The sequence below is a fragment of the Caloenas nicobarica genome, chromosome 5 (genome assembly GCF_036013445.1).
Source record: "Caloenas nicobarica isolate bCalNic1 chromosome 5, bCalNic1.hap1, whole genome shotgun sequence".
Taxonomy (NCBI): domain Eukaryota; kingdom Metazoa; phylum Chordata; class Aves; order Columbiformes; family Columbidae; genus Caloenas; species Caloenas nicobarica.
Genome location: NC_088249.1, coordinates 29073222 through 29217400, shown reverse-complemented (window position 1 = coordinate 29217400; position 144179 = coordinate 29073222). Strand labels below are relative to the sequence as shown.

General features: G+C 36.8%; 2 protein-coding genes across 8 annotated transcripts; both read left to right on the top strand.

Annotated features, from left to right (window-relative positions):
• The first annotated feature begins 67954 nt into the window (after positions 1-67954).
• G2E3 (G2/M-phase specific E3 ubiquitin protein ligase) lies at positions 67955-89374 on the top strand. Of its 7 annotated transcripts, XM_065635174.1 has the most exons (18): positions 67970-68013; positions 70028-70142; positions 70941-70996; positions 72005-72102; positions 74090-74191; positions 74587-74711; positions 75846-76011; positions 76701-76807; positions 77846-77962; positions 78327-78359; positions 79341-79465; positions 79569-79701; positions 80392-80517; positions 81670-81980; positions 82646-82827; positions 82998-83170; positions 84111-84310; positions 84903-89374. In XM_065635174.1, exons 3-18 carry the CDS (start codon positions 70960-70962, stop codon positions 85142-85144), a joined length of 2277 nt encoding a protein of 758 aa, XP_065491246.1. In that variant the 5' UTR covers positions 67970-68013; positions 70028-70142; positions 70941-70959; the 3' UTR covers positions 85145-89374. The 7 variants fall into 7 exon arrangements, 6 of the variants coding, with proteins under 6 accessions (XP_065491247.1, XP_065491246.1, XP_065491249.1 ...); XM_065635175.1 differs by lacking the exon at positions 70028-70142 and having other exon boundaries at positions 67955-68013; XM_065635177.1 differs by lacking the exons at positions 67970-68013; positions 70028-70142 and adding an exon at positions 68022-68476.
• An 882-nt stretch (positions 89375-90256) lies between these two features.
• SCFD1 (sec1 family domain containing 1) lies at positions 90257-143442 on the top strand. The gene is made up of 25 exons (XM_065635178.1): positions 90257-90323; positions 94143-94213; positions 95006-95094; positions 96124-96214; positions 97040-97162; positions 97667-97754; positions 101535-101624; positions 102792-102847; positions 104546-104631; positions 106444-106543; positions 109940-110079; positions 110500-110590; positions 110943-111016; positions 113356-113437; positions 119338-119434; positions 123252-123322; positions 124212-124291; positions 124854-124916; positions 125944-126019; positions 128249-128302; positions 133005-133057; positions 135604-135637; positions 136903-136968; positions 141089-141157; positions 142096-143442. The coding sequence occupies exons 1-25, from the start codon at positions 90293-90295 to the stop codon at positions 142117-142119; spliced, it is 1899 nt and encodes a 632-aa protein (XP_065491250.1). The 5' UTR covers positions 90257-90292; the 3' UTR covers positions 142120-143442.
• The last annotated feature ends 737 nt before the right edge of the window (positions 143443-144179 follow it).

Genomic DNA, 144179 nt, shown 5'->3' with positions numbered 1-144179 from the left:
AAGAGTCTTCCTGGACTCCCATCCCCCATCTCACTCCTCCTATTCCTCCTTATACCATCAACACCAACACTGGACTCACCTCCTTTAGGGAGCAAATAGAGGCATCTTTCCAAAGGAGGAATCATAGAAGAAGAATATTCTTGCCTTGATCTTGTTACCTTAACCTGTTATTGCTCCTTTGAAATTGCAGATGCTGCTGACGGGATGTATTAATCCACAGATTAATCTGCAAAGCCTTTTCATAACTCAGTATTGATCCTTCACTCAGTCCAAAGAAAGGTGAAAAGTTTGTCTCGATCTCTCTTTTTTTTCACTCTTTTTTCCTCCTTCTTTTACTTTATAATTTTGGGAAATTAAAAAAAAATGCATTTGCCGTATTTTGTGTCTAAAACAGTGACGTAAGGTTTCTCCAAAGACTGAAGCTTGGAATTACACTCTCAGGGGGGCAGTCACCAGTTTTCTTGTGTGTTGAGCAAATCGTGCCAACTGATTACACACTGTTAATGAAAGATTAACTATTTAATGCATTAGCTTTTTGTGGGCACATAGAACAGCTGTGCACTTGGACTATGTCTGCCCCATTCGTAGCATGTTTGATTTCTCATAGCTCCCCAGTTGCTCTGAGCTTGTCTTCCTCCTCAGCTGGGACTTGAGCTAGCTTAGGTCTTCTGAGCACGTTGAAAATATTTCTTGTTTGGTTCATTAATTATTCCATAAGCTTTTACTTTGAAGCCTATGTACACTTACGGCCATGCATTAATAATAAAGAAGTAATAATTATTTATATACAGCATATATTTCTGGTTATAAAACATAATTCATGTAGCTGCATTATCATTCTTTTTAATGTATCATGTTGCTCTGCCTAGGTATATATGACAATCTGAGTTTTGTTTTAAGCCATTTTCATAAAATATAAGACATTCCAGTGTAAAACCTGCAGGAGTTCATAAAAATTTTGCTGAGCTTCAGTAATTGAAGAAGGAATGGCAAAATTTATCTTATTTCCCTGTTTCATATAGCATGACAAAAAAAGAAACTACAGAGCAACATTTATGATTTCAGTTGTTGCAGGGAACAAATTTGAAGCATTAAACCGAAGACGACTTTCACACGCATACAGATAGGTACACATATATGCTTAGTGCTTCCTATTTATGCTGGAAATGAGACAGCATTTTTGGTGAAATCTGGCAAACATGACTTCAGGTGATAAAGACAAGGCCACAAAAATTTTTGCATAAATCTGCATAAACTGATAGCAGACTCAAAATCTGCAAAACAAACTCCAAAAATAGTAATTCAGAACTTAACCTCAGTAAGATTTTCCTCCCCTGTCCACTCTCCCACTTCTGACACGAGACAAACACTGAGTGGAAATAGCCCCAGACAATCTTTTACGTATTTCTCTCCAGGATAAAAGACAAGAGTATTCCTAATGTTATGTTAAAGTGAAAATTTCCACTCTGGATATCAGTACATAGAATTTTGGACATATGTCAACTAAATAATCAAAGGAAGTCTCTAAAGCATTTTGAGTGCAGGCTGTCACTACTGTTAATGTTACAATAAGCCCATAAATATTTGATATGACTGAGAACACTGCCTCTTCTGTTTCCTTTGCATTAGGTACACAATGTATCAACTCTGTTTTTTGTGGAACTCAAATGTTATTTTCTGTCTGTCTACATAATATGATGTGCTAATTTTTCAGACAATATATTTAGTAAGAAAATCACCTTCAGAGATTTCTGGCTATATTTAATAGATTATGTCCTGAAGAAACAAGGATAACATGTCAATGTCTTGGGAAAAAAAAAAAAACAGTTGGCTAAATTTTTATTCCATTTTTTTCATGCATACAAGCTATGTTGAAATATCAGTGAGGATTTGCTTTAAAACTCAGTAAAAGCAATGACATCCCAAACTTTGCTATTAGTTTTTGTATTACTAAAACTAAAGCAAATGTTTAGTATACGGTAATACAAATTCGATATGCTTTAACTGACAGTTCTGTAACCAAATAAACATCCAAATGAAAAAACTGTCCAAACTATACACTTACAGTTTTCAGACTTTGCACACACCTCATAATATTAAAGTTCTGTGGCAACCAAGTTTTCCCTGAGCAGTGTGTTAACTGCTACAGATCAGAAAAGCTGGGCTTTGGAGAATGCCTCACCCAATGCATTTGTGCAAATTATCCATGCAGATGTGCAAAGACTGACAAAACTGTTAGTGGACTTCTGAGACTTTATGCGCAAACTTTCGTAAAAAACCTTAAATTCATTTCATAGCACATTTATGAAGTATAGAAATGTTACTGCTGCTTCTTCATACAGCGTCAGGAGGCACAGAAAGTTTAATACTTCCTAATATCACCCAAAGACTCTGCGGTGCAGTCAAGAATTGAACGAAGGTCTCAAAAATCCCTGTTCACAGCAAACTAGTTTGCTTTCATCCAATGATCCCTGACTACCAGAGGCTATGGCAGGGCAGCCTAAATTAAAGGAACCCTGAGGTAGTGTTAATTTGTGCCATAAGGTCAAAGCAGTCTCTATTAACCCAAGAGCTTTGTTAGTACAATGGTAGTGGAGTCAGTTTTGCTGTTTTTTTCCTGTTGCTCAGCTGAGCACAGCCTAGCCAGTGTATTATACATTTGTTCTCAGTGGGAATTTGCCTTTCTTGCTAGAAAGACAATACAATATTTCAATGTATTTTAACTGCACATCCACTTAAGGTTTTGCACAAAACATCTTGCTAGAACTGATGCTTTAGTCAGGATGGAACATGCACTCACCTCAGGCCACAGTGGAGTAAACAGCTGTGTTGTTCACATAATGATTGTTGGTGGAAGGGAATCTGGTACAGATACCTTAAAAGCGAGGCCACTTATTTTAATAAAGCAAGGAATGTTTGGGGAAACTGGGTTACATTTGAAGTTCAAACATATAAACTGTGCATCGTTTGTTGGTGGAGAGACAGCTGTACTAAACTGCAACCACAGTCAACAGAATTCAACTGGCCAACAAGTTTAGGGAATCCCCTTTCAGCATGAAGCCAGATATCAAAATACTGTTTATATGTGCCCCTTACTGCCTAAGATTCTGCATTAGTTTATAACACAATTTTGTTAATACTGTTTTTGCAAAAGCAGAGGACAGAGGATGCTTTTTGCTCTTTTCAGTGTTCATTCCCCCATTTCTTGATCCTTCCATCCCTTGCTACTACCACATCTTATTTTGCCCCATAGACATTCCTTCTTCCTGAATGCAGTAGCAGTGAGATGCTTTAAATTTGCATGTCCCCACCGGGGTCCACTTCAGAGAGATTCTCAGGATGTCCTGCCTTCCCAAGGACAGGAAAGAAACACATTTTCATAGAAGACAAAAATTCAGGCTAAAATCTGAATCAGTAGGAAGATAGGAATGATATCAAAACACCCCTGAAAATGTAGACAGGGCATTATTTTCGGATCCCATTGATTCCTCAAGTGTTTTCTAGCCAAGTCTTGTTTGGCGACTCCAGTCTTCTTGGCTTTGTATATCATGCTAAAATTAGCTACATCCTTGAAAGCCGTAGTAAATGTCATTGGATATGTTCAAGCATTTACATGTTTTGGTGTTTTGCTTTGTTTTGAGTAGTATAACTTAATCAGCAGTCATGTAGCAACATTCAAGACAAGTACAATAACAGCCTTGTGTTCTATTTTTCATTAATCGAGATGGAGCTTGCGCTGCCTTCCATTGCACTTGTATTCATTTATCTTTTTTTTTTCTATAAACAAGCACAGAAGTGTATTTTTTAATTAGCAATGAAATAATGTGTATAATAATACCAAGCTGCTTTCAGCAAACCCCACATGATGATGACAACCGTTGATATTATACTCAGTCTCTCCTATTTATGTCATGTTAAATTTTTCAGTACTTGGAAGGCTAACCGAATGATGTATCTTAAACAGATGCAAATTTGGATTATAGCCAAAATATATTCTGAATCAGGAAATGTATTACTGAGATTTGTGATAATGGCTTCTTTAATATCTTGAAAAATAAATAAAATATGCTACTTTCTTATTCAGAAATGAGTTGCAAAGTGTTGTAAACCAAACCAGAATTTTTAGCATTGAGACCTTTCATTTTGTCCAAGAAAACTCATCATTTGTTGTTCTGAAATCCAATTGGTTATTTAACAACGTCTGTTCAGGCTACAACTCAAAGAATATTTCAATAATAAACCTTGGTATTCCCAAGAAAAAAATAGTATACAGCTTTTTCATATGTATCCCTAACTTCTCAAAGTCCATCCATTTCTACCAGTCTCTTTTGCTGTAAAATAAGGCTGAATTGTAAAAGCTCATTTTGAATATACTGACTGGGTAGACATGTGGCATGTTTTAGTTGCAGCTGCAGTTTTTGGAGATTTTTGAGTGTCACTCTGCACTTTTTTACTGCTTATTCCAATTTCTACTGTAAAGGTATTTCTTGGTAAGTATGTTTCTCAAGAGCAGAAAACTGCACTCCTTGTTTATAATCATTGTATATCACAGGCTCTTGGGAGCAAATCATCGGACAATTGTGACTGGGATTGTTGCCAGTGAGACCCCAGTAAGTCTTTATGGCAAACAGGATTGGCAAGAATACTGTAAAAATAGCCTTTACAATGGCTCTCTGCCATTTAACAATACAGGATGTAGCGCTGTGGCGAGCTATGTCAGTCTTTGGAGGCTATCCCCAGAAGTTGTGTTTTATTGCCTTTTTTTCATGGAGAGGTAAACACTATAGTTTGGGAAAACTGTACTTGGGGAAAAGGTCGCTGTTAAAGACAACAGCAACATCCTCAGGGACTTCATTAGCAGCCAGGCCTAACAACAAAGTGCTGACAGATAAATCTATGGCACAGTTTCTTCAAGTACTTACAGTTCAGTGCTTATACACACTTATATGAAACTTTTTGCACTACTTTTTAAATACCAGATAACTATGTTATTTATAAACCACTTTACCTAAGTGTTCATGCTCTAAAGAAAGACTAACTTTGTCTTTCCAAAATATTTGGTTTTGTTTTTCAGGCTGGAATTTCTTATAATCCTCAATAAAAAGGGTTCTCAATTTCAGCCACTGAGGTATTTTAAGCCATTTTAATGAAAAAAAATGTAATCCTACATAATAAGACTGTAAATGTTCTCTCTCTCTTCAGAGGTAAAACAGCATAAAATTTTAATGCAAGCTTCTGCCTGGTTATGTTAAAAGTGTTTGGCCAGGTTACAGATAACAGTGAAATCACTTATGATTGTAGATAGTCATAGCAACACGGTATTAATAGTCATAGTCCACACTGTAGTAACTGTGATTCTTAAATGGACAGACACAACAATTCATTGTAATAAAGAAATTAATCTTCTTATTAGAATAATAATAGGCTTATCAATTCTCTGCTGTTAATTATACTTCATGTTAACAAGATCATACACAAGTATATTTTCAAGCAATGCATTGTAAATATACCAGGCTACAGTTCCATTTAGAGATGCACAACATGCCAAAAGTATCTGTCATCAGTATTTCCAGAAATGGACACAGAAGTAAAAAAAAAAGAAAAAAAATTCTATGAAGAACACAGCTGTCATCGAAGAGGGAAAATCTCTCTATATGGCAGTGTTTAGCCATAATTGGAAGAGACTTGTTTTGTTGGGGTATTTTTTGTTGTGGTTTTTTGGGGTTTTGGTTTTTGGGTTTTTTAAAATAATAGTAGTTCTCAGAGTGCTGAAGTATTTTATCTAATGATTAGAAGAAGGATAGTAATACTGATGTACCAAGAAGTAGCTGGGCTGACAGAAGTTGTGCAGGCTTTTCTCAAAGTATCAATTCATTATTCCTCTTCTTCCTGATACAAGTCCCTTTTGATATGCAGCAGAGCAAACAAAAATTCTCTGTTGTGCCAGTTCACTCCTTCAACTCTCTGCTGTTAATCACACTTTACCAAAAAATGGCTAGATATTTTTATGTATTAAAATAATTTAGAGAGGTAGTAAATATGTTGGGGTTTGGTTTTTTTTCCAAAAGCATAAGCAGATACTTACAGATGAAATGCAAAGAGCTGACTTGAAGCTCATTCCTGTGTCCGCATTTCAGGAAAGTTGACTAGTCTGTTTATTTGGCTGAAGGACTAAACTTAATATGAGCAGGAAACATGCAGGAAGGAAGAGTTGGAACAAATTGACTCATGTAGGGAATTAGAGCAAATGTGTAATGTAATTATCAATACTAGACTCAGAGCAGGATTTATACTAATTTCATGCATGTTTTAACTTTTGAGTAATTTCTTCTCTCAGCATTTATTTATATATTATACATAAAATGTGGACACTAACCAAAGCCTAATGACTGAACTTTATCTTAATTTTTCTGAGGATTAAAGCTTTACATTTGAAAGAAAGGACTAATAATTTATCTTAAAGAAAAAGTGTCATAATATAAGTGAAAATGAAGCAGAAAGACAAATATGAGCTTAAGTAGCCGGTATTTTGTACTGTAACTGCAAGAGATGAAATAGTTTTGCTGTTTTGTAATATTCTTGTAATTATCAGTTTTCAATATTATCCTAAACTCAGGTGTAGCTATGAGAAAGCCTCAAACCTATACACTTAAATACTTTCATTAAAATATAGCTAAGCAGTTCATCTACTGTAAAATACTATGATTATGCAAATAAACAACATAGATGAAATATGAATTTGCAAAATGCTAGTGCATACAAGATCTGCAAGTTGTAGATGTAAATAAAACATTTAGTACAACACTGGTAATTAGTGCAATTCCGTGAGCAGAAATGATAGAACTGGAATAGAAATGGAACAGAATAGAAAATGATATTATGTTTCATACCAGTATGTTTCTTACCCTTCTTAACACCATAACCGTTGGACAAAACTAGAACCACCACTTTCCTCTGTACAAAGCAGAGGCAGAAGCTGGGTTGACATCCAGCCTCCAGAGTGCACAACAGCACAGAGGAGTGAGTGGTGGCAGAAAGACTGGCTAGAACTAAAACTCAGCTCTAAGTTAGATTTGTGAAAAGCTCGGAGTCAGGGTTCCAAATCAGCTGACCTGTGTTTTAACAGTGGATCTGAAATATGGGATTACAGAGTTGGAATTCAATTAAATTTCAATAAAGTACAAATATGAATGATCCACATCTTTTTTACCAGGTAGGTAACGAGTTACTACATAACCCTGAGTTTTCAGAAGAGCATGGGATGTTCACTTTTGGCGGTGATTTCTGAGCCTCACAATGGAGGGATGGCTGAGATACAGTCTTTCATTTATCCTATGATAATTTGTAAATGGCTAGTGTGGATAGGGTTAACCAGTCTCCCATGAGTCAAACAGGTAAAGCAGCTGCCTGCCCTCAGCGTGAGGCCTGCCAGGGACGCCAGCCCTGCAAGAAGAAAGAAATACAGCTTGGCTCAGATGGCGAGTTACTTGCTCTGAAAGGGATCATAAAAGGAGTGATCTCTAAGAAGCCTTTCAGGATGGCATGCAGTCAGACTTGGTTTATGACTACGAGAAATCTGAAGTGCAAGAGGCACTTCTGCTGTTTACCATGTGTTTCTTGATACATGGAACCCCTTTTCACCTGCAACCCTTAAAAAAAACCTGATGAAAACACCATGTCTACAGACAAGCTTTTCTGTTAATTTATCACAGCTACAGACAGGAATTATTTTTCGTGAAGGATCCTGGCATCTTAAATCCCTTCATGTAATCACTATCTATATGTATTTTATTGTAGCAAAAAATCTACTCTTTCAACACCAGTATTTGATCAGGGACCAATCACAAATGCATCTAAAACAACATAGATAGATTATGTTCCATTGACCATGAGCATTATCATACTATATTTTATTATTCCCACTAATTGTATACTACATGTATTGTTGCAAACACTTTGAGAAGACAAGAACAATTTAGTCACATTCAGTGTGTTCTTGGAAAGTTATAGGGTGGCAATGTGCATAGCATTAAACCTAGGCAGTGGAGGCATGGACTTGTTTGGAAGTACAGGGAATGGGATTCTGAAGCCATTCTTTTCAAGTATCACTTTCTGTTCTTTGCAGTGAATTCCTAGAAGGCTCTGTTTTACATTCCTTAATTACCATTTCAGGGAGATATATTGAGGTCAGTACAGTTTCTATGGCATATCAGCTAGCTGGTTTCAAGAATTTACTAAGTTCACCGTCTGAAGTTGGGGGTGAATTCTGCCCTTGGATAAGTGCATGCAATTCTCTTTGAATTCAATAGGAATCCTAGCGGATGATGCAGGGCGGGAAACAGCCTTTAAAAGGGGCTGGTTTACCTTTCAACAATTCACTGACTGCAAACAGAGGCTTTAATCAGTCTCCAGAATAATTTGCTGCTCAAGCAAAATAGCAAACCTCTGACATTAAGTTGGGAGAGAAGATGACTAATCTTCCTATAAACTGGAAGAGACACTGGAAGGGGAAACCGAAGCTCTTTCCTGTGCCATGTCCCCTGCTGGAGACATTCTTTCTGCAGAGGTTCAGGCAATAAGGCCCCGCTCAATGTGCAGCAGCAGGATGGAAGCAGCCTGGGCTGGCAAAGGCCTCAACAGACACTCTGGCTGCTGCGTAACTGCTTTTGGATTATTTTCACCTGCTTTTCTTTTGCAGAGAGGCTGGAAATGGAGACAAACAGATAATGGCCTCCCTACCCCAAAACTTCCACTGTAAATTCACGTCTAAAACAAGACAACAAAAATGTCCTATGGAGAGTCCACCAGTATCACTGGTCCAGTTTTTCAACCATAGCACTTCCTTGTTTCCCTGAAATGCCCACCTGTGATTAGAGCAGCTCCAGACATTATTTTGTCACTTAGAAATCAAGACTGAAAGACAAAACTCTATTTGTATATCTCATAAAATTCTTTCCTCAGCTTATTTTTCTACTTTATCTCTTTATGTTTTCCAATTTCCTGTTTTCATTATGTTAGATGGTCCAAAATTGGTGTAAGGTGAAAATTAAATCATCCTTCTCCCACCTGTTTATTGCCTTGGTGTCAGAGGTTGTACAAAGTATTTGTGAGAAGAAAAAAAAAACCTGCAAAAGACTCATTTCTCCAGGGTCTGGTTCCTTTGCAATATTCTGGTATTACTCTGAATGCCAATTTACAATTATGATAGGTCTAAGACAAAACTAAGGTGAGAAAAATTTCTAAGAGGAAAGGAGGAGGTAGATCTTTATTCTTCATTCTATGAGACTGCTAAGCACAACCTGCTAAAAATAAAAGTTACTTCAGTCCAGAACATTCTGGTGTCTTAAGAGGGGTCATTCATTCTCAAACCAAGAAGTAAAGGGAAACCTAAATTCCAGCTGTGTCCTCAGCAGCCTCAAGTGATATTGCACATATTCAGAGCTAGCATAGTAGAAAGCCAAAGGAGATTATAACTCACATGAGTTTTTGTTTATTAACAACAGAGAAAAATTTAGTCTTTCTTCATAATCTTTTATTGCATCACAAAAAAAATATTTTGAAAAAGCACTGTAGAAAGAAAATGTCTATTATCAGAGATGGATGTAGTTTATTTTTAATATCAGTTTTGGACTTCCAGCTCCAAAAGAAACTCCAATTCTTTTATTTTAAAGGTCTTATCAAAAGTTCACGATTAAAATATTTGATACATAGCTTGGAAGCTTTAAGTTTCATTATGAGATGAAGAAGAGAAGCTGCCTAGTCATCTGGTTTCCATGGTAGTATTATATTGACAAATAAAGTGGGAGTTATTCATAATTTTGTGGATCTTTGTGGTTACATGTCATTCTTTTGCTTCTGAGGGAAGGTGCAGAGCTGCCTCAAAAAGGAGAAACTCCAGGAATTAATTTTTGTATCAGACACACTTCTTTCAGGATTAGTGACAGATTTTCTAAAGGACTATGCTCTAAAAATCTATCATCAAACAATGTGGACTGCAAGCAGGCTGGATTTCTTTGGGATACATAACATGGTCACAGAATCACAGAATCACAGAATGTTAGGGTTTGGAAGGGACCTCGAAAGATCATCTAGTCCAATCCCCCCGCTGGAGCAGGAACACCTAGATGAGGTTACACAGGAAGGCGTCCAGGCAGGTTTTGAATGTCTCCAGAGAAGGAGACTCCACAATCCCCCTGGGCAGCCTGTTCCAGTGTTCCGTCACCCTCACTGTGAAGAAGTTTCTTCTCATATTTAAGTGGAACCTCCTGTGTTCCAGTTTGTACCCATTGCCCCTTGTCCTATCACAGGTTGTCACTGAGAAGAGCCTGGCTCCATCCTCATGACGCTCACCCTTTACATATTTATAAACATGATGTAGTGCTGAAAAAATTTTAAACCCTCAAAAATCAGCAGCTAACATGATACATTATCTTCTACATACTATGTGATGTGGTTGTGATCATTCAGGGCTCCATGTCTTTCTGCCAACTCTCCTAGCTAACATTTGGGGTCATAGGGGCCAGAAACATGGCATTACCTTATCCACACTTTTTGCACTCATTCAGTCCAGAGGGAAGCCAATGAACCTTTGTGCTGCCTTGTTTTCTTAAATATGTAGACAAACCGCAAAACCTTATTCTGGCAAGGCGACTATCAGACAATAACTAACGAATCATGAACACAGCCGCTGGAGACAATTAGGAACAAACTTCATTAAAATTTGTTTTAATGGCAAAGAAAGAAATTCTGTATCCAAAAACTTTGTAACTGAACTTTTACAGACCATTCATTCATTTGCTTCTTACTTACTTACCTGAACTTAACATTTCATGTAAGTTGTCTGTGGTGAGAACTGTAATTTTATATTTTTTTTAAAGTACATGACAGTAAGATACCTGGTGCATTGATTAAATAAATACTTAATGATGTTAGTACTAAAAATTGTAATGGAAGTACAGCTATTAAAAATTTATCTTTGGACTATGTTTTGGGGAAGCATATAATGCTTTCCCCTGTCCTGTATTAGTTCACATAAAGACTTATTCAATCAATTGACTAAAACAAGTTTTAGATGGATGAATTTGCAAAAGCATGCTTTTTCGATTTTTTTTTAAATTCATTTTACTGGTTGTCACAAGAAAATGGTCTTCCATTTCTTCCATCGCTCATGTTACTCTCCATAGCTTAGTAAAATATCCTTCTTATTTTTATCCCTTTCTACCCTGTTACTCCTCTATGTAACACACTAAACAGTTCTCAAACCGTTTTTATAACCAATTTTTGTAAAATGAACTGTGCCCTATTAATCACCTCCTAGCTTTTTAATGTCTTATGTAGGCCAAGTTCTACAACATTCCAATGTTCTAATTTCTCATATCCTTCCAGTTTCTTGTGCCTGTCATGGTGTTGAGTCGGCACAACACAAAGGTGTCAAGGTTTTCTACAGAAAAACCCTGGAAAAATAGAGCAAATTCATATTTTTATTATTATGTAAGGACTCTCAGTTTCATCCATTTCCTGATGTCAGTTTGTACCTTTGCACTCTCACTGCAAGAAAGGTTTGGTTACATTTGGCATAAAAAAGGGTTATCTATATTCTAAAAACAGAAGTGCATTCAGTAGCTTTAAGATAAAATCCTTATGTGCTGATTTACACAGTACAACATTGTGGTAATTGTAATTCACATATAAAACTTCGCTTCTGAATGTTATTTCTGAAGCTGTTTTATGGTCTTGTGCTTTAAGCTCCTGAAAAGTTCTCAGAAAAAAGTGAAAGAGAAGATTTGAGTCAAAAGGAAATATTACACATTATAACTCTAAGTGAGAAGGCAACAAGTAAATTAGCGTTTTGCTTTTGCATCGATTTTATGGAAAATTCCCATGACAAGAATATATCAAAAAGAGGCTTTTACCCCCTTACTGGAGGTTGCTTTTGGAGTGAGATGAGTGTACTGCATGGGTTAAGAAGGAAAAAACTGCCTTATAATACCTGCCATCTATGATTATTATAATCTTGCAGACAAATATAATTACAGTGTGTGATGTCTGTTTATGTCTGTGAAAGCTTTGATTGTGTAGTCTTGTCTGTATTACACTGCAAAACAGCATAAACAATTATATTGTATAGTAACTCTAATCCAGGGCTAATGCCCTGAGCTATGGGTGTCACTTCAAATTGCAAGGATTTATGTGATACTTATATCTGCCTTTTTCAGTTGAATTTGACCACAATGCACTCAGTGTTATACTGATTTGTAGAGTCTGGAAGCTGATTAATAGACTGCAGAGAGGACTGGAATTACTTAAATAAGAACATATATAATAAAATCATAATTACTCCAGAGTTTCATTATCTGATACAGAAATGAAAAGAGAGGCTGTAGTAACTTTGTAATGATTAAAATATTAAGATAGAACCTCTCAAATTTTAGAGGCAGAGTTGTTTTTACAGAGTAGGTTATATTCATCATAACATGCTGCCAATGTGCATGTTTCATTCAAAATAAAAGCTCTTAGGTTGCACAGAACACACCTCTAGTTGATTCTTGAAAAATTCTGAGCCCTGGAAGGCAACAACCAGAAACAAATAAATTGCATTGTATTTTATTATTATTTGTAATATTTTTTATTTATATGAGCATTAGGAAAGAAATAGACTGACATAACAGAACACAGATTTTGTGTGCAACTAATGCCATCTCTCGAGAAGAAATCGAACCTCTGATCTAGAGGTAGCCTGTTGAGTAGCCCGAGGTTTCCAGAGAGATGATAAGACTTTAGAATATGTTCTCACATTATGTGATACACATATACAGCCCATATAAAGTGTCAGATTCTATTTGATACATATGTGCCTGGCCATGTACCTCACTGATCTGGACCTGACCCACTGACTGGGACCTCCTGGCTCAGTCTTGGACCTGCCTTACTGCTTATGGACTTGCCTGCTGATCAATGTGTTGGCCACATGTCCCTGGACCTGCTCTGCTCTCCTTGTTCAGGGACTGTGGGACTGTGCTGCTTGTCAGTCAGGCCATCGCCCCCGCTGCCTTGCTGCCACCCTCCGCCTGACTCGCCACCCCGGCAGAGCAGCCTGCTCTTGCTGCTCCTTCTCTGGTGGAGCCCATTGTCACCCCAGTTTCACCACTGCCAGGAGGAAGCAAGCATCTAAAGAGGATAACTTCTGTGTTTTAGTTCACCTTGTTTAGGCTTACCTTTCAATTTCTGTGGAAAACAGGGATTTTATTTGGTTTTTTAATGTGCATTTCTTTCATGTCATGAAGATTTTGCAGGCCTATGGATGGAGAGGTTGGTAATTGGTACTTTTAATGAGAATAAGATAAAACACTAACCACTTTGACATCACAGTCTTCTCATACGTAATGTTTTTTTACTCTCATTTAAGTGTATTTATTTGGAAGTAAGTACGTAAGATCAAGCCTCTGAGCGCCCATAATACAATAATGTTTCTAGGACACTGTAGTAGCAGTAAAGATGCATTCTCTACATCATCATAAATGTAAATCGGAGCAGGTAATATTGATGTAGCATGCACAGTGTCTCGATTCTTTCTATATAAACTTAGCGTACAGTCACAGAACTACAGTAAGGCAAAATGAACATCCTCATTCATACTGTTTGTGCTCCAGCTTGCTCCAAGTTTATAGAAAAAAATGGAGACATTTAAATTAAAGCAAGTATTGGCACAAATATTCAAGCACACTCTATAAGTGTATGATTTTTTTGCTTCTCATGATTTAGAATCCAATAGCTATGAATGTTTTAAGACAGAGGAAATTGCTTATATAAAAGTGAGAATATCATTTTGCCAAGACTGGTGCTTAATTTATGTATGCAGCATTTATGTGTTTGCAATTTGTTAATTTCCTCTTTGTCTGAAATTAAACTGAACTTTCATGAATGGCCTATCCATTTTTGTATACCTATCATTATAAAAAGCTGAAAACAAAACCCAGACATGGATACTACAACTAGTATCATGAAACACAATTAAAAAAAAAAAAATCCTCTTTAACTCCCTGTTATAGGACTGACTGTCATTCTCCAGGACCCTGCAAATTTCTAACAAATACAGTAAATAATATTTATACTCATATTGTTTTGTTCATTTGTGGGCTTTGTAAATCAGTTGTATTCATCAGTTAGATACCATATAAACTTTCTAAGTGAGATGCTGAAACATGAAAGACTCATTGAGAACTGTCTCATACTGAAAAAGCCCAGTTTGCATTTTACCTGCAGAAGTTCAATCAGTCAGTGAAACTGAAGTGCAAAAAAAAGGGGTTTTTTTTAAGTGAGGACTACCAAATTCAGGAAGATACATTTTTATGATGTGGTTTTTTAAAATGTTGTCATGTTTTAACCCCAGCTGGCAACTAAGCACCACACAGCTGCTCACTCACTCCCCACTCTCCTTGCCCACCGGCGGTAGGATCGAGGGGAGAGGGAGAATCAGAAGAGTGAAAATGAGAAAACTCATGGGTTGAGATAAAGACAGTTCAATAAGTAAAGCAAAAGCCATGCACACAAGCAAAGCAAAACAAGGGATTCATTCACCACTTCCCACTGGCAGGTGTTCAGCCATCTCCAGGACAGCAGCGCTCCATCACGTGTAACAGTTACTTGGCAAGACAAACACAATCACTCTGAATGTCCCACCCTTCCTTCTTCCCCCAGCTTTATATACTGAGCAGGACATCATATGGTATGGAATATCCCTTTGGTCAGTCGGGGTCAGCTCTCTCTCCTGTGATCCCTCCCAGTTTCTTGAGCACCTGGCACACAGTGAGAAGCTGAAAAGTCCTCACTATTTAGCAACAACTAAAACATCAGTGTCTTATCAACATTCTTCTCATCCTGATTCCAAAGCACAGCGCCACACCAGCTATTAGGGAGAAAATTAGCTCTATCCCAGCTGAAACAAGGACAAATGCTTTTCCTAACTGAAACCAGGTAAGCAAGGTAAATAAAGGAAGTATATATGCATGTATTAATGAATTAAACAATTACTTTGAAAATAGTTTAATTTAACACTTGAAGACTGCAGAAAGGAAAACAGATTTTATCTAAGTACAGGGCAGTTATTTTCTTGCTTTCTTTAGCCTCTGAATCTGCTCAAGAAGACATGAAGAGAACAAAGTGCTGCCGTGCTGTTCCAAAACAGTGCAAGTTCCGCACTTTCTGGATGGCACCAGCAGATTGTTTGCGCGTGCTTACTATGCATACACCTGAATTCCTTCACATTGAGCAAGCTGGTGTTGCAGTGTAGGAATAATAATTATAATAAAAGCTACCCAAATGTTCAAAGATTCTACTGTTTGGCTCTGGGCACGTATATATGTGCCCGTATGGATGTGTCCCTGAGATTCACAAGAGAACCTGAGTAGCTCAACACCCAGAGGATTGTAGCTGTTTATTTTTTAATACTGGTTTAGCTTGTAGCCATAAGGGTGTAATTTTGTATAAAACTTAGAATCACATTCTAGTATGTGAGTGCTCACTTTATCCATATTGCTTGTTTTGCTGCAACTCTTCTGCCAAACATAAGTAGGTCAGGTTTGAGAAAGTTCCAGTTAGTAACAAGTCTCAGTATAAGTTCCATTTAAACATTTACCAACAATATTTCATTTTTGAATGATGTGCAGTAGTATGAACCTTTGACCATGAAAGAACATGTAGGGCTGCTACTTGACTGTAAAGATATGTAGCAACATAGGTAATACTTTCTCCACAACTGGAATTATAAATCCTTTTCTACTGTTACCTTATGATACTTATAAAAAGATACATATTGATATTAAAGTTGCCACCATTGGTGCTTGACCATGAAATCATACAAAAGCTCACCTTTCTACAAATCCTAAAGAGAAGCTGTCTCAGCCCGAATGTCTAAGGTGAAAGATTTTAGTTTAATTAAAAGGAAAGCAGGTTGATTTTCCTTTATTATTATGTTAAAGTCACCAGCAGAACAACAAATAAATGAGGATAGATCAATAAGCAGTACACAAAATTAAAACTTCATTCATAATAAAGAAAAAACTCCACATTTCAAATAAATATTCTGGCTTTTTAATATGAAGCTGATCTAGCACTTTTATTCCTGAGTCACACACAGAAATGTTGCTGTGCAGTGGACCATAACAGCATGGAAGCCTGACCATTGTACAGATTTATGAAATCCCAGTGGGATTTTCTTTCTAAAATAAACTATATGCTATACTCACAGGTAGAGTCTTAAAGCAACATTAATGCTCTGATATCAGTGTTGCCAGGAAAACATTGATACTTTGAACCACTGCTGTTACTGGGCAAGTCTGTCATTTCAAAACTTGATTGAAATCCAAGCCACTCAACACAAATGTGTATCAAACACTTTGAAAATAACCCACAAAAAATGTTGTAAATGAATACATAATTTTTAAAGTTATTCAAAGAGGTCTGACTTCTTAACTAGCCTTTTAATCACTCTGATTACGCTCACCCTAAAAATGGCTGAATGTGCAGAGTACATAAAGGGTAAGCTATTTGTTTGCAGACAGCCTTGAATGTAAAGGTGATACCATAACTGGGTACAGGCTTAGCTTTTCCATCATCACCCTCACACATGAAGGTCTTCAATGTCTGTCAAAACAATAGCCACTCTACTGACAGTTCACTGGATCTTCAGGTTACTGTAACTTTGCAGTAACTGTTGTGAAGAAAAAATGCATTATCTGAATTATGAGCAAACTATAAATTATATATAGGATATAGTTGATAACATGTCTGTAAAGTCCTTTTATTTATTATATGTTAAATTTTGGCAGAATTGCATCTGGTTTCCATTTGTGAGGTAAGGGCACTAACCTGAGATTTGAAATTACAGTCATGCAGAACACTTTATTTTGTCAGCTTTTGTAGTGGAGAGACATAAAACGACTTTTTAAGTGAAATCTTAATTGTCTATGACTGGTGTGGTGGAGCCAGAAGAGGGCACAGTGAAACACTTTAGGAGAAGAGTCTCCACCAGTGATGACACTTCACACCAAAAGATTTGTTCATTCTGAGGGGGAAAATGTGGCTGGATCCAAATGCCTGAAAGCAGTGAAGCCCCCAGTAGCCAACCCCCCATGAGATACACAAACACCAGCAGTTCTCACCTCCAGAGACCCCCCAGAGCCCATGATCTTTCAGGTCTTTCTCTAGAGCTGGCTGGGACTCCCTGGGTCCCTCCAACAGTCATCTCCTCCCATGGTCTCACTCTTAGACACACACAGAGAGACAGGAACACACAGCTCCCTGGCCACTTCATCCACTCACTAATGCATCTGATTTGATCTTTGCTAGTGCTTACACACTCACATGTCTGCATACGCTCCAGTCCCTGGCACCACAGACACATGGACCTTCCAACCCACCGTCTGACTCCAGTTGGTGTGCTCAGACTCCCATACACATACATGCACACAGAGTAGAAAAACCCTCACCCAAGAAAGAGTTGGGAAGGAATTTCATAAGAAGATAGAACAGACTGCACTGATCAGGCACAAGGTGTGGCCACACAAGCATACCCATCAACAAACTATTTACATGTGACAGGCCCTTTTTATCCCCTTATTTCTTTATTTTTCCCACACTTGTTCACCTCAAATCACCCAAACTACCCCCTTTTCCATCCTTTAGTTCTTCCCCTAAACCTTCCATAGTAATTCCTGTGCAATCCCGAAATGCTCTTCTCTTAATGTCCCATACCCCTAGGCAGCAACTCTCATCAGTCCAAAAGGGCTCCAGCATTGACTCATCTCAATGGGTTTCACACCTGGACAGTGGGGCTCAGACTCTCCTGGAACAGGTCTGATAGGCTGTCCTGTCTTTTCAGTCCTTAATTTGCATTCCTTGACTGCTTTTGGGTCCCAGTGCCCTCTGGTCACCTGGAGATGGGCCTTTAATGGACTGATGGCTCCTGTGATAGGCCTGAAAGAAACCTTCCCCACTTGTTGTTGTATCTTTGCTCCTTTGTGGGTGTGCAGATGAGCATAACATAACACATTCTGCAAGTATGCTGTATTAGAAAGGATTCAGCAGACAAAACATCCTCAAAACACATCATCCTCAAAACAACACAAGAAGTTGCTGGACCTCCAGTATGGGTTTGTGTAGTAACAGCAACATAGGTTATTACAGATATCATAGAAACATAGAATGTCCTGATTTGGAGCAGACCCACAATGATCATCAAGTCCAACTCCAGTCCCTGCATAGGACAACCCCAAAATTCTGGTAATGCCTATGATTAAAACAGCATCAGCTACAGTAAATGATTCCTAAAAGTGTTACCCACTGTCACAAGTAGAAGCAGAAGTTTTCTCTCATTTACCTGTGTAGAGATAAACTCTTAGTGCATATTGAGTCTAAGGAAGCAAGAGAGAACACTATAGTCCCAGGTAATTTGCCTGCAAAGTGAAAGTTTTGTTGACCATTATGCACTATAACTGAGTTGGAAAGAGCTGGTTCCAGTGGAGTTCCAGCTGGCAGGGTATAGACCTTCCAAGCCTAGTGAAGACTTAGGACAGAGGTGTCCAAACTATGCCTTGCCATCGCTGATAATTCTACAACAATTATATCAAATCTATTGGTCATGTTCATGTGGTTTCCGTGTTTCTGTACTGTTGAAATTTCAATCTGCTCTTGTTCATTTTTGTACCAGTTTGGAACTTTTATATTAATAGGCAGGGTTCTCATTTGTCATCTTTGGTAGCAGAATGATAGCAAATGAACTTTTCAGATTAAATTCCTAGTGATTTTGTGGATGGTGAAAGCATACGTTAAAAAAAGAATGCAAGTGAATATTGTTGGAGAGAACCTTCAACCAAGGGCAATGCTATTTCTGAAGGGGACTTTCATATGTAACTTGTACCAGGTATTAGAAAGGACTCAGAATTCCCCATTTCAATTACTTTTATGAAATGTCTGGTAGGATTTTAGAAAACAATTTTGTATATAGTTTAAGAGAAGACACAGACCCCATCTGAATGAATATAACATTTAATAAGGTAAGCTAAAGGGTATCACAACTCCCTATTAGTCTATCAAATAAGTTTACATCTGCTGCTGCTGAGATAAAATATACAGGCTTCTAGATTTCCACAGATATTACACATTCAATAACTGGCACAGGGAACTATTTTAATATCGTCCCATTAAATCAATAGAAAACACAGCTTTTACATTAAAATGGTGTTAGACATCTGCTAGCATGAGTGAAGCAAGTATTTGGCATAGGGTGTTAAAATGAGATGACCTGGGAAGAAAAAGCATTTAGAAATCTTGGATCAAATTAATTTCTGTAATACCTCCATTAAAATGGAACTACATGTTTGGGGTGGGTTTCATTTTATGTAAGTCAGCTATGAAAATAAAGAGTTTGTTATAAATAAAGAGGAAGAAATAAATGATATTGAATGTATATAAATTAGCAATATGCTCTCCCGTTAAATTGATTTCAGTCCTGACCATCTTATCTCAAAAAAGATTACATCAATAATAGAAAAGCATTTCAAAAAAAGTTACTGGGGAAATGTAAATGGCTTGGCATATTGAGTAATGTGAAAGATCAGCAGTTTCATGAAGTCAAGAAGGAAAGAGTAAAAATACACAGAACAAGCTGAACGACTACATCGTAGATATTCCACCTAGGGAACACATTGCTGTGGGATACTACTAATGCCTAATGAATTTCAGATTTGGAAGTCGTATAAACTTTCATGCTGATGAACATAAATCAGCACAGAGAAAGTTAAGAAAAAGCACTTTTCCTCTAGGTAGATTATTTCAGGTGTGTTTATTGTGGAGCCGTTTGTGACTTCCCTTGAAATATCCACCAATTTATGAAGGGAGGAACTGGACTGAAAGTGCAGGGAATTTCTGGTTCACAATATATGTGTGACTGTATTTTATTAAGTAAAGCTCAGAATATTCTTCTGAAGTATGGCTAGGGACAAGCTTGGGTTTTGCACCAGTATATTTCTTCCTTTCTATTTCTGATCCCTCTGCCTTGAGAATCGTGAGAGCAAGAAATTTGCTGGGTTTTCCTGCTTGTTTTTTGGTTTTTGGTTTTGTTTTGTTTTTTTCCTGTTTAAGTGTTCCTTTTGTGTGTTCATTGTAACACACAGAGTAATAATAATATCTTCTTATTGAAAAACAGGAGAAAATGCATTGCAAAATACTCTAATATTTCTCTTAGGCTTCCACCACTCTCAACCCTTCCATATTTACCATGTTTTAAATAGAGAAGTAATTTATTGTCACCAGAAACAGTATTCTTAGTAAGGCACCATGAACGATTGCTGTCACCATTCAGAGATGTATCTCATATTCTGAGAACTTGTTCTAACAAAAACATCCTTTGTTCTCAAGAAAGCACACATAAGATCAAAGTATTAGCAAGGCTACCATAGCTCATCTCAGCTATAACATATTCTGTATGTCTAAAATGATTATGATATTTTATTTATGTAAACACCCTTTTAAAACTTCCAGATGAGTGTTAATCAGTTATTATAGTGTTTCACAAGATCTTCTTGGCAGAGAAACCTCTCTCTGCTGTTAGATAAAGCAAGATTTTTTAAATATATATTATTCCTCAGTGATAGTGGTGGGTTCCAAAGGAGCAGTTATCCCCAAAATCGTTGACAAATCACAATCTCGGGGTAAGTTGTATGGTACTATTGGGATATTTGAAATTCATCACACTCCCTTTTAGGTTTACTAACTTTGATGTTAATCCATGAGTAGGATGTCCTTCAGTGAATGAAATCTATTTTTACAGCTGTTTTAAAATTGATTGGATTGCAGGCACGCCTCCTGAAATCACTCAACCAACTGAAGAAACAGAATGAGATTTGGATTATAGGGTTTCGGATAATACCAAGTCCCTTCTGAAAGGTATGTTATTTCTTCTCTTTGTTCTGCTTTTGGAAAAGTATAGCTGTGGGTTGGTGGTTTTTCTCAACTGTATAGGTCACAGGAATTACAAAGATTTCCAAAGCAATATCACAGTCTGTGTTCTGAATAAAGCTAATCCAAGGCGGAGTGCTTTGTAAAGGTATTTAGTATGTTATATTATATATGATCATCATTAGTGTTCTTTCTTGGACACAGGAAGGTGTCCTCTAGTTATCTGCTCAAAACAATTCAAATATTTCAATTTTGATTATTATTTAACCATATGATTGGCTAGCAAAGCTCTTACAATGAATCTCACTACACAATATATTACACAACCATTAAGGGTAGAAACCATTTTTGTCAAAGTGACAACCAAATCTGTTTCCTTACAACAGGTATTGAAAGGCTGCTGCCCTGCTAACCAAATTCTTTTAAGTCAGTCAGTCCTAGGAAAAGCCACTAATTCAAAGGATTTCAGCATGCACACCTTCATAAGCTAAAGGTGTAAAAAATAGTGATATCATAGAGAAAACCAGCTATTTACAGCTGGGAAGTCTACTTAAAAACTTGTCATTTTTCTTTTAGAAACCTTGAGATCTACTCCTTTGGTTACCTATGGACTGTTAAGGTACTGATGTCGATTTAATTGCAGATTTTCATACGCTCCTCTTTTCAGGGAAGCCTTTTTTTTTCAGAAAAAGCTGCATGAACAAGCCAAGAAGAGTACATTTCTAGTATCAACAAATATATATGACTTTAACTGCATTTTTCTACTAAAATAATGCTCATTCATCTGGAATAATTGCATTCATTTACATTCTGTAACTTTTGTATGTTAAAATATATTGACTGAATATATCCATAGTAATGCTGAAAAAAATGTAAACTTTTTTGTATTTAAATATAATAAGAGAGGTAATTTATCTTGACCTCATCAGGCTTTTAGCACTGTCCACCATAAGAAGAAAGTTAAGGTACAGTGACAGAGTTACTACCAAGTGAACTCAAACCCCTTCCACATTATCTAACTAGAATGATACTTCAGTACAGGTTTCACAATGATCTCTCCTGTGTTTGGTTCAGTGTTCTTAGTATTGATTTGTATCATGGAATAGAAAACAAACATGACATTTGAAGATGACACAACTTAGGAGAAATTGCAAGTATATTGGAAACTGCATTAAACTGCATTAAAAAGTTCTTAATAAACTGGAAAGGTGGTGCTGAAAAGAGACTGCTGCTCAGTAGGGGCAAGTGTCAAAGTTTTACCTATAGGCAGCAAGGTTCAGCTATACAGACACAGCATGGGCAGTAACAGGTGAGAGGGGAGTTCTGCAGCACATGATCTGAAACAACAAGTCTCACACCTTGTTGTTCAAGGCATGTTGAATTATCCTTTCAATCCACTTGATGTCAGCTGGGAAACTTCATCCAGTCTTGGAAAATGCTACTTACAGAAAGTTGTGCACATCTGGACAGAGTCCAGAAAAAGGAACTAAGACAGAGATCTGGAAAGCATGACATATTATTACAGGTTGGAAGAAAGTCGCTAAAAAAAGCCAAGAAAGGCAGCAAGGAAAGGAATATGCTATTAATCTGCCCTGTGCTGGATATGACGAGAAAGAATAGCCTAAAATTGCAGGAAACAAGTTTTAAACTATACATTACAAATGACCATGTAAATAGAATGTAAAATAATATACAGGTATAGATGATTCCGCAGATTGTAAAATTGGCACTAGATACATGAACCTTAAAGACAGATTGGGTGGCTTCGTTCACCCTAAGCTCAGCGTCTGCCTGAAGTCAGTTTGTATTGCCCGGTCTTCATCGAAAAACAATGAAGTGACAAAATCTTAATCAAAAGCGAGCATTAATCCTATTTGAATATGTTTGATTGTCAATTTACATGAAATGTAACGTACAATTTATCTTGATAAATATTAAGATACCAATGACTAAGCATTGCTTTAGGAGGTAGGAAAGAGCATTTTCCTTTTTGGTTTGTCAATGATTCACCTCTGACCAGCACAGAGTATTTCAACAGGTTATAAAGGCATCTAAACATCCCCAGAAGACCTTGGCATTTTCAAAGCTGGGAAGAGAAGGCAATGAAATGATGAAAGGAAACTTTTCACCACTGAATTAATATTAACAAAAACAGAAAGAGTGGGAGGGAGGGGGATTTTGAATATGAATAACTCTCAAAGATAGCCGTCTATAAAAATAAGTTTGACTCCACGCTGACAGATTCCTTTCCATTAGTACAACTTGAAGATGCAGGATTGTACATCAGCCAGAAACCATGAAGTATGTTTTAGCTTGACAGCTAGATACAAATAGGGTGAGAAAACTTTTCAAACTTATTAAGTACTAGGTAGAGTTATAGTCAGCTTTCCATTTCTGTACTATTTTCTTAATACTTGTATTATAGTAGTTTTTTCTTTTTATTTTGTAAATGAATACTTTCATTTCACCATTGTCTCAAGCCAGGTGAATTTAGTTATTCTATGACGGAAGATTTATTCCATTTTGAAGTATGCGCTGAACCTGCAGACAGGGATATCAAGCACTCTAGCGTTTCCCAGCCCATTATTAGAAGCTGACATTGTCTCTGCTCCAATTTGAGAGCTGATAATGTGAGGATTTACAATTAAAAAGTTTTTAGATGTCAACCAAACAAATTGTTTGGAATGTGTTGGACCATCTTTAAATCCAATTCTAAAGCCTTTTGGGACCAGATTTCATAAGATACATCAGGAATAATTCAGATACTGTTCATTCTGTTTTGCAAGAGAGGGTAGATTACATGATTTCTCATGGTCCGTTCTTATTTTCCATAAGAGGGACATGGACCTGTTGGAGCAAGTCCACAGGAGGCCATGAAGATGATCAGAGGGCTGGGGCACGTCTCCTATGAAGACCAGCTGAGAGAGTCCAGGTTTTTCATCCTGGGGAAGAGAAGGCTCCAGGGAGACTTCATAGTAGCCTTCTAATACCTAAAGGGGCCTACAAGAAAGCTGGAGACTTTTTACAAGGCCATGGAGTCAAATGACAAGGGGTAATGGCTTTAAACTGAAAGAGGGTAGATTTAGATTAAATATAAGGAAGAAATTCTTCACCCGTGAGGATGGTGAGGCATTAGAACACCTCATTCAGAGAAGTTTTGAATGCCTCATCCCTGGAAATGTTCAAGGCCGGGTTGGATGGGGCTTTGAGCAACCTGGTCTAGTGGAAAGTGTCCCTGCCCGTGGCAGGGGGGTTGGAACCAGAGCTTTAAGGTCCCTTCCAACCCAAAGCATTCTATGATTCTATGACAGAGATTACCTTTAATCCAGTTAACATACACAGTAAAAGCAATGAAGACCTCACAGTCTTTTTAGAGCTGTACAGGGTTTCTGGCATCCAGGATGTACAATCTTGGGCTCCATTATTCTAATGTGCCATTTCCTGATATTTTGCCTCTACCATGTTTTCTTTCTCTAAAGTCCACAACATTTAACATATGAACCTCACTGGAGACCTTTCTATTATTTACCGTCACGTATATTTGAAGGTCCTTACTATGTGCCTGAGTTTAAATGGGACAAATCTTATTCAAAGTGGGTGTCACTTTTTATAGAGTAAGGATATAGCCCAAATTCAACTGAATTATTGCATATTAGTAAATTTGCATGATTAGCTGAACTGCGATTGCTGTCTCTGTGGATGTCCCTAGTCTGCAGAAAGTGAAAGAAAATATGACGTAGCTTAAGCTGAAATGAGAAATCACCTGACTAATTGACTGTAATAGCAAGATTTACCTAGCTATCTATAAAAGAGAACAGCTTCTTAGGGATCCCTTCCTATGTCTTCAACTAAAAAGTAACGAAACATTTCCAGGGGAAAAAGAAAAAGAAAAAAAGATTGCTGGGGAAAATCATGGGTGTTGCACTTTATAACCACTCTTTGTATGTTTTGGTTTATGCTTTTATTTTCTGAACTATTTCATAAAGATAATTGAGAAACTAATGGATACCCTCGTAAAAGATTTAGAAATCTGTGTAAGAAAATATGGACATTGAAAGGAATTTAAGCAGAGTCTTTTTATTAATAGCATACTCAGTTACCATAGCTCAGCTGACATACTTTTACTTCTACTGTGGTCTCTTTATTTTTAGTCCAAGGCTTTAGTATCTTAAGCCAGACCTTGCAGCACTGAAGAAAACAATTCAATAAAACCAATTTGGATACAATACCCAGAACTGGTACTTAGTGCAATATCCAGTGTTGGTGACAGGCCGTCTGGAGCCCTGCCAATGCTGATTTAGCAGTATATGCCAGCTCAGTGAGTCAGAAACAGTTTTTACATGTGCTAGCTCAATTGTGCAAGGTTGCTCAGAAATCCCTTTCAATTTCCAGGCAGAATAATTGCTGTATTTCCAATCTACTTTCCTTAGGAGAAAGGAACAAAGGAAAGGAGAAGCATCAATAGAGTGGCTTTTACTATCAAATTTGTGGCCTGCTCTGGAAGGTCACCACTTTGAAAATATTCCACTCTAAGTGAATATTTAGGTCATGTGATAGTGGGTGCAGCTTTCTGTCATTCAAGTATGCAAGAGAAAAATAGTAATGGGAAAGAATAAGTGCTATGAAACAGAAGGAACAAAGGTTAAAAAAAGTCACTTACTTACGAAAAAAATAGTTTAGCAAAGATTCAGGAACGTACATGTGTAGTTCTATATAAAATTAGCCCACATAACATATGTGAAAGCAAAAGAGAAAGACAGAACACAGATATGATCTTTTTAAACATGTCTTTAATGAAATGATCTGGTACCAGTTTAGTTGTTGGGATAATACTTTCCCTCGAGTATAGAATGGGTTTGTAAAAAATGCCAATTTCATACCAGTTCCTGTAGGGTTTCTCTGTTCCAGCTCACTACGAAAAATGAAAACGGCATTTTTAAAAAACAAGCCAAAATGGCTATTTGTCATTTGCCTAGGACAGCATCATTATTGACTGGCTGCATAAACAGCAAATTGTAATTTTGTCTTTATGGAAACCAGAAACCAACTGGAACAGGCTTATCTTACTTATTTCTAAAAAAATTGTAATAAAACTGGATAAGAAGATAAAATGTATGCTATAATCGTTACTGAAATCAGTAACCATCACTTACTGAGTACCTGTGACAAGACTGATACAGTGTAAAAGAAAGAAAAGTTGCCATCTATTCAAATTTCCACTGAGGAAATTACAAGCTCAGTAAGACAAACAACAACACTCAAACACGTTCCCTACCCTAAAATCTAGTTACAATAGCTGCAATAAGTGATTGGAAAAAGAAATTCTCCATTCCTAGGCATTGAATGAATGACCATCCTGCTTAGTAACACTATTTATTGCCAATGGGTGAAGGACCTCCTTGTACTCCCACCTGTCTTTCTCATGTGACAAATGACCCTTCATTCCAATGGCTTTAAGAGTCAGATAACTTTCTGCTAATTTTAACCTCTGAAAAATCCCTCTCTGAATTTTTGGACCAGTCTCTTTCCTGCTTCCTCCACAATGCTGGCTGACCTTCCCATCAGAATTCCTTCTTGATGAGTTTCCTATTGCTGTTTTCTTTTCGTGTGTCACCTTTGGACAATAACAAGCAAGCCTCTGTAGCTAAAGCCTAGCTTATGCCATTCTAATCACCTGAAACACTGAAGAACAGTTTCTTTTATTTGCTTCTAGACACTATTTACCTTCCATGCTACTCCAAAAGGAAATACTCAAGAGTTCTTAAAAGCTGATGAGGTGCTTATGATAAACACTTACATGATAAAATTAAAAGGAAAAAAATAAAGAGGTTTGTTTTCTGGGTTTTTTTCTTTTAATACTGACCTCACTTCCTCCTTAAATATGGTGCACAATAAAAACTGAAGTAAACAGATGCAAGGGGAAATTTTTTTTAGGTTTAAAATTATTTCATTGTTGTTAGTGGAAACAAGCCATTTTAACAAAATCATTGATTTAAATTAAATTTCAATATATTTCAAATCTAAAGCAATGTTAGTGCAAGTAGACACTGTTAAAGGCTTAAGCCTCTCCTTTAAAATACCTGCATTGAAAGACACATGCAAATCTGTAAGTCCAAAAAATGTTAAAAACTATATAAATTAAATATATCTTCAAGTTGAAAAACTTGATACAAAAACTGAATTTGCAAGTGTCCATGTAATCTGTTGTCTACAGGCTTGGTTGTCTGTAAACCACACTCCCATGTTGCAAAATTTAGCTCATGATAGACCCTAAACTCCTCTGAGAGAAATGTAGCCATCTGAGAAATGTGGCAGGTGTCATTGCAAAAAATTGCATCATAGAATGAAATTTCAAGTGTCATAGTGACAGATTTGTCGTCTGGCGGTCTGTACAGATCATCTACTGAGCTGTGCAAATACATAATAGGACAGAGAGTACTATGTCCTCTTTGTAGGATGGAAACCAGTTTCCTCTTGGCAGGGCAAAAACTTCGGAACAAAAGAGATGAACAATTTAGACTTCATTTCAGAATTATATGTGTCTTCACTCAAGGATATATTTGGTCATTTGGTCAGTTTGGTCAGTTGGGGGCAGCTGTCCTGGCTGTGTCCCCTCCCAGCTTCTTGTGTACCCCCAGCCTCCTTGCTGGTGGCGTGGTGTGAGAAGCTGAAAAGTCCTTGACTTAATGTAAGAACTGCTCAGCAATAACAAAAAAATCCTTGTGTTATCAACACTGTGTCCATCACAAATCAAAAATCACGGCATTATACCAGCTACTGGGAAGAAAATTATCTCTATCCTAGTCAAAACCTGGACAATAATTAAAAAAAAAAAAAGTGAGAACATGGGATTTTGATAGTGATGGATCACTGAATTCCCAAGAAATAATATAGCTGATATTCTCAAGAAATCCCTACATAAACATGCAACACTGATATAGCTATTCCCATGCCTTAATCTCTTCCTGCAGTAAAACTAGTGAAGAGTGGAGTAAGTCCAGCAAATTAACTTGGAGGACATAAACCCATCATCCAGCAAATTTAATATTATTCAAAAAACTAAGGGGTGTAAGGCAAAGTGGCCATTGGCCTGTAGAAAGAACAGATACAGATAGTGTGAGTTAATGTGCAATGATTAGAGTGTGGGGGACAGTCTGGTCCAGTCTTTTTTCCCTGCACATCTTAAACTGTTTCTAGATGCAGTGCTGATTTTTGTTCTTTAGAGGAAAATAAGCTGGAGTATATTGGAAATCAGAGAGGGAGAGAAGCTTTTCTTCTCTTGTTGAGAAGAATTGGAGATGGAACCTAGCTGTGATAGGACAAATAACATCAGGTTCCAGAATCTGGTTGGAAAAGAGCACTGTGTTCTAGGGATCTGATAACACTGTATCTGTAAGGATTTTGCTGTTTCTCCTCTGTATATCTTTTTATAAATAAATGTCGTATCACGCTTCAAAGAGAAGAGCACTGAGTTTGTGTGAGACCAACTTCTTGTAGTCATCCTTTGGGGCAACTCTCAGTATACATTTTGGGGTATACGAATTCAGGTATATATTTTTTTTCTCCTCTTTTTCTCATAATTATGCATTATACTTACATGATACTCTAATATCTAATAACCACTCTTTAGACAAAAGTTACTAGAAAAGACAAAAATGTGTAAATTGCCTTATGTAGGATTGTTAGTATTTGGATACAGAAATGGTCTCAGAAAATTTTTACTTCAGTCTTGATTCTGCCTCTGATTTGCTATAAAATGCCAAACACAATGTTCTTCTCAGATTTTCCAGTAAGAGCACTTTGGTTCTATCCTTTCTAATGAGTCTGTTTTAAGATGTTGGAGCATGTTCTCTGCCTTTTGCCCTACTACTCAGAAGACAAGATCCTGTTTCTACTGATTACACTAATATAGTATATTCCCACAGACCAGAACAGAACAAGATCTGCTTGAGAGCTTTTGCTGTCAACAAAAGATGAGGCTTCCAGCTGTTTGTAGGCTTGCCCTGTCAGTTTGAGCAACAGTGAAAATTCAGCACTGAATATCATTATTCAGTAGCGACAGCCAAAAAATGGGCAGATTACTTAGCATTTATAAATATACAACATCCCTCTAGAAGTTTCTTGGATTTTCTGTAGAGTAGTTTCATGCTTTCAGTTCAGCAGTCCATCCTTTCTACTTCATACCAGCCTTATGAAGCTCCATGAAAACTGTTCACTCCTCTCATTCCACAATATTTTACATGTAGTCCACAAGATACCTAATATTAATAATTCGGTCTGCAGTGAATCCAGAGGAATAAACCAGATTCTGATCTACAGATCATTTAATTATAGGATTATATGACAGGAAATAAAACTTGAAGCCTAGTGTTTTCTTATTGCTCAGATGTCGTGAGTCTAGTGCACCAGGGCATCCATGTCATCATCCATCACAGAGTCAGGCGAAGTAAATTTCAGTATGGTAAATTAATTACATCTGGAAGTTCTCGGCTGGAAAAATATGCAATAGATTGAGTGTATGAATGGTAAGATCGTACCTTTGAGCTGGTTTATGACAGTAGCAAATAAGCACTCGTTTATTTACCCATAGTGAAATCTGTTCACGCTGATACACTTAGCTACATATAAGAAATCTAGACAGCAATGTTCCTGACAAATCTAGACTTCAAGGTTTAATTTTATAGTTTTAATTTGAAACGATTGAAATGAATAAGTTTGAAGGAATTATTAGAAAGGAGAAAAACAACATTGAATACAAGGAATCATCAAGCAGGATACCATCTTTATTATTTAAATGAAGAACACATAGGTTTACATCATAATCAAGGTTTTATCTGTTCAACTGAAATGTGTCAACTTACATGGGCAAAAATGTGTAAGTTTTTCATTGAGTTGGTAAAAACTTTCAAAATTTGCCCTCTATATATTTTCTTTTATGGATACATATCTGTCAAGCTCATGATGACTAAATGGAGTTCTGTCACATTAAAAAAACGTATCTGTGACAAGGATGAGATGACTGTGAACAAGGCCAGTGACACTAAGCTACAGCAGGACAGAATAAAGCTGAAGGTTTGATAATGAGAGATTGCACTTTCCAGCTATTCTTGAGAACCAGAGGGAGGGAATTATTTGGTTTATGCTGGCAGCAATTTCCCTAAGCCATGTGAGATGGCATACCTCAAGCTGTTGCAAATGTAGACAGAACAACCACAGGTCATGGCTCTTGGTCAGATCTAGATTCCCCGGGGTATCAAATATATTGAAAAGGCTCCTAAATAGGGGCTGATCACTTAATTTGACTGTTTGAATGGAAGTCCCACATATTCTTCAATCACTAACACTTGTTCACAGCTCCCTTGAAGCTTAATAATCACTTCTGCTTTTTTTTTAAATTAGATTAGCTGCTTGTGGTTACAGTTTTACAACTGTAACATATCAAATGTGTTAAGCAGTACTTAGACACTATCCCCTTTTCTAGGTTCTGTAAAGCTGCAATGAACAAAGGTTATTAAGATCCTGCTGTGTTTAAGTTTCCTAAAGGTCAGTTTTAATAAACTGTTTGTTTCTTCAGAAATGTACAGTGGTCACATTAATCCCCAGTTCTTGAAAACTTAAAACTTAAACCAAGCTTTCCCAAAGAATATTTGAAAAGAGAAATATATCCGTATTCATTTGTGGATATTTAAATAGTTCACGATTTATCCTTTTTCTGTAAGGAAATTGTGGTTAACTGCAATGATTAAAGATTGTGTTGTGCACTTTTCTGAAGTGACAATACTTGTAGCCTTTTGTCCTTTCTAATGTCACTGCAAGAAAAAAAATCATTCAAGGTTTTCAGTTTTAGCAAACAAGAAACACCTTTATCAAAACACACAAAAAAATCTATTCTTATGCAAATTCCATGTCAGACATATGAATGACCCTTTTTGTCATTCCTCTACAGGAGCTGACTGATTCATGCTACAAGTCTAAAATATATATGCAAATCAAAGCACTAAGAAAAATTTATTTTCATAATGTCAGGTAATGTAAACTTTATTATAAAATACTTCACAATTGCATACATTGTATTTTAATTTAAATCCAGTCAGGTGTTCTTTAAGGATGATATGCCTTAGGCTGAAGTAAGACACTTATACTAAAAATGTACTTTATCCACCTAATTATGCTTAGATAGGTGAGAACAAAAATGTGTCTATGTGTGTCTGCTTGTGTGTATATTGTACAGATCATTTGTAAATTGCAATAAAGATTAGTCACCTAATTAGTTGCTACTGTATATTATTTTTAAAAGATCCAGATAGAGGATACATTGGCAAATGTTCAGACCATCTTTATGTTATTACATCTAATTGTAAACATCAACACATTTAATTATCATGCAAGCATGAACAATTATGTCATTACTTCGTAAACATACATGAAAGGTTATGCATCACTGCCATATATTATAAAATATTAGTAATATCATGAAAGACGACCGTACCAAACTTCTTCCCTAGACTTTGGTTTATACATCCTTTGAGAAAGTCACAATAATGAGGTTATTAAAACAGAAGATTGTTTTTCTGAGGGAGAATATGTATCTATTCTATTTGAAACATTGAGAGGTGTCTGCATTATCTTTCCTTTAATATCTTGTTGGAGTTACTAATACAAGTCTATACATCCTTGACAATATTTAGTCACATACATTCCACAAAAAAACAGAAGTAAACATCCATTTACCTTCTGAAGAGGCCTTATGAAAACTGACTAACAGATCTTTAAATATATAGAGCAAATAATCTAAGATCATGGAAGCTGCATTGTGCTTTTTAATTTGTTTGAAAGCAGATAACGAGTAGGCTAAAAAAAAGTAGTAATTTTATATTATCATTTCTACACATGCTCCTATGCACAAAAGACACTCATTTTAGAAAATGTCTAGACTTATTGTTGTCTAACACTTTAGCATTTTAATATTCAATTTTGACTTACACTTAAATTTGCTAAATTTTCAAACTCTGGACTCAAATTCTCATGTCAGGTGTTGGATGCTGAATATTTTTTCAAATATTTGCTATATATTATAAAAGCCTTTCATATGGAATTCTTAGCCCATGCATGCTTTGGAGCAGAAACCTCAATGTTGTCCAGCCATATACAGCAAGTTAGGAACTTTTAGATATTACAGTTCATCTTGTGCTAAGGAATATCACATATTAGATCTTAGTAAGAAACTTTCAGAATTGCATAACATAATTTCCTGAACACTCGGTATCCTTAACGCAACAGTGCATGACAGTATGTGCTCTAGGCATCCTTCAACTCTACCCAGCAGTCAACAGGTCCATACAGTCCAAGGTGCTCCAATGTAAAGAGACTATTCAAGTCCAAAAGTGGATTAGGCATTTCAGCATCAAACTGCATCCATTCTAACAAACCTACAAAGACCCCCAGGCTCATTAGCTACAGGGAAGCAATCTGCCAACATAACGATACTATTTCCCAATTAATTGCTCCACAATTCTTCTGCTGTGAGAAAAATACCTGTGAAGCACGCTGGGAAGATGATGTGACATCAACTAAAAGAAAATAGCCTACTACTTACCAGCTATTTACCAAGATATACTACTAAAGTTCTGTGCTGGTGATTATATACAAGATGCAATACGGTTACTATTCCGCTAATTTTTGCTATTTGTTTTCTGGAAAAAAATCAGAAATTGTATCTGTTGCTGTGCAAGAATGCTAATTTTCTAAGTTAGAAACTCAAAACTTAGGAAACCCAGGAACTGAGGTTGATTCAACAATATTAACTCAGCCTTCACAAGTATGTTTTAGGCTGTAGTCCTTATTTATCTGTTCTTGCAATTTTTTTTTTCACATTTTGCCTAATTGAATAGACTGCACTGTGTTCTGGAAGCAAATCAAGGATAAATTGTGAGGGAGAATAATGATCCAAAAAAACCCTGATTCATCCATCGTGTAACTAGGAAAGTCTGTAGGAACAGAGTATGTCTGGAAATGGTAAGTAAAGGATGAGGGATTTGAATTGTGACAGTAAGAACTGAAACTATCACAAAGTTCTAATGTGATGGTAATCAAGACACTTAAACCAAAATTTTCACATATGGCTGCTAATGGTTGCTAAAGATGGCCACATTTTCTGGGTACCTATTTGAGTCATCCTTGGCAGATACATAGAAGTGCCAAGTGATCACAGCTGTGACTGAAATGAGCTGGATCTGTGCTTGTTATTTAAAGAGCTCTGAAAAAATCAGGCCCAAACTCTTTCAAATTAGCTAAATATTAGTGAAAACTTGATGATTTGAATTTTTTTCAAAACTTTAATTTCTTGTACAGACTTCCTTAATACTGGCAGAGTTATTTTGCAAGTTCTTGAACTTCTAATCATCTTATGGTTTCAATATAGAATTTGTAGTTATTTTGATGTAGCTTACACAGGTAAACTTAAAGGCTCAGACTCAAATGACCTATAGTCCACCAAAGTATCTATGGCTAGTGTCAAATTTAGAAATTACATTAATGCTTGCAACACTGTTTTCACTTGCAATAAGCCAATTTAGCCTCTGAATTAATTTAGCACTGTAATGTTAGACTGACTGTAAACCTTAGCTAGTTGAATGAAGTTTCAGATGGGCATAGAGATGCTGCTTCTATTGTATTATCCGGGAAGTTCACTACCTTGCTTGTTTTCACTGTTCCTACACCCACTGGAAATGCGGAGTGTCTTCATCATTTTCAGAAACTTATAGACAGCATCATGCAAGGACGTGTTGAAAACTGAGATAATCAAGCATACATCAAAGATTTCAGTTTCTGACCTCTGGGCTACTTCCAGACTAGCTTTCATTTGAGAGGTAATTTTATTTTTTTAATTAATTAAATTAACTGACAGTTTATTTCCTGGTAGTAACAAGATCACTGTTATAAACAGTATATATCCTGTACATCCTATTTTACAAAAGAGTTCTAGTATGAAAACTAGGCTTTTGCTAGCTAGTGGAAGAAATTAGCCTAGGAGGATCATGAAATGACAGATTGGTTGAGGTTGGAGAGGACCTCTGGAGATCCAAGTTGCTCAGGTCAGGTGTTGATCATCTCCCCAGACAGAGACTCCACAGCCTCGCCATACTAACACACCTGTATTCAAGTTAGCTTACATTTATTTCTACATTTTATTTCCTTCTTGAATTGCCTAAAAGTCCTCTCTGCTAAATGGTTATACCATTATAACATAGCAGGGATGAATATTCATCAGTTTTCATCAACCTCTAACCTACTTCTAGGACAACTTCTTTCTTAAATTGAACATAAATTAAACAAGGTACTTTCCAAATCTGATAACCCTATCAAATAATAGAAGGAGCAGATCAAAAACTTATAGAATAAAAGTCACAATGATTTTGACCTAATTCAGTCCCTGTTTTTACAGCGTTTCATCTACTCTAGATATTTAAACTGTATAGTGTGCCTTTTCTACTCAGGCACTGAGCCTGTAAATATGTAACGCATACTTAAATTGAATGGATTTTATCTCCATTGAATTCCAAAGCATTAAAGTTTTCCATGTTGTAAGGTTTCCATGTTTCACATGGTTGCTCTGCCATTGTAGCAGAGCTGGTGTTTGTGGTCGGAGAATCAATATTTTCTCCAATTTTGTTGAATATCACCTGTTCTTTCTGAAAATCAAACTTTTGAACCCTTATAATGTATGACCACTTATAAATTGATAGTATTCTTGTTACTGTGATGGGTTTCCCATTACTTTCTTTTTAAAGTCTAACATATTTTCCAAGTTACTATCGGGGAAACTGTTTGGCATTCGCCTTCCATTATTGCTCTAGGCAGGTTTCCTGGAGGATAATTCTTTTGTTAATGCTTACTATCTATTGCTCAAGAACACATTGAAATTTGGTAATAAAGTGTATGTTCTTCTACCTATAAATCTGAGAATTATTGATTCTGATGAAATATTCTGAAAGATATTAAATAGTTCGGCAGAGGGTTAGGAAGCATGAAGAGGTAGCAAAGTCTGTTTGTAAGTAACATGAGTAACCTCTGTGCATACAAAATTCATTATTGCATTTATAGGTATATACTCAGACTTTTCGGTCAGTAAGAGGTAGTGCAGGATAGGCGGTACGCATGTATGAGGTGTAGGGGTGTGGTCAGGCGTGGATTTTATAATAAAGGAAGATGAGTTTTCAATCAAAGGAAAAGCTTTTGAAGGGAGTGTAGAAAAGGAAAAGAGTAGTACCCTGAGCCTCAAAGTGGCAGTTGGTGGAAGTTTCTGAAGTGTTGGTTGTGAATGTAAAATGATCAAACAGGAGGAACAGGAAATCATAACATGAAATGGGTGGGTATTTCTGAAGAGAGACCTTAAGTTCTCTTAGAGATCTTAAGTTAATGACTGGAAAATTGTGGGAGGTACTGAGCGTAGAATGGTTGAGCTGCGTTCTCGAAACTGAGTGCAGAAGAAGCAAAATAAATCATGTATAGAATTGGTGGTGTACGTGTTGACATAAGAGGGCAAGACTTGATCTAGATTTGATTGAATGAAATTGAGACTGGAGGTAGGGAAGAGGTGACATAGTGATAAAAATTTATCCCAAACTGTCCTTACTACAAAGTGTCCCAGTTTTCTATTTTAGTAATGAAAGTGAGAGGAAGTGTGCCCCCTTTTTATTTTTTTTTCTGAATTCCTGGCCAGTTTCCCTTTCCCTGTCCCAGAATGTTTCCCTGAGAACCCTTGAACACAACACCCCAGTTTTTCACTTTAAAAATATGATCGGTCTGCAAGGAGTTAGAAAGAATCTGCAGATTGCTACTGACTTACCAGTTATTTTGGCATCTTTTTCCACATGACCTATCTTGGGAGATATTTTAACTCACATTGTGAGTGATGTTTCTAAATGCAAACTTCAATCTTTAATGGTTGATTTTGCAGCATGAGCCAGCTTCATAATTTTGATCTGAATTGTACAAGTAAGATCTCGGTCCGATGCTTTTCATATTTGTTATCTTTGCTTTCAACTACATCAATGTAAATACACTAGTATTCATTTAAGTGTCTCAGTCTACTGAAGTACAAATTATTCTGCATTTTGGTCTATTTTCATTCTGAAATTTGGTCTACCATATCACGAGGGACAATAGAGGTTCGAAAATACACACCGACTTTCTAGAATGTGGTTATCCTTTTGGTAACCATGTATCTTCATTAGTTGAATTTAGTATACCTACCTGACAAATAATTACTGATTTTCAGGCAAAGTGATTCTGTGATGATATCTGTCATCACAGCTAGAATTTCACCATAAGTCTCTGGATGTAAATATGGATTTGGTGTTTTAAGGTTAGATGAGTTTCATCAGAAATGGAAATAAAACCATCAATCTTTGACAGAAAATACAAAATAGATTCTGACTTCCTCATCCCTACATATCTGGGATGACTTGGGAATTCCCTTTCAGCTTAAGTCCAGTCTGAATTCTCTCAGAATCTCAAACATTTGCCATCCTACTGGAACGGCAGTGCTTCTCTCTGTTTTTGGCAGTAGAGGAAAAGAACTTTCCTCATCCATTTATGTCAGAGAATACTTTCCACTACCATTTAAAAGGCAGTTTTCCCCCATAATGATTAAGCCACAGTATTTAGCTTCTGAAAACAGCCTCTGGATGGAAGTGCAATGTGTTCCAATACAGTTTGCTTTCACATGTGCAATTTGTTTGTGACTCATGAATCCCCATCAATATGCCTTCTGTAGAAGACATTAAAATGCCATCAATCCTTTATTTGTATTTGAATCACGTGTATAAGGCACTGAGATTTCATAAGATACCAAGCAGATTTTAAGAGGTCAGCAGTTTTCAGCTCCAGAACAAAAAAAAACACCATCTATGTGCAAGATTTTAGTGAAAAGTCAATGTGAAAGAGCAACTGAAATTCCTGACAAAGCCTCCCCCCCTTCAATCCCTCCCACTGCCTCTCTGTTGTCAACCTTCTTAAGTATCACCTCTCCTTTCCATCAGGACTGGCACTCAAAGATACCAGATGGCAGCCTCAAGATTGTAGCACCCTTTAATGTCTGCCCTTTACTGTCTGGCAAAAGTGTTGACATTTCTGCCTTGAATGAGAACTGAAAACATTTAAAAATATATTCAACATGAACAGTCAGTGTCTAAGACGTTGTTTACACACTGCTAATGGGCTTTGACTTTAATAGAATGATCCTTAGGTCTGCAGAACCCACAGTCAGGTGTGAACTGGATATTTTCTTCTGTTATTTCCATTACACTAGAGAAATAACCAGCCTTTCTGCCCATGCGCATACTATTTCTGTCAGCAAATATGAAGGCACTGTTGCGGCTTTCCTTGCAAGCACCAGCCAAGCTATGAGAGTACAATCTCCTAGAACAGCCCCCAGGAAGCTCTTCCTCCTCCTCTGGGAGGAGTTCTTAGATGGGTAGCATCAGGAAGAGATCAGGCTCCTAATTTTAAGGGGTAGAAATAAGAAGTTCCTGTGCTATTAAATGCTTGAGTCTTGAGCAGTTACTGGATTTTAACACTCGCCATCACAGGTTTTTATCTTTAGTCATGCACTGATGTCAAGGAGGTAAATTGTACAAATGCCTCTTCGTTGCTGAAAGTAAAACTAATTCATTTGGTCAGATGAACTGAGTGCTGAAATAATGGAGTGAACTGTCCATTTCTGAGAGTAAGCTTCAGGGAAATCTCTTGAATTCTTTTTTTCTGAAGGACTCAAAATAGGTACCTGAATCCATAAGAAGACAGGTGTTTTCTGTAAAATGCTAAACAGTTTCAACGTACAGTAGAGCAGGGTTACGAGAAGTTCTTAGTATGTCACATTATTGGGCGCTGACTGAATGCACCCCTGACGCTTGTGAAAAGAGCACTGGTAGCTGCTCTCTACCCCTGGGACTCATTCATAGCACAGTATTATTTCTGATGGACATTTAAAAACCCTGTTTGTCTCCTCTTCATCATAAGCTGTTAGGCAGCTCTTACTATAAAGGTTTTGAGACCACATTTTATGTTTTACATGTTTGCAGAGTTTTCTTTTTTGTCGTTGCTAATTTGTCTCTAAATATTCCCAGTTGTTAACAGGCAGAAATTTACCATTAACAATATATGTAGCCCTTTAATCCTCAAATATGTGGAACAATTCAAGACATATGGGTGGCAAAATATAGGACATAATTTACCAACAAATCCCGCAGATTAATGTATACCGCTTAAAGATTTAGCGCAGAAGGACTACACGTCTGGGAAACGAATGCTACTTTCTGCTTGCAAACCCTGTATTTTGACAGGCCATATTGTCTTGAGAGAGAACATCAGAAAAAGAATGAATAATTAAATCAGAAATAAATGAGACAAATAGTATAAGGGACAGTACATGGATTTCCTTCTTAAAAGCTGAAGTCTACCCATGCTTCACATGACCAGCCAACCATTCTACACTAAATGGTGACTTGACTGGACACAGGTTTTTTCCTATTAGTTTCTAAACTAAATAGATAAAACATTCAGATTGCTAGCAGATGCAGCGAGTTGTTCTATGGATTTACGGAGGCACATAGCCTTTAGTGCCTTTATTAAAAGTCTGTGAGGTCATCTTAAGATTAAGACTGCTACCTGGCTGATCTAAATTATTTAATCAGTGTTTTATTCAACAAAACAATGAAAACAGTAGGGTTAATTTTCCTAAAAATAGTACATAGATTTACTTTTTGCATCCAAGCTTTTATCTGGAATAATATTCCATATGATTTATCTGAAAAAAATTGGATAGCATTTTACTTTATTAGACATCTCCCTTCTCCTCCTCAGCAGCATGAAGACTGCAGGACAGAGTTATTTTTAGATGGAGTGAGCAGAATGAGAAAATCCATGTCTTATTTGGGAGAAAAAAACAAAAACAAAAAACCAAACCAAACAAACAAACAAAAACCAGCTGTATTAAGAACTAAATATGAATGGTCGCTTTTGATCAAAAGAGGTGGAATAAGCATGTGGGACACCATTGGCTTATGTCAAGGCATGCTGTTCCTGCATTTCCTTATTATTCTTTCTTATTTGAAATGCTATTTTATTTCATCTTCACATTAGAACACGCTGAGTGGTAGGCTTAGAGAGATCTAGTGTTTTTAAATTTGCCCATTTAAACCCTCTTTATTGGTATTTTGATGACATCTAGCGGTGACAAAGCTGCTAGCCAATTTTATGTCCTATGCTGATGTAGCAGGACCATCACACGAAGAATGCTTGTAACTGTGGGTGCGAGGCTGGCATTTCGTAAACTGAAGAAGAAAAGGCTCGACGATAGTTCTCTCCTCTTCTTTCACTGCCTAATAATTTCTGCTGCTTTCAGATACAAAGAAACTGATATTCTTGTAGGTTATTTTGAGATTTCAAAGTCAGGTTCCACTGATATTATCAGGAGTGATAGCAAAATAGACCAGTACCTGGGTTAGATGATGCCATAGTGATACTTCGATAGCAAGCCTGTTCTTCAGCCTCTACCCACTGCTAACAAGATAAAAATATTGTGTACAAATTGTAAGTGCTTACATGTGATAAAGCAATACCTGGTGGTGACACAAAGCCACAAAAAACATGGTGGTTTAGATGTTTCTTAATGAAAGAGAACGAATCTCAGCTGCCCTGGTTGTGAACATCAAACCAGTTTTACATATGTTAGATGGTTGCCTTTGTTAAAATTCACATCCATATCTGCGAAATCAGTCTCAAGCCCAGTGTATGCAATAAAGCAAAAAAAGAAATCAAGCTGTGAGAATTCTCTTTTCTCTCCCTCAGAGAATTAGCGTTGAATAGAGATACTGTGGTTGAACACCACTATTTTCTACAACACAAACATTTTATTTTTAATAAATATTTATGAGGAGCTGGCAGAGGAGGAAGAGGTTATATTTTGTTGATTAGAAAAAACAGTGATTCAATAAATGACATTAAGCTACTGGCTTTTCTGCTTTTGTTTCAATAGTATGAATATGTAGTGAGAGAGTGTGAGAGTCTGTGTGTGTGTGTGTGTGTGTGTGTGTGTGTGTGTTTGAAAGAAAGAGTGTGTGTGAGACAGGTGGCAGTGGGGTTGCTATAGCAATTACTTGTCACTAATGATAGGAGGGTAATTACTGCAGCAAATTCCCACATAGCTATTCAGCACACAAGTTAGACTATTTCCCATCCTAAAATATTCTTTCTGTATTTACAAGATTACCTTTTTCACCAGATGGCTACAGGCTACATTTCTAAAATTTACAATAGTGTAAAACAAGAAGTTCATTAATTATGGTGTCACTGGAATCAGAATTTAGTCACCCTATCAATTTTGAACAAGGCAATGAAGTTCTGTCTTTTGGGGTCTACTTTTCTTGAGACACAATACAAAATTTTATTTTTCAGAATGCTTTGGTAAGTTCAATGTCGAAAAACATATTGAGGTCACCTTCAGTGTTGCATTCAAGTAATCGAGATTAGTATGTGATTGAGTCTGACTCATCACTTAATTGCACGAGATGTAAATCAGGTTTTTCTGCAGTGAACTAATAAAATTAAACTATTAATAACTGTGCAAACAACTACAAATCAGGCTATGTTGGAAGGAAAATAGACTCAGGCATTGAGAGAGTCATTGAGAGAGTTTCATTGCAACATGCTCATTAGTATATTTTTCGCTTCCTCTCTTTCCACTATTTGTAGCTTAACACTGGCTTAGCCTCTCATATCAATCAGAAAAAAAATATATGCTGCACTTCATCTTTAGGTTGGTTCATTCTGCAGTGCTTAAAAATTTCTAAAGGAATAAATATAGATACAACTTCTTTGCTAGTATATATAATGAACATTTGTGTTTTGTGTAGAGCAATCACCACTAATAAAATGGTCTCAAAAGGTGTGTATCTCATTTCCACAAAAACATGGTGTTACCTTGGCTACAGTATTTCTTAATGACTCTCTTTTCCTTAATGATTCTCTTTATCCTTTTACCTGCCTTTTAGTAATGAAAATATGGATTACGGACATTACCTTTTAATTAACTGGTGACAAATATGTGGAATCACAAGCTGCTTTAGAGAGTTCATTTTTTCACCCCAGCTGGCTGGACTGTGATGATTTGAGGAGCTACACAATAATTTCTGCCTTTTCAAGAAGATGAAGTAATGGATTTCATAACTACAGGCTGGAAAGACAGCACCTAGGCTTCCTAGGTGTATGAGATTGTCTATTGTGCCATAATTAAAAAATGTTTGATGCACTCCAACTTCAGTGTATTTCTTTCTGACTTGTTATAAAATTTAAAACTGTGCATCTGTCTGGTTGCTGGTATTAAAAATAGTGCAAATCTGTTTACCTAGGCTTATTTCACTTTCCATTCTTCAGACTGTTTACCGATAAATTCATTTTTCCCGCTTTTGTTTCTCCAACATTGCATTTTATTGATGAAAAAAAAAAGATAACTGTTATTTGGTGTACTAATATTGCTAAAAGAAACTCTTATAAAATGCAACAGTTTAGAGTTATTTTTTTAGTACGATAGAGTTATTTCAATTTACAGATAATAACAGGTTAATATACTGGAAATTAAAATCCACTTGCCAGCTGGTGACCTTGTATAGTAATTAAAATAATACTTGCTATAACAACATGAATAATTGTATGTTTAAATAAGGATTTTCACAATTTCCTTTCCTTTGTTTATGCCTCAGGTAAACATTTCATAAATGGGAAAGTTGATTTATAATCTGCTTCTGATGTGTGAATGGGTAAATCTTATGAATCAGTTTCTCCTCAAAGACAGCACTTGAATTCCCGAGGATTTCATGAAAAGCACTTCCCATTTTTCTCACTAAAAATATATAGCTTGATGCCAATTAAAATTCAGTGCACAGTGTATCCAGTAACCCTGATAATCAGTAAAAACATGTCAGAGAGCAAGATGATTTCTCCAACTGAATGGAAATTTCAACAAGCAGTTAACCTACAATAGGAAGAAACTCATTACTGGGATAGCTTGCTGCCTTACAGCACTTGGAAAGCTGATTAAAGAAATAATGATGTGGAACTATACAAAATCCCAGCAAAAGCAGTAGGAACGGTAATGACAGATGTTTCACTTTGCACCAATACTTATTTTGGCTCGGAACAACAACAACAAAATCTATCGGACATCTATATGTTACATTAACATACAAGAATGACAATTTCTTCCCCCAAATCCCACATTGTTTTTATTGTTTCAGCTCTTTGACTCTTGATGACTTGAGCTCAAGTCCCAAACGGACTTCTGATCAGCAGGGTAGCTGACTGCAGAATAAAGAGAGAGAGAAAATGTGTAAACTTGGTGAAGTGTTCCACAAGCTCCAGCTTGCAAACCTCACAGAGACTGCAGCCCATCCAGCTCGCAAACTCTCACCTAATACAGCATGCTGTAAGTTGTGAAGAAATGTGTTTAAGTATAAATAGACTGCACTGGCTTCAGGAAGTAAAACTGTTCCCTTAGTTTAGTCAACACATTGCTTGCTGGGGAAGCTGAGAGGCCAATGTCCCAGGCTCACCAGTGATTTCTCCCAATGAAATGAAAGTTAGCAATAATTGTGTGTATAATATTGTCTATTAGGTGGTGCATAAAGGCTTGCATTGTATGTACATACTGTAGTTGTATAGAAAACATTACCGAGTGAACCTGCTTTTAGCTTGATGCCTCATACAGTGGTAATTAAGGAGAACAGTCTTTTGATTTGCTACTATTTGCAGTTCTGCAGGAAAAACTGAGTTTAGGCTATCTTGTGCTGTGCATTGTTGCCATGTTTAATCTTCTGATTCGCTAGGAACAATTACATGCGACACCTATGGGGAATTTAATTGCTTAGCTCCTGCCTCTACAGCAATTGTAATTATGGTGCAGTACTATTTGGAAGGAAAAAAAAAAAAAAGAGAGAGAGAAGGAAAAAAAAGTGTGGTGTTTTTTAGAACATAGCACTGAATAATACCAAAGTTAGACTTATACAACAGCATAGCTCCAAGAATTAGCTTCCAGAATTAACCCTGTGTTTCTTTTGATGAGAGGCCAGACAAAATAAAGCATTGGTTTTTGTAAATATCCTCATGTAAAGCTTTTCATTTAAGCCTATCAAATGCATTTATCCTCCCAATATATGTGGGAGTTAGCACAGCTTCTTTTTTTTCCCTCTTTCTCCAGCTGAGGAAACTAAGGCACAGAAATGTGCTGCCTGATTTGTCTTTATGAAAAATCCAAAGGAGAGAAAATTAGTGTGTGAGAAATTTTGAATTTCTAGCATTTCCAAGCTCCTTTTACTTCTCATGGATGCAGCGTTGAAAGAAACATAATGGGCAAAAGATGTGCTTTTTTAAGCTATAAGACCTTAAAAAAATCTGTAAAATGGAACACAATAAATAAATGAATAATTGTTGCTGCGCACTATTCTGCTGATAATGCCTGTTGAGCAGAATTGAAGATGTTATTGTCTGAATCATCCAGCACAATCCCAACCAAAGGAAGCTGTAGACAGGATTATCCTATTGCATTCTGAAGGAAAATTTAAAGAGAATCCAAAGAGCACTACTGTATTAGAATTTATTTTATTCCTTATGGAAAAAGAACAATCACTGCTTCATTTGCAGTAAGGCATTTTTATTTCTGTCATCATCCGGATAACTTTCAGAACTGATCTTGATGGCAGTTCAGTTAGAAATTAAACTCTCGTCAGGAAGTCCTCCAGTGACTTCATGAGTTAACACTTTTTTAGATGTTCTATACAGATCCAAATCAGGACCAATACTCCCCAGAACAGAGCCTGTTCTGGCTGAAGAACTCATGACATTTAATAATAATGCTGAGGTTTATTTGTCTCAAATAAACACTAATCATACAGAAGTGAAATTCACTCACAATTTTCTGTAAGTTACCTGTTCACCTTCAACATCTGCTGTAGTCCCCTTTAAATGATATACAACATGGCCAAACATGTGACCTATAGATAGCAAAAAGGCAACCCACTCCTTTAGTATAATTATACTGTACAAGAAATATACGTTGAAGATAACTACTAGGTTTTTGTCTTCGCAGCCTATCAAACATAAGTTTAGTCATGCCAGAGAAGGTATAATGCTATAATTGCCTGTATGAATCTTGGTAGCATTTAGACAATGTGCTGCAAAAGTGAAGGTGCACAGTACGTGCCCCTGCAGATCTGCTGCTGTGATTAACCTGAGAAATTATGTATGAGAAAGAAAGTAACCAAGAGAAATGTGTTTTCTTCAGATAATTATTAACTTCTTTTGATACTGACATCAACAGAACTGACAAGATCTCTTTGAAAGTCAAGATTACCTTTCTGTAAGTTTTGCATTCTTTGTCATTAAAAGAAAAAATACCTACATTGACATTTTAAGCTTTTCCCAAGTTTCATATTAAAAAAGCAAAGGAAATACTGAAAGATTCTATGAAGGCCAAAGAGAACAAATCTCATACAAGAGCCACTATAATTTTTTCCACACAGTCTATCCTTTTGGTTTTTTTCCTTCCAGTGAGTTATGACAATAGCTAGTCATTTCACCAAATTAGCAGTTCCATGTGTGAACTATCCACATCCATTCTCCCCACCTTTTTTTCTGTTGTAAAAGACTTCTGCTGGACTGGTACAAGGCTGGTCAGGTTTTCCGCTCATAACATAATCTCTGTGTTCAAAGCCAATGTGATAATCTCCCTGAGAAGTCAGCACACAGGAACTGTCATTTGAAGACCTGTATTTAGCCATCATCTGGCCAAACAATGTTGGATAAGTCACTTGAAGACTTTGTTCTTTGAATTTCTCATTTGTAAAGTAAAGATATCAATCAATATTCGCAAATTGCTTTGTGCTTCTGTTGTAGGTTTAAAGTCATTTTTTGTCTTTACTGTACCTTAAAACCATGTTCTGACTTTGTTTCCTCCAAATTTACATATCTAACCCTAACTAACCTCAAACTGTATCCCCTGTTTTATAATATGAACAGTGCAAGCATAGCACAGACGAGAAGAGACTCCAAACAGTGAATCTGAATGCACTTCTAAACATGCTTTTCCATTGCAGATATTTGCAAATGAAACCCTGTGATGTAGCATTTAATTTCCACAAGAAGTGCTATTCTCATTATATCTTCTGTCTGTATACAAGCTTCTGCTGTGTTACTTGTATTGCCATTTTCAGCAGGGACTCAGAAGAGAGAAAAGATAGAAACTCAGACTGAATTACTAAACTGTAACACAAAGATAATGAACTTGAATGCAACAGGACAGCAAATTAAAAGACTGGGAAGTTGTTAGCCCATGTAAAAATAGGAAGAAAAAGAGCTTTATTCCATACTTTTGAAGCATTCTTCAAAGCTCGGAGAGCCTACTAAATGAAGCGGTCCAGTTAATCTGCCTAGAGCTCCTCAGTTCGGCTCTCTTTACAAAAGAAATCAAACCAGACATTTTTAAGAGCAATTATTTTTTTATGAAAAGGAAATAACCAAGACCTAGAAAGGCACATTAGGGGCTAGAAGACACACCAATCAGGAAATGGTTTAAGATCCCCATTCAGCTCAATTTGTTTTAAAGTATTTCAAACCCCTTGAATACAGCAAATTCTACAAATAGCCAAGTGGCTGGGAGACACAGTGCGTATTGCCAAACAGATTTAAATGCAAAACCAAGACTCTTGTTTCCCAAAGCTGTGGAGGGTGATTATAACACTGTCTAGTCTTAAGGCAAAGCTACTCTCTGCTGGTTTTATGTATTTTCTACCAGAGTCCTAATGTTCCCCCTCTGTGAAAATATACCCACAGAAGAATAAACCCATTCAGAAATTTTGTAGTTCCAAAACCAGCAAGGATTTGGCCATATCATGCCCTGGTGCACAACATTATCAGCCACAAGTACTCAAGCATCATAAAATACTCCCTGTCCTTTGCTTTGGGACCAAAATTATAATAATTTACAAATACGTATTTAATAATACATTTTAGAATTTCATTACTTTTCATTTTGAAAACTCTTGTGAAAATGTATATCATATGTTAATTTTTTTGAGAAACATAAATTCTAGGAATTTATAGTTTTTATTAAAGTGAATCCTCAGATTCCACTCTATCCAAATAATTTTAGCAGCTGAAACATACAGAAATGCACCACGTATCACAAGACCATGATAAAATCTGAAAGATTACAATGTTGGATCCAAGGGCTCCAGCTTAGTTTTATTGCTTCAGAAGTTTATGGGCACTGTCACATGAAAGGGTACAAACCTATTGTAATTCTGACCTTTCAAGTAACTGGCATTCTGCAAATGTTCTGACACTACTAATTTATGGGATTGGGTGAATTTTCTTTTTCTTCCTTGAAAAAATAAGCCATCTGAATCTCTTAGTCTCAATAGGAACCTGAGAATTGAAAGAAATGAAAGCAATATTTCCATATTTTTGTGGAAAAAAAGCACTACCACTCAGGAAATCAGATATTCAGCTGTGTCTGCAGGTTATAGAAGGCTATGACATAATCTTTCAGCAGAATGAGAGAGATCTGCAAAGTCCTTTGCAAGGCTTGCAAGACAGAATAATTCAGAATATTTCTAACAAGACTATTGATTGCAAAAGCACATTTTCTCTCCACTTACCCACAGTTCTGATTTTAAAGGCCTGCACAATAATGGCGAGGGATATGGAGCTGAAAACCCGGTAAAAACTGCACACAGAATCCCTGATATCTGATCAAAGACAAGCTATTTGAGACATTTCATAAGCAACTGCAACTATTCGAAGGATAAATTAAAACCATCTACTGAGAAATCGTATGTGAAATAAACTCTATTAAATAAAAATTAATAAATAGGCATCGAAACAGAATATTAATATAGTCCAATACCAAAGACCAGATTTCTTCCCAAGACACATGAAAACAATTCCACAGATTTTCAGCAAAGCAGCACCGGTCAGACATGCAGTGAAAGCAGTTGGTTTCAGCACAAGTTGCACCACAAAATGCAAAGAAAAGCAGAAGTGTATTAATAAGCACGTGACTAGAAGAAAAAGCTGTTGTGATGCCCACGATCATGCAGAAAAAGACTCTTTCTTGGAAATCATGGAAATGTACAAAAGTTTTGTCAGATTATATGTTTGTGATATTACAAACAAATTAACATTTAAAAAGGATTAGGAACAATGATTACCTGGAGGAAAAAGTATGAATTCTGCCTCTTTTATGTGTAGGTTCATGTTGCAAATTCACAGTGGCATGTTTCTAGAATACTAGTCATTCTTCAGATTGTGAGACAAAAGTTTCCAAATGCAAAACCTAAAGGTAGGTTCTCATGTGGCTGGGAGAAAAGGTTGAAAAAGGTTGAAAAACTCCTTAACTAACAATGGCATCCAAAAGTTATGATGTGTCATAGATACAATAGTGAAAACGCTGCGAAACACCTGCATTACATGTAAGATCTCATAACCATGCAGACTAAGTAAAAGCTGACCATGCTTGAATACTCCATCATGTGACTGCAATATCAGTGTTTACCACAGTAAAGCAAAACTATTTAAGAAGTGTTATAGAATAAGAGCTTTAAGTAGGTGAACATAATCCCTCTCACTTAAAGTGCTGCTATTAAAGGTGATAGAATAAATCCTCAGCCCCAATACATAGATCACAGTTGCAAGACACTGGTGTGAAAACGAAACTACGGCAAGAATGACAACTGCATGTAGGAGAAATGTGACTTCAACCTTTCAAAGTAATGGTTAAGTGATTCGCTCCATGGTCATGATAGCTTTCTTGCAAATCAATCTGGTCACACTCATTCCTGAGGATCAGTCCTGCAAAAGCACCGAAGCTAAAGAAAACTAAAGCTAATAGATTTTTGCAGTTCTTTCAGGATACTCAAAATAATACCACCTATATTTCTTCACCAACAAATTCTTACCTAATCACTAATAGTGAAAGTCATTGCATGCACAGCAAAAAACCGCTATGATAGAGGCCTAGCTGGATGAATTGTTCAGATAATAAAGGCCTGAGACTCAGTATTTAAACCCTATGAACAAATGTCCTGTGATTTCTCTGTCTCACAGAGTGCTGCTAAGTGAATTTATTTGGTATTTGTTGCTATTTTTATTTAGCATTATGTTTTGTTTTCATTTGCATTAAATGCATCAAAATGAAGTTTAATCTTCAATGTCGAATTAGTTTTAAGCATTAAAATAATTGACTGTTTTTTGAGCCAGATTTTGTATCCTTTTAGTCATTATCTTTTCCTACCCTTCAAAGAATGTTTCAAGAAAAATGTTTATAAAAACCTCTTTTTTGTTCTGCTAACCCTGCAAACTAAACATGTTCCATTTATTTTTAAATAAAGTGAAAATTAGCCAGGTGTGATAGATAAGCTTTCTATACACAGGTCTAAATATTGACAAAAGGAGACGTGTCACTGGAAAAATCATCAGTCTAGCAATTATCACGTTAGCATGTTAAGTGGAAAAAGATGTGAATCTTCCAAATGTGTCAATACAGATTATTTCATTTCCACCAGGTATCAGCTATACTGTGAACATCAGTGCCTTAATGTATACGCAGCAGCAGGTCGGCTTTTGCAAGCAAATACCTTCATTGTGGCATCCAGAATTGTCGGACCTATGGCAAAATCATGTCTACCCCCATGCTGCCAAGGAAATATTAGGCATTTCGAGAAGGCCAGACAACACAGAGATAGAGCCAGAGGACAGGGGCAGGAACAGTCAGTCAGCAAGTAGTGTCTTTCTCCCAGATGTAGCAGCGACTTTCAGGTCTTCACCCAGGTGGGCAGGGAAGAGAGGAGAAGGAGCTGGTCACCATTTCTCCAGGGAGAAAGTAGCAGCAGACAACAAAATGTGCTAAAACCCTTTTTAATTGTAGATCCAGAAACCAGTTGTGATTTTTAACAGCTGGTTCTGCCAGATTAAATCCAATGTCCTTCAGTACAGTCCTGATCCTTTTACAATTCCCTGCCGAAAGCTTAAAAATGGGATTGGTAGCTGAAAAAGAAAGCCTTTTCCTCCCTTCCTTCCAACCTCTGCTACTATTTTCACATCCCTACATATTAATAATTTCTCAAATAAGGAATGTACTTGCCATTTTCATAATCTAGTCAATGTCACATTACTTGCAAGTCAGCTTAACCTTTTCTACTGTTGCTGCCCATCAAAGAATTTTTGAAGAAGTTAGATTAAGTTGCCTTCATTAATGAGTAGCAGACAGAGGGAGGAGGACAGAATAATGATCCGTGTAGTTGAACAGGGAGCATTTAAAACATATTTTTCTTTATAATGTAAATAATTTGATTTATTCCAAGAGCCCTGAGTGGATCAGTGCCTACACTAGGTTTGAAGTTGAACCTCTTTCTCTGGTGAATAATAGCACTGGCAATTTTGTGGCAGCTTACGAGAGCTGGAATCACAGGATAATAGCTCTCAGGATACATTATTTTGGTGGGGGAACTTAAAGAAAGTTCTCACCTCTGTGTGACCTAACAGCATGAGATAAATACTCTTGAGACCAATTAAACTTTCTCTCAAGAATCTCACATAATCTAAGAATTTTTAATATGATTTTAAAAAATACTTTTAAAAAGTCAGTGTTATACGATGTGTGCTCAAAACATGAGATATTTTTGGTAATGATTATTTTGATGTGTATCAATATAAGGTGAGCAGCACGGACAGTGCCTCAAACAAAGCCTGGGGACCTCTATAGAAAGAATCCCACCAATTTCAGTGACTTTGGATCTGAATTACTCCAGGCCACATTGTGCAATTTGTATGGGTAGTTTTGTTAAGAGCTACAGTACAGTACACGACTATCATATTCTGGCTAAATTATGTTCCACCTTTGCAAACTCCTCTAGGAGGCACTGGCAAAGGCATGTGGGCAAGATAGAATTTATGGTGCAGCTTCATCAGAGAAATCCAGGTACTGAGGTGCCGAACTTCTCTATAACAGCATTCATTGCGCCATAGTCTAATAGACCTTTTTAGCTAAGATTAATAAAATCCTCTTAATTTTGTTTGCACTGATATTTCCTTAGAAGTATCCTTATTTGATATTTTAAGCCTCTTTTGCCTCAGAAGTGCATTATGCAGGCTGCTGGTGGGATGGCATAAACATTATTCAAAGTTTGAAACTACTTTTCCACAGAAACAAATCTGCATATGCCAATTTTTAATAAGTACTGGCAACTGTTAAGATGTATTACCTTCCCATCTATTTCCTTCAAGTATTTTACTATTCTTTGACTTCCAGGCAAGAACTCTCAAGCACATAAAAGAGTGACAAAAAGATGACATTCAGAAAAATATCACAAGACAAAATTTCAAAAGTTAACAAGAAAGATATTTTAAGATTTCCTTTTTGTCTTTTTTTACTCTCCCTTGGTGCTCAGCATCATGCAAGATTTGGCCCCAAGTCATGGAGATTTTAGGCAATAGTTTCCCTATGCTTAAATTTTAAAAGTAGTTGCCATGACAACTGCCAGACACAGCATATGGTGTGTCTGTTACCTCCAAGATAACAGAGCAATTTTTAAAGAATTTTCTTTACAATATGTTATGAACCTTTGTACTTTTTACAATTTTTCAGAGTGCAGTCTAAGGTACTGTTGTTCCCTGACATTCTCTTCAAGTTGAATGCTCATTTTGTATCTCTCTCATATTAGGCAAATATTTCCCTTTCTTTCTTGTCTTTTTATTCTCCCAATATTCAGCAAAACCTGAAAGAATAAAGTAGGGAAAAGGAGACGTCTATTAAGATTTGTATAAAGATTTTACTTAGATTTGCTGCAGTATTACCTTTCCTTCATAGTGACAACTCAAATGCCAAAAATACAGAAAGAGACAGAATACAGAAAAAGACAGAAATCTTATTAAAACATCTTTAATATATTGGTGCCGGGCAGACATGATGCAGAACTATATGCAGCCTTCAACCCTTTGACTCCCATACTTGCCCAGCTTCTCATCTCCAATGAAGAGTTAATGTCTGTGTGAAGTGGCCTCAAAAAAGAGGGGCTCAGAAACATGCCAGTAACCTTGTGTTTGCGAGGCAGTATATTCTCCTTGAACAGCAAAGGCCTGTGTTGCAGACCCTCGTCCAAAATGCCTTGGCTCCTGAAAAGAAATCCCCCGGGACAGCTCGCCGGTGCGATGATGCTGCCGACCTCCCTCCGCACACCCCAGAAGATCCCACTGTCCAGCAGAGCTCCCAACAGTTACAGATTTCAGTGCTTGCCTGGCTTTGTAGAACCATATGCAGATTTGGGAAATGGGCCTTTATTCCCCCTTCTGCCCCTGAGATAGGCTGAGATAGGATTAAAAGAATAGTTACTAGGATACGTAATAATGTTCTGCTCTGTAATTCTTTGTCCCTCGAGTCCTTCATTCTGACAGCTTTCTGCAGTTAAGGCACCTTCTGCATAAATCTTCTAAAAAATTAAAAAATAAAACTCCACCAAAACAGGACGTATGAGTGCACATTTAATTCTCCCCCTGAGGAGAAGCTAAGAAAGAGAATGAACCACTCATTAAACACTTAGCTTAATGCACAACTACAAGGTGCTGACACTACTCTGATGAAGACAGAAGATAGTGTGACAACAGAATAAAATATTTTAAAGGGGACTTTGCATGTTTGGGTTTTTTTCCTTTATTTACTCTTCATTTACCACAGTTACTTCTCAGAGAAGCGGTAGTCATTCTGTAACTGGAATTGCATGTGATTACCTTCAAGAAATACTTGGCCAAATGTTTTGCAAAGAAATGCTTATATCTAATTAACAAGTTGCATGGTTCATGGCACCAATTTATAGTGTAGCTTGTTTTTTTTTTTAAATCCTCTTTTGCTGTCTGGCCAAGGTGAGAAAAAGACCAAAAAGCATAGCAGCAGGTACTATTTCTGGGCAAGTGCAGCTTTCAGCAAAGGCTGAATGACTGTGCTGTGGGAAAAACAGGAGAAATTTTTCCTGCTAAAAAGAGACCAGTGACAGCATTTTTTTTCCTAGTAATAGCAGTTGAAGTTAGCTAATAACCATAGTTACAGGAAAAGCAATGGCAGTAACTTCAGGTTTTAGCTGCTAAGTGACATGTAATAGAAAAAGAAGGAGGGTGATGTGTGAGTTTCACCTTAGTCATGCATTATCGATTTATTAGCCTGGAGCATTTAGGAGAAAAAAATTACTTATGGTATCCTGACTGATTGAAGGATGGTGAGAAAATAGGATAACTATGTTAAATGAATAAAAAATACAATCTATTTATTGTATATAATACATAAGTTGAGAATAAATGAAAATTCTGTAATGTAGGAAGATACAGTTGTCATACACCATGCCTCACTTTTATTTATGCTGCAGATAATATCATAGTACACAGGTAGATGATGAGTTAAGGCCACTTCAGTACCCATGAATGTAATGTTTCTCTGAAATTGTAATTGCATAGGTTCTTACAGCTTAATTTTTCTTCCCAGCTCATGGATGGCATTGTCTGTTGCATTAGACTACTCTTGATGTTAAGGTCTTTGCAAGTCCCTAAAGGAACACTTGATCTCTCTCCTACTTAGTCACTTCCTTTTTCTGAAACAACCTCCTTCCACTTAATCCTGAATTTTTCTAGTTCTGCTCTTAGCAGTCAGCCACAATCTCCATGGACACTGGCTGGCTCTTCCAGGCAGCCACCAGGCCACACAGTGTACAAGAAGGCGCTGAAATAAGTGGGTTCGTTAGTCTTAAGAAGAATTAGTAAAGGCGAGATCTTATTGATCTTATTGCTGCCGTCAACTGCCTACTAGGGGGGTGCGGAAGAACAGAGCAAAACTCCTTCTAGGGTGCACAATGATGAGAGGAGATAGACACAAACTGCAAAATGGAAAATTCCAATCAGATGTTAGGAAAAGTATTTTCACCAAACAATGCAACAGGTTTCCCAGAGAAGTTGTGGCATTGTCACCACTCAAAACTCAATCACGCAAGGTACTGAGCAACCTATTTAAGTTGGTGTTGCTATAAGTGTGGCCGGATGACCTCAAAAGGTCTCTTCAAACCTAAATTATATGGCGATTCTGTCATCTAGTCAACGCCAGTTCAGGAGAGCTCAGCAGGCAGTGTTTGTTGCTGAAGAAATCACTCTAATTGAAAATCTGAGTATGCCTGAGAGAAGAGGTCCCTCTTATAATTGAAAGGGTGTGATTTATCCAAAAGTAGTTTGTGCCACAGAGAGAGAGGTTGGTGTTGTTTTCTTTTGCATGTATTTTTTCTGTGTTGGCATAGAGGTGTTCCTGATGAAAATAGAAATAGCACAGAATCAACTCCTAAACATGAATGCACCAAAAATAAAATAACTGATAAGTTTCCTTTCAGTATGGCTTATTCTATTTCAGGAAATGTAGAATTTAATAAGTTATATTCAAAGCCCCCCCTACAATTAAGTGTAAGTGAAGTATATTGCTACGGTGTATTAGTGACTCCACGTAAACATATTTTCCTCCTGAATGGTTATAAACAGGCACACCATAACCTCATTTTTAGCTTTTTTCCACATTATAAATTCATTTTTCTCTTTGCAAAATGTCACTTTCTTTCCAGCAGGTTAATCCCAGGAGGTCTGGTAACTACAATTACTCCATTTAAATATTCCACATATCTGTCAAGACTCAAAAGAATTCTGTAGTGTCAGTTTAAATATAAATATATATAATTCTAGTTAATAATCATCACTTCATGTCTGTTATGAAAACTGTATTACTCATTCTGAGTGTGTGTGATGCTGTGTACATATGCAGCATTTGTTGCAGCATTTTCATTGATTTATTGGTTAAAAAAACAACCATACTAGCTGCAACGCATCAATGATCTCATGCAGAAAACAATGCTCTTTAAAGGTAAACTTGTATATAAATTTTAATTCTAATTACTTAAGGAAGAAGCATCAGAAATTTCCTAGCTTTTTATACAGAGAAATCTGAAAATGTATATAATACTGTAAAAGCAAATTGTAGCAAAACATATTTGATGCTTTTCATTTGTATGTCATTTCCATGTGAAGTAAAGCTTTTCATTTACCAGTGACCAGAACATTTTTTTTTCTTGGTAGGGAGTAGGAAGGTCTGGGAGAGTTGACAACTTTCTGCCACCTTATAAAGAGCTTGAAACACTATACAGTGAAAAGATAAGCATCTTAATGTCTTTGAAACTAAAATTGTAATTTTGATCAAAAATAGATCAGTTTATTTTCCTTAAGTTGAATGTTCTCATTGGGTCTTTATTTATAACTTAGCCTGCTAGAACAGCCTCTGTGACACAGGTAGAAGTGTAACTGTTTTTACAATGAAAGTTTCGAAGCAGAATGAATATCCTTATGCCCAATAAACACAACTAATACCAATGAATAGCATTTCAGAGCTTTTAATCTCCATGACAACCCACCTCAGATTCTTCAATAAAATGCCATTTGACATGCACACAAACATACTCATTTATGCACACCTACCATGTGCTCAGAAATATCACCAGTCCTGTGCATCTTAAAACCATATATAAGAACACTGATGTCTTTCTCTTGGAAAACTAATCAGTCAGCACTCTGGCTAAAAACTTAATTTGTATCCTTCTGCTTGTATTAACTGTTTAATAAACAAAAGGCAAGGAGATACACACAAAATATGGTTGAAACATACAAGGACATACCTTGCATTTTGGCAAGCATCAGGAGAAATAGCTGATATATAAATAAATCGAAATAATTACTTCAAAGACCTACACAACAAAAATCGCATAGCAGAATTATTCACAGGACTTTTTCTGTCTCAGAAAGAAAACAGTTGACTTAAATATTATAAGCAGAGGGCTCACTAAGCTCTGTGAGTAAGGATCTAATTATTGATATGAGTCATGTACTGATGTAAATGTGGCTCACACCTTATACTGGAAAAATCACGACAAAAGTTTAAAAAACTGTCCCAAGACCAAAGTTCAACTTAAGCCACTCCAGGAAATGGGACATAACAGAGATCTGTACACATAAAGGAAACAGATACCCACTGCCACTTGCCAGCTTGTAATATTGCATCCACAGAATTCACGAGTTACAGTCGCTTTTCTTGCTTGGTTTGTGTTTTTAGGACTGGTTCCCTGGACTACCCATCCTGCCACAGCTGCAACGCACCTTGCCAACATTGCTAAATTACCTGTTTTAACCATCTCTCATATCTAACACTCCTACCCAATCACAACACCCTTTATTAGTCAGGGTTAATTGCACATGTTTCAAGTACGCTTTGTATCTGCAAGGTAAGAGCCGACGAACCGAGCAGATGTCTTTTTCCTGCCTTCTCCCAGGGTATATCAAAGGGTAGCCTGGCCATCAGTATCAATTTTGGGAAAAGCACTTTTCTCCGCACACACACAAAAAGAGAAGAAAAAGTCAGAAGCAGATTTCAGCTGTGGGAACAGCCTTCTCTGTGGCATCCCAGCCCATCCCTCACTTTCTTGTGAGTCTGCTCATCACAAGACCTTTTATGCCAATTAATATGGTCAGTGCACAGCAGATGACATAAAATTCCTGTGAATCTCACTGCCAGCCTGGAAGCACAGGTGAGAACCTTGGCAGAGAGAGCTCTGAAATACCACCAGGTATCTTTTGTGACATACACAAACAGAAATTTGCAGCATTCTCCTTCTTGTCCATTCCTTTCCACTATCCCTACACTGACCTCTACTACAGAACAACACTACACATGAGTTTAGAGAGGAACAAAGGCCACTTCAGCATCCCTGAAGGTATGCAAGGTATGTCACAGGACCTTAAAGGTTTAGGAAGGGCTCCAGGGCATGCTGAAGACCTTCAGGGTGCATATGAAAGGCTTGGCCCTTAATAGAGTCTCAGAAGGTATTATGGATGCAGGCCGGTTGGCTCATATACATTGCTGAAAGATGCATAGCAGAACTGTGTTTCAGAAAATGTGAGGGGGCAGGGAGGGGGCATCCTGCAGTCATGGAGTAACCAGCACTGCACAACCTGGCTACTCTGCAGACATCCTTGAGCAGTAATCTATCAGATACATTAACTCTGCCTATTCATTCAAGATTAGCTGTGAACTCTGTAATAAATGTGTCAGTTTAAATATCAGAACTAACTTTTGCTGTTGCCTTAGGTGTCCAGACAAAAAGAAAAAGCTTCCTGCAGTAAAGTACACCTCCCATGATGTATCAATACTGATAAAGCTGTCTGTCCCAAAAGCCTCCGGTGTGGCCACCCCCCTTCCTATGACTCTATCAATAGTGAAGAGATACCATGCATTCTAAAATGGCATTGCATATCTATAAAATAAAGGTAACTTGCTTAAGTTTCGTGGTTAAATGCAAAATTACATTTATTTTCAAACTTCGGTACATAAGGTCTGCAGTCCACTTCACTGCAAGTCCACAGAATGAGCCTCTCAAGATGCATTCCTCAAAATTTCTTGTTCTGCCCTGTAATGTCTTCATATAATACTTTTCCTGCTTGAGAAACTTCAATATGAATTATTATTGAGACAGAAACTCATCTGCCTTTTCTTAGATGTTTATGTTCCTTCTAAATCGGGCAAATGGGCGGGAAGTCTAAAAGACCAAAATTGAATTATTTCCTTCAAGAAGACTTAATATATTTTCTCATAGTAAAAAAGCAGAATTCCAGGGTGACAGAGGCATATACTGGATTTTACAAGGCAAAATTAAACTTTCCTGAAAAAAAATGCCTTGAGGTGCCTCATCTTGCAGCCTTTCTTCATTGATGGCCAGTTGCATCACTTCTAAGTTTTCATTATCCTCCCTCCATTAAAAAGACCACCTAAATTACCAAAAGGCAATTTAGAATTTGCATAATCTCCTTTCATGTATGTCAAATGCCACATGCATCCTCAAAATACTAATGCTTGATTGTACTGTCTAGACTGAACACCGAAATTTCACACCTAGAGCTTCCCTGAAATGTTTTGTTTCGTATGCTGGTGGTGCCAAAAAGAGCTCAGCTACATTATTTAGCTACTTATTACTCAAACACAACAAAAGGTCAGAGTTTCCTTTTATCTGCATTTCTAAGATGTAGAGAGCCCAAGGTTGGCCTGTGCACCTCTAGAGCACAAATCATTGTGGAACATAGAACTGTAGAGGTTCACCTATTGTTTCTGGTTTAAATAAAATTTAAAAGACAGCGAACCGGACTTTTCATGGAGCCCAGATATAGTTCAGAGTAGATTAAGAAAGTCACAAGTTCAGAGATACTAATTCTTATTAATCATAATGATATTTTTACACTATAGCTACCACAATGGTAACAACTTATTTTTAGATAAAGAACCCTGTGAACAGGTAGCAAAAATCTTTCATTGCCACTTGGGTTTCTAACGGAAATCTGACATAGAGACCACAGGTTTTACATGAATTAGCAGAGCTTTTGAGCTGTCAAGACCCAACGCAAGTTGTTAGAAGATCTAGCAACTCATGGTAAGGATAAGCACCTTCTTCCTACTGAATGAGTTTAAGTGTTAAACCAACACTTCCCTTTAAAAAAAATGTTTTATATGTTCATTTTATAAATACTGCATCATGCAGTTAATTCTCAAGTCAAAATACTGTTTGTCTAGGATCCTAATGACATTTACAGGGCTTACAATTAAATAAACGATACTTTACCATGTCTCAGTGTCTTGTCCCCATAAAAATTACATACTGTACTTCTACCGAAATGTATCTTTTCTTCTGTTTAGCTTATTATCTACAGAGAAAAAGTTTTAGGTATCTTTTTATGTCGTGTAGCTGTAGTTTCTAAACTATATGTAATTACTTTCAATGAAAAAGAAAACTATAATGGGAATAGCTTTATTGTCATAGTTTTACAAGTGGGTGTGAGAAATGATTTAACTTACAGGTACTGATTATTTAATTGTATTGATATAGAGCATACAGCCTACCATGACTAGTGAATCATTCAGACTGACAAGAGGAGGTGTAAGAACTCTTCTTGCTTCTATTCTGCCACATCCTTCCAGTTTTACAAAGGAAAAAGCTTTATTCATAGGTGGGGGTTAGTAAGCCATTAAAGTTCTTGATAACAGCTATGAATGCATAAAGTGAACACGTCAAATCCATACAGTATAATTCTGAAATTAATTGGATAGTGAAACAAACTATTCCAAGAGATGACTATATCATCAGATACACAATATAGCTGACTCTGAGCCTACACATGGTTTAAAAATAGTCTTTGTAAACTTTACAAAATCAGGCTTATACATAAATGGCTTGTTCTAATGTGTTCCATTTCATTTGTTAGTGTGTGACCTTTCTTCAACACAATTGTTGCATAAGCCCATTTACCTGTTTAGATGTGAAAAGACACCACAAACTATTAAAGTCTTAGCTACATCATTATGTATGAAAGTAGATGTACTGTGTATTTTTAAACCTATGGCCTTGCAGCAGTAGACTAAAAGAACATTAATCTAGTCTGCAAAATAATTGTGCTCTGGACAATACTTGACCAAAAATAATTAACAGAATTTAGATAAATTCTCGGTCTGGCTTTCAGCAACCTGTATAGAAAAAACTACCTATAGATAGGCTTGAATATGACTATTTGAGTTCTACAGCAATGTTCTACAGAAATAACAGGGCTCAGATTTTGGATATACAACAAAGCACAGGCTTTTGGCTCAACAAAGTCTGTTTCTCTTTTCTTCCTCATCAGTTTTGTTTGTGTTTTTCACTAAACACAACATGATGAGAAGCAAGCGAGTAAGGGATTCACATAAATCTCTTATTTCTTTCCAGTATCACTTTTTGATGAAGACAATTAAAAATAAGGTGCGAGTCATCTGCTTTCTTTAAATAGTTATAATTTTGTATAGTTACAGTCAACAATAAATTTTAAAGTTATACTTTTCTCACTGTTTTTCCTACAGTGTCTAAATAATATATATCTTTCTGTTTGTGTGATTTTTTCACAGTATACATAACCAAAATGGTTATCTTCTATTTTCAGTGTTATTAATAATTCCTTTGTTAGCATAAATGAATATTCTAAGAATCTGGGTAAAAGTAGTCTCCTCAAAGCATTAACTAATTTGCCTAGTAACAGAAACATTACATGGAAGATGAGATTTTTTGGTTTATTACTTTTTTTCTCATTATTAACAGAAGAAACAAAATAAGAGCTGTGTTAGAAGAGATCCAGCACTGGTAAAAGAGTTCTGAACTAGTGACTATATTCACTAAATTGTGACAGAGTTCCTTTTAAGTACTGCCACGTGCTTGTTTTGCCAGAAATGAAGTGGTTTTCTTCAACAAATTACTAAAAATCTGCCTGGTACTTGTAGTCCAAGAAGAGCAATGTTGTTGAAGGAAAATCTTTTCTCCCTTTTTTGTTTGGTACAAAAGACAACCCCAATGGGTCTACCCGCAGGGCAAAAATCTCAGAAAATGAGTGGCCGAATATTCTGCACAACTTCACAAGTGACACATTAGTAATGGCCCATGGGAAGAAAGCTGGCACTTCTGGACAACTCTTTGGTGAAAACAAGTTACATTTTACGGAATAAAAAAGAATGAAATCTTTGGCTGGCTAGTGATCTTCAGATAAGGAAGCTAGACTATTCTAAGTAATGCATCATGAAAAAAAAAATACAGTTTCACTTGGATGACACCTGAAATGAAAATAATCCTGGTCTAAGGCGAAGTTTGCAGATCCTGACAGAAGAGTCTTCGTGCTGGTAAATTTAGCACAGCTTACTTCTAACACCTGGGATTTAATGATTGGTGATGATTTCCAAGTTGCTTTTCCAAACAGTGCATAATGGTATTTTTATTTAAACATGAACTAAAAATTATAAGTATGGCAATTCACACTATTTATCAATTTATAATTAATAAAATAATGAAACCACAATTGAACTTACCCTTTGAAACAACAGGATTTAAGAGACTCATAATAACAACTTAGAGACCTAAATGTGGAATGTGAGCATTGATACAGAATGTTGTAAGACTGATAAAGAATTCTATTAAAAAATTGTTGTTCAGCATTAAATTGTAAAAAATATTTTTAGATGAGGTGAAAAATCATAGAATTGTAAAATTTAAAGAACAGATAATGTAATTATAACAAGATACAGGTGAGCTACTTAAATTATCATATTCCACTTTACAACTCAGTGATCATAATCATCTGGCAACTCTACTATATCCAACGCAATGAAGAATAATTTAGAAAATCATTGACTCCATCTAGTGGTGATTTTCTGTAATTTTCACTTGCAACTCGGCTTCAGTAGTGAACTCTGTTCCAAGCTTTGATTCTAAAACAAGAGATAACAGCAATCCACTTGATTGATATATGAAATGCTTTTAGACTTTTTATAGTATCGAAGTAAATCTGTTTCAAAAGCTATGCTTAAGTGTTTAAATTTTAATCTTAGGAAAATCAGGTGGTAGTAATGCCCATATCTCTTCCAAGAACAGTGCTCAAAATGTCTTGCAAAGAAAGTCAGCTTAATTTTTCATATATTTGTGATAGGGTATGTATCTCAGCTTGGGGAGCTGAGACAAGGGGAAATGAGACAATTTTGGCCAGTGCCAAAAGGTAGAAAAGAACCTGAGTCTCCCCAGCCACGCGGCTTGGGGTTCCCCAGCAGAGAACCAGGATGAGGGAGACAAAGTCTTTCCCCTTGGAGGTTTTTGGCTCAGATCAAGAACAAACTGGTGCTGACTGGCACTCCATGATGACATACGAAATGAAATGGTTTTTTTCACTTTATAACTTAAAGGAGGGAGCCATTTCGCCGCAGCCATGACCTTAGCCATTACAATGAAGCACGTTTGCAGCCTGCTGAGACGATATAAACTCGTTAGACTTCACAACCTGATCTACTTACACAGTTCCCACTGGTGTACAACTGAATCAAAGTGGCAGCATGGCATGAAGAAATTTACACTGCCACTCCCCACTGATCTACTTTATTCTATAGAAAAAAAAACTACGTCAAGTCCCCAGGGCAGTAACTGTCATTTTTCAAAAGCATTTAATCCAGATGAAGTCATTTTGGATATTCTTGTTTATATAACAAGTAAAATGCAAGTCTGCTTGCAAAGTTTGAGAGGCTTGGAAAGCAGTTTACACCAGGCTGCCACGTTTATTCAGGGTCGATGAAGTCCGTAGTGATCAGAATCAAAGGAAATAGAGACAAAAGTGATTTTAACATTGTGAAGATTTGGGGCTTTGGAGAAGTGTGGACATCAAACAAGGTTAATTTTTATTTCTATTTTTACAATGGTACTGTTCAAGCAATATGGTGGACCTCAGGAGGGAGGCCCAGTATTCACCTCTGGTTTCCAAGATAAGGCAACATAAATGTCCAAAGTACTGTTCTATAAAGTCAAATTCATAACACTTCCCAATTAATAATTTGCAAAGCTGTCAATAAACTGTGAACTGGTCCACAGCTATGAGAAAAATATCAATTACTGATATAAATAAACATCATTCCATAAGCAGGATGATTGGTGTTCAACTCTAGCTTGATCTGACTAGAACCACCTTGTTAAACATGGCTTATCATAACACCTTCGACGCTGAGCGAAAGATTTGCAATACAGTGAACTGTGCTTTCAGAGCTAAAATTTTCATGTTGAAAGCATTCGCTGGTGAAGTTCTCCAACGATTATTTTGAGTAGGTAAACTTGGGAAACAGAGCGCTCTTCCAGAAGCAGTATAAATAGCCCATGTCAATAAAGAAGCGCACTTGCCCTCTGCTGGTTTTAAGCAACCAAAGTTGATTCACAGCATTTGTACAGCCAAGGCCTCTCCCACTCAAACCTCTCTTCCCTTGACAAGAGTACTAATGAAAATTCACCGGTTCTTAGCTACTAGCATGCATTCTCACATGCATTCAGTACGCTGCTTCCAGGACAAATTTGTATTTTACAGCTGTCCTTGTCAACACCTGTGTACGAATAGAGCATCTTTAAATAATTCTCTAGACAACGGAGAGTGGCTTGGTAGCTAAACATGTTTAAAATGCTGGAATTTCATAGGACGCTTATCTCTCAGACATGATTAACAAAATAAAAAATAGAGGAAAAGCCCTTTTCCAGTGTTCAAGTGATGGAGATTCGGGATGACTTCAGGTCTTCATCTATGAGCCAACTGCAGCCTGGCGTGAGATCAGTCATTTAGGATATATTACATCCTCTACAGCATCTAACTAATAATTCGGTATGAGTGGTTGGGTGTGAGTAACAGTTCACTTCTCTTCTGACTGTTTGTAAATAAGATGTAGATCAACACAATAAATGCGGAACTTGAAACAAATACAGTACTATATTTTTCATGGTAAGTGATGCTGCAAACAGTTGTAAGAAACACAGCTTTATTAATGTGTTAAAAAGACCGACATCAGATACTAGCCCTTTTCTATTTGCCTTTTAAATTATACCCCAGAGCTGGTCCCCAGTGCACAGTTCTAATACTACGGTCTTATCGCTGTATGCGCCTTCTCCTATTACACTCATACCTTAGAGAAAGCAAAAATGCCTAAATGGAAGAACAGACTTTTTAATAAGAATAATTTTCAGATCTTGGCCAATTTGCAGACTGTGAGAAGTCTGGATAATCATGGATTGTGGTAGTTAGCTTCAGCTCTAAATTTCTGCAATGAGAGAACACTTATGAGACAACATCTCAACCAAACTTGTGTTCTTCAAAGAAGATCTCCTCAGTAGAATGGGAAGATAGTAAATTAAACACAGAATGCTTATATAAGGGTAGCACAGCTGAATGCAGGTGCAGAATATCTCATAATCGTCAAAACAATCAAGACTTCAGGTTGCCATTTCGGAGCTGAGAATTTAACCTGATCTCAGCACTTGAGAAGAAATAATAAAGAGGTTTAAGATCAAATTTCCTTTATCTGAAAATACAAAAGAAATCATCAGTAACAAATACAAAAATCAAGACTCATACTCATTTGTCACCAGTGAATAACGCTTCCTTGTCTGGTGCTAGCTCATCTGGTATTTTCATTCCATCTGCCCGTGAACTTCATGAGAGCACTTGCACAGGCCCTTCCTCCCAGACTCTTCATTGCAGCCAAAAAAAACTAGATATCGTAACCCCCTGAAACCTTCCTGCTTGTTACTGACATGAAGTATGGTCAGCAGAGAGTTAACTGAGGCCATTTTTCTTCTGCTTTTGTCAGACTCCAGCACTAATCTTTCACAGTGAAATTCCTATATTAGCATCTCAATCTTCTGAAAAGAGATTTAGTGTTACAAAGCAACAAAATTGCAACCGGTGTTCTGGATCTCAAAGCTGAAATCTTCATTCATATGTAATTCAGAGGCATTTGCGCAGCACAGGACCATTACGCGCTCCCTCAGGGTACATCACGGGTTTCACAGGGAAGTGGAGTCGTGTTTCTGTCTTGTCTGGGTCTGATGAAAACAAAGGGTCTGCAGGGTGCACTGAAGGATGTCTACCATTGTCTGAGAAGTCAAAATTTGCATCTTAATTATCACTGTTAAAACCAAAGTTCTTTCAAAAACATACATTTAAAAAAATATTTTTGTCAGGGCAGCTTGCTTTGCGGTGTGTGAAGCTGTGTCTCTGTATCGGTAAAAATTATAAGGGTCTTATCCACCTTAGTTGTGAATGATATTCAGAGTACCAGTACTGAAGGAAAAGAAAACATGATTGACTGGGTATTAGGTGAAAGGAATTTAAAGTCAACTCTAAATGATGGTCAGCTCTCATTGACAATTCAGGGATGTGTTCCCCTTGTTTCCAAAATCTGAGGCTCTTTCTGGCATTCTCATTAAAGATCAGGAAAACAATACAAGTCCTGTTTTATTAAGAAGAACTAGGACTCATCACCTGTCCAGCAGGGTTCTCCACGAGCTTTTAGCAGAAGTAACATGCTAAGCAGGGAAGAGACCTTCAAGGAAAAATGTCATAATCTGATGTACGCTTTTGGTTGGTTTCGAGATGCTCGAGAAATTTCTGTTTCTGCATCCACTGACTGCTTCCTCATTTGAGTCTTCTCCATAACCTGTTTCACTGTGCGTGGACTCGGTTATTACTCGGTGAGTAAGCTGACTGCAGTCTGACTGAAGTACTTTGGTTTAAAGGATTTCAGTTGTTTGCCTACTTCTGCTTATTTATAAAAACATTTAGATTTACACAGTAAAATAAACAGAACACAGCAGCCCTTAAAGGAACAACCCCTGCCCACCTTTAAAATAAGTATTTCATTTAAATGCTCAAAGAAAATGTTTTATATTCTACTTGACCTTTATGGATTAGATTCTTGCCTGAGGTGGGCTAGGAATTTCATAAGCGAGGCTGCCTATCTCCCAAATTATGTAAAGTATTTGTATGATCAAATGAACATCTCAAGAAACCTTAAACTTTTTTAAATATAGAAGAAATACAGAAAGGCTTTGACCTTCAAAGAACTAAGTAGCAGTAGAATACCAAAACATTTTCCCAGCTACCCATTTTCCTTAAAGCTACATCCTGTACAAAAATCATACAATTTTCTTTTGGAATATTTAGAAGTCTCTAAAACAAAAGTATTTTTCTTGGCAAAAATGAATTCAGCGTACTAAAGAAGCCATACAAGACCTGGCAGTGTTCTCCTGACCTTTAGAAAACAGGATGTACCTTACCCTTTAAAGATATTATGACTGGTTGTTTGCATCTTAATCAAATACCTCACGAAGTATCATCAGCATCACCCACAATCTGCAATTAATGACTCTACAAAATGCTTTCTGCAAGGCAAGTATTAACTGACATTTAAATATAACTTTCAAACATAAAACAAAACATAAACTATTCAAGCAAAACATCACATTTACACCTACAGGCTAGAGTTTGTTCATGGGGACTGAGGGATGATAAGTGGAAGTTTTCCTGCCTCATATTTACAGGATGAAAAAGAAAAAAACTAAGTTTTTTAATGAACCTAAAAATCTCAATAAACGAGCAAGTAAATAAAACATAGATACATGAACTACAACTGGTCATCACACGTAGAAAGGTAATTTTAAGTGCTTTCTCAACTTCAGGAAGGATAACAGACACGATGTGTGTAATCACTTTTACCTCAAATATCTGGGTTGTTCCCCCAGGGTTCATCTACCCAAGGCAATTGCCTTGCCCTCAGCAGAGAGCTGATCATGGATCACAGTGTTCACACACAGCAAAAGAGAAGCACCATTTAAACTTTTAGCTCAGGAGGGAAAAATTATAAGCAATTTAGATTATGTCCTGTCTGAAAGGCCAAGGAGTGGAACAGAGTGGTATTGCACTTTAATACAGATGCATTAAGCTCCTGACCCAGAATGAACACAGCAACAGTGGCAGCACACGAGTTCGGCGGGGTGAAGCCGCAGCGTCTCGCAGCAGGAGAAATATCACCCCTAACCGCTGCTGCTCACGTACCTGCTTATTATCTGAGCAACCCAGTACCAGGAGACCTGAAATTGCTGTTTTGCGAGGAAATTCCTGCTGCCAAGAGGTGGTATGTTTGAGTTCAAAAGACACTGAGAACAGTCAGAAGTGGTTTCAGATCAAAACATTCAAAGACCAGAAAAGACAACATGGGAGAACTCGGGGGAAATAAAACAAAAAACAAAAAAACTTTTGTTTTGTGCTAAATAGTGAACTAGTACTTTTCAAGGGGTTATGTGAAAACAAAGCAAGAGAGTCCATGATTTTAAAAAAATTTTAAAAAGGTAAGCTGGCCACCTTTCTCCTGAAAAACAATTAGAAAGTAAGGACCCAACTAGTTGTTCTTTAAATTTTATTCATATTAACCATGCAAATTGAGTATAAAATGCTGCCATCATGGTTAGGTCCTAAAACCTTAACAAGCTATGCCATGACTGCGCATCTCCGGATGTGATCTGGAGTTCTAGGCAGCCCACCGTACTTCAGATGTTTAGAGGAGGATGCTATTGATTGTCAGAGTTTTACCTAAATATAGAAAAATGTTTGAGGCTGTCTCATTAAAAAAAAAATCCATAAAAAACGGCAGAACACACAGATGTTTTCAAATATTCATTCTTCCTTTAGAGCTTTTTCTTCCTTCTGAGTAGGGCTACCTGAATGACAGATAAAGACTGAAAGAAAACTAAAATGTTCAGGATTTTTCTGACTGATAATAATAATTTTTTTAAAAAAAGAGAACAATATATTGTTTTTAGAAATTATCAGCATACAGCAAAAAGATGTAGATTATTACTTGGGACATTTATCCAGAATGTGTCAGACTGGGGTTTAACCCCTGACTCTCAAAAGACAACATTAAAGCTTCTCATTCCCATTGGAAGTGTGACAGCTCCTTTTACATATTAGAATAGCCAGCAAGCCAGAGGGGGTCCAGTCAGGAATTACACTCTACACTTCTTGAAAATACAGAGTGAAATCCAAATAGGAGGATGGAAATCCACATAGGAGATGGAATCTATTCTGGATTTTTCATATAGCAGGTAGGTGCTCGGTTATCGGATAAAATGGGACATCCACCATACTGAGGCGCATTTATGAAAACCAATGTAATTTCTTAAAAATCACTTATTTTAGCAAAACGATAATTACCAATCATTATCTATCTCCGCCTATTGCCCTGTTTCACATCCGGAGACGTCCTCCTTCTTTTTCAGAAGTACACACTGTAAGGATATGTGGAACAGTAATTTTTTTCTGAGGACATCTGATTAACACCTGTTTAACATACAAGACTCGGACAACAGACAGAAGTAAGCCCCAAATACACAAACCCAGGAGATAATGGACACAATGCCAAAGAGCTGAAATCTCAGGCGACTGATGGGCCATTGGACAACAGACAGAAGTAAGCCCCAAATACACAAACCCAGGAGATAATGGACACAATGCCAAAGAGCTGAAATCTCAGGCGACTGATGGGCCATTGAAAGAACCACTCGAAGCCTTCAGGAGATTCAAGTGGAACTTTCTAACTGGTGAGGGGGACGGCAGATTATCACAAGCCCCTCAGGAAATAACAAATTCATTATGGAATATTTTAGGGTGCTTGCATGACTGTGCAAAATGCATTATGGGATTTTTAGGGGAAAGGCAAAAGATGGGGAAAGAGTGCTGTATTTTGAGGACAAAGCTTGCCTATGGCCCCAAACCCGCCGGACTGAGCCTCCCTTTGAGGCAGTAGCGTTCAGATGGCAAAACATTGCCTGAACATCAAATATACAGCTTTAGTGGAGAAACTGCACTGTAGTAAATATATTGTCCAAGCGGGTTTCCCACCAGCCAGGGGACAAACAGGTCAGGGCCTGGCACCGGAATCGCTTAAGGCCCTTGGAGCCCTTCAGAGCAAGCCGCAAAAGATAGTAATTTAAAAACAAACAAAGCGGATTTCTCAGGAAAGGAAAAAAAAAAAAAAAAAGTCTCGTTTCCTTAAGTGCTCAAAACCAGGTTTTCTGGAAGAGACTGCCCGGTATTACAGAGTTTGCAAGGGCTGAGGGTCGACAGTTTGCGGAGACCCGGCACCTTGTGAGGGCAGAGATGCCCAAGGCCGCCCAGGCTGCCGCGGCCCCCTGTGCGGGGCTTTGTTTCTGCGCGGCGGCGGCGCCAGGAAACGGGCAGCCCGTGAAACGCCAGCGGCGGGAGCGCTGCCCGCGGCGGGAGGGGAGGGGAGCGGAGCGGAGCGGCGGCCCCGGCCGTGCCCGCCCGCTGAGCCCGGCCACACAGCGCGGCCAGCGGCCCCTGCAGTCAAGCACCAACCTCCACGACCGCCCGCCTCCCCGCGCCGATGCAACGGACGGCGGGCGGGGCGGGGGGAGTGGCTCTCCGCTTCCGGAGCGGCGGCGGATGTTGTGGTTTGAATAGTCTGTCAGTTAGCGCGGGTGGCTGGCGGCGGGCCTCGTTCGGGTGAGTAACGCCTCAAGGGGGCTGAGGCTTTGCCCGGCTGCCTCTGGCCTCGGGGTTGGCTGAGCCTGAGGGTGAAGGGGCGAGCACAGCCTTGCAGCGGGCGACGAGAGGCGGGCGGGGCGCTGAGCCGCGGATGGGGCAGTTCGAGCTGCCGTGACGGGCGAGCGGGAGACCCGTGGTTCTTCTGAGGGGAGCTGGGCGGGGCAGTAACGTGCCCGTGTCTGGGGGCAGGAGATCGCGGAATAACAAATTACGAGGAAATCTTCCCCCTTGTCGCGCTTCTGGGAGGAAAGCTGGCGGGGGGGTCGGGCAGCGTCCCGGGAAGACTCGCCCCGTCCGGCCGCGGGAGGGAGGCAGCACGGGCTCTCTGGGTGGCGCTTCCCACAGAAGCTGCCGTGGCAGTTGTGTCCTTTTAAAAGACGGCGGTCGGGTTTCGTGGCTGAACCCGTGCGAGACTCGGACGGTAAGTGACCACCTGAACCTTAATCGGTTGGGGTTCCTCGGAACGTGGCGGGAGTTTCCCTGCTCCCGCCCGGGTTGGGGGGGGCGGTGCTGATGAGGGGGGTTTCTCTCAGGACACGGCGACGTGTTATAAACCGCGAGATGAACCCGAGGCCCTGTCAAGCGTGAGCTCAGGACACGCAGCACGGACGGGTGGGATCTGGAAGGGATCCGCGAAGCCTGTGGTGGTGTGCTGGAGAAAACGTGCACCTGAAACCTTGCCTTTTAGGGTGGCTTGGTGTTTTTTTGTTTGGTTGGTTTTGGAGGTTTTTTGTGTGTGTGTTTTTTTCCCCCATCCTATAACTAAAAAAATTTTAAAAAACACCTTATGTTCCGGAGCAGTAAAGAGTTATAGAAGTTATAAAACTCCTAAATATTCACTCCGAGCATCTTTTTAGTCTATTTAGGCAAAGTAGATACGTTTTATTTACACTTCGTTTTTTATAAACACTGCGCGATAATGTGTTCCTGTCCTGCAAACAGAAGGATCCGGAATCGCTTTGTTCCTGTAGAAAGCTCGGTGGGACTTACGCATGGAGCCTCAATGGCTGTTCTCTGTATCTTTTAACTTGCAAATTTGAACTCCGAGCCATTTCCATGAAAGAGTTTGAGAAAAGCAGAAGGAATTGGGGGGGTAGCAGTGTTTTTCTGGAGCCAGGGAAAGGTAGGAAGGTGCTTTTCTTGTTTCCACCTAGATAACATGCTTTCTCCACCGGTAGGGCTTTTTATAACGCACTGAGGTAAAAATCTCCTCTCGTGTGGTTATATGTATAGATTGTTTCTTTGTTGTGATACCCTGGTAGATCCAGAACTGTGAAGCTGACTGTGACCATTCTCAGGAAATCTCGAAGAGAAGGGAGCATATGTGAGCTGTGCACTTGTCTTGTTCCCCCTGTACCTGATTAAGCATATTTATTTTTTTGTAATTTTGAAAGAGGGAAGTGTATTTCTGGGTAAACTGGGATCTGGAACTAATTATTTCATCTGACTGTCGGTGCAGTGTGTGTTCTTAAGAACCTCTTGACCTAATTTGGTTGTGGCATAGTTTAGTTTTTGTTTGTTCTCCCTTTAGACCGCTTACTGGCAAAGGTCTTTTGTGTCCAGCTGCTCTGGTTCTGAAACAATGTGCAATGGTGCACAGCAGTTGCCTTACACCTGAGACTTCTCCCTACCTTTTTTTTTTCTTTCACAATGCAACGCCTTTCCTAAAACTCCAGTAAAATGGCCTGCAGTACATTATTTGCAATAGTTTGGATTAGCCTGAGGTTCGTTCCTCAAGTCTGAACCTGGCAGCCATCTAAACTGTACACACCAAAATTCCAATAGCTCCGAGTCTGTCAGGCTTCTGGTTTGCATGTTGGATTTGTTACTGGCTGCCTCCCTACTCACTTTGGCCTGTGTGAAAGAAGTTGTCCACCTACCTGTGAGGTCAAGCATGGATCTGCAAGCAATCACCCGTGATTCTGATTCTTATCTTGCAAAACTTATGTAATGCTTTCCTCCACTTCCTAAGAGAAGGCAAGTCAAACATCTACAGATATGTTCCTCGAAGTGTTCTACCTTGCACTAGAGGAAGAATAATCATCTGCTGCAGTGAAGAAACATGTATTTTTAATTTTTTTTCCAAGGTGGGCTAGACTGCATGGTGTGGCACACAGTAAAGACTAGCTTCCAGTATATCCATGTTAATGTATCTTGGGGATCTAATTTTTAGGGGCATGTGGTGTTTAAAAGAAGTGTGGTTTAAGTCAGTGTTTCTAAATAAATTCCCCTGTATGCATGTCCCATGTTCTTGTTTTGGATTCCTCACTTTTGTTTGTTTGGGATTTTTGGTGGTGTTGGTTAGTTGGTTTTTTTTGTTCTGTTTTTGTGTGTCTTAGATCAGGATTTTTTTGACTAGCCCAGGATCCTGCATTTTCTCCAAACAGTGGAGACCGTCTTCATAGTTATGTCACTATCCTACCCAGTTAATTTTTTCTTCCAGGTTCCTCATGTTGATACAATCTTTATATGAGCAGGAGCCACTGCCACTTCCTTGCTTGTCCTTGGCTCATTATTTTTTATGTTTAAAATAACTGCAAACTCTTCTGTACAATTAAGTCTATACGTAACTAGCTGTTACATTGGACTTATTTATTTCCCTTTCAAAAATCAAACATCTTGTTTGATAATTTAGGGAAATAGTTAAAAGTTGCTATGTGTTTCATTGGTCTGAAAATATTTTTTCTGAACACTTGGATCCTGCTTTCTGAACCCCTGTCTCTCACAATAACGGTTTGATTATAATATTCTTTTTTGTTCTTGATCCCATTTTTACTGAGTTTGCATGGTTTTTTTCCAATTTAAAATAAAATGTAAAAGCAGTATATAATGGTCATTGTTAATGCACTGGGTGTATTTAACACCTCATTTCTTTTTCATGACAGACAGCCAGAGGAACTCAAGATGAGTAAAACCAATAATTTTGACATTCCGAGTCCATGTAAGTAAGGTTTTTATTAAATAGTTAGAGAAATCTTTAATCTGCATATACAATGTCAGTTACAACTTGCTGTATTCGGACTCAAAGAACAGGTGAATTTTCAGTAATCAAATTGTGTTGGAACCACTGTCTCAGGGAATGAAAAAGAAATAAATTCTAAACTTCCTTGGATTTGTTTGCTGTAATTGGAATGTTTAAAAGTAGTCTTTTCTGCAGATGTTTTAAGAACATAACCTTGGGAATTCAGCTGCTAAATCACATACAACTGTGTTTGAGATATGTCATTCAATATTTATATAGGCTGAACCAGTACTTCTATTCCCATCACTATGACTGTTCTTGATATTAGGATATTGAAAATGTATCTTATATATTTATTGAGAATTGAAGGGTAGATATTAAATATCTGTGGATGTACGTTAGTGGGCTAGTACCTGCGAAAATGGGGAAATCCTCAAGGTTTTAGTTGACTCCAATGTTGTCTCAAATCCCTGAATGTTTTGAAACTAGCATATGTTTTAAAAGCACTGGTAGCTTATGGCTCGATGCAGTCAGGGTACCATTCATATGCTTTTTGCAAAGGTTATCACATCAATGTACAAAGAAACAGTTGTTTCAGGGATTCTAAGATAGCGATGTCTTAATGTACAATACTAAAACCAATTAGATTACATTTCACACGCATCTGGACATTGTTAGTCATTTGATAATTACCTGTGGGTGATTTGGGAAGAACATTTCAGCTGGGAGCACAATCTGCTTGTGAACTTAGCTTGGGTGATAGCCCTTTCCTGAATTAGCAGGCAGGTTAGGAACTAGAGAAGGAACAAGTAGTACCGTCTTCTGTATTTACTATGGAATGCATTAAGGGGAGAGAGGTCTCTCCTTTATCCAGTAATCTACTTCAAGATGCATGTGATTAAAAGATATGAAAGTTACTGCTTTACAGATGATCCATACTAATTCCAGTATATTTGCTGTGATTATAAATATGATTCTATGTTTTAGTCTGTGTTCTCTGTGGACGGAGAGATGACTGCCCTGAAAAGTATGGAGAAAAAAAGACCTATGTGGAACACAATCTCACTGTTCACTATTACTGTTTGGTAAGTATATAGTATTGATCTTGGAGCTTGTCTGTTTTAACTGGAAAAAAAAAGTAAATGCAACAAGTATTAAATAGGAATTACATGTCCAAACAGTTGTTGTAATAGTTTTGTTGTTGTAAAACTCGAACTGTCAGCTTTAGCTTGTAGCCTTGAAGGCTTGTACTTGTCAGGTGCAGCAGATGAAATAAATAAATCCCAACAAGCCTTTATTCAAAGCTAAATTCTACTCATGATCCATTTAAATGAATGACTTCGTTCTCCCAACCTATCATAGCAATGAAGGTACATTTTAAGAGAAAGATAACAGATTGCACCTACATATTCACTTCTATAGGAAAGTGTAGTTTCAAAATTTGGAATGTAAAAATTCCACCCCTTGTGGGAAAAGTTGAGAAAAGTTGTGTCTTTTTTTTTTTTTCCCCTCGTTTCTCATTAGTTCTTGTTTGGGTGTGAGTTATTCTCTGACATTATATAGGACATTTGAACGCTAGAGAAGTAGTCCTACTTTTCAGTGTAGTAATATGTACCCTACTGATCATATAAAGCTACAGTAATCACTATTTAGTAAAAGCTTGTTATTTGAACAAAGCTATGCACATAAACTACAGTTGAGTATCTTTTGTTATCACACTTATTTTCCTAGATTCATATTCTTAAAGGTATACTTAAACTACCTTTCAAACTCTAAATTTTTGCAGGTCTTTACAGTAATATGACTACTTAAAAAATGGTTTGTTAAATACAGTTTGAATTTTTTTTTCCCAAGTTTAAAAAAAACAGTCTCAAGAACAATTTGGGATGTTTGTTTTCTCAACCAGTTATTTAAAGATTGTGTTGATTGCAGATGGCTTAATAGGTTGGATATTGAATCCTTTAAAGACTAGGCAGAGTGGAGATTTCCTGAAGTTGTATAAAGATAGAATTTTTTTTCTTAAATAACTTTTAAGCAGCTGAAAGGAAATTTAAGTCTGTTCATGCTAATTTTGTCTCATACAGAAGGCCAAATGAAATTATAGGAAAAAGTCATTTACCGATGGAGCAGAACAGCTAAGAAAGGGCATGCTTGCAAAACCGAGCATTATGATTTATAAGATATTTTACTGTGATGAGCTTCCTGCAGTTGTCTTCTAGGTTTTGGTTCCTGCTTCTTTTTAAAAACAAACAAACAAAATGCTGTGATTTTACTTAATTATAGTGAATGTTATTTAAGAAAAGAGTTCAGCTAGAAAGAGGCCAGTTAGTGGTGCAGTTTCATTTTTCTTTACTAAATGTCTTACATTTCAGGAAAAAAAAAAAAATTTATTTGGTTTTAGTATAAAATTTTACATTTATTCTACCAAAATATTGAACCAACGCTATAGTTAGAAAATGGTGCTGTGTTGAAATTATAACATGAGTTTATAAAGAATATAGGAGGCATCAAGTTGTGAAACTAGTTACTTTAAGTCTGTGATGTAACTGCCTTACTAAGTAACTTTAAATTATCATCAGACTCTTCTAACTTACCTGGTTGATTCTGTTTTTATTTAACTCTCCTCTAAAGTGAATTACTTTTCCTCTTAGGTTGCACTTCAGTACAGATACTTCCTACTGTGCGTCATTATCTCCACAGCACAATTGTTATTCACATTACCTAAACTAATTTAATTTTACTTCCTCTGAAGCTTTATACACTGAAAATAATTGTTTGACAATTATCTGAATAGTCTGTATACTCCAAAAAAGAAGGTAAAATACACCATCTCGGGCTCTACAATATTACATAAGACTGATGTTATGATATGTTTATTTTCATGTTATGGGTTACTATTCCCTATTGTGTCATATTAGACAAAAACATATAGATGTTTTGGATCAGTGTTTTTAATCATCGAAATGTTTGCTCTTTGTTAGACTAATCTTCTCTCTTGCTTGACAAACGCAATGTAAGTAATTTTAAATCTTTAGGTGATTTTTTTTTTAAATGCTTAATTTGTTTTCATAGTTGATGTCAAGTGGCATTTGGCAGAGAGGGGAAGAAGATGAAGGTGTAGATGGATTCTTAATCAAGGATATTAGAAAAGAAGTAAATAGAGCTGCAAAACTGGTAAGAATGAAGTCTTTGGTATTTACAAGGAAAAAAAAAAGTAAATTTAAGTACACTTAGTATCGGCTGTGGGGTTTGTTTTCTTTTCCTTCTCCAATGGGCAGTGTGCTGAACACATTCAAGCATCTGAATTTTATATTTAAGTAACAATTATAATGCATGATAAAACCTGCAGAATTTTGCTAATATTTTTATTTCCTGGGTGTGTTGCAAATAAATTAAAAAGAGCAAATTACATGTGCATAATACGTCACAACATTATGCCAAACCTCAGGCTGACATTGTATAATTTTACAAATGCAACTAAACTGTAGGTACTGTTAGTTTGATTCCTGTAATTTTACTTGGACTTTAGATGTTAATATTCTGTTATTTCTAAAACAAATTATTCCTAGACATGTAATATCTGTAAGAAAAAGGGTGCTTCAATTGGATGTGTAGCTCCTAAATGCAAACGAAGTTACCATTTTCCTTGTGGGATACAAAAAGAATGTATTTTCCAGTTCATGGAAGACTTCAGGTAAGTTCTGGGGCTTTCGTTGCTTTTAAATTTTGAGTTCATTATATTTATACAGGCACATGTAAAAATAATGCGTTTTCATAAAGGTTTCTTGTAGAGCTGCATTTCTTGGCTGCCTTATTCCTTTGAGTTTGTGCTAAATTAGAAAATTTATCACGCTACCTAGACTCTGCATAATCAATGTGCAAACTCAAAATTGCTCCTTTAACATCATGGTGGCATTGAAATATAGGAAGATCTTGAGGTGCTGAGGACAGGAAACCCATTATTTGGACCAAAAGAAGTTTTGAGAGGAGGTATATGATATCTGCTATTTACAGAGCATCAGTTGGCGACACGCTTCTTCCTTTCTGTTGTTCTATTGACTTGCTCTGTTAGGTACATAATTTGTTAACATGTGTGTTGTGGTTTAACCCTGATAGTCAGCATAGTACCACACAGCTGCTTGCTCACTACCCCCAGTGGGATGGGGGAGAAAATCGGAAGGGTGAAAGTGAGAACTCATGGGTTGAGATAAAGACAATTTAATAGGGAAATCAACAGCTGCATGCGCAAGCAAAGCAAAATAAGGAGTTAATTTACTGCTTCCTGTAAGCTAAGCAGGTGCTTAGCTATTTCCAGGAAAGCAGGGCTCCATCATGTGTAGCAGTCACTTGGGAAGACAAAGGCCGTAACTCCAAACGTCTCCCTATGCTCCTCCTTTCCTCCAGCTTTATTGCCGAGCATGATATCATATGGTATGGAATGTCCCTTTGGTTAGCTGGGGTCGTCTGTCCATGCTGCGTCCCCTCCCAGCTCCTTGCGCACCCCCAGCCTATTCTCTGGTGGGGTGATGTGAGGAGCAGAAAAGGCCTTGATGCTGTGCAAGCACTGCTCAGCAATAACTGAAACGTCCTTGTGTTGTCAATGCTGTTTTCATCACAGATCCAAAACACAGCCCCATGCAAGCTACTGTGAAGAGAATAACCTCTGTCCCTGCTAAAACCAGTACTAGTCTGCTTTTTTAGCTTGTTGTACGGCATTTATTCATGAAAAACAGCTATAATAGGGAATTCATTTTGCTATCTTAAAATTTTATGAGGAAGCTTCTTAAAACCTTGTTTTGATAAGGGAACCTTAAATTACTATTTCTAGATCTTACTGTTGGGAACATAAACCAGTCCAAAAGATTCCAGATGAAGAATCTAGAGGAACTTCACAGTGTACAATATGTCTGGATTTGGTTGAACAGATTCCAATGTACACTGTATTGAAAAGTCCTTGCTGTAAAAATGCTTGGTTTCATCGAGAATGCTTGCAGGTAACACAGGTTCTTTTTACCCTTTTGCCTTTTCCCCTTCTGTGGAGATCGCATTTCCTTTGTGTTTAAAAATGATGGAAGAGTTACTTAAAATTGTGTAAAATTGCTTAGGATTAATGTAGGTAGTAGGTATGGAAATATACTAGGTTTGAAGGACAATACTAATTTTGTGTTTTGGAGACCAGCGTCTTACAAGAAGGAAATTTTTTTTTTTTTTTTTTTTACACTAATCATTCCCCGCCCCTCCCGCCCCGTTGCTGCATATTGGGAACTGAAGTCCAGCCTAGGTGGTTGCCTTCTTGCAAGACATGTGGAGAATCTAAATGCTAAAAATGGCACTTATCCATCATGGGTTCTCTTTGCTTATATCTAGAGCTGGAAAAAGTTGTAAGGTTCTTTTTGTAAGCTCACTCTAGCTCTGGAGAGGTTGACTGAAAAGGATTGACCTTTTCTTTATGAACCTGATTCTAGCATGGGAACTCTTGTCCTTTAAGAGAAAATGCTCACCATTTGCTTCAATGTCAAGTGACATCATGATTGATGTCAGCTTTAACATCCATGTCAGGACAGTATCCATGAATATAATGGTTATAGATATGAAGGCATTATTTATTGGTATCCTAAGGATGGTAGTAATTCAGTAATTGGTTTCGTGCTTGTTTTTTTGTTTGTTTTTTCTCTTGACACAGTATCAAGCTTTGAGTGCTGGGATATTTTTCTTTAGATGTACAGTATGTAATAACAAGGACAAATTTCAGAAAGAAATGTTGAGAATGGGTATACACATTCCAGAAAAGTAAGTAATTTTTTAAATAATGACTCTACTATAAAAACTTCATAGGTGTTAAAGCCATGTTTTATTTATTCTATAGCACTGCATCTATTAATATGTGACAACATAGTCCTACCTTCAATGGTAGAATTGTTTGGTTTGGTAAGGAGTAGCCTGTTTTCTTTTAGTTATGCATAAAAATTGTCAAAGGCCAGATTAGTCATCTCAAACGTAAAGCAGGAAGATCTGAAAAGTCATTTCTAATACCATGATTCGATCAGGGACCTATTTAAAAGATCAAAACACTTCTTAAACACAACAATAGTTTCACGTTAACATAGAGGTTGCCAAGAAGTATATTTTCTGTGCCCAAGTTCTTAAATTATCTGAATGTCTTTCCAGATAGTATTATAATTGACTGATTACTCAGCCGTACAGCTTCCATCTTCTCCCAAGAGATTGTTAAGGATATGTTTAGTATAACAACTGCTTCTAAAATTCTGACCTGCTTTTCATAAATTTCCACCATTTGATGGGGCTCAAAATAAGACAGAAAGTGATCAGAATGTTTCTTTGTTGGAAGTATTATTCATTAATAATTATTAATGTCTTCAGAGACTACCATTAATTCCCTCCAGAGACAGAAGCTCAAGATTTTGGATAGGAAGAAGAGTCAAAGTACTTGATGAACTTTGCTGTACTGGCCTGGAGAATTCTGAGTTACTTTTCACGAGACCATTTTCAGTGGTAACTTGAGTATCCATGTCTGCTGTGAGAGAGAAAGTGGAATGATATGAAACAGAGCAAACATGCACTGAGGTCATAGGAAAAATACTAAATACTTCAATCAAAATAACTGTACACAAAAGTCTGGATGTGTATTTTATAGTATTATTTTTTTGTTCCTAGACTTCCCCCTCTCAGTTGCCTAGCTGTTGCCTAGAATATTACATGATTGAAATATCTTCATGTGGTTATTACATGTTTCTTTTCTAAAGACAGTAACCTATTTAAACAATCGGAAATACAGCTGTAATAACAGATATTCTGCCTTGTTTATAGGGATGCATCTTGGGAACTTGAAGAAAATGCATATCAAGACCTACTGCAATGTTATCAACACTGTGACATTAGAAGATGCCGCTGCAAGAAGGGAAGAGACTATAATGAACCTGATAGGTATGACACTTTTGCAGGAAGGTATAACATAGGATGGCATAGTTCTTTGGTGTGGTGGTTCGTTGGTTGGTTCGTTTGGTGTGCTTTTGTGTTTGTGTGTTGTGGGGGTTTGTTTGTTTAGTTTTTGTTGTTGTTTGTCTTGTCGTTTTTGTAGGTTTGTTTGTCTTTTTTAATTTAAATGCTTTAAAACCTGATGCTGAAAAGTATTAATGTCAAGCCAAAATACAATGTTCAAAGAAAAATATTTTTGCACTCCCTATAACCATAATATCTCAATCATAATTTTCTCTTAATCAGATTATAAAAGCCAAGAAAACCAAACCAATCGATTCAGTTATCTTGTCCTTGTTCTCATTCAATACAGAGCTGAAGTAGAATTTGTACATCCACATAACAGGTAGAAAAACATGTGCTTAAACTAACATTGTGTATCTTTCATTCAAAACTTAATTCAACAATTCAATAATAGTTAGAATATTAATGCTTGAAACCTTTAACAGAAATTAAAGTATTGGACTTAGCTGAACACTTAACTAGCTGTGTAAAATCAGTCTAAAATCAATTTAGCTGTGAGCTATCCCTCTCCATGCAAACGGCAGCTAGAATGTTGCTGATAGCTTAGGGAGGTTTGAGTGATCATGTAAAAGGCTTTATTCTGTTCTACCACTTGCTTAATTTTTGATTAACAAGTTCATTTTCTGCCTCCTCTCTTGTTTCATTTGTGTGCTTCTGAAATGTGTACCTTCTATTGGCATGTAACTTGGCTTGTCCTGTAGACATTAACTTTGCTTTGTACAAACTTGACCAAACATTGCTTGGTTCATTCATGGCATGTGTACACCTCAGGATTTACTTTGCCTTTAGGAGTTGTACCTTAGGCTTCCAATATTTGAACTAATATCAGTCACATTGTTCCATTGTATGTTTAAGCAAAATGGAAGTAATCTAGTCAAAAAACGAACATACTTAAACACTGTCACTAATGAAGAGTCTTATTCAGAATGTGTAAGAATAATCAGATATGCTGCTTTAAAAAATTTACCATTTGGAAAAGTTCTGTGGTGGATACCCATAAAACACAGAGGATGTTGCTGGCTAGCAACATGAGAAGAAAATATCGGCTGTAAGCTATTGACTTCAAGGCACACTATAACTCATAGCTTCTTTCAATACAAGATGGGTAGCTTTTTTTTCCTCTTGTTGCAGCCAGGAATTGCAAGTACATATTTTCTGAAGAAAGTTCCCCTTGATTAGGTACAGTCCAACCAGATTGATAAAATCACGCTTTGTTAGTTTAGTGTCTGGGCTACGCTTACTGTTAAATATTCTTTGTTTTAACTAGCCTCATTATTCTAAATACATACGTTTTTAATTTTAGTAAATGGGAAATAAAATGTTGTCAGTATTGTGGTTCCCGTGGAACTCATTTGGCCTGTTCGTCTATGAAGTCATGGGAGCAAAACTGGGAGTGCGCAGAATGCAAAAGTATCCTTGCAAAATCAGGTAAAGTTATGAAAGTGACAGTGACTTCTTAAAATGATAAATTTTAATACCATGTATTTTACAACTAGCAAATTCACTAAATTAGTATCATTTAATCCTATAGGAAACTATAGCAAACGGAAGAAGCGTTCTTTGGCTACCTCAGAAAAGACAGGTGGAACAACTTGTTTACTGGAAGAGCCGTCTCCAAAGTGCCCTCGACAGTCACCTGGATCTCAACACAATTTTCTTCTCCAGTGTGTAATTTTCTGTTTTCAAGCAGAAACTATAACATAAAATAGTGTTTAAACATGAGGAGGTGAATGGATTATTCTGTAGCAGAAACTGCTTACACTAAATTGCAAATTGAATAAAATTGGAGTAGAGTTTAGTGATTTAAGTTTTCTGAGCAAGCCATCATCTCTGTAAATTTGCTATAGTTACTCACATTCTGTATCATGTAAACCCGTTTTTACTTTGATAAAATTAGATCCTTGTAGAAGGAATCTTAACAATTTAGAGGTAGCTTCAAATGTACAAATGGCAAAACTTAAAGCTCAAGTTGCTTATCAGTATTTTTTCCATGTCATTAGTGTGCTAGAAATCTATCTTACAGAAATACATATACAAAAAAACATTCCTCTGCTGTAATAAAAACTTTTCAAGTCTGTAGAAACTAACATTTTTAGGTTTTACTTCATTGTATCTGTAAGGATTTCCATCTCATGTACGGGATACAACTAAAAACGGGTCCTAAAACCACTACGTAATAAAATACTGAGTTACTTTAAAAATTGTAGTTCAGGCACTGATGGGCTTTATGTAAATGAACATAAAAATGAGATTCGGTACTGAAATAGGGGGTAATTATATTGCTACCTTCAAATAAGAAGTGTTTATCCATTCTTCAATTGTATCTCTTCTTAAAATACTGTTTTGGCTTATAGATCACCAAAGATCATGTGCCAGAACAACTTGTCAGCCTGCTCACACCTAGAACTTCCAGCATCCAACAGAGTGATGATGTCCTTATCTCCGCTGATGTCAAACAGGAACTGGTCCCTGAGGAAAAAGTATTTTCTTCTTGTTTTCTTATATTGAAGAGTAATCTAGCACATGACTTTATACCATATTTCCTAGAGAACATGGCGGGGGGTGTCTACATGTGTGTATATATATAGTGGCTATATATATTTGTGTGTATATATAGTTACTGCAAAAATGGAATGATGAGTACACTGAAGATCTAAAGACATAACTTAAAGGCTTCTGTTTCTAGATGCTACAGAGCAGTGAGAAGAATGATACCTATGGAGGAGTTTTAGGTTAGGTAATGAAGGGATCAAAACCCAGAAATGAGTATTTGTCCTTACTGAAGCATGGTAGCTATTCTTTAGAAAAGGAGAAATAAAAAGAATCCTCTAATTACTTTATTCAAATTAGACATGTCCTGAATTTTCAATATTTTTGCATTTGTACCATAGGAGTAGTTCATGATTATACTAAAATCAGTGGTTAAAAACATATTTTAATATAGACTATTCAGTTTGAGAATGCAAAATTTATTGTCTTGTGAGTTATTAATTTATTAATCCTACCTGTAGCATGTGCTAAAATTTTTATGAGGGAATTAGTTACTTCTAGTAGGTAGAGTATTTGCAATAGTTTTGGTTGCAAGTTAGAAAACAAAGAAGGGGTCTTATTTAGACTAGCATATTATGTTTTAAATGAGAACTGCAACATATCTCTCCCTACTCCAATGTATTTTTGATTATAGTGACAAAGATTAAATATTAGTGAATAGGTGGCAGTGTATTCAAATTTGGTTGCAAAACATCTCTGACATGAACATGGTAAGCTCTTCAATTTCTCGCTTGTTCACATTGTTCAAATGTAGAATGATGGGATTATCTCTCAAATGTGAGAATTATTTGGCACTATATTGGTGTAACTGAATTAAGAAAATAACTATTCATTTTATGCCAAGGTAATTATTTCTGCCTCCTTTTTTGTAGTTCTTAGAGGTACTTTAAAATTTGCCACTACAGAGCTGAAATTTGAAGAATCTCCACCAAATATATTACTGATATAAGTTAGGCAATACCTAAATGTACCAAAGTATTTAAAGAGGCCTTATTCTTAAAAGGTTTTAGAATGTTTCTTGTATAACTCTTGCTAATTACAAATCATAATTTCATCTGAAAATACATGCAATTTTCTTGTAGGCATTTAAGACAGCAAAGAAGAGAAGTTTCTAATATACTGAAGGAGTTAAAGCTACAAGTTAATACAAAAACTACAAGGCTTAACATCAATGCAGAAAACATATGGAACAGTGCTTTAAAAGGATTTAAACAGCGCAACTTCAATCCTACAAAGACCATTGAAATAAAATTCACAAATGGCAAAAATAGATCCAAGACAGATACTTCTGCTGCATCAAAACACCGTTTCTTCCAGTTATTAATGCATCACCTTCAGAACTCATCATTGTTTGAGGGCTCTTCTGCAAAGAACTTGGCCCTTGATTTTCAAGGTAATGAAATGCTTTGTTCAAAAACACGTGAAGAGCTATATAACTTGAAAGGTTTTTAAATCTTCAGCTGGTATGATTGTCAGTTCACAGTTACAGGCCTGATGGATAGATATTGGGTTTTGAATTTTTTTTTTTTTTTGCTTTTCCATTCTAAAGGGAGGTGGGGTGTGGATTTGTAATAACAAAAAAACCCCTTGGTTTAGTTGAAAAAGTTGATGAAAACCAAGAAAATACAGCGTATAATTAGACTTGGGACTTTTTAATTAATGTATTTGTTCTCTACAAGTGAATTTCTTTCTTTCTGACTCACTTTCTCTGTTACTTATTTTCCTTTCCTCAAATTTCAACACCATTATCTCTGATAGCATGTTCCCTAAACACCCAGAGTTAGCTTCTTTGAGTTCTTTGTGCATTGAGTGTAAAGTGGAAGAGGAAGCTACATCTCGTCCCAAACCTTGATAGTGGCTGAAGAGTTGGAGTAAAAGAATATGGTTCTCCTATGTAAAAAATACTGGTCTCATTGTTTCAACAAGCAGGAGATGGCAAACCTCATTTGTTGCATCTCCTAAATTAGGAAGGAATTGCATTATGAGATTTTTCTATAAAAAACTGAGGATCACAAATTATTTTTATGCATACTATAGTAATTTTTTTTTCATTTGCAGCTGTAGAAGACAATCTTTATTTTGAAGCTGGTAAAATGATTGCAGTTTCTCTGGTTCATGGTGGCCCGTCTCCTGGTTTCTTTTCCAAAACACTGTTTGATTGTCTTGTCTATGGTCCAGAGAAAGTGAAGCCAGCTTTAGAAGATGTTGCTGATGTTCATGTAGCGCAAACAATAAAAATGGTAAATAAAACTAAACTTATTGGCAAATTCTTGTTCAACACTATATTTGGAGATAAAGGCTGATTGAATATAACTTTGATTCAAATTTAAAAGCTTTATATATATATATATATAAAAAATAAATACACATGCATGTAGTAAACATTCCTAACTTTTATCTTCTGATACAGATAAAATATGCAGATAGTCTGGCCAAACTGCAGTCTACAATACACGACTGTTATGAATTCCTTGCTGCTGCTGGATGTTTAAGACCTATAACAGCTTTGTGTGATAAGAAGATGCTGGTGAATGACATATTGATCCATCATGTAATCAAGAGAATTATATCACCCTTAGAAAGGTTTGTTTCATTTTAGTTTTCAAACTTCCTGAATGTTTTCCTCACTGAAATAATAAATACCAAACAGCTTTTGATTATCTCCGTGGATAGGGACTGTACAGCCTCGCTGGGCAACCTGTGCTTGTGCTCTGTCACCCTTGCAGTAAAAAAGCGTTTCTTGATGTTCAGACGGAACCTCTGGTCCTGGCACTGGGCACTGCTGCCTGCTTCCGACTTCTTTGCACACCCCCTTAGATATTCGTACACATTGAGGTTTCACCTGAGCTGCCTTCTGGCTGAACAGTCCCAGCTCTCAGCCTCTCCTCACAGGGTTATGTATGCTCCAGTCCCTTAAGCATCCTACTGGCCCTCTGCTGAGCTCTCTCCAGTATGTCCATCTCTTTCTTGTACTGGGGAGCCCAGAGCTGGACACAGCGCTCTCAGTGTGGCTTTACCACAGTGCTGAGCAGAAGGATCAGCTCATTTGACCTGCTGGCACCACGATTCCTAATGCAGCCCAGGGTATCATTATCTGCATTTGCCACAGAGAGAAATAATGGCATGTAAACACATAGAGACTGCAGAAGCCAAGTGAAGGCTTTTAGAACACCACATTTTACCTAAGGACAATTAATCTAAACTGTTTTCTATAGGGATATTGTAAGAAAGAAATTCAGTATGTTCTTACATAAAAATTAAGAGTAAATTATATTCATACGGTAAAATACCAGGAAATAAAGTTAATCTCTGCATATCACTGATGTGTTCCACAGAAACACTTAGGTTATTAAAAAAAAAAATGAGACTACTATATACACCTTATTGACAAGACTTTGAGACTGCAGATGGGAAAACTTTACTATGTCCAGTCTTACAGCTTTATAAAATGCAATATACAATTGGTTACCTACTGGATTTCTGATGTGTGCTCACTTTTTTTTTTTTTTCCCCCCCCTCCTAGTTTTAGGCAAGGTTTGAAAACTCTTGGTGTACTAGAGAAAATGCAAATGCATCCAGAAGCGTTCTCTAGCATATTGTGCCACAAACCTGAAAGACTTTCAGCAGAAACTATTTGTGATCTTTTTAAAATCCATTCCTCATCAGATGTAGGTAACATTCAAGGTGCTGATTTTTGGATGGGTTATTTGCAAGATGTGGAAAGTAAGTAATTTTTTCTTTTCTTTTCCCCTTTCCCTGTTGAGGGTATTTTTAGCTGCTGGTATAAATAAGGGGTTTGGTTTTTTAATGTTCAGTGGGGTAAATAAGTGAAGATTTTGAGGTAGTTCCTAACTGTTGCTTCTTCTACCTCTTCCTTACTAATGATAACTTCTGAAACTGTTTTCCAATTATAATCAAACTTAAAAGAGATAAATATCTGTGACTAAAAAAAGAAAAGGCAAACAAAAAACCAAACAAACCCAACAACTTCAGTGGGACAGAAGAATCCTTTAATCCCCTTCCTCAGCTTTGCTGTGAACTTACTCTTATTACAGTGTGTGTCAAAAATATAGAACAGTGGTCTCTTTTTGCAGAAGAGTTATTTTTCTGTTTGCTGAACATTCTTCAGAACTAACCCAAGTGGGCTTTTCTTGCTAAATTTTTTCTTATTTGGCCATATATCTGCATATTCATTCAGCATATTGGTCTGGGGTTTCCTGGTTTCAGGGTGTTTTTTCGTCTAGCATTTAACATGCAGCATAATGGTTTATGAGTAATAAGCAATGAATGATACAACCTAATCCTGTTTTTTCAGGTGGTGAGTCTGTAGTGACATTGGAGGATATTCTGTTCTTCGTAACAGGCTCTTATTCTGTACCGCCCATTGGTTTTGATCCTGAACCTACTATTAAGTTTTTGCATAGAAGATATCCCATTGGAAACAGATTCCTTAATTGCTTAGAGCTCCCTATAACAACAACATATGAGCAGTTTAAAAATAAAATGGATTTGACAATCAGAAACACACTAAGAGTCGAAAGAGAATTTAGCTACTGAACCTGGATGCTGGAAACTTCAGTTTTCTGCAGGAACATCTGTTTGCAAATCGCTACTGTATTTTTAGACAGCATGCTCTCAGCCTTTTCTCACTACTCTTCCAAAGATTTGCTAAAAGTAGTAATCCTGCAAGTTGGAAAACAATTTTCAAATGAAAATACACTTCATCTTTTGAATCATCTTGTTTGTAGTTGGCTTTAAGAGTCAGCAGTCTCTTGCAGAAGTACTTTAAATGTCTACTTTTGCTGTAGACACCAATGAAATGTTACAAAACTCTCTAACATTCTAGTTATTTCCCACAGGTAAGTATGTTGAGTGTATAACATCAGTAACTTATCAAAGTCAAGTCAGGTACATTTTGAAGATAACTGCTGTAGAGCTTTGTCTCAGGTAAAATGGTGATGCTGTTTTTCAGTTGTTCCATGTATATTTTTTCAGTAATTGTTTTTATATTGATGATTCATTTACATTTTGTTGATTCATACAAACGTATGAATGTTAAGAAACTTGGAGTCTTAAGGTCATTGTGGTTAGTGCATTCAAATAGAATTCAGGTCTGGAGAAAACCTAGGCAAAATAATAAGGCACAAGAACACAGTTTCTATTGTTAAACAAAACCTTTGGCATTTGCAGATGTTTCTGCATTCTGCTGTTATACGTTAGTTTTTAATTATACATATAGCTAAAATAGTAAAAACTAGAAGTAAATCTTGAATACGCAACAATAAGTGGTCTTCCAAAATGAAATAAGAGTTAAACTTAATGCTATTGAGTATGGAAATGTAGGAATTTGTTGCTCATTAGAACATGTTACTTCATCTTTAATGTCAGTATTTTCATAGGAATATGCGCTAAAACCATTAAACTAAAGGTAGTCTACCCTCAAACTTGTTAGTGCCTGACACTTTTCTAGCTTTTAGTCTAAACTCTTCCTGTTTAATTGTAGGTGCTTCTGAGCGACCTCAGCTGTACAAAATATATTTCAGTTCTGCAGTATTTGTATGAATACCATTAAGCCATAAAAAAGATAAGTAGTGAAATCCCTAGACGGTAACACTTTATTGTTACTAATACTGAAAGCGTGAAACTAAAAGGACATTTAAGTACAGTTTTTAAAAAACATATGCAGGTCTCTCTTTTGAAATTACTATTTCCACCCTTTAAGTTTAACCACCTATACTACATCCTAAACATAGGTTGTGTTATGCATGTACATAGATATACATATCTAGATACATCCACATTCTTCAAAATACTGAAAAGTAGTCATACACTTTGTTTAATTAATATAGCTTGGTTTTAATTGAAAATACAAGGAGGATTGCTTTACTTTTGAATGCCTTGGCAAGAAATAACACCCACAGGAAATTATAAATGGATAGGTGCTTCTAGTAAAAAAAAATAATCCAAACTAACCTGGTTTCTGGTTCATTGCCAATATTCCTCTAATTGACAGATTGCATTAATAGATGCTAATTGCACAGCAGTGTACTACAACTCGGGAACTCTGGAAGTGGCAGTCAAGACTCACTAAATTTGAGAACATGCTATAAAGGGTTAAAGACAAAGAGGCAGATGGGTATTTAAATTGCACAGTTCATTTAACAATAAGCAGCTATTTTGAAATCTTTCTTCAACTGCTACAGCTTCTCTCTCTTTGTTGATCTTGGGAGAAGTGCTAATCTTTTGTTATGCAGACCTATTTCTGTCACTGGGTAACAAAAGTGTCCATGCCACATTTTTTTTTTTTAATTTCAAAGTTTCTAAGTGAATTATTGCAAGGCTTAGATCAGGCATTTCTCACTACTTTCAAATAGCTAATCTCAAAGTCCTGTCATTAAAAATTTAAGAATATTTGAAATTAAGGAAGAGCTAGTGATATTTTTCTGGTTCTTAGCCAAAAGCATATTAAAGTTTCCTTTAAAATCAATGTATGAGCTCTTGCAGAATGTCATTTGACTTGTTTATATACTAAGTGTTTACTCATTCTCTTCTGATATTTTTTCTCCCATAATATTCCATGTTTGTCATCTCTGCATAATTTTTGAATGTCATACTGCCAATAACCTCTTTATATCCTTACCCTTCAGAATGGTCTATTACCATTATAAGGAAGGTGGTTTGTTGCTGATGTATTTGCATAGTAAGGATTCATGTTGTGTGTTCATATTTTTAAAATATAGCAATGAGACTCCCGCAGAGAGAGTATAATACTTCAGAAATGAGTGGCGTACCCAGTACAGTATTCCTTTTTCTTACTTACTTGGAGACAAATGTCTTCTGGAATATTATGTTATTTTTCTGTATGGGAAGTACAGAACTTACAGAAGTAGCAAGCAGAGTGTGGATAACTTCAAAGGCCAGTTCTTGGACTTTTGGTACCTGTGATGGGAAGGGAAATTACTTAAACTTGAAATAAACTGCATTTTAAAACCTTCCATGGAGAAAGAAATACAAGGTAATGTAAATGGAAGGCTTCAAAAAGTATCTGAGATAAAAATAGGGTTCACACTTTTCATTGTTTTAGTTTTGAATTCAGCAGTTGATAGGTTTTATATAAAGGTAGAACTAACCTGCCTGTCAGCTGTAAGAGAAATCTTAATTAAACTTTAAAACTATCTGCTATGCAATGCTATATCAAAACATGGAATTCGTAAAATCCTGTAGTTACTAATATTGCTTGAAAAGATTTTGGTAATACAGAACTTCTTGTTTTCTAATATTGATGTTTACACATGCAGGACAAGTTGTCTTTCCTTTCTTGTCAGTTTGATCAGCTCCATCTAGACATTGTAAAATAATATGTGATATATTCAAGTTAAATTACTAAATCCTGCTATGGAAAGGAACCTTCTCTCTTTTGGTCATTTTCAGCTTTCAGTTATATAGACCAATCTTAAATTTCCTCTGTTTATTAAAATTTCTGTTGAACAAGCTGGTGTCCAATCCATCAAAACACAGAAAGGCCTCTTTTTGTCTGGATACCATAAGAGTAATTTCCGTAGCTATAATGCCCATCAGGTTTTAATTGCTATGGCAGGTCACTGAAGTGCAATATTATTGGGTAGTTTTCATTTTACATAAACTTTAACCTGAGGCACCTCTGGAAATCAGGGAAGTTGTGTACTTTGAGTATTTCTGTATATATATTAGCTGTTGTTTATTAAATATGTTTCTATAGAAGTTACATCTTTGTCAGGGCCACAAGAGAACTATTGCACTCCTCTTTGACTGGGTTTAGCCAAAGAACTTCACCCCACAGCTTCTGCATCAAACCCTAAGCTTCCATCTGGAATTAGCACATCAAATAAGCTATTTATTTTCTAGAGTGATCATTTTCTAGTAAACAATAATAGATTAGTATTAGGGGTTTAGTATGGCCTCCTTAAAAAGCACATATAATTTAAAAAAAAAAAAACCCACACAAAACAAACCCTCAAGTATTTTAGATCTATGTCTGAAAAACCAAGGGATAAGACATTTCTGTGACTTGCTTTCACCCATGCAAGTGACACTTACTAGAAAAAGCTGATAGTATTTTTGACTGGTTTATGTGTGAAATATAGTCAAAAGAAGTTAATATCAGTTCGTACTTAAAGTCTAAATCATTGTGTGCCGCAGCTTTGACTTTTTTTCATTAAGATGTTCAGTCTTGGGATTGGAAGGAAGACTTGCAGATTTTGAGAGGTATATTTAACATGTTAAAGCAGAGTATTAGTCATTATTAACACTCACATTCTGCATGTGCATTTTGAAAACAGTATCAAAAAATTATTCAAATAGAAGGAAATGCAACTCTGGAGGCTACAAAATATGTCTTTAAAGTTTGTTTTGATTTTGTATTATATGGGAAGGCATTTTAAAGCTCAAGCTTCTTTTTTTTTACTTAAGGGAATTGCTGGTTGGATGAAAAAATAAAATGCAGAAACTTCTAAAATGTCAAATCATGTGTACAAAAAATAATGGTCAAAATATTAAGGTTTGTAAAACGATGCAACCCTCTAATTTTTGTATTGCATAAACAATGTTCTTTTAAAACTTATGCTAATTAGAATGTTATGCAATAAAGTATAATTTTGTAAATACTTTTAGCTCTAACTTGAACTGCAGGATCAGTGCTTGAAGTGTTGCATCTTCAAGCAATGTTATACTTGACAGGTGTAGCATCAGTGTTGAAATAATTGGTAGTTATGGGAAATAACTGTCATGTATCCGTTCAAAGTGCAATAAAGCGTTAAATTTCTGTTGGAATAAATATGCAACTTCAGTGTTTTTATTTCAGTGCTTTGATGGGCTTCAGCTCTAGAAGTGTTATCACTATTTTCTGTAGTTCCATTTGTGTATCTATGTACACTTTTCTATACATCATCAATACCACGTTTACCCAGATACCTTTGTATCCGAATCGGAGTTGGGGTGAGCGGGGCCGTTCCCCGTGTGGGATTTGTTGGTGCACAGCTGTAAAGCAGAGCCGAGCTGGATGCTGCCTGAGGCTGAGACAAGCAAGCCACGTATTTTCCTTTTTGATAACTCACTAAAACTGTATACTACTGTATCTGTAGCTGGCTGCCTGTTTTTGAAACGTTAGTCCTCAGAGCTGCCCTGGTTGCACTTAAGCTGTTTTCTAAGGGAGCATTTCAGTTCTCTCTTCCCAAAAGTTAGTGCGAGTGGGAAACAGCACCACCCTGCTCTCTGAAGCCTTCGACCTGTTCTTCTCAGCTGGGGAAAAGCACAGGCCCAAATTTTAACTGCTATGGTGCAGTCTCTTAATTACAGCTTCCCTCAAGAACGAGGGCTGGTTCTAGGGCTGCCGGCTGCTGCCTGCCGTGAGGCACCACGGCCGCCGGGGCGGGGGGAGCGCCCAGACTACCGAGGTGGGCCCGACTCCGCACCTGCGGGGCCGGGGCAGGGCCGGGGCAGGGCCGGGGCAGGGCCGGGGCAGGGCCGGGGCAGGGCCGGGGCAGGGCCGGGGCAGGGCCGGGGCAGGGCCGGGGCAGGGCCGGGGCAGGGCCGGGGCAGGGCCGAGGAGCCGCGGCCGGGCCGCGGGACCCGCCTCCCGCCGCCCTCCGGGCCGCCACGTCGTCCGGCGGCTGCGTACGCGGCGGTGGGCGGGGCGCCGCGCCGAGGCCGGGCTGGCGGCGTAGGAAGATGGCGGCCGGTATCCGGGAGAAGCAAACAGGTGAGCGGCTTCCCGCCGGCCCCGTAGCGCAGCGCGGCGCGGCAGCTGCCGTTCCCGGCCCTCGGGGTGCGGAGGGAGCAAGCTCAGCTTCACGGTGCTGCCGGAGGCTTTTGCCTGCCTTGCCCTTTTCCCCGGCGGAGCTGCGGGACGGGACGTGGGCGTCTCCGGCGCCTCGCCGCCGCCGGGGGATTCGCGCCCTCTCACCCGGCTTGGGTCTCCCGGCAACGGCACGGCGGCCTGCTCGGAGCCCGCGGCTGCTGGAGCGGGGCAGCTGGGCCGCCGCTCAGCTGCCTCCGCAGCGGCGGGCCCGGGGGAGCGGGGCTCCGGGGTCTCTGGCCAAAGCTTCTGCCGAGGGCCGTGTGTGGGGCAGCGCCGGGCACAGGCCCCGGGGCCGTGCCCGCAGGTGCCGCCGCGGTGCGGAAATCGCCCCCCGGGAAGGACGTGAGCGGTGCTGCCTTCTCCCGTGGCCGTGGGGAACGGGTTGTGCTCTCCCTCCGTTTCGGTTTCCTTTCTGCCCGTAGCAGGGATCAACGGGAAACAGCGTTTAGTGGTGCAAAAATAAAGCTTCTGTGGTGATGCTCCTGTTAAGGCAATGCAGGGGCTTCGGAGCCTGTACTGACCCTCAGGTAATTGAGAATACGAGATTCACAACTACAACTAGTTATGCAGGAGGTTTGCTATGGTTAACGGGTTAGTTATTCAGCCTTTTCTTATGCAGTACTACAGCTTCGTGACTGATGCTTTCTCCTCTGTCTTGATACTGCTTTGTGGAGCCTTGTGCCACCCAAAAGCTCCTGTCAGCTCCATAGCCCCCTACTTCCCTTGCTTGCCAAAGTTTTTGTGAGTAGTTTGAGCTGTAATCTTGTCACCTTCTCCTTGACAACTGCAGTATCCTTCTGGTGGTATAGAGGATTCTGGGTTCGTTTATTTAACATGAAATGTCTAAAATCATCTGCCTGAAAATTTCAGTCTGAGTTTCTGTGTGGACTTTAAATGTTTACTAGTATTCTTCATCTTCTTTTTGTACCAGCAGCCTACTTCTGTAATCTCATTCCTAATTCCATACCATTAATAGTACTATTTGATGTTCCTTTGCAGGCCTTTACCTTTCTTTGCTACCTTTTTGACAAAGCCCACTGTCATTGAGCCCTTATTCCGTACAGCTTTATTTTTTTCTACTCAGCTTCACCTTGTTACTTGATTATTTCGGTCAGCCTTTACCCCAGAACCCATGTTGTCTTCCATTGGCGGGATCATTTGCAAGGAATTAGATTGAACAACTGAAAGATACTCAGAAAAAGGAAAGGATTTATTATCATTTAGTGTTTGTATTACTACATCTGTGCAACATCTGTTGTGACCTTTATCCTGGTTCATAGCCAGGCAAAGCATATAATTGTGCAAGCACAATAAAAACTTGATCCTTGATCCCAGAGAATATTCAGCCTAAATATAAATTAAGTGGCAATATAAATACAAAAAAAAAGAAACCCAGAGACTTGCGGAATGTTTGTTGTGATTGTCACAGCACATCACTAGTCTTATTGCTGTCTTCTGTAGAGAGCTTATGCCAAGTTTTAATTTAAATGGTCAACTCTACAAAGCAGCTGCTTCAGATCCAGTAGCACCAAAATACAAACCCTTGTAGCTTTATACAAAAATATGAATAAGGAAAAATGTTGTATCATTGCTAAATGGAGCCGGTCACTTAGTGGTGATGGACACAGGGAAGGCTGAGATGCCCAATGCCTTCTTTGCATCAGACTTCACCAACAAATTCTCCCAGGCCTTTGTGTCGCTCTGGAGTCAATCATGGAGTGAACCCTCTTGGCAAAGACTGACCACCCTGCCTTCAGTGATAAAATGACTAGATTTGTGGGTGACAGGAGAGCAGACTATGTCATTCACCTTGACTCCAGCAAGGCTCTTGACGTTGTCTTCTTGTATCCAAGTTAGGATGTTACGAGCTGGAGGGATGGACAAGGTTGAGTGCAGGTTCAGGGGATTGTGATTAATCAGACATAGTATATCTGAAGGCTAGTAACACCTGGGGTGCCACATGGGTCTGTCCTGTGACCTTTCCTGTTTAAAAATCTCTTATCAGTGACCTGGAGGGGATGTCCAAGTGCGCTCTCATTACATGTACTGGTGACAGCAAACTAGGCGAATCGGTTTATATGCTCAAGGGCAGAGCTGCCACTCCAAGAGACCTCAGTGGGCAGGAGGAATGGGCCAACAGGGACCTTATGGAATTCAACAATGACGAATGTAAATTCCTGCGCTTGGAAGGGAGGAACCCTTTGCAATGTACAGCTGACAGTGCAGGGGACTGACGGGCTGGAGAACAGCTCTGCCCAAAAGGCCCGTGAGGATTCTTGGTGGACAGTGAGCTAAACACCAGCCGGCTGTGTGCCCCGGCATAGCAGCATCCTCAGCCATATCCACAGGAGGGCAGCCAGATTGAGGCCAGTGCTTGTCCCCCTGCTACTCAGCCCCAGGAGACCACATCTAGGTACTGTGTCCAGTTTGCAGCTACCAGTACAGGAAAGGTGTTTATCAGGTGAAGGACCTAACAGCAACTCCCCAATACCTATGGGGAGGGCACTGAGAAGATGGAACCAGGCTCCCCGGGATGGTGTATGGCAGTAGGTTGAGGAGCAACAGGCAGAAGCTGAAATGAGATACTCAAACCTGATACAAGGAAAAGCTTTTCCACCATGAGGACAGCTGGTGCCACAGGTTGTACAAGGTGGTTTGTGGCATCTCCATTCCTGAAGGTTTTCAAAACTTGATTGGATGAATCCCTGAGTAGCCTGGCCTGGCCTCACAGCTGACCCTGCTTGAGCAGGAGGTTGGACTGGAGATCTCCTGAGGTCCTTTCCAGCCTGAAGTGTCTTCTGATACTGTAAAGCCCAGGGGAAATGCACTGAGGATGCTCACAAGTCTCTTTCCGCCAAAGAGTTAGAAGTTAACCATTTCTACTGCTCTCCATTTATGGGCAAAGTGGTGTATGTTGCCCTGATTTCTGAAAGTTTTTCCTCTTTGCAAAGCTTTGTGATGATTTTGTTTGTGAGTTTGAACACAGTAGCCACTAACTTATATTGATACAAAGTCTTTTGCTTGTAGTCAGAGATGGGAGAACAGCACATAGTGTATATTGTTGAGTCAGATACATTTATTTAGGAAGGAGTCCTTGCTTAATAGATTTATAAGTTAGAGGTAGGTGAAGGAATCTGCTTTGTTTTTTGTTTTGAATGGGAAGTTAAATGAAAGCTCATTCCTGTTTCAAAGAGTTTTCTTGCTGCAAACTAGGAGTATTTTTGTACCACTTAAAGCAGCAATTTCTTCCTGTGAGTTCTCAAAATGTTTTGAAATGTGTGTCAATTTTAGTTAGGTGAAAAGGTATATTTTGCTTGTGTGTATACTGTTGTTCCTATGGGGTAGGAAAAGCATATCAGGGGAATAAAGCAAACTAGTACCTACTGCACAGAATGCATCTTCAGGAAGATACTGGCATTATTCCTAAGGCAAACTGCAACAGAATGCAGTCTGTATAGGTAAGGAGAGAGATTCTTCCTTTCTGTTTTGGGACTTGCTTTTTCTCCATTTAGTATGTCTTCCAGAGTCCATAAATTCTAGCTGATATGTGCCACTTGTCAGTCAAAGCTGCATAAAAATAATGAAAATGTGACTTGTTGCATTTATATTTTATGATGGTTTTCCTCTTAAATGAAACATATGATAAAGCCTTAGTAATGTTTTTAATCTCTGTTGTTGAAATGTAAAGAGAGTAAAGCATTATTCTGCTTTATTTTCCAGTGGCTTTGAAACGTATGCTGAACTTCAATGTTCCTCCTGTTAAAAACAGCACAGGAGAACCAGTATGGAAGGTAAGAACTATTTGAATGGGAATAGGAGAATATTATAGTGTTCAAAAAAATTCAGATTTTCAAATTTTAACTAACTCCAGTATCTTATGTATGTTCTTAACTTGTACAAAATATTTTTTTCCTGTGTGTTATGAATGTACAGAATTATATATCAGAATTGCTGAGAAAAATACATATTTGAGACATTAGCTGCTTGAAAACTCAATGACTGCTTCTTTAGACAATATTTTAATGAGCAACTGAGGTAAATATGTTTGAAAAATACTCAGGTCTCATTGACACCTGTTGGCAGAGACCTACATGATACCTTACAGATGAACTCACAGTCAGGAACAACTATTGGTAGCCTTAAATTTAGGACAACTGAGATCAAGCTACTTTTATTAGCTTTAAAGAGTAAGTAATTTGTGAGAATTTTTTTGCTACTACAAAGCATATATTCTGTCTCTTCATCCATTCTGTTGTCTCTTTTTTTGCTAGTTCCTTTTTTTCCTCTCTGCTTCTCCTTTTGTTTCCTCTCAAATGCAGTAGAGAAATTCTGCGCTCAAAATAACAAGTTTCTGACAGCACATTCCTCTTTGACTGACACTTTTCAGGAGATGGAAGTGATGAATTTATTTTCCTTTATCATTGAGAAATGGAAATCCATGACAAATTAATGATGTATTATAAATTGGTAAATGTTAAGCACTTTTCAGGTTAGGACAGTAGTTCTTAAACTTGAATTCCTGTATCCACTGTATCTTATATTCTAATATATCCACTTTGTAAAAAGGTGTGTATCTATTTCAGGTTCTCATTTATGACAGATTTGGCCAAGATATAATCTCACCTTTGCTGTCAGTGAAAGAGCTGAGGGATATGGGGATCACTTTGCATCTGTAAGTAAAAAAAATCAGATTTTTTAATTTTTTTTTTTTTCCCTAAAAAGAACTTCATTTTATAGTCACCCAAAATCACAAACAGAGCATTGAAAATCATTTGATGAATAACTGCTAAAATAAAGATTATACCCTGGTTTGTTTCTAAAATCAGGCGGTATTATTCAGAATCAGGGAGTAGAAGGGTCATTCCAAACACTGTTCAGTAAGATTTCTTACGAAGTAGAAGAGCTCCCTGCTCCAAAATAAGAATTACCCAATAAGTCTTTTGAGGAATCTGTCTGTACAATTCCTTCTGTATTCATCTGTCTTAAAATTATTTCGACACAAACTGTTTCACGGGACTGTACGTATTCTCTGCTTGTCTTTATGCACATAGATTGTAATTGTCTCTTGTTAAAGATACGGAATCTGTAAGTACTATTTTAAGAGATTTCTCTTTCCCCAGATTATGTTTATTTAGCTCATTGTCATTCCTTAGCTGTGGTAAGAGTCATGGATGATTTTTGAAGATACATTTATTTTTTTTCAAAAGTTTATTAGCTTTTACTAAGTGAAGGCTAGAAATGGAAACACAGTTTAACATTTTGACTTATCAGCAGAAATGTGAGAGAAACATGTAAGCACCTTGCCTGTCTTTGTTTTAATGAGCAGGAAAGGCAAGTTTAATAGTGTGAGATTTGCAGTTTTTTGTTATCATGTCAGCAATTAATAATTGGTATATGAACTGTGCGGATGCAGTATTTTACCTTTCTCTGAATGGATTAATCTCTTTTTGAAGATCTGTGAAGCCTTTTTTCAAGCTTTGGATAAACTTTGGAGAGCTCTATTAATACATTCAGCCAAAGATTTTACAGATACGATTTTGCTGGTTTCCGTGTCTTGTTCTTGCTAACATCTAGCTAAATATAGGAAGAAATTGTAGGAAATTAAACGTGTCTATGTGAGTAAATAATTTCTTTAACTCTTCTAATTTTATACAAATCAGAGGAGCAACACATTCAAGATGTATTTTTTTCTACCTTTCAGGCTTTTGCATTCAGATCGGGATGCTATTCCAGATGTTCCAGCTGTTTACTTTGTAATGCCAACAGAAGAAAATATTGACAGAATGTGCCAGGTAACTTGCATGCTCAATGTTTCAAATGAGTGGATGCAACAGAGGTAGAGTGTGTGAAGCACTCCTGCACTCACCAGAGTGTGACCATTCTACATATAGTTCTTGTGCCTACCTGAACACCTTTGCTTGCGTTTTTTATATATTAGCACGTATTTGTCATAAAAATATTACTCAAATTTTTTACATGCAAATGTTCCAGTTTCAAAGAAAGTAGAAAGGTCTTCTGTGTTTTGAAGAGAGATGTTTAGGAGTGGAAAGAGAAGAGGCATAAAGTGGGCATAAATCAAAATATAGGCAGTTCCATTTAAACGTAAGAAAAAGCTGGTTTAATGAGGGTGACCAAATGCTGGAAGAGATTGCCAGGAGAGTTTGTGGAGTCTCCATCCTTGGGGATGTTCAGCACTTGGCTGGAGTCACCTGCTCTATTTGACTCTGCTTTGGGCAGGGGTGTTGGACTGGGCTAACCACAGTTTTTCACATTCTCTGGGAGGAATTGATGGAAGGTTGACGTCCTCACCAAAGGACAGAAGAAGAGCAAAGGGTACTTTTGGTCAGTGGTAAAGTGGGGAGTAATAGTCGCTATCCGGTAGCTTAAATTTCATTTTCTGGTTTTTTTGCAGTTCTGTGTTAGGTTAGTTAAATCGATTTATGTAGTCAAACCACTGTGTACAGGGCTGTATGAACAGACAGCTAAGCACTTCCAAAAATTTAGTTTGACTGTGGATAATTGGAACATCACATAATAAAAGTAAGAATGTTTTTTAATTAGTCAGAAATAGATTAGTACCTATTCAGAAAAAATATTGTGGTTTTCCTCCTTTTTAGGATCTTCGAAACCAGCTTTATGAATCTTATTACTTAAACTTTATTTCTGCCATTTCGAGAAGTAAACTGGAAGATATTGCAAATGCTGCCATAGGTGCTAATGCAGTAACTCAGGTGGCCAAGGTAAGAAAATCTCCCAGTCTCTAATGTTAAAGATACTACCAGTACAGGTGTTATCGCATTCTTACGTGGCCACTTCAGTGCCATACACAGCTTTTCTGACTGAATCATGAACAAAATAAATGCTTAGCTAGATTCACTGTCAGACATAGATTTACTGGGGAAAAAAAAGAGCATCTCAGTCGTCTCAGTAATGCAGCTTAGTACTACACTTCAGCTTAGTTAAAGGTGCTGCAAGACCCTTGTGCCAAATGATAAGAGGGGAAATATAGTGGTTTCAGAGTATTGCCAATCTCATCAGCTCATTAAGTGCATCCAGTGCATATATAACGCTTCATGTTATCACTCAATCCTCACACGGGCTTTTTAATTCATACATTATATTTGCATTTCTTTCTTTTAATAGGTAGTTCTGTAAAAGGTTCAAAAAGAAGTAGCAGTAAATCACAAACAGATTTTTTTATGCTTCACTCTGGACTGTTCTGACCATTATTCCTTGATTTCTAGGTGTTTGATCAATATCTTAATTTTATTACTTTAGAAGATGATATGTTTGTATTGTGTAACCAAAACAAGGAACTTGTTTCATATCGTGGTAAGTAAAATGTGTATAAAAATTATACCAGATTGTCTGAAGTTTAAATTTACTTTTGAAGTTCTAGCTAATACCAAGCAATGATTTTATTTTGCTTTGATCTGCTCGGAATTCAGGATAATCTGTTAGATGTGTAGTTTAAAGTCACGAAGGAAGCAGTTCTTAGATACTAATTTCAGCATTTTTACTACACAGCTATTGTAATATTGAAAAACAATTATGTGGGTTTTAATAACAAATTTAATAAAGCAAAACTGCAGTATAGCCATATATGGATAGTACAGCTTTTTATACATGGAATAATATAGGAAAAATTTAATATTGTCTACACATGTAGATAGATACTGTGGGTGGCTGCTGCGTGGAGGCACCACTGTTTAGTCATCATCCCTTCTGCAATTCTTAAGGAATTAAGTATCTTGTTTCTGTGTGAGTGGTCAGTTGGAAAGTTACTGTAAGGAATGCAAAGCCAGAAAGATGACTTTAACTGATAGAGTTTTCTTGTATCTTCTGGAGAGTGACCAGTCAGTACCTGCTTTTCTTATCCAAGACATGAAAACATGGGGATGTGCAAGGGGAGGTGAATAGGAGTAACACAGGGAAGAATCTGGGAAAGGGCGTTCTAGAAAGTAAGAAATGCTGATTGCTTCTGCAAATGCGAGCCAAGCATGCCAGCTTCTCTGTAAAGTCTTGGAGTTGCAAGTCAAGTCAGTCTCATGGAACTTTTTTTTTTTTTTTTTTTTTTTTCCTTTTCTTGAGACTTGTGTTGGACCTGTTTTGGAACCAAGCAGGAAAACCAAGTGGCTGCTTTAGGTCAGTGACCTATGGTGCTACAGCAGCTCAAGTCAACATATATACTACTATACTCAGTGCTTTAGTGTAATCACAGTGTCTACAGACAGCTTCACATAGTTAATTCGTGATTTATTTGGATGCACTGAATACTCAGTAGTGACCTGGTAGAGATGAGAAGTCTGTGTGCCTGACATTTAGCAGTGAGAATTTTCTCCTCTCTTGCCCGATTTCCAAAGTCAGTACCTTTCTGTAAAACTGAATCCATAATACTGAGTTCCGTCTCACACTGGGGATTGATTGCATCATCAAAATGAAGGGCATTTTTGTTTGAAAAGCAGATTTTTATTTTTTTAAGTTTTTTTACTAAAATCAGAGTTTTAGTAATAATTAGGGGGGTTATGTGTTTGTGTGTATGTAAAGATACTTGACCGGCTCTTATAAGATTCCTGCTAGCTAACAAGGAATTTGAATTAAAATGACTGAAAATGTTTTGAACCCGTCAGTTTCTACATGATTTGCTTTCTTCTCTTGGGCCTCTGAAATTTGCCACACAACAATTGATTTCACACTATATTTAAAGCAATCTAGAAGTGAACTGTTTCCAAAAGCTGATTGAACAGAAGTCTAATCTCCCATAGAGAGTGACTAGTTTTCCATTAGCCACTGAGCCAATCCATCGTGCTGTATGAGTTCCAGATCTGACACAAGCAGGCAGTAGAAGTGCAGGGGTGAAGGAGAAGGGTCTTTTTTGTCTTTGGAGAGCAACCGTAGCAGGAAACTGCCAGGTTTTTGTATTTTTGTCATCCGCATACAGTGTAAATCTGACAGTGATGAAAGACAGCTGCTGTTCTTGCAGCTGCACTGCCATTTGTGGCCATGCACAGAGCTGAATGGGTGAACTAACAACAAATATAACAAAAAGGGTTAATTTTCAGTTTCTTGATTTCCCGGCTGTATGACTGCATTTGTAGAGAGGTAATGTCAGGATAAATAAGCATGATAACATTCTTCAATCATGTAAAAGGCTTTCACAGACAGAAAGGTGATAACACATTCCCTCTGTCCATGTAGTAATGGACAAGAAGTGATGAGCTTAAATTGCAACAAGAATCTGGTCGGATATCAGGAGCACTTTCTAACATGAAAGGCAGTGAAATAATAGATGACCTATAAATATTAGGGCATTTTCATGAATGAGAGGCTTTCGGAATTGGTTTAGACACAGAAATAATGTAGGTTTACCTCATCTTTGGGCAAGAGGTATGACTAGATGATGCCTCAGGCTCCCTTTGGTTCTGTTTTTCTATGACTGTGTAGAAGGAAGAGTAAATGGGTAATGTTGGCATAAAGTCAATGTTCCCGGCATCCTGTTTGATGCTATTTGAATGCTGCTTTGCCAAATTTGGATCAGTTTTGTAAAACAAGAAAATGTAGGAGACCTGAGCTTACTTTTCTGTAATAGATGCATCCCCAATAAGCTTGTTACAGAGGAGTATATAGAAGACATGATAAAACATCTTACTGAAAGATTATTAATGGAGTTTGTCAAAGGTTGACCTAAAGAGCAGTAATATTGAATATTTATGTTGATTGCTATGGTACAAAAAAAAAGGAAAAAAAGGAACGTGCTCATAAAATGTGCATGTTACACAAAATTAGAAAGCATTGACACTATGCAGTTTACTAGAACATCATAAATGAATACCTTAAACATAATAATAGGGAGTTGAATTTTAAAATCGAGAAAGGCAAGGAAGTAAAAATAAGATTATTTTCACTCTGTAAACTGGGAGCCCATTAGTTGGAGAGAACTAGAGAATGATAGCCTCAGTTAACTTCAAAACTTTGTCATTACAGGAAAATACAGATACTGGGAACAGTCTGCCTTTCTTGGTGCTGATATTTCAGAAACTTGAACTGAGAATAAAAAAAGTGCTGAAGGGAGCACTTCTATTGCTGCTGTCATCCCAGAAGCCTAGTAGAAAGTTTGACTTACTAAGTATAGCTGCTGATAGAAATTGCTGATGTAATCCATCTGTCTAAAGTTCTTAGAGGACAAAAACTCGGGAACAAAAGCACCTTTAAAGTAAGAGAATGATTATGGCTGGCCATGCATAAATTTGGGATGGAAGGCTTATTAATGTTCAAAGCTTTAAAGTTCATTTTTGAAGAAGGAATATAAGACAGATAATTATTTGAGAAATTTTTAGAGGTAAGATAAAACAAAGGAGGATAGGATTTATGGCATGAGTCCCGAGGTAGTGCTTGACTTGAGACCTTTGATAAGATTAGGTTTGATGCTTCCTGTTGGCTATTACATTCTTATCAGTATTAATTATTTATTAGAAATGTTGCTTCGTGTCTCTTGTTGTGACCTAAATATGTGAGGGAAATATTTCTATCTGTAGTGTGAAATGTTTTAGAACTTGGGAATTGTCCCTAACCAGGGGACTGACATTATATTTATTTTAAAAAGGAAAAAAAAAAAAAGGTAAAATAAAAGGAATGTCTATTACAAGAGGTGGGATTTAGAATCTTTAAATATAGATAACTGCATACTGTAATTCTCTTTAAATGACACAAGTAATTCTTGAGGATTTTATATCTGAAAAATGGTTTCCAAGTAGATGACCGTTTCTGTTCTGTAACATGGTTTTATGGGAGGTTTTTAACAATGTAATACTAACACAATCCAGAAGTTATAGTATGCATTGTCAGAGACAATTGAAAAGATTGTGCAGTGTTTGACAGTGTTATACGATGAGCAATAATTAAGTTCTCCCATATTTTTGCTCAAAAAAAAAAAAAAAAGAAGGAGAAAAAACCAATGGATGTGTTAACAGGGGAATTTCACTATTTGATCTCTTTGCAACAAAAGCTGTTGGCTATTAACAACCATTAGGTAAGAAGAGGATCAATTTCTCAGTGTTAAAGTGGCATAAGCTTCTTTAACCCCATTCTTAACTCTTTTCCACGCTGTTCTAGCCATTAACCGACCAGATATAACGGACACAGAAATGGAAACGATAATGGACACTATTGTTGATAGTCTCTTCTGTTTTTTTGTTACACTTGGTAAGTTTTGAAATTCTAGCATATTTTCCATATGTTTTCCTTTTAGAAAAGATCCATATTCAATGAGATGCCTAGAATTTTAGTGATTTCATATAGCAAATTAAAGGCAGAATTAGATCTGTGACAGAAGTAGTTTGTGGAGTGGGTTAACGATCTTGCTCAAATCATTACTATACATCACTGCAAAAGACAGTAGAGAATGCCCTACATGGGAGTTGCGTTTCAGTCTTCAGTATCGATGGGAGAATAATACTGAAGCGCAAAAGTTTGGATTCACTGTTTTTACAAAATCATAGTTTGCAATGAAGATCAATAGTGCTTTGAGTTTGGATCTGTAGCTCTCAAAAAATAAACAAACAAACAAAGCACCCCACACAAACAACCAAAAAAAAAGCAACACAGAAAAAGAAGAAAAAATAATCCCTTACCCAAACCCTGCAAAGATCTACCTGAAATACGGGATAGGAAGATGTATTAAATTTGCATATTTAATTGTGAGTCTTCATGACGTTTAATCTACGTTCTCACTGGACTTATCTCAGTCAGAGATAATGATCCCCAGCTTCCCTTGTAGGAATGCTACAGGGCAGTCTGTTCAAGAGAGATTCCTTTGGACCTGTTGAGTTCTTTCAAATGTTAGCGTGTTACAAAATAAGTCTCTTTTATTCAGTCACTTAAACTCTATGGTATTTAAATTTTCATATTTATATAGATAAGTGAGAAACAGTAGCTACAGATTTTGAAACCTGAAAGCCAATGAAAAATGCGCTTTTGAAAATAACATTACCCTGCAGTGAGTTGTAACTGAAACATTGTGGTAGTGGTGTTATAGTACTTGTTATTGTTTTTAAGGGACTTCTCACCTTTTGAAACTAAATTTAATGCTTCTATATGAGACAATTTGTCCCCTCCACAGTACCATAGCTGTCTTTCTCATAAATTGCTGTATGAGGTGTTCACTTACTTTTGTGAAACCTTATTTGATGTTTCTGTGTAGTATTTTTTGTTTCATATATAAAGACCACAAGAGAGAAATTTAATATGTTTGTATTGTCCACTTGAAAAATTTCATCTCGGAATGTTCCTAAAAATTCGTTTTATGAAAAGTACACTAACTTATAATCTGAAAATTATAATGCAAGTAGCAGTCTATGTATCTTTTATTAGGAGCTATTCCTATAATCAGATGCTCAAGAGGAACTGCAGCTGAAATGGTGGCAGTGGTAAGAAACTATTTTCTAAACAAATATCATTTTAAAACTTTCCTAACAGCTTGTTTACTTTTCTCAATAGTAGGCAGAGATCTAGTGTCATCCTTTTCCCTCTGAAGGAAATAAAACTGGAAAGGAGATACACCAGTTTTCCTTTCTGATTTCAGTTCTATGGAACTCATCTGTAGAAATTGTAATATTATGGAATCAGCTGATGAGAAACTTAAACATGAATAATCATTCCTAATCTAGAGTTTATTGAGATTTTCTGACAGGCATTATAATTACAACAATTAAGCTATATCTACACAGTTTAAAAAGCGGCTGTCTGGCCTGGGTTTTTCTGTGTGTCTTAGTAAGAAATTTTTATCTATCTTAGTGGGGAACCCCATAAGTGCAAGACATTTTTACTATATTGAACCAACTCACATTGAGCTTGACCATCAAGTAGGGATGAAATTACCATACTAAATCACAATTAAAAATATCTGCAGCACTGTCTTCATTAGGAGGCACTGTGTTTTGTTTCTTCTGTCTTCCTCATGTCTTTGTCAGTGAAGCCTTAATAGTGATTAGACCTAAGCATTCAGTGTGCATGCATTCATATTGAGGGTCATCTCATTTTTATGCAACACTTAGTGTGGCAGCGTCTGACCGCCCGAGTTTGCTGCTTCTGCCATGGTTCCCTCCTGGTGCCTCCTACTGGTATTTTCTATTCACATGTTTAGGGAAGGGGTGCTGTCAGGAAGATTAGTGGACATAAAGGAAACATCTTCTATGTAGTCCTGGATATAGCTGTGTACTGGTTTGACTGAAAATGGGTTAATTATCTTCATGCAGTTAGAAACTTTTTCATAGCTAGCATGCTCATTATTTGGACTTAGTTTGAGAACAAGCAGATAACACCCCAGCACAGAGCTAATGTTTGTAGTTGCTCTGGTCTGAGAGCCAAGGACATTCTGAGTGCCCTGCCAACAGGTGTGAGACAGCGAGGCAGAGATGGGGCAGAGCTTGACTGACATCCAGATTGATCAATAAGAGTATTCCACCCCATTAGTGTCATGCTGATGATTTAAGGAGAGTTGCTCTTCTGGGTTGTTTCCCTTTTTCTCTTGCGCTTCCGCTATCTCTTGCTCTTGCTAACGAGCTGGGGGAGTTTCAGTCGGGATGTTTAGCTCGGCCTTTTGCCATCCTGCAGAGGCCTCTGGGCTTTTCTGCCTTTCTCCTCTCTTTTCTCTCTCTGGGATCGGCTGTTCGGACCAGGTGTGGCTTGCTGGGACTGGCTGCTCAGCTGTGGACAGAGTTCATGAGGAATTGCCTTAAGTATCTTTTATTTCAATTTTATATACATATTTACTAGCAGTGTATTGGTATGTTGTTATTCTATTAAACTGTGTTTATCTCAATCCAAGTTTCTTCTTTCCCTTTTGATTCTCTCCCCTGTTGGGCGGGAGGGAGGGGGTGAGTGAGCAGCTATCGTGGTTGTCTTGCTAGCTCAAGTTAAACCATGACAAGCTATAAATGCCAGAGGGAGAAAATAGAAAGAAGTGATTTCATTCTTTCCCATGTGCAGTGGATCTAGACTTCCTGCAGCTAAGACATCTGTAAACTACCAAAACAGCACAATACATCTTTAAATGTTCATCGTACAAAGAGGTTAGGAAACCGTTGGTTTGCTAAAAGCTGTTTTGGTTTTTTTTCCCCCCTCAGAAATTAGATAAGAAGCTCAGAGAGAATCTAAGAGATGCCAGAAACAGTCTTTTTACAGGTGACGCACTTGGAACTGGCCAGTTCAGGTATGGTGTTAGTAATAACTATGTATTTTCGTTTTTCATATTTCAGTTGTCTGAAATATTAGGATAAGTCACCACTGTACTGAAAATTGTATTTACAAGAATTTGCTTCAAAATCTATATTAAAATAATGGATATACTCTTACATAAGTTTTCCAGTCTCTTAGCATAAGTGGTCTGAAAACTTTTATAGCTAATAAGTGTGCACTCCTAGGTTAGTGAGACAGGAATTATTTAACAAACTGGGTAATTTTGTTCAACCTCTAAACCCAGCAAGAACCAAGCTCCTGCAAAACCACACAGTTTACAGAACCACAATATGCAGCTGGATGTCTGAACATATCTTTGAGCAAACTTTAGTCCATTGAAAAGAAAGAAATACCCATTTTCTCACTTGTGAGCACTGTTATCAGTTGTAGTTATGTCTAAAGCAGGTATTTCTCAGGCAATCCCTACATCCTACCAGAGGAGAATTGCTTAAGGACTACCACTTGGACAATTAGATGGTTAAGGACTGTTAAGTCATGACCATTGGAATGCTTTGAGGAGAGAGGTGAGAAGAGACATTGTGGATGCTTGCATGTATCTGACGATGAGTTCTCTGTAGCCTCCTGTGTATACCATTGCCCCCAGATAGCTGAATACAGGCGGCCTTAGGAAAGTGTATTACAGAAGTTTACACTGTACCGGAAAGGTGAGGAGATGTACTGAGAATACTGTAGGAAACAGTTACCATCTCCTAACTGGATATAAAATAGTAAGCATATTTGTATCACAAATTAAGAGCGGAACTTGGATAAAAGACACAAAAAACATCAAGGGTTGCAAAATGGAATGAGCTTGAAAGGTATTAGGAGAGAATAGCTGCAAAATACCAGTTCCCTCATTTTCATGGGAAGTGAATTCTAACCACTGCTTTTCCTTCGGAGAGGTGGCTTGTTTTCCTGATAGTATAGCATCATTGCGCTCAGAAAATCAAAATGCAAGGAAAGGGAAACATGGGAACCTTTAACCAGCTAAATGGCTTCAGATGTTTAGTTTGGTTTTCAGAATCAGGTGACTGAGGCTCTTGAGATTATATATGTACTCGAAAATACTTACTGCATGGAAATCCAGAGCATGGAATTAACATGCTTTGACTCTGCTCAAATACACTGTAATCTGACCATCACATTTACCGTAGGGTTAATGTGCTTAAGGGAAGTGGTTGCAATAATGTTCTGTCAATTCACAGCCTTCCTATCTTCACTCTAAATTTTTCATGTAATCATAACCCAAGACATTAAGGCATGTCTGCATACTTTTTCCACTAAATTGAATATTGATAGAATTAACACAGTGCACCTCAGAAGTTCATATTTTTTTCTTTATGGATTTCATATACAAAGAGAAAAATGAAATTAAAAACCTTTGAGAGATTTTATATTTGAGGTTCATGATAGGTATTAAGGTCAAATATTACCCACTCAAACAGTTGTCTGGAACTCAAATGTGTACCCACAGGAGGAGTTATTAGTTAATACCTAAAAGGCTAGTTACTGTTTAGTGTTCTGACTTCTGCTCAACATTTATGCATTGTTAATTTCACTTTGTACAAAATAAAATAACCTTTTTGTCATTACTAAGACAGCGATTCATGGAATTTCTGGCAGTGATCAGCCCCAGATGCTTTGAGGAAGGCTGGAGGAACTCTGCAGTAGGCAGTTTGACTTTTAACTTGAAATATGATGTAGAAGGTGGTTGATATCACTCAGGATGTTACTGAGGCGTTCTAAACATGTTTAAAGAAGTACTAATACAGTGTCATCTTTTCAGCTTCCAAAGGCCCCTATTAGTCCTTGTTGACAGAAACATAGATTTAGCAACTCCTCTACATCATACATGGACATACCAAGCTTTAGTGCATGATGTTCTGGTAAGAATAAATCTGATCTTGTTACCGAAACTATTTCTTCACTCAGTTTTTTTATTAAATTTAACACCATATTCTCTCTTAATCCAAAATCTCTTTTGTCTGTTTTATGTGAAACTTGTTTAGTAAAAAACGATTTGGAAGATTTTCTCTAGAAGGTTTATTTAGCAATAACTTCTAAAATGGTTGAAACGTAGAAATCTTTATATTATCAAAAGATAGGTAATTCAACAATCCTAGCTTTTTCTTCAGTAGTTCATGATCTTTTATGTAAACTCCAAGTGCCATTAAGTGCAATTCAGTTTTGAAAAATAAATGCTTTTAATGGGTTTTTAAACTGATTTAGTATTAGTTTCAATTTCTAAAAATACGTATTTCTGGTTTTGTCCACAAGGTGGTGTAGGTGTTCAGTATAGAGGTACCAAGTGGCGTATGACCCTACTATGAGAAATCTAGAATTTTTAAATAATTTTTTGGAAATTCAGATAGCCATAAACCACTTCTATTTCCTCAAGTTTACTGTATAAAATCAGTAGTAGAAATGTGCTTGAATGAAAGCAAATATTATTTACCTAAGATTTATGCATTTCGTATATAGTTATGGATGAAATAATAGGAGATAATATGAGTAAAAATAGTTACTGTCTGGAGGCTTTTTTATATGGTAGAGTTACTCATACAAATAATTTCAGTATCTAGCCTGGAGAAATATTTTGCTTTTATTATTGAGACTATTAGAGGAATAGGTGAAATGCACACATGCACATGTGTTTGTATACAAAATCGGTTGTGAACTGTATAGTCATACCTACAGTGTTGTCCAGAAACTTGCATTGCTATGATGAAAATATTTTAGCACTAATGGGATGTTTTAGGACACTTTAAAATAAATTCTATTTTATGTAATTCATTCTTCATAAACAGTCCCTTCCTCTTAAACTTAAGCATGCTTTTTACAAATAAACAATTGTCGGCCTGGTTTCTTTAAGAAAGGCATATATGAAAAAACCACAATTTGCACTGTGTTTTCTTCAATAATGATTGAACTGGCCAGACACTTGCAAATAGAAGTACCGAATTTCTACAGATTTCTTTTGAAAAATCAGTGAAAGAGTAGGGGATGGAAACCCAAATAAGAATTTTTACAGCTGTAAATGCTATTGCACAAGGTCTACACTTCAGTTTGTTACCTGCCAACCACTTAATCAGCAAATACTCACCTACTAGTTAGTAAATCCATGCAACGCTTGAGGTATTTATCTCCTGCTCAGCTGCTGGGTAGAGAATGTAGGGCTGGGTGGCCTCAGGCATGTGTTGAGGTAGGGCTTTGGTGCATCAGAGTGCAGAGGGATCAGATGTGTAGTGGAAGCTGAGGAGAACTAGGGCTGCAAGTATGGAGGGGTACTAGAATAACACTAGAAGAATGATATGAAGATCCTTGGGTAGTCATCTGTAGTGTGTCAGGCTTCAGTTGTTTCTCTGGAACAACCAGTTAAATGTTGTATGTTGCTTCTCAGTTTTGACTGAGTTGATAGGATGATGAATTTGTCTAGTGAAATTGTAACCAAGCGGCCTGTGATTCCATGTCAAAGAGAGTAGTTTAATTTCAAAACCAGTCTCGTTATTCATCTTAAAGGCAAGCATGCCAGGTTCTTCATGTACTGAGCATAATGTTTCATGAAATAACCACAGTAGCCTTTTAAAATGCCATAAATTTTAACTGTGAAAATGTTACCAAGGTGATGATTATGTAAACTGTACTTTCAAATAAATTGTTTTCCGTTGAAGTTCTCAGTTACGATGGTCCAGGAGTTCAGTGGGGTGTTGAACTAAATGCTAATCCAGCCACAAAGTAGTGTGCGACATCTGTTTAGATTATAATGATGGTGTTTCTACACGTAAACAGGCTTGTATGAAGAGATTCCCATTTCGGAAGAGAAAACCATTTTAGGAGTAGATACAGGAAAATTGGAGGCCTGGATGGAAAGCCTTATAAAGACAAAATGGGAAGGCAAAAGGAGGAACACTATAGTCAATAAGAATCATTTTGGTAAAACTTGTAAATGCCAAAACTAACTTGGAAACTAACTTGGTCACTGGTGAGTTAAATTGAGACAAAACATAGATCTCCATCACAAATTACAGCTGAATTTGAAATCAAATGATATTTTTTCCTTTTTTATCAAACATCTGTACTTGAAAAATACTCTTTTTTTGATAAAGCATTAAACAAGTCTTGTGAGATGAGGTTTGTGCTCACCGACTGCATGTGCTTCTTTTGAGTAGCTACTTGGTTTTGTTTCTATTCTGGCATGGATCATTTATAGTATTTCATTTTAAGTGTGAACTCTGCCAAGGGATAACTAGAAACATTTTTAAATTTTATTTGACAATTTTATTACAGTGATCTAGTTCTGTTTACTGTAATGAACATAATAGAGTGGAGTTTTATTTCTGGAAAAATATCTATTCTAAAAGATTTGCGGCAGATTCTCTATAGTTGAAGATTTGCCTCTTCTTATTGTTATTTCCCAAGCAAAGAGCACCTCTGAAATTTTAAGTGTTCTTGAAAAGGGTTAGAATAAAGTCAGCAAGTGGAGTACTTGTTAATCATTTCGAAAACCAGAGGGAAGCTGTATGCACCAGAAAACGCAGAGCTGTCTTTAGCAAAAGTGATGGGGGAAAGAACCAGAAGACACGCAGGGAGCAGCGCACTGACATATTGTGTGAGCATAACTGTGTCATCTAGCAAAAAAATGTAGTTTCTAGGTTCATGCATCTATGGAAGAAGAAAAGCTATATGGAGAAATAGCAGGTTTCTTGCAAGCTGTTGCTTTATCATGCATTCACTATTTTACCAGTGTTTAGAAAGATAGGGAAAGAGCTGTGAAGGTGCAGTGAAATAGCCCTCACAGTGGAGATTCCCATTGCTGATGTTCCTGTTGCATGAGCTTTGCAGCTTTGATACATTTGCTGTAGCTGTGTAAGCAAAATGTAGCCTCCAACGTTTTTTGTCTGCAAAACAAACTCTTGTTACTGTAAAGTTTTGGTCAGTTGTTAGAGCTCAGTTATTGCTAAATAATTTATTTTCTGTACAGAAAACAGTGTTCAGAGTCCAGTGTCAGAAGATTGCTTGCATGTGAGACAATCAGATGTCTTTGCTTAGCATTAGTTTATTTGTTAGGCATTTTTTCAATAAATGTGAGTAATTTTGGAGTTCTGACATTGCTGTTGTTATTATCTAGTTGGTAAACTGTTTCCTGCCCTTTTAAGAAATTCTTATAAGTATCTGTGTTAATATTTTTTTAGAAAGAATTCTAGAAGATAATTTGTTGAGTATAAAAGACATTAAATAATTTAAACCTGTCAAATATTTACACAAGATTTGTCTTTTTTTAGGATTTCCATTTGAATAGAGTTAACTTGGAAGAATCAACAGGAACAGAAAGTTCTCCAGCAGGTGCTAGACCTAAGAAAAAAAATAAGAAGTCCTATGATTTAACTGCATCTGATAAATTCTGGCAAAAGCATAAGGGCAGGTAAGCTATAAAGGCACAGAGTTTATATTTAGTCAATAAAATTCTAAGTATTCTTCATATTACGGTAGTTCTATTTTTAAGCTGCTTTGAAAATATTTTTGAAGTTTGTTTTTTTTAAGGAATGATCTTTGTCTATATCCATTGGCCTTATTAATTGTATATTAGCTCTTTGTTACAGAGCACAAAATTGTTCTTATCAAAATTGTATAAAAAATATTGAATCAGCGACTATTTTTTAGAGTGTTTAAGTAAACTTACAGTAAGATGTGATTATTTTCACTGATTTGATACTGCTGCATGATTTGGGTTTTGATATTTCTGAAAACGTTTTCATGATCATCTTGATCATGCAACCTCTCTGGTTCTAGTGTTTCAATTTGTTGATTTAACTGAGGAGCCTAATGCAGAGTGTCACGTTAGTCCTTTTCCAGAGGTAGCTGAGTCTGTTCAGCAAGAACTGGAATCCTATAGGGCCCAAGAAGATGAAGTCAAAAGACTTAAAAGTATCATGGTAAGTTTTATCACCTATATGTGCTTTATGTAAAGCATAACAGGACTTGTAGAGATGCTTAGTCCATTCTGTCACCACACACACAAAACTTGTCAGGACATACTGAATTTTAGGCATAATACAATATTAGAAGTAGGACTAGAAATACCGTATTTCATGAGGAGGTTCAATGTCTTGCGTTTATTGGCATTACACTTATATAACTTCCATAATAATTGTAAAACATGATCCAGACTTTAATACCATTGTGAGAAAATAGTTTCTAAATGCACTGACTGTATTTGCATGTGAGATCTTGCTGTTTATTATGACAACTTTTATTCCTGTTTCCAAACCCTTCCTCAAAACCCAGGGTATAGAAGGGGAGGATGAAGGAGCAATAAGTATGCTTTCCGACAATACAGCCAAGCTAACTTCAGCTGTCAGGTAAGTAATCAACAATGCATTATTGTTTAATTAATTGGGAACCATTTCTAATTCCTTATGTCATTTTGCATTGAATATCTTTTGAATTAACTAGCTTTAAAAGTAAGCTATGCAGCTCAATAATAGAGTTTAAATACTTTATAATTATGGCGAAGTTTAATGCAATGTCCTAGACAAGTACTTGCCCATGTGACTTCCACAGCGTGTATGTGTGAGCCCTGCACACGGCTTTGGAGTGTTTCCCCAGCAAAGCTGGATAACCTTAAGTGCATCATAGATTTGCTGACACTTCCACCAGAAAAACCCAACTTCCTACCTCTGCATTCCTTCCTTAAAAAAACTGTTAGTGAAATCCACTTCCTGGAGCATATGCTTGCTTTGCACAGTGTGTTATTAATTATATTTTGATTCATCTAGTTACTGTAATGTCTGTTGGCAAGATTATAGTAATTAAGAATTCTGCGTGGGAAATTACTCTCCTGCTTTTGGAGACCTAGCCACCATGGATGACACTGAAAGTCTGAGATGTAGACTTGTTCTCATTGTAAATCTGGTTTTCATTCCACTAATGCCTTGGAGAAGGGAGATGTTCAGGTTGTTGCCTTTTGCTAGAAACCCAGTCAGAAAGAAAAAGGAACAGTAATTATTCTGAGGATAGATAGGGTGTTATGCCCTGTGCCCTGTGAAATCCAGCATGTGTGTACATTAGTTAGTTGTCTCTGTGAGTTTCAGAAGTTGTTTTGCATGCTCTGCCCTGATTAGAATTTGATTTTAATTATAAAGGATGTGTGATGCATTGGACAGTTTCAAAAAAGCAAGCAGGTTTTTCCAAGCTTCACCTGTAAACTTTTAAAGTTTTGTACTTGTCAAGATGCTGATTTTCAGGTTAAGGCAGCAAGATATTAAAGTTATGAGCATAAAAAGCTTTAAATTGATAGCAAAAAAAATCATATGGCTAAAGCTTCATCAGGAAGTTTGACTGTTCAGTTAGCCTCTATATGACTGTTTTCTGTAATCTGGCATTATTAAGGAAAATCTTGTCCCCTTTCAGAAAAGTGTGTGACACAGTAAGATCTCCTATTGCAATGTTTCAGCTCTAATCTTTAGGATTATGCTGAGAAATCCAAATACCATTAAGATCTTCCATTTAGGAATGTTTCTGCTGGAAGAATTAAACCACTTTGCTGTTTTGTTGTCCATCATCTACCAATAGGAAGTAAATACCCTTCAGAGTTGTCTTAGGCTTGATTACCGGGATGTCAAACACATTTTCTCCTACCATATAAATGTAGGAGTAGTTACAGTTATACAGTCCTAAAATTACATTCGGCCCTTTGAAGGCAACCACAAGACTGTTGTGGCCCCCGGTGAAAATGAGTTTGACACCCCTGCTTTACTATTTCTAGAAAACTTCGGAATTTCTATTAATAGTTAAAAACCAGATGTTCTGACACAGAGGATCTCATGTCTTTTTTTCTTCTTTTTTTTGAATGCAGTCCTTTATTAGTAACTTTCCAGCTATAACACCATTAAAGGAGGAAAGAGTATGGTTACTTAACTTCATGGTTCTTCAGGACATGCAGTTAATGTCATTAAGTGCCTTCTCATCCGCTTATTATTAATCTGAGTAAGACTGTCCAGAGTGCTTTTGGATGTGGAAGTGTACAGACCCTGGCCAGTGTTTTATATGTGTGATGCCCAAGTGCCAGCGGTGAAAATCATGTAGATCACCACTCTTTAACACATTTTGTACAAAGTAAATTTAACCATTCATTTTCCCAGTTCACAAAATATTTCAATCATGAATCCTGCATAGAGGATTGTTTTCTTTGCAGAAGCACCTGTGAAAAATTCCAGGACATCCAGAGGTTCTATGTTTATTTGACAGATATCATCATTATTATTTGATATTATTTGACAAATATTATTTGGAAGAAAATGACACTTTTATATGGATCACACATGAATTAAATGTTGATTATATGAGCTGTAATTCTAGTAAATTACTTGTTTAGGTAAGCATGGCATATATCTGTTCTTGATCACAAGCTTTCAATAGGAATATTAAATTACCCACATTATGTGTATTTTTTGCTAGTCAAGGTAAAAACCTGTTTTGCTGCATTACATGTGGATAATGTCCTTCTGTTATGAGAATCATTACATCTATACTTGGTAATTTTTTAGTTCCAATCCTACTGTATTCTATAATTTTAGATTTTAGTAATATTTAAAGGTCCCTTCCAACCTAAACTCTTGTATGATTCTATGAATTTACACAATACACAATTCAACTAACTGTGCAATTCAGCAGGTTAGTTTGTATTTAATCTCTTCAGCTCTCTTCCAGAACTTCTGGAAAAGAAGAGGCTCATTGATCTTCATACAAATGTTGCAACAGCTGTTTTGGAGCATATAAAGGTACAATTGCTCTCCAGCTTCAGTTTTCTGTCAGTAGTGCTCCTTACCTTGAGAAACACATTTGAGCAGGTGAAGTAGAATAAGAAAGTGGGCCTTCTCAACCATGCTACCTTTTACAGAAATCACTGTGTAACTACTTACTGTTGAAGGGTGAGAGGGAATGAATTTTGAATGCCTCTGCATGGAAAGCGAAGTGAACATATCATTTCTTTCTTATCAGAATTTACTGGTATGCTCTCATTTTTTTATGATGGCACAACCTTATTGTGGATTGAAGTCTTTCCAAAATAAGTTTATGATGGAAGAGTCTTGTTTACTTTGGAGGTGTGTCATGGCAAGTTACGACTTCAGTCCAAGCAATTTTCTGTTCTGTATGTGTTTATCAGAAGGATACTGTTTACTGTTCACCAGCGAAAATGATATCTAGAGGTGTGGCAATAATGATGCAAGTTACTAAACTGATCTTTCCCGCTGGGTCCGTATTAGATGTCCTGTGTATAATTTAAGCACTTCAGAAGGATGCTTGTCCTCTTTTCTGTTTAAGTCTGCTGCTCTTGTATCGGCAAACTTGCAGATGGCTTCAGGATCAGGATACTACTAGGATACTTGCAGATGGCTTCAGAATACCTTGGATACTACTAGGATAACTGGGAAGATGGATCTGTTTTCACAGTATGAGAACAGAAATTATAGATGAGGCTTTCAGAAACACTGAAGTTCTGTTTTTGAAAGTGATTCAAGCACCAAGTCTCACTGAAAATCAATAGTTAGAACATTTTACCCGACGTTATTTATTACTCATGGAAGGCAATGTGTTTTGAAGCTAACTTTAACATTTGTAAAGTGCATAAGGCCTGTCCTCACATATTACTGCTACTGAATTCTTTAAAACTAAGCACTATAAATGCACAAAGGATTCATTCTGAATTTTAATGAATAAATTTTCTCTAATTTTCACTTTTAAAATAATCTGAAAGCACATTCATACTTTAAAATAGACTGTTTGCATTGTCCCTCATGGTTTTTGCCACATTAAGTATTTGAGCATTTTTCTTCACTACATATATCAGGGCAAAGAATGCTACAGGACCTGCTTTAGATATACTGAGTGAATTTAATTTTTCTTGTGGTCATATTTTAGTGTGCAGTTTACAGCTGCTTTCCACATTCTCTTGGATCATTTTCTAAGACACAGCAAGAGGAAACCAGAAATTAATCACATACTCAGGGGTCTTGGCAGTTTTCTGGCACAGCTAAGTGTTTAGTGAAATAATGGAAAGAATGCATCACTTTTTTCACAAAGTGAACTATCAAGTATTTGTTGTCAGTGCTTAGAACAAATGCATCCTTGTTTGCATTGATTTTTTTTTCTTCCCTCTGAAGAAGGTGGTGACTGAAGGACTGTAGCCAACAGATAATGAATTTAGGACTAGAATTATGGAAATCTTTCTAGCTGCTTTAGAGTTTCAGGTGATGCTTATCTTTGCCTGTCATTTTAATACAAATACTAGGATTACTGAAGTATGTTAAATAGTGGCATATAAAAAGGTGTACACATACATTTTTCTAAAATTATTAATTGAAGAGGGGGTAAATTACATAACATCTCACTAGAATTCTATACCTTTGAATTTAAGTGGCATATTTTTATGGAAATTGTTGTCTGTCTTAGATTACTTACTTTTCTTTGGTTTAGGGGTTTTTTTAATTCCTACATAATTTTCTTATCATGTATCTCTAATTTTGCTTGATCTCTAGGCCTGATACTTTGAGTGGCTCCATTATCTGGTTGCCAAATAGCCTTTCAAATTGTCAAATTCATATTTTGTAAAGGAATTCCACTGTTTTAACTATTGTGTTTTAAATTTTTGTCTTACCAGAGACAATATGTGTTTCTGAAGTATATATGTCACAGTGGTCCAGACTGTTTTTCTGTAGTTCAGAACTAATAATTGAGTAACTTTCCAGTGAGCAACAGCTTTTTCAGAGTTCAGTTACAGTGACCTTTCCAGCATCATTCTGTGCAGTTCAGTCGAAGGGAACCGGCTATAGCTGCCACTTTGAGTCTTTTCCCAGAGCTTCTCTTCCTCCTGACAGGAGCACACTGTAATTACGTGGCCCACCCCACTTATTCTGCGGGCTGTTATTTCTGGTTGTTTTCTGTCAGTATCTTTGAGATAGTAATTTCTTAGAAAAGTTCTTCTGCATGTTCTCTCTCTAAGAGGAAGAACCTTTGTCCTGTAAAAACAATAGGAGAGTCTCCAACATGTCCTTACAAAAATGACCCTCTAAGAGATTTCAATGGATCCTGCTTCTACTTCTCTGCTTAGAAGTAATTTTGTGTTCATTTGGAAGTATGGTACTCAGGTAGAGATGCCCATGCACTTCAGTAATTTGCCCTAAAGTAAGTTTTATCTTACAAACAGCCTGTTTCTAAAGATGCCAAGTTGAAAGCTTTCACAAATATATTTACCAAAAAAAACCCCAAAACAAAGACAAAGCAAGCTGAAGCATAGCACTTCAACTGCAATACAAATCCTGTCCCTGAACTGGCAGCCAGAAAGGTCTCCTGAATGAGGGCGGGTGTGGAGCAAGATGTCATAGCAGGAAATCAACAGCAGGAGGCAGAAAGGGAGAAACTGTAAACAGATCTTTATTTTATTATTATTGTCTTTTATTATTATTTTCCTTCAACCCGCTTGCCAGTTTGGCACCCGCGAGAACCTCTTCTTTGCTGTCTCTATTGAATCTACAGGATTGTTTAGCTCCTATTCCCCAGCTTTTCCTTTTGGCGTGTCTGAGTTTGCCGTTGAGTGAGCAAAATTGTACTTAATTAAATTAAATGGGACATCTGCTTCTTATCAGCACGTCTTAGACAAGTTGGTCTTTCGGGAAGTAACTGTCTCATTGATGTGACATATATAGGAAATCTGTCAAAAGGTAACTAGTAGTGTTTAAGGCTATTCAGTAATCCATATGATATTTGTTGAGGTGACCATCTAATTCCTAGTGAACCGGTATAAGAAAAATATTGCCGTAGTTAGCCTCTTTGACAGTAACCTTTGTTAGTTACCTAGTGAAGAAGCAGCTGAATAGACTTACCATATTGATCCATCTCTTTAGTTCGTGCTTACGTCGCATCAAAAAGAGAGTCTCAAAAATTTTACGTTGCTCCTTACCTCTGATGTCCCTATTGTGGATAGAAATTAGGGAGCTGAAGTTTTAGGACTTTGAGTGTTTGCTTGTTTTCCCTGAAGAGTACTAAGTTCATACTTCAAAAGTAATTCTCCAAAATTTTTGAAGTGAATGAGTGTACATGTACCATTTATGTTTCAGTTTAGGTTCAAAGTATAGCAAATATATGCAACCATTGAGTTTTCTTTGCTGCACTTAGTCTGTTTTGTTCAGCAATCTTGGTCAGTCATAAAGTTGCACATGATTGAGAAGAATTTTACCTAGTTTATGCCTCAAGTAAGTTAACAACTATAAATTTGTTCTTAAAATTGGAAGTATTTAATGTTTGAATTACATTATTTTATTTAAAAGTTGATCTGTAAACGAATATAGTGAATTAGTGGATTTTTTTTATGTTGTGCATTTTTACATGCCATCTGAATAAATTTGTTTTGAACAGGTCACCAGCTAAGATAATAAGGACATTGCCAAATTCAACAATAATATATTTATCTTAATAAGATTAGATTTCCACATTTTAAGACAATCCTTTGTTTGTTGGATTTTGCCCTTTTGTCTGGGAAAAATATTTTAAACTTAAAAACATTGAATCTAGCTCCCTGTAAGGAGATACAAATGTAGTTAAAACACAAAAAGCAAGTGAATTTAATGGAAAAACTGTAAAAATTGTAGTGGTTTCTTTGCAATTATTTTATCTCACTGGAGAGTTAAGGAAACTATAAAGCTGATAGTCTCCAAGATGCTGTAGAACTGAAGTCACAGAACGTGTCTGACGTGCCAGACGCCAAATTGCATCTGAAATAAGGACTTGCAAAAAGGCTGGTAGTTCAGTTCTATTCGGACTTTAAACTAGTGTAGCATAAGCACTCGTAATCACTTTAATTTGGCCTAAATACAGGTTTTACAGTAGCGTAACTACCAAAATTTGGCTGTGACTGCTCTTCTAACATGAGCTCAAGGTAAATATAGCTTGAAAGAAAATCTGGCTCTTTTTTGTCACTTCATACACGTTAAATGTCATCGTAGTCACTATGACAAACAACAGAAGACACCCTTCTGCCCCTAGAAGTAGCAAGTGATCCTTTTTTGAGCATTCTTCATGGTAATTTGCTTTGATTACAAGCTTCCACAAAGGCTTTAGGTTAAGTTGCTGTTCTGCAAGTAACTGCTCTTCTCAATGAGTCCAGTAGATGGTGAATGAGAGATAGAAGTGTTATATAGCTACCTGCATCATTAGCTGATTGCTGAAGGCTCTCAGTATTAAAATATTATTGTGACTTACCTCTTCTTTTTTTTGTATTCTCATTTCCAACTCTTTTTTTATGAACTTACAATATTCAGAAGGTGAGATATCCGAAAATCCTTAGGCTCGACAAGTATGGGTTTTTTCCTTTTTTTGGCGGGAGGAAGGGTGTGGGATAACTATTTTTAAAGATTCCACTTCCTTATTTGTGATCTCAGGAACAATTTTAGTAGAATTCAAAAACTTGTGAAAAACAATCTTGTAAAGTTTTTATGTTGCTGTCATTACAACCAGTGCCCTGGGTTAGAAGGTACCATAACAGTTGTACATTATCAGGCAAAATTTCCTGAATCTCTTAACCCAAGAAAAGCCCCAGTGACTCTTGCCTCACTCTGGCAATATAATTTTGGTCTCCCAAACGGGTATGTTGTGGAGTCAAAACACTTCCAAGGCAACGAGATCCATTCTGCCCATCTCCTCTTTGAGCCAATGTGTGGCTGAATGTGTCCATGGGATACTAAGGTTTTGTAAGCAGAGTAGTTATATAACGTTTGTTGTGGTGCTACAGTTTAATATTCAAGCGCTCATAATGATCTGTGATGTCATGGAAGTTTTGAAAATAAGTTTTGGAATGTGGTTTTCTATGTTTACGTTGTGTATCCATGATACGATGGTCAAGAAGTGCAAAGCTTGGCAGTTTGTGCAGATGTATTGCAGTGCGGTCACTAGTTGCATGCATCGCCATGCCATATCTTCCATAAAGCTGTTGCCTTGTTAATTTTGTGCAATCCCTGTGCCATCCTCCTGAAAAAGAGGATTTTTCACAATTTGATCTGGATGTGTCACTGTATAATAAGAGATTCCTTTTCTGGTATTAGCAAGATAATCTAGTTATTAAGTCCTGCATCTTTGGTGTGTATGAATTATTGCAAGCCTTTGATCTGAGGTGGTTATGATGGTACCAGCCCAAGTTGGCAGTTGCCAGCTTTCCTCTGTGATGATGCCTTAACATATTTAGGAATTCCACACATTTATCTTGGTTGAGTAATTGCCTTGTTGACCGAGGGACTTGGGGTTCAACATAAATTTGATATAATATTCACTAGAATATTATTTTTTCCTATTACAGCATAACACTACATATGACAGCATGTAGTTTTCAGCTATGGCAAAACCATAGTTGAAAACAAAGCTTCTCTGCCAGTTTAATATTTGCATGTCAGACATCCCTTGCTTAACTTGTTTTTTACTTTTAATATGAGATTTACCTAAGTGTCAATCTTCTGAGAGTCAGTAAAAGCACATTGTTGTGCAAGCATTAGTTATTTTTACTGGTAATTTATTTTAAAATAAATTTTTAAAAACAATCCTGCTAACAAAAAAACTATGTAGCATTTTAAAGAGGAAATAAATATTCTTTCACAGAGTTACGATGTTAACTATAACAGTTACTCTTAAACAGAGTCGAAAGCTGGATGTGTATTTTGAATACGAGGAAAAAATAATGAGCAAGTCCACTCTGGATAAATCTCTTCTGGACATGATTTCTGACCCAGATGGTGAGTACTTTAAATCTGAACTTGGCATAAAATTTGTTAAGATGTACGAGAAATCTGTACCTGCTGGCACTTGAGATTTGGTGAAGAGCTTATGTGTAAGCTGTGCAAGACTGGTAAAGAAAACAGCTTTTTCTTGATTTTTAGTAGCAGTCTAGGGAGTTTAGTATTTTGGTTGAGTAATATCCAAAATATTGGCAACTTTTGCAGCTCCACTAAAATCCTTTCCTAACTACTTGGTTCTGAACGTCAAAATATTTTCACTTCTGTGCTTCTCTAGTGTTTATTAGTATAGCTTGGAATTGTGTGGTCTGAACAATACTGATGCTTTAAAATCCTATTGCATGTTTTATAACACCTACATACCTCATAAACAGAATGAAAAAGGGCATTTCATAGAATTTTATTAGATCATGGAGTTGTAATGTAGGTACTTCTTGCTTGTGTGAAGAAAAAGAGGGTTAGGAGAAGGTGGAGAGAAGAGAAACGAGAGGTAGATTGTCCAGTTCACTGAGAGAGTCGCCTCAAGTTCTGCGCTCCTTGACTCAACTGTGGCATGTCTGTTTTCATCAGCCAAGAGCAATGCATCCCAGCTTCCATTTCATATGCGGTTCATACATAACAAAGCTTTACACACTGAGTGACACTCAGATTCTTTATTAGCAGGTGTCACTAGGGGTCTTTCTGTAAAAGCTTGAGAGCAGAATGGGTTCTCAGCTTTTCACAGCATCAACTCTCATTTCAACCTCTCACAACCTGAGGTACGTCACAACCCCCTGACAGATTTCAATATGATCTGGTACCAGTTGGCTGGAAGAAAATAACCCACAGAGCAAGATTGTAAAACTTATGACCACTGGCCTTTCTGCATATTGGCAAGTATATTGGCAAACCTTGAGCATTGCAGAGAGCCAGGGTTCCTGCTCTTTTCCCAGTATTCTCTTAATGTTTTGTTACTGCATGCTTATGTGCATAGTCTTGTAGCTACACACTGGACATAATGTCTGCTTGGAGTTTGCATAATGATTCATATTTATACAAAGAGTATATATAAATCCTGCTGACTGTTTAGAAGAATCTTTTATTAGTGTCTGTGCTCTAGAATCAAAAGGCAGTAGAAGAAATAGTACATGATTGGTGGAAGTCCGAGCTAAAATTTTACACATCTCATATTGGATCAAGTCTAGAAACTAGCAGACTTTCAGAAAATCTAATGCCAGGCATCAATCTGTTGTAATTCAGTAGAGACATTCATAGCTAATATGAAGCTAATAAAAATACATATAACCTGTATTTTCATTAAGGATCAATGCAAACTAGTCCTTTTACATGTTCAGAATTAACTGTTCATGTGCTTTTTTTACTTCAGCTTTTATGTTTGCTTGAACTTAGTTATAAAACCAGAAATTATTACACTTGCTAGTACTTCCTACTGGATCAATTACTTTTTAGCTGAATCCACATTTTCTATGTGTTTTTAGATTGCAGTATAAAGTAAATTGTTTTCCAAGCCTGGTGTATCGTATCAATAGTCCTGCCTGTTAAGTTCCTGCTTTTTATGCAGGAGAAAGATTAGATTTCCAAGCTGGAGTTTTCCTTTATAACCTAAGTGTTCAGGTGTTCACAACAGCACGTTAGCATTTCAAATGCTTTGCATAGGTTTACAATAAGTTTATATAGCAAAAGAATTTAAGTTAAATCACGGTTATTATTTCCGGGCACGCCATCTTGTAAAACTGGCCAGCTTCCTATCACAAAATTCACTGAGAAATACCAGCAGAAAGTATTTTGAAGGAATGGTGCATTCCAGTGCTTTCTGTGGTGAGCCACTTGTTTGCGTGATCTGTGGGGATGCTTGTCCCGTGGACGATGACACCTGCAGAGCTCCTCACAAAAGCACTCAGACTTGACCACCAAACAGCTTCAGGCTTCAGCCTCCCGTTTCTCACTGTGTTGTGCTGATCTGCCGCTCAGGGCTGTCAGCTGCCTCCAGGGCAGTGGATGTTGTTACATCCTGGAGTTGTGATAAAATGGGAGCTACTGGTTTTGCTTTGCTCTAGTAGTTAATCAGTAGCCCTAAAGGCTGCAGGCTGGGTTTTGAGTGGAAAATAAAATTGTTCTGTTCTAGGTTTACTGAGTTAAGTTTTCTTCAGAACATTTAGCGTTCCTCCTCTCAATGCTGTGACGGACCATAGCCTACAAAAATATAGTGAACATTTTACAGGCAACTGACCTAGGTCTCATAGCTGTTTCTCACAGCTATGATTTACATCAGTAGTATGTGGAAGTAATTTTGCCAAACAAAGTGATTTTCCTAAGATTTAGTAAAGTGTGCACAATACAATCACAGATGTTTTTTAAAGTTTATTATCTTTTAGTAAGACAAATTATCACACTCTGCTGAGCAGAAACCTTCTAGGAGTTTTGAAGACATGGTATAGGCCCAGCGAGGGAAATGCTGCAGAGTGCCAGGGGATTCCATTTGAAACTGAAACTTAGTGATCAGCAAAGTACTGGAACAAGCTATAAACTGGCAAGCTCGAAACCAAGTTTCCAAGTCTGTGGCAGAAACCAAAGTCAGTTACCCTGTATATGCAGAATGTTCAAGTGCTTTTTTTTATCCAAGTGAACTCCAAGTGGATGTCTACCTTGAGAGTTGGCTTTTGGTTTAGATAATACAAAGTTTCTTCAGTTCTTGATCTTCTGGCTTACTGGTATTTGGTAAAGGTTAATAAAACTTCTTTCCCAGGAAAAATTGTACCAAGTCATAAATGTTGATTATGACAGCTCTTACTCTTAACTTCTGCCAAACTAAATATATGCTCACATATAAACAAAAGTTGCAGATTAGATTAAATGATCCCCTGCTGACATGATCCACATTCTATAGTGGGAGGGGAAAACACAAAACAAAAACTGGAAAAAAAATAGTTTTTCTTACAAGTACAAAAAGTGCATTTTAATAAGATACTGTACTGTATCTAAAGTTATCAAGCGTTTTTAATTAAGTATTGCATTACAAATTTGAAATGTTTATTTTCAGAAATTGTACTTCTGAAATCTTCGTTTGAAACTATGGTCTTTACTAATAGTGATTTTCTTCTAGAAAAAAGTTGATGGTGTTCAGAATTTGCTGTAGTAGGTTATAGTCTGAGTAATGCAGGGATGGCCAGATCATCCTTTTGATCTGGCAGAGGTGAATTTTGATTGCTATTGATAATGCTTCCCAAGAATTTATAGCAGTGTTTTTCTCCAGTGAGTGGTGTGACAAAAGATGATTCAGGAGGTGAAATGCTTCCTGAAGGCCAGTTGGAAGGTCGGGATTTTTTTTCCTGACCAGAAGTTTGTATAAGTGCCTTTGCAGCCCTCAAATTTTCAGTACAGTAAACCATAGAGCTGCATAAACAAATTGTAGAGCTAAAAAGTAATATGCTGTGGCTTTTACTTTTATGATTTTTCTTTAGTCCCTCTTTCATTGGTCTACTCGCTGATAATGCTTGCAGCCCCCGCATAAAATAAGACATCATGCCACTACGTAACTGATTTAGTATGTTATTTGGAGAGTAATATTTGCTACAAGCAGAGGGGGGAAATGTAAGTAAACTGTCAGAAACAGTGAGCCAGTCTAACCCAACTTCTAATAAAATTTCTAGATGTCTTTCTACCATTTTATACCCTGAACAAGGCCATGGCTATATAATAGATAATGATTAATGTCATTACTAGAGGTCTGAATGTGTATATATATATATTATTACTGAAGAGCAATTAACATAGCAGCATAGTTACAATTGAAATTTTTTTTTTTTTCCCACTGCAGCGGGAACTCCAGAAGACAAAATGCGATTATTTCTTATCTATTACATAAGCTCAGCTCAGGCACCTTCAGAGGTATGTATGTTTTCTATAGCTTCCAACACCAAATTGTACCACACAGGATTTTTCTGTATCGTTTCAGCACTAAATAGATAGTTCTGCTTCTCTTCGAAGTATGAAATGCCCAGGAAATATTAAAGCTTTAAATAAGTTGTGTAGTATTATCGCAGAATCTCCTCACAAAGCTTAGCCATCATTTCAAAGGATACGAATGACTAGTAAGAAGGAAGATTATCTATTGAAATATTTAGTTCAGAGTTACTGCAAAACACATCTTGACATGCTTTCTGTTATTCTGGTCCACTGCTCAATAGAAATAGAGAAACCAAAATGTTAATATGACTCTTTTCATTTCGTCCTTGTGTATTCAAGAATAATTTGGTCAGTTGACTAGTAGATGAGTGAAGTTGAAATGCTTCTTGTGTCAATATCAGAATAATTCGGGAAACAATTTCTTAGTATTTCTTTTGAACTTATGATGATTTTTATTGTAGAAATATTATGCGGTAGAAAAAATATGTTGGGTTAAACAAAGAGAAAGTATTCCTGTATATGTATATTGACTCCTCTTAATTTTTATTATTTGCTGTTGTGACGTTTTACAGAAACCAGTATTCTGTCAGGCTTTTAAAAGATGCTGATATAAAAGACTGTTCTCATATCTGAAAGTGCACAGAATTTTATTCCACGAATATTGTTAAGTTTATTAAAAAATTAATTTTAAATTATATTTTCATACTTGGTAGGAGATGGGATTAAGACTCATAATTACTTTTTAGACTTTGGTTAATGCTATAACTTTACACTGCTTATTTAATATTTGGATAAGGATATCTTGTCTTCCCACATAAAGAGAGTTAAGAGGAGTTTCAACCTGTTGCAATTCTCCGCTTCATAATTTCAGATTGATTTGGAGCAGTATAAAAAAGCGCTGATGGATGCAGGTTGTAATCTTGCTCCTTTGAACTACATAAAACAGTGGAAGTAAGTAATTTCTCTCCTACATGAGGGTATAAGTGGGTAATTTTACAGAACTCAGCCTTGTCAAAAAATTCTGTGTTATTTCTTATACATCCTAAATCATAGTTAAACATTCATTCTGGAATAATTTTTTGCTGTCATTGTTACGGTAATACATGTAAATCTTATTTTCAAACTAAACTCCAGTTTAGAACAGTATTGAACATGACACATAGTAATGTACTTAATGATCCAAGACAGAAACAACTTACTGAATTAAATAGAAGTTGTGCATGTTCAGATTCCCAAGTTTTTTTGGTTCATACCAAAGGGCCGTGCTGCTCGTCAGTTACTCTAGTTTTGCATGGTATCAAAATAAGACTTTGTCTTTTAAGTATAAAACGTGATTCCTTTCAGTTCCTTAACTATTGTATTCCTAGACAAGACGAATGCATGTAATACATAGTTACTTCCTGAGAGTTTGAGAAGCAGAAGGTTTTTTTTACTTTCAGATGACCAGAGTGAAACATTCTATAGCAGTGTGTGCTATGACATGAACATTTGGTTTCTGTCCCTGCTTTCACAGGGCTTTCACTAAGATGGCTTCGGCTCCAACCAGCTATGGAAACACTACGCCTAAACCTTTGGGGTATGCTTTGGTTAATTTTCTCTAAGTCTTTGGGTTCTTTTAGCTTATTTTAGTAGTACTGAAAGTGTGATTAGTGCTGTACAAGGCCTGGAATAAAACATTTCCCTGTTTGTAAAAAGTTTCAAGTTACAGACAATTCCAAGCACTCATCTCCCCTTAACAGTGCATAGGACTTACACACAGGAAAATAAAATGATCTGTGACTAAATCCATAAAGTAACTTAGTATAGCGACATCTGCACCTGCATATTAAATGTACTCTCAGAGGAGAATTCAGCAGCAGGAAAGGGATCTATGACAGCCATCATTTTGAGCCTTATTTAGTCAATGGAAGAAGATGAGAACAGCCCTGTGTATTCAAAACTGGTTCCCTCCAGGGCCTGGAGACTGTCAGGGATGCAAGAACGTGCTGCTCTTTCATTAGCATGCCTAGACTGGATGTCTGTCTGCTTGTTGAAAGGTGCAGTTATTTATTTCAGGACATGAAAAGATAATGACAGAGCTAAAGGTACATAAATCCCATATAGGGTATGGGCCTTGGATCTTTCCGTGCTTGAGAGGATTTGAATCCTCATTACCAACTTCACTTACAGGAATGCACTGTCACTGTCATAAGGAAACTGTGGTGCAGTGTGGTTAGAGAGAACTCCAGTGCTGTCTCTTGTGGAAAAATTGCTGTTTAGTCAGGTGTAGACACTGAGCATCTCTGTTAACTCTGGTGCTTAGGACACCCACTTAAAAGGAGCACTCAAATCCTCACATTACTGAAGTTGCAAAATAAATGGTTCAATGGATTAAAGACTAGAACTCAGGACTCCTGTTGATAGGTGAGGATCTAGCTGCTGCATTACAGGTGGTTTCCCCTACACTTGGTTGCCATGTGGTTTGAAGAATATATTTCGTGACAAGTTGAATGATTTGCTACTTAAGTCCTATCAACTTTAGTGGGAATTGGTTGTCAGCATAAAGCTTTAGAATGCAAATAACAAAAATGAGGTCTTATACATCACATTTTTTTGGTTTTCAGTCTGTTTTCACGTGTTATGAATACAGGATCACAGTATGTAATGGAAGGAGTGAAGAACTTGGTACTGAAGCAACAAGTAAGTTTAAAAAACAATTTTTTAAAAGGTCTATCACATGGGGGTTGTGAAGATTTAGAAAAACAACTTTCAGTACCTCTGTTATATTAATAAAATTAGTTGTACTGTAGAAAAAAAACCAAACATCAACCTCTGCTGATGGATAGCTCGATCATTTCAAAGCTTCCAGTTTTTAGACAAGTAATTAATAATGTTCAAATTTTATTTGAATACCTCTGTTTGTAAGGAATTAGATTCCCGTATGTGTGATTAAGACTGATTTTAGCATTATAAAAAGAGCAGCTGTGGAATACTCAAAATAGACTAGACCTCCATAAACACCAAAAACACTCCTCCATGTCTTTATTTAGAACAGCATGTATTAAATGCATCTATTCCAGTGTGACTGAAAGGGTGAGAGTGTTCATTCTCTGTTTGATTAAAATTCAGGCATTTCTAGTTTTCCCACATAACTAATGTACAGCAACCATAATCTTGAAATGTGCTTGAAAATCAAAGTGTGTTTATAATGACATGGCTACCTTCAAATATTCACTTAACTTTCGAGAATATTTCTGAGCATGACTTGCATACAAATTTCAAGGTACACATCCAAAAAGAAAACAGACAACAAAGAAAAAGACATTGGTTGTGTAACTTGTTGAAGCTGAAATTTTGAATTGTGGTTCCTAGACACTTGCTTCCCTGTAGAGGACACATTAATTTCTCCAATGTGCACTTTTGTCAGATGGCAATAAATATTTACAGTTTAAAATCTTAATTCTGTAATATTTTGACATCAAGATTTCTAAGAAAAAGGTTGTTCGCCGCATTAGAATTCTTACTGGAAGAACCAGAATTTATTTTAGAAATGCAGCACATCAGAACTAAATAAAATCTCATCTCTAATTAAATATGCATCTTTTTGACATCGTTAATCTTATCATAGCTGTTGTTTGTTTAGTCATCCTGTTATACGCGTAACTTATGCATGACATATATCAGCTATCACATAAAAAAATTAAAAATTGGTTTTGTGGCTTTTGTAGGGTATTCAATGAAATTTATTCTGTGAATTTCACTATGACTAGATATGATAAGTTACGTTGCATGGTTACAAATCAGCAGTATGTCATGAAATTTAGTTGAGGAAACTTTTTAATATGCAGCTTGCCTCTATGTTTTGTACGTATATTTTCTATGTGTATTTTATAGGGATCTTCAGGTAAACTATTACTTCTAACAGTAGATAAGAATTATATTCTGAATGCGATTTCCTGTTCTTCTTGTGTTAAACGTTTTGTCATTTCTTTTAACGTGTAGCTTTAAAAATTCAGGATTATTCTTGACAAAATGGCTTGCTTTGTTTTGAGTTCTGAGTGAGTAAGAAGCCACAATGCTGACATTTTCAGGATATTTTTTTTCTGACTTTTAATTCCTTCTCCAGCTGTTTTAGGGTAGCCCGATAAAATACTCTTCTTCCTCGTAGTTTTAAGCTTAATGTAGGTCTGTGGTGTTTCTGTTAAAGTTAACTTTTTATTTCTTGTTCGGTCGTTCAGGGATTTACACTGGTTTTTTACTAGTTGTTTTTCAGTGTTATTTGTAGATCATCCTTTGGAATGTCCTTTTTTGATATATTCTGTCAACAAGACACATTCCCAATGCCGTTGCTATGTAAACTGTCCCTCAGTTTATTATGACTAAAGTGGTTCGACTGTTTAGTACTTCGGATCTTTTGTCCAAGTTGACATTTCCCATCTTAAATAATGAAATGTCATCTTGAATCTCACCTCAGTTTATTCCTTCCAGTTCAATGAAACGTTTTTGCCAGGATTGCTTTTTTTACCCATTTCTTTCACAACAGTAGTTCTTTTTTAGAATCACATTAAATTCTCATCTTTAGCATTAAAATTCTTTTGTTAAACTGTGAAGTATTTTTTTAATAAGAACTCAAATATCGTCACATATCTGCATATATTGGTAATAGCTAAATACAACTCTTGTTCCCATCTTCACACTTTCTTTGCACTTTCTGTTCATCCCCTAGCTAGATGCTTCTCAGACAGTGGCATTTTCTGTACAGAAAGCTGATTTAGGTGATGATAAAAATGCTTGACCTTTAAAAAATATAGGAGAAAAACTGTTAAAAGTAGTATTTCAGATGTAAACTATTCCATAGTTAATGGATGCCTTTTAATAATTCATAGTAAGCATTTCAGCATTCCATTAATTTCACACGATGTTTTACAGAATCTACCGGTCACACGTATATTGGACAACCTTATGGAGATGAAGTCAAACCCTGTGAGTATAAGTGCCTTCACGTGGAAAGAGGTAGAACAAATGAAGTCTTGAGGCTGTGATATGTCATGGCTATTTTTTTCATGTTAATGCAGTTACATCTAATCACGAAGTATCTCAAGAATAGAACCATTTTCATAACTATTTCATAAGATTTTTTTGCATAAAAATAGCTTCTTAACAATGACAATTTGTTGTGTCTCATTGGAACTAGTGTTTTTGAGGTTTTCCCCTGTTCTAAGTTTCTGTTACTCTTGTGCATTACTGAGTTTCCGTTGCTCCTAATTTGGATTTAAATTGTGGGCTGAAATTTTCTTTGCATCGAGGTGATTTTTTTCTTTTTAATAAGAGCGCAATTTCAGAAGTAAAGTAGTTACAGAGAGGTATGTTAAAAAAATTTTGTTTCCTTCATCTTTAAGGCTTTGCGGTTTAGAGGAAAATATTTTAGTACTCATGCAGTCTTTCAGTTTGCAAGCAGACTTGGTTTTGTGTCAGAGAAGTCCTCTTTTCCCCTCGTTTCTGTGAACATTTATTCAGATTTACGTAAGTTACAAACTTTTGAAACACTTAAATGTTGGCTAGCTAGTCAAGGTACTCGCTAGACTTGCAGCTAAAAATAGCCCTAAGTCTTTTACACATAGTGTATAGTCAAAGCAGGCTTTTTTTCCTTGCTATGTATTTCTTTCAGAACTCTTACATAAAACTGTCCATTGCACAAACTTGTTCTGAAAAAAAATCACCTGTTAAAAGTAATTTAGCAAGCTTTAATGTGTTTGCCACATTGTATCAGTCTTCCTGTTTTAATGGCATCAGCATCAGACAGAGAGATACAATTCTAATATCTCACACTGGTTAGTACATTTAAAACATTCTTCTTAGTCCACTTTCACCTTCAGGTGTTAACTATATGTAAAGAGAGACAAATAATGGTTAAATATGAAAATTATCAACATGCAAGTAATCCTGTCTTGTCTTAAACTGTACTTCATAGCTAATATATGTCATGATGGTTAGCAAAAAATTTGCTTTCTCTTAACAAAGAAATGAACACGACTTTCAATGGCAGTGGATTGCTGTCCCTATTTTCAAGACTTGGAAAAGCTGTACAGGGCTAATTTTGTCTAGTCAACCAGTAGAGGTCACTCAGAATACTTAAGGCAGAACACTGAAATTAAAAACTACAGATAACTTACATGTAGGTCAAAAATGAAACAATTTTTTGAAAAATAAACACTAGTTCCCTCAGGCTACAAGTTCAGGAATTGATTTGGAAAAGTTTACAAGTCATATGGGGGTTTTTTTCTGACTTGATGTCACATTTCACTTAGCAGAAAACAGCCACAATCACTTTGATAATTTAGAGAAAACATTGATGATCTTACTTGAAAATGCAGAGATTGAGCCAGTCTGTCAGATGGAGGCTTCATGTTTCACTGCCAGGTCAGAGACTGGAATTCATGGCCCAAAGCAGGGAATCCTGCTTTTCGAGTCATAGGGAGTCTAGGCAAGCCCTAAAGAATGATTCTCCTAAACCTGTAGGAAAATTGACAGTGACTTTTTGAGTAAGTTCCAGCTAACAAGCAAGCCAGAGAGTCATTGTGGAGTAAGTTTAGACTTGCTGTACCATCAACAGAAGTGAAATTGTATCTGGAAAACAGCAATGTATAAAGTACACCACTGTGGCCTCTGTTCATCTTCTGATATTTGAGGTCCTTTTCTATTCCCCAGAATAGAAAATTGTTGCGCTGCAGGCAAAATACAAGGCGGGAGGGGAGAGGGGGGAAGTTTAAGATTCTATTTTTTTTTAACAACAAAGGAAAAACCTTTTTTATACTTCGTTAAATCATACTGACCACCGTGATCAGTTTATGACACGTACACACGATAGAAGTTGTAATGCAAAATTAGAACAGATTACGGAGAAGTCAATTACTACAGTGAATGTAAATAATTTAAATTATTTTCTAAATATAAAATGCGACAAGAAGGTAAATAGATGACAAGTACAGCTTGTACCACCAACATTCACAAATACGATTGTCAATTGAAATGAAATTTTAAATTTATTCAGAATGATATGCTGTGCAAAACTCTGTAGAGCTGTCTGTAAATCACTTTGGGTGTCAGTCGTGCCCGCTGCTGCTCTTGTCTCGCAAGCAGAGCTACCAGGAAGGACAAATGAATCCCCACCGGCGCTTTCCAAGTCCTTCAGAAGCAGGAACAGATGGAACAGTTCTTATGGGCAGTAATACCATCCTGTAATTTTTAGAATTTGTCTAGATTGTTTAACTATAGTTAAACTTTTTCTTGAAGTATTTATTCAGGAACATTCATTAATGACCTTAAAGTAATCCATTACTTGTTGGTTTGTTTTGTTTGTTTGTTTGTTTTTTTATAGTAACATTTATTGGTCGAAGCAGGTTTTTAGGCAATTTATTTTGGGATTATGTTTTCGTAAAGAAATGTTCTCTTCATAGATCTAATAACATAGTTGCTTCGTTTTGGTATCACTAAATAGAGATTGATTAAAACCTCCAATCTTCCTAACACAAAAAGATAATGTTGTCAAGTATACACAAATTTTAACCCGTATATATGAAATTGAGCACCACTTACTGTAGAATTATAGAGATTCTTTTAAGTGTCTTCCACAAAATTGCTTGATTCTTGAGGAAGGACAATCTTTGATAAGTAAACCTTTAATATTTTTATTACAAAGTTCCAAAGGGGCATAGCCTCTGTCACTACAGTTTATGTGTTTGCGTTGACTTAAGGGCAGATAAATCTTATTTGTGATACATATGAATGGAAATGTATTTTAGTCAATATTGTCCCTTTCAGTAAATACGGTGTTTTTCAGGCTAAGGATCTACATTACCTTTCATACATTGCCTTTCATGCATTACAATGACAAATTCTAAAAAAGAGGCATTTCCTTAGTCCAACTAGTCATGTTAGATCCTGCACAAAACCAAATACAGACTGAAAGTCAGGGATATGTCCATGAGTCTTTTTCCATTTTAATTTGAAATCTTGAAAATAAAGTTTATAATTTTAAAAGTATGGATTTTATTCTTGAATTGCTTAGGGAAGTCACAAATTCAGTTGTATGTAAGGAAACCACCGTACAATTGTTTTTATTGGCAGGCTAGCTATTTCTTAAAGCAAATAAAATCTGGTAGGATTTCTTTCCCTGCACCCTCAGAACTGATTTCAGCAGGAATGGGGTATTTAAACAACAGAAAAAATAAGCTAGTTTATCACTTTTCTACTACTTACCACTTTTCACGTGTCTACTTACACAAGGCCACAGTGAAAAAAACACGGCAGTAATACATTCAGTAGAAAATGTTTGTAATATTGGGGTTTTTAACTCTAATCTTAGTTCTGGCATGAATCTGTAATTCATTCTGACAAGCAGGGAAGTTGCATCTCTTTGTCAGAGTTAAAGGTTTCTCAAATACTTCTCAGTTTTAGTGTAGCAATATCTGTCCATTCCCAGCGCTCTCATTACTTCAGAGTCTCAATACCAACTTTATGTACGAGGCTGCCAAAATCAAGAATGCTGGCAGACTTTACAAATTCAGTTGAAATTCCCAGTGGAGCATATAAAAGCATTTTACAGAGATTCAGTGTGAAATGAGATCTAAATTATTTTTTTATTGAAAGCCGAACTTGAAGATAAGAGACTTGTTTTATATAATTACATGTAAGTCTTTAATATCAAATAGATTTATTTTCTGTGTGTGTAACCACCACATATATACTAAATATTTTGTAGTATTTGCTTCGTGAGCTCTAATAAGTTCCACAGATAATCTTTCTACTACTCAAAAAGAATTACTTCTGCTCTACAGAATCATCAAAGCACAGAGATCTTGTATGCAAGCACCCAGATGAAGTCTGCTGTGGTCCTGCATGCAGTTTACCCACAAACTAAACTTCACAGTACCTGGATGAAAATGTAGTTCTATAGAAAGAGAAGAAAGCCAAGTAGTTGTCAGAAGGAGTTACTAAGAAGTTTTGGTTTTCGTCTGTAATAATTGGCAAAAATCCTGCTTGTTGCCAATAAAAATATTGGAAGTGCCTCAGTGTTTTGTGTGAAGAAAGAAATTTTTCATATAGTTTAGACAGTCAGACTTTTCAAATTCTTGTGGACTCATTTCTTCTTCACGAACTTAATTTTAGTTTAATAATAGTAATAAATCATGAAATGAAAAGGGTAAGTTATGTAACAGTAGCAGAGTTTGATCTCTCTTGTATTTAGCATTCATTGCCATAGAAGTGGTTTGGTTTATAATATTAAATCAGTAGCAGATCTCTGTAATCTAGAAAATCTTAGCATTTATAACTAACTGTGTGATGTTCGTCTTAAGCTGGTAACACCTGAATTTTTCTTTCTGCATGCTGCCTTTCTGTTGGGATTTATTATGCAACCAGTGTATTTTGTGGAAAGTGTGTAGTAGTCAATTTTAGATGAACCAGAAACAAAAAGCTCGATAGCACCCTTCATTGCTCCTCACGGTTGTTTCTTCTGCACTGGTTCAGTTATGTACAAATACTATTAATATTAGTGGACACCCCAATTAATTTTGAATGATGTGACTGCTAAATGGGAAATTATGATGCTTAATGTAGTAGATAGAAGCAGAAATCCATAAGCCAAAATTCTGATCTTTTGAGATAAATATGTACTTTTTAATAGGAGACAGATGATTACCGGTATTTTGACCCCAAGATGCTACGAGGCAGTGACAGGTGAGTTTGCTGTGCATTTTGCTTCTTTCCTTGTACCCTATGAAAAGGCTAACTTAAGAAATCCAGTTTTCTTTTACTTGCTGACTACAAGTAATTAATTTTAATCATCAGGTCTAAGTTGATGTTAAAAGAATTCACAACAGGGACTTGGATTAACCAGATAAATGTTTATAACACTGCAAAAAAAAATCTTTTGTTCCACTGACTGAATGTGCCTGCTAACAAGTACATTGATTCAGTCACAGGAATGTGTACTGATTTTTAGCGATAATAAACGTTAGAATTCTTTATAGTTATACTGCTTGCTTTCTTTGAAACTTTGTGGTTTTTCATTGTTAAATTAAAAAGTCATTGGATAATACACCAAAATTTCTTTTCACTTTTAAACAGCTAAAATTTTACTTGAAATACAGCCCTTCTTTAGTAATTTGTTAATAACTTGGCAAAAAAGTAATTAAAAATTGACTGCATTTGCTATTGTGTAGGCAGGTGCACATATCATATTGATATACATATGAAGGGAGGATATAGTTTATTTTGCCAGGAATTACACTCAAAGTTTATAAATTTCTATCTTTTGCTTTATATCTTTTACCAATAACTGTGGCAGATAATCTCACATGTAATATCCTAGAAACAAAGACGACACTTAATTTTAACTACCTTCTAAAAATAATTTTCATCTCAGCTGCAGGAAGGCAATCAGCTCATGTAGTTGCATGGCTTTATTACAGGACAAATATGGATAAAGTAGGTCCAGACTTGGTTTTAGTTATTTGCATTAAAATCCGTCCCTGATTCCTCTGTTCTTGAAACATGGAAAGTATATTTCTGAAAGCATAAGTAGTAATAGGAAAACAATTTCACATAATATATATGTTTTATTGGAAAGTGTTATTACAGACTATATAATTTCAAATATAAGCAGATTTTGTGTTTCATTTGAATTGCAACTTTCATTGTTTTGTTAGGCTTTTGTAGTATTTCTTGAGGATTTTATGCAAAAGTGCAAGGATTTGTTTTATTAAAGTCAAAGGGTTTTTCTCATGTCAGTGTGGGTTTTTTTACCCACTCCATGTATTTCTTATGTTGCTTTAAACAATGCAAAGATTTGTATTTAGAGCAGTTGATAAATGTGCCATTCTGTGAAGCAGAATAATTATCAGAGGGAAAAATTTTTCATTTCTGGTTTGGGGTTTGTTCGGGCTTTTTACAGAAACTCAAGTTATATTCCTATAGTATAGTCACGTAGGGCTTTGTCTAGTTCTCCCTTCAAATGATGATCAAAAACCGTAGGTTAGCTGGCTTGACAAAATATTACTAATTTAAAAAACAATATCAAATAGTATAATCAATGGAAGAATATTAAAAAGCGACTAAACTTTTTTTTCCTAACCTACTCCTGTTTCAAGAAATATTGGCATTTCTAGCTATTATTTTTGAAGAGCAGGGACTGCATTACTGTAATTCAGTCTTGGCAAACCACTATCTTTATACCCTGTGTCAAGTATAAACAGGTCTTGCCCTCTGACAATCAGGCGAACAGTTCTGTGTATGGGGAGTCTGTAGTATTCATGACAGATCAGAACAACGTGTTAGGGACAGCCATTCCCTCTTAAAAACTGCTTTTCCGATACCCTGGAATCTATTTTGAGTGAACTGTTGTTGGTCACTCAGAGATCTGGGAAAACTTCTTGAAATAAGGGAAAAGACGAGTTGAGGGGAAAATGCAATGCTTTTAATGAGTGCTGGAACACAGGATGGATTAGACGGCCTGGGGCAGCAGGTGGTGTGAGTGAGGGAAGGGAAGGGCAGGGCAGGAGGGAGCTTGGCCCGGCACAGCTTTCCCCGTGCTTTTCCCATCCTCCTGAAGGCACAAAGTGATGCAGGACAAGAGGTTTCTCCCCGTCTCCCTGCTGCATGCCTGGGACTGGGTGTCCCAGGGGAGAGGAAGAGTCTGTACCACCCAAACTCGGATTTACCTCTTCCTCCTCAGATCATTTTGATCCCAGTGTTGTTGCTGTGACACCTGACAGCAGGACACCTACCTGCTGCCTACGGTAGTTTTTGAGATTTTGAAGCATCAATAATGTGCAGATGCTGCAAACGGACTGGCTGCCCTCCTTACAATTCCAGTAGGCAGGATTTGAAAGTGTTATGAACATGCTAGTGCTGATGAGCTGGGGTTTTTTTAACTCACTGTGAATTTGTTCCCAGCTAGCAGCACTGTTAGATCTTTTAAGCTCTAAATGAAGTGTTGTCATAAAGCTTATGATTCAAACAGCAACCTTAAAACTGATGAAGTAAATCTCCTATTTACTTGGGTATTCATTCATTCCTGTAGAATTAATTATTTTCTATAACAAATCATTTAAATGAAATATTCAAAGAATGAATGCAGAAAGGCCATTACTATTCTATTTTATATTTTTGTTTAATACTATGTAGTGTTCCATAAACATGATGTGTATGTTATACTTGTTTTGCATTTTTATATGAATCTCTAGTAAAATTTAAGTTGAAGTTTGTTTGTGGGTTTTTTGTAGCTCAGTTCCAAGAAACAAAAATCCATTCCAGGAGGTAAGTCACGTAGAAATTTTTTTTTTTTAGTGTTCATGTGTTTAAAAAAAAAAAAAAGGTCCTGAAGTATCAGTCATTTTTGGTGATCATGATTAAGAAAATGAGAGGTCTTGTTTGCAAAAGCCACTTAGACTAACTACATCTAGTATTAATTATAATTAGGTGTTATTCTGAAGAAATCTTTTAATCTTCAAAGGACCGTGTAAGCATTAACTAATACTGGAGAAAAAAAATCTAGAAAATTCTTCTGGAGGTAATTACAGGGATTTATTAATATCATAATTGGGTACTCAGCAATTTAAAACCCCCATTTTTGTACTCGATCTTTAGAATGCTCTCTAGATTTAATCCTTTGTCTGGCCTTAAACAGCAGTGTTGGCCACTGATTTAAGTGACAGTGTTTTAAACAGTGTCTGCAATTAAAAGAAAAAAGCAAAACCACAAATTCTGTAATTTCCTACAAGTACCAGTAACTTTCAGTATTTTTCAACATAAGTATTTTCAAATAGTAGAAGTATTACTTGTCTGATCTTACTACCAAGTTTCATAGGAAAAGTCTTTGCTTTGGCAATGTACAAATGTCTCAGATTTCTCCTTAAATGTCCTCATCATCCTACTGAACAAAAGAAATACCATATAGTGTCATATATATGGCTAGCAGATGGTATTGCAAAAATGTCAGTAATAACAAAGTCTATATAAAATTAATATAGTGTAGTCAGTTTGGGGTATTGAATGTTAAAAAAATGAGGCTAATATTAAGTCTCCTTTTTCTATTCATTAATCATTCTCTTTTAAACATAGCCCAGAAAATACTCATGGCTTTTACCTGTAATATTATAGGTTATTACTAGAAGTGAGTGGGAGGGGGAAAAATAATGAAAAAGTGTATTCCTTTATAACAGAAGTATTTTATTTGTGTCCCAAATTAATTCTTAAGCATCCATGGAAGTTGTGTAACTATTCCTATGGACACTGGAGACATCTCCACACAAAAAAACTAACATGTTGAAACTGCATATGTTTCAAATATTTCTTAGTAGCAGCCAGTGATATGTTAAAAGCTCTCTGCTTGCTATTCTGCATCCCACTGAAATTCTTATCTTGTTTCAGGTAGGAAGTTAGTAGTTCTGTTTCAAGTTCTTTTTAGGCTGAAGTGTGGTTAGGATGATTTTTGCTGTAGACTTCACGATTTGGTATCTATTTTACTACTGAAATGTAAATATTCGAATGCATATTCTGATTGTGTGTGTGTTGCCTTTTAGGCAATAGTGTTTGTAGTTGGAGGAGGCAACTATATTGAATATCAGAATCTTATTGACTACGTAAAGGTATGTGCACTTCTGTTGGTTGTAGTCTATAACTTTACTGATAGAAACCAGTTTATCAGGTTTTCTGTAACATTTAATATTCAGAAGACTAAGTCTATGAAATTAGCCATAACATCCTCACTGTATTCACAGTCTGGGAAAAAGCTATGTAAGAAATCAATAGAAAATGGGGATTATTAATTCAGACCAACAGAGTTACTGTTTCTGGTATTTTTGCTCACGTTTCATTTTTGAACTGAGTAAATAAACTACATTCTGCTTTGGTTTGTCTTTCATAATTTACACACTGAAGTGGTTGAAAGCTGTCAGCGGAAGTAGCTGACTGAGTTAACCTGTCCTCTGTACTGGTACATCAAATGTCAGTTTGGCTTTTCAAATTGTTTGAGAGTCCTGTTTCCAGCTTTCATTTACTGGTGTCAAATAAAGCAGCTGTAGCGTATCATAGCCTCAAAAGTAAGAAACTGCTCAGAATGATCTCATTTTCATAAATCTCGCAAAATAAACGCTACAGTGCTTTTTCATATGCAGCTCTGCAATTCAAAGTCTGTTCCAAAAAAGGCCTACAGATAACTACCTTATTTCACAATAATCTTACTTTAGCATGATGTCATTTCACAAGCCAACATAATGCAAACACTATGCTATCCATCAAAGCAAAGATCAGGTTGGCATCAATATCTGAGCATTTATTATTTACTCTCATTTAGAAGTTTTTGTTAATGAGTTAATGACAGGTCATTCCTGATATGCTGGATAATTTGATTCTATATAGAAATTCTAAGAGGTCTCATATGCACAAAGAAGAAAAAATGTAACCAACTATGTAATGCTGGTCTAACAGCTTTAATTTCTCTGGTTCCAGCTGGCCAGCCTAGCAGAACACGTGTATACCAAAAAATCAGTGGATGAAGTAACTACATCACTGTCCTGTAAGGAACAGGGAGTTGGACTTGGTGATCCTTATGGGTCCCTTCCAACTTGAGATATTCTAGGATTACAGTTCTTGAGTGGCAGGGCTGGGATTCAAACACTTTCCACCAATAAAAAATATACAAAAGGAATCTGGATAAATTTTTGAAGTAGGTAATAGATTATTTAAAAGCAGCAGCATACCATTCTTCCTACCGGATCTTACCTTCTTCGTGGTACAATTGTCCTGTCCTGTGGTGGCCTCGATTGAGGCTTTTCCCACAAAAGAATAGATAATGGAGCGTTAGTCACTGAAAAACACTTCTTCCACAAAACAAGCACTTAAGAGTTTTATATTTGGTAAATCTTGAAGAATGTGTAGTCAGAATGTGTGTGCTGGGTTGTTTTTCTCCTCTAACAGGCATCCATTTAGGAACAGAGCTGGTCTGGATAGGGGAAAGGAGAGGAAGAGGAATGTAAGTTAAAGAAATTATTTAGGTTCAGCTTAGCACTTAGAATATTCTTGATAACTAATTATAGCATTCAGTGAGGCATCTGTGTGTACCAGTGTATTGTCAAACTTTTGGCTTCCTTAAGTTTACCCAAAGCCACTTCAGGTACTGTAATAATTCAAAAGTGTGTGTGTGTTACTTCCTACTAAAATAAAACTCTGAATCCCCTAGAGGCTGATACACTTCTCTGAGATGTCACTGCATAGTGACAGAGCTGAGGTTTGCTGTGTATGCATGTATGTCTATATGTGTGTATGCAGAGCATTTGTTTGATGACAAGGTAAACACTCAGCACTTCATACAAAGCGGCAGGAAGCTGAAGTTTCTGAGGAATAAGAGGCCAAACAGGAGGTCAGTTGGTAAAGAGATGGAGGGGACAGGAGGAACTGAAAACTATAAGAATGGTAACGTTAGATCTTCTGGAGAGTCAGAAGTTGGATGTAGTTTTAATTTTTCTGGAACAGATAGACAGAGGTTTCTTCATCATCAGTTGTCACAGGTGAAGGGTGTTTCTCTAATCCGGCTGCCTACATGGTCAGGGGGAGATGACCTCCCAAGGGAGAAGACTCCCTTGCCTTTTTTCCACTTGGCTGTTTGCTCTTGAGAAAACAAAAAAGGTTAATGAAGCCTTAATTCCACCTCCCACCCCCCAGAGATTTGTCTGCCTCTCCCAGGTGACTCTCACAGGCTTCTCCAAATTGCTTTTCCATGTGCTACGCTTCCAGCATCTGTTGTTCCACCAGATATAGCTTACTAATTATTCTAATATTCAATCAGTCTTCCTCCAGAATAAAAAGAGAAAAATCAACAGTTCTGTTCCTGGAAGCAGATACCACAAAGATTTTATTCATGGCTTTGTTTTTCTAAGCACTATCTGTTTTGCCAGTTTGCCTCTGAAAGCACAGAGAAAGTATTTTAAAACTTTCTATAACAGGAAGGAATGCTCATTCAGCTTTGGCATTCTGGGGTTTTTTTGTAGGAGAACTAAGAGGAACCCTCAAATCCAATTATTTGCAGTTTTGTGCTAGAACGGACTATTTCACAAAGATCAAAAAGCAAATATTTATAATGGCAGATTGTGCCTTGAAATAGATATATTGGCCAAGTTCAGTTCAACATGCTGAAAACATGTCATCAAAATTGTAAGCCTCTGAGAGGAGACTTGCATACTGTTTTGTACACAAAGAACTTTGTGTGTCCCTTAATTTCCTTTAGCAGATGGCTTGATAATCTGTTCCAATTCACCTGTGGTAGACATTATCATTTATCTCAAGAAATGCAAATCCAGCATCATTTTTCAGTCATTTAAAAATATGGGACTTTGAAGAGTACTGATGTGGTTTTTGTTTGTTTGTTTGTTTTAAGAAGTTTTGACTTGGCTCCAATTATTGTTTGGAGATACAGCTCTTTGTTGGAATGGATTAATTAACTTTTAAAATATGTATGCTTTTATTTAAAATTACACTTTTAGAAGTACATATATGACAGATTGGAAGTGTATATTAATGTATTTCAGAGCTGTCTGAACAGCAACAGACCCATTTCACAATGATCTGTATAGTTTAAAATATTTTTGGTACTAGGCAGAAACAAATGCTGTTTGGTTATACTACTGAAAGTGGAATCTGTCAAAATACCGCTTTAGATCAAAACCAGACCTGTTCAGGCATCAAGATTAAAAAAAAAATGGCCTGAAACGTGGGAAGATGCAAGCTCAAGATCCTGCTCAGTGACAAGAATAGCTTATTACCACAAACCACTCAAAGTTAATCAGGATGAGGACTTGAACCAGGATTACCATCTCCCCAATTAGCATGTGACCACCAGCTAAGGACTGTTTGAATCTGCTTGTGTTACTTTCTGCTGAAATGGCACAATTGGTAATATGTATGAAACCAAATCATTTTGTCAAGGCTTAAGTTCCTGTGTTGCTCTTTAATAAGTAAGTTTTACCTATTTGATATAGAAAAAAGCAAAATAATTTAACAGTGAAACCAATTTTTCAAGCCTATGCTTTAACTTTGAGGAACCATGGGATTATTAGCCCAACGATGAAAGAAACTGAAACTATGTATTACTTAAACTAATTTTCTCTTCCGAAATGCTAACGTAGCGCTTTGGCAGCCTTACTGGCAAGTGAAAACTGTTCAACTGTTCACTGCAAACTAGGTTTATAATACATCTGATTAAAATAAACATTTTGTTTCAGAATCCCTTTACAAAAAAAGTGCTGTTTTTAATATCGTCATCATATGGAAATGAATTACAGATTGAAGTTTTCAGGCCGTAACACAACAGAAACAGTAAATATGTTGTTACTATTCTTAGAGCAGTGCCCAGGTATTTTAGGGGGTAGAGTTTGCTCAAGTAAGGTTATTACCTTCCCTGAGCCATTCATAGATGTGTCAGAGAACTTGGCATTCTACTGAGTTTAAATGTGTAAAATGCCCCATTTTTTTCCACTTACTTTCTGCCTCTGGTCTCTCCTTTTCCACTTCAATTTAATTGCAGGTTTTTTTGCTCTGGCGGAACAACTATTCTTTTTCCAGCCAAAAGTGTAGGACTTCAACATCATCCAGAGTTATTTTGTGTTGTGTTTGTTGTTGTTGTTGTTTGGGCGGTTTTTTATACAGAATTAGTTTAAACCACTTCTGCTACTCTCTTAAACACTTGATTTCTTCCTGTCTTTTCTTTTATAGGGTAAACAAGGCAAACATGTCCTGTATGGCTGCAGTGAACTCTTTAATGCTACACAGTTTATAAAACAGGTAGGAATATTTGATAAGTTCTGTAATATTTGTTACTTCTGTAACTGTGTGTTGTTTTATTTACCTTTACATCTCTCCATTGATGAAAAAAAACCACCACACTCATTTGTGAAAGGTTAACACCTGTTCTTGTTATCTGTTTTCACTTGATTGAAATGGAAGTTTGGAGTCATCATTTTTAGTTAACTTTTGGAGGCCCGTGTTGTCAGTGTGAGTTCACAGGTAATGCAGGTGAACAAGTTCAAAATAATCGGCCTTAACATAAATCCTAATGAAAAATAGGACTCAGTTCTTGATAGTTTCACAAATATCACGTCTTCCCAGGCTATTCTAGCAACATTTACAAGTTAAAAACTGCTATTTAGCGGTGATCTTTCAACTTTGTCCTGTTTATAAATACTGGCCTAGTGGTATCCATACCTATATTAAAATCAATCTTTTAGTGCTGTTAAAAACTTTTTCATCACCATTACTTCTCTATGCCTTATTTCAATACAAATGCAAGATAAAAATTATTCACAGTGGGCAGCAAAGAGCAGCCCTTCAGTCATCACCTATGGTTTTACTTCCTACTAAGATGAGAATGAATTGTTATTCAAAACTACATTTTAAAGAATTAATGTAAATTCTTGTTGCACTTGAAGAAGACCAATGGAACGTATGAGCTTGTAACTCTTCCATCAGCTGAGTCAACTTTTTTGTTGACTTCATTGTGTATGCTGCAGCTTTACCTCTGAGATTTATTCAAATCTTACGATTTGAAACTCAGATCCTCTCCTGTGAGGATGTGCATGAAGCATTCTATTACCAGCATACTTTTCATTGTAAGAGACAACCAAAGCTTATAGGATGGAAATATTTATAGTATTAACTGGATATTAGTTTGGCTGAAAGAATAAGGTTAGAATCCTAATTGTTTTTTGTCTCTTCATGTTTAGCTGTCCCAACTTGGCCAGAAATAAGACTGGAACACCATTACTTGGATGGCAACATGACAACAAAGAACTGTTAAAACATTCAGATATCTTTATAACTATGATTTCGACATTATATTAAAACTTAAACCCGTTTTCATTAATATGATAACTTCAAAAAAAAAAAATCTGTAATTAATACAGTGTTTGTCAACGTTTCAGAAATAAACCTTAAAACCTGCTGTATTTTGGTAGGGGTCAGTTTCACATTATTACATTTTAAATGCAATATTAGCTGGTAGAGTATATGATATGGTATATGACAGAGCTGGCTGAAAAGCATAGCATTTTCAAGTTCTTATATATAGTTTCTGTTACAGTAAAGAAACCAATAGCTTGAAGGAAAGATCAAGTCTGTCTTTAGGAGATGTGTTCTTCTTGAAAGCCAGACTGTCTTTATTTAACAAAACTGAAAAGGTCAAAACTGCCTTTTAGGATCACAGACAACCAGGCTTAGTGCAAGAGAACTAGTTCTTACCCTTTTATTTTCCTAAAGTTGTTGTACTTAGATTTGTGCAGTCTTTGTTTGATGGTCCAAAGATGTACTTGAAGATACCTTCAGTACAAGTTTCTGATACAGTAATTTAGCTTTTCTCTTAAGGTTAAGAGAAAATTGCTTGCCTACACATTCACAGTTTCAAACTGTAAAATCTTTAATAGTTTTCTTTTGCAATTTTTATTGTAACTGCTTTGACTGTTATGTGTGGGTATAAACCAAGTCATACACACAGAACAGTTCTTAAACTGTTTTATAAGCACAAATTTAAAGTACAGTTTTAACGATTGCATGAGGTAGGGGCCTTTTAGTAGTTCAAAGAACCTCATGATATAATTTTTTGCCAGTAATGACAGCTCTGGAGAGTGCATACGGGATTGAGAGAAGGTAACAAAATTTCTGTATAGATGCAGGTCTCTACCTCTAGAAATGTCCCCTCCGGAAACAGCACTGCTGGTGGTGATGAAGCAACAAATGTCTTCAAAATGAGGTCTAACAAACATGCTCAAAAAGTGAAAAGAAAACATTTGTTGTGGGTTTATCAAGAAACCGAGATCACAAGAATTACTGGCTTACTGTAATTTTTTCAGCAGTGGTTTTTTTGCACTGTTCTTCAATACTGGATGTTAATTTTGCTCTAAAGTGAATACTTTTTCCCCCAGCTGGATTTTTTTCAGAACATCTATAAAAGCAGTTTATCTGTTCCTTAAAAGTATCACAATAAAGAAGTATGCATAATCTAGACCATGTTAGCAAAAAGTAGTAATGTCATTTAATTATCTCAGCTCAGTGTTGTAAGCTACTCCACACTACTACTATAAACTTCTAGCTTTGCCAAGTCAATAAATATATTTAATGTCATGTTAATTATAGTTGTTGTATGTGAGCACTCTCCCATACATAAATCATCAAGGACTCACTGTGTCAAATGCAGTTTGTTATTCTAATTCCCTACATATACACTGTATTTGTTAGTAAAAAACAAGGTCAAAATGCATTTGGAAAATGAAAATTACAGTTAAGGTATTTACTGCTTCCTGTGGGAGTTTGTTCTGGGAGCTTGAAATAATCCATCCCCAAGAAAGCTGTGCTTCCTCTGCAGAGAGTTTTAACTTTGCAGCTGACAACCAGCTTCTGAAAAATACAACTTTTTGTCCAGCTCTTGTGGTAGCCTGTGGTACAGCGAACCCTGCTCGTTTAAACCAGGAGCACTCCTAAATCTCAGCTTAACAGAATTTGCTGGTTGCTGTGTTCAAAAACCTAATTTGCAGTCTTTAGACTGCCTCTGGAGACAGGTTTGATTTGTGCCCAGCTTCATAGCTGGATCTGCAGGTCTGTTGTGTGAGCATGAGCTGGTCAATTTGGGTTTTGTTGGTTTGTTGGGGTTTTTTTTAACAACAAAAAAAACCACAACCAAAAAAACCCCCCAAAACAAACAAACAAAAACAAAAAAACACACACCACAATTTTAGTACTTCAAACATTCTTCTCTTTCCTCTCCAAACTAGATTTTTGGGTTTGCTGTATTAGTAGTCTTAAAGTTCTCTGTTAC

What these genes read in the sequence shown, in the direction of transcription:
- G2E3 (XM_065635172.1), top strand. Translation starts at nt 70,885, where the DNA reads ATGGTCATTGTTAATGCACTGGGTGTATTTAACACCTCATTTCTTTTT. An exon ending in TTTTGACATTCCGAGTCCAT is followed by an intron (nt 70,997 to 72,004) that starts GTAAGTAAGGTT and finishes TCTATGTTTTAG; the next exon opens with TCTGTGTTCTCTGTGGACGG. An exon ending in GGTATACACATTCCAGAAAA is followed by an intron (nt 76,808 to 77,845) that starts GTAAGTAATTTT and finishes CCTTGTTTATAG; the next exon opens with GGATGCATCTTGGGAACTTG.
- SCFD1 (XM_065635178.1), top strand. Translation starts at nt 90,293, where the DNA reads ATGGCGGCCGGTATCCGGGAGAAGCAAACAG. An exon ending in GGAACTTGTTTCATATCGTG is followed by an intron (nt 97,755 to 101,534) that starts GTAAGTAAAATG and finishes ACGCTGTTCTAG; the next exon opens with CCATTAACCGACCAGATATA. An exon ending in ACTTGGTACTGAAGCAACAA is followed by an intron (nt 126,020 to 128,248) that starts GTAAGTTTAAAA and finishes GATGTTTTACAG; the next exon opens with AATCTACCGGTCACACGTAT.